The sequence below is a fragment of the Syngnathus acus genome, chromosome 22, assembly GCF_901709675.1.
Source record: "Syngnathus acus chromosome 22, fSynAcu1.2, whole genome shotgun sequence".
Lineage (NCBI taxonomy): Eukaryota > Metazoa > Chordata > Actinopteri > Syngnathiformes > Syngnathidae > Syngnathus > Syngnathus acus.
Genome location: NC_051106.1, coordinates 2,745,506 through 2,888,930, shown reverse-complemented (window position 1 = coordinate 2,888,930; position 143,425 = coordinate 2,745,506). Strand labels below are relative to the sequence as shown.

Below are 143,425 nucleotides of genomic sequence, written 5' to 3'. Positions count from 1 at the left end.
AAGAAGGAGTCAAACATACTCTTAGGGTTGAAATAATGCTTCTCATGTGTTCAGACATTAGGTTTAAAGAGATTCAAAGGACATAATATCGTCTCTGTCTTACTGGAGGTAGCTGTTTCACAAATGAAGGTGATCAGGTTGTCCTGGATCTTGTCGAAAGCATCGTAGTCATCGACCACAAACACGTGTCTTTCGCTGGGCTTGCTGCCAATGTTTCTCAACTCTGCCATGTCCACATCGGCTACGCCAACCACAAACACACTGTAGCCTGTGGAGGGAACAACACAAAACAATTCAATTGTCAAGGAAATTAGAGTCCAACAGCTAAAAGTCATAATGCCGAACTGAACTGGTACCAAAAGTAGAAACAAAAGTGAATTGTTTGTTTGTTGGCAGAATATTTCTTGGTTTAGAAAGATGACATGAGATTTGACAAATGGACAGCTGCGGTGGACTGTAACATTAACAAAAATGAAAACAAATGACTCCTCCATTATTCCTTGCTCCATCCCGCCCTTGCTCCATAATGTTATGCAGAACTTTGAGTTCAGCATAATTCTACAAACAAACTAATCAAAAGACAAATGTGGTGAATTTGTAACATTCATGTAAAATGTTCAAATCTGTAAACATTTATGAGGGGAAAACTGGAAATTTCAATAACTCATATTTGTGTTTGTGAGCTATACTGATGCAAATTCATTTAGGCATACCAGCTTGTTGCAGCTGTAGGGCGTTCTTCTTGACATCATCCTGGGAGCGTCCATCGGTGACAACCACAAGAACTTTAGGAACATTCCTCCTCATTCCACTGTCAGAGGTGAACACCTTGTCGTAGACATGCTTCAGCGCAATGCCTGGACAAAGAAGCAAAAATCAAAACCATTATCACATTTGTTCATTTCATTGTGCAAACGCACACTTGTAAGATGAGTACCTGTCTTGGTGTTTCCTCCTCTGTAGCGAACATTCTTCAAAGCCGAAACGACGACCCCCTTGTCATGGTATGTGTTGAGCTTGAACTCAGTCTTAGCGTCATCGCTGTACTGCGCAAATGCAACCTGAGGGAAAATGTGACATGGAAATCTTACTCTACAATCTACGTAAACTGACGATTGAAATCTTCTGATTCAACAGACACCAAAGAATCTCTTCTAACCTGCATGCCAGTCGGACTGATGACATCAAAAGCACCGGTCATGCTTGTGACAAACTGGATGACCTTGTGGAAACTATCATCTCCGATACTCCAAGAGCCATCAATGAGGAAGACCACATCGGCCTTAGCACCTCTGCAGACTGTGATTCAAGCGTATCAGTGATTAATAAAAGCCAGTCCAGTGATTTAGTATCATTATTTAACATGTGAAAGCTCTCCTCACCATCCAATGCTGCTGGAACTGTTGCTGGTGGAGGAGGAGGTGGTGGCTCGGTTGGCGCTTCAGTGGGTTTAACCACTTAAGGGACCAGAAAAAAAGCACATTAAATAAATAGTCAATGGAATGTACATTGAAGAGCATACACTGAAGCATAATAAATGTCATCTTACATGTTCGCTCCTTCGTGTCCACCCCAGGCCCTTCCATGCTGGGTGTCTGAGTGTACACAGTGGCAGTGTAGAGGGTGTCAGGTGTCAAACCGTCAAAGCAGTAATCACTCGCACTGCTTCTGACTGTGATCTCCTGAGCTCCACCTTGAGAGGCTGAAGAGGGAAGGGAAATTAGATCTATCCGAAACAATATTTCAAGAGATTCTCCAAAACTACTAAAGCACTTACGATCAACCGGTTGGACTTTAAGCCTGTAGGACGTTGCGGCTCTGTGCTGAGCCCATCGAATGCAGAAGGTGTCATAGGCCACGTTATATGTTGTCAAGTCTGTCACATTCAGGTACACTACAAAAGACCCAAAGCATATTTGACTGAGAATGCCAAAACAATTTGGAGTAGCTGTACCTCAGGTATCATCTTACATGTGGTGCCCTGGCCAATCAGAGGTCCACTGATCCCGGTGCTGTACTGCGCCAACACTTTCACATCATAAGTGGTTCCGGGTGTCAGGTTATTCAGTTGGTGGGTAGTGACATCGCCAACAAAAACCTCTTCAGACTGATCAGAGCCTAGGAGGAAGCACAAACAGGACACAGTGTGAAAAATATTTATGCTAATCAACGTACTCATCTCAAGAATGGCATAACGCTACCTTCAGGCTGGTAGATAAGCTTGTATCCGGTAACCCTTGATGGAGCTGGGTCCCAGGAGACCTTAAAGCGGGTGTACCATTCATCGGAAACGCGAAGGTTCCTGGGTCCAAGCATAGCCACTGTAGGAAAGCCCAGGCATAACGATTATCATTGGATCAGAGGAACAACATGCAAATGAAATTTCACATGGTTCTGTTTCATCACCTTATCGGTGATTATATGAACTATGGGGAATTTGGAAACCTACAAGAAGCAACTTTCATTTTGTTAATTAGGTATAATGCGAGCCAGGACTACTTCAAGAAGCAGGTCTAGCGTGGCTCCAGCCATTGCGTAATCCTCTGGCAATAGCTTGTGTTTACTTTGGCCAGTGTGACATCAAGTCAAAACCTATTTTTCTGGAATTAATCACAATTCTAATCAAGTAAATGAATCCATTCAATCTTTCCGACTTCTGCTGTGAATTCCAAACATTCATGCCGAATTAAGTCAATGCAATTCTAGTGTTCTTCCTCCTGTAGAGACACGTTGAATAGTCTGTACCTGTGCGACCATCTCCTTCCAGTTCTCCTCCTGGTCCATCAGCATAGATGGCAGTCACTTTGATGTGATAAGGGGTATCTGAATCCAGGTTCTGCAGAACCACATTGTTTCTGTTCCCTTGGACTGTCGTCTGCAAGTCATATGACAGAAACCTAAATGTTAACTAACAATCAAAAATCATTGTAATTGGCAACATATGCAACATACCCTAAGGACGATGTTTATATTGGTGCACGTAAACAATTTAATACAAATTAGATGTTATGGCGAACTTTTCAGGATACGAGTGTGCAGCTGATCCTAATTATGTGGCCAACATATCCTTAATTTCTAAATTAAATTTACTCACTTTTATAACAATACAAAGTTCAACTTAACTACGACGTCTGCAAATACTTACATATTCTTCAATGGGGTCTCCAGTGGTTGGGGCATAGGTGATGCGATATTGCGTGACTGGGCCATCAGCATGTTCCCAGCTCACAGAGAGACTGGAGGTCGTAGGGTCGTACACAACCATGTCCCTGGGGCCGCCGCGAGGACCTACATTATAAGAAATGTCAGTACCTTCATCACAAAATTTTTTTTACGGACCTATTGATACTAAAATAAGGTATGGAGTTTTTCTAATCCAGTAATCACAAGTTTCGTACGTGTTTTGCCGTTGTCAGCGATGGTTTCTCCTTCACCGTCACTGTATACAGCAACAACTGCAACGTTGTAATCAGTATCTGGAATCAGATCTGGCAGCAATGCCGTGGTGGAAGTCCCTGGTACCATAACCTGTATGCAAACACATGAAAGTCTTGTGAGAAGATTGAGTATCCTTTATTTGACTATGACCTCCCTTCTTTTGTGAAAATGAATGGAACAGTTATTTTGTCTGCTCTCCATCATTTGGACCCCCCTGCTTTACCTTCTTGTTGGAGCAAACGAGCAAATTTGAAGTGTATCATTAACATGACATGCCAATTGCTCCCGCAAAGACCTTTCCCTTCTCTCTTGATGCACACGTGTACATTCTACACAACACCATTGCTGTCAGCACAGAGAGAAGGGACGAGCCAAATATTCTTTTGAAGTTGACGAGTGTGTTTGACGGCTGCGAAGGCCACATCTTTGGCACACGAGTTGCATGAGACCAGAATTCTTGGAGTTACTCCAATAGAATTTCAAAAGCTGTCAACCCAAAGCCAGTTATGCAGATGATACGGGCCATATTGTTGTGGAGTCATATCATATGGACCTCATAGAAGAACTGAAATCCTCACTATTTGATGCAGACGGCAAAGCGAGCCAATGATGTCACGCGAGTAAAACTTCAAAACTTGTTTACATATTCCGAAAAATTCTTTCCACGTTAAGATGTTGAAACACTCCTTCCAGATGTCACATACAGTGGTAAGTGTGTTTTATGAACCCAGTTGAGGTTTATAATTCATGCTGATGTACAGGTATAAAGACATGACATTTGCTAACCAGACTAATGTTTCGCTTTTAACGTCTTATTATGAGGCTGTTACATTCCTTGTGGCAAACAGAACTTTAGGACTTTAAATTCAAGTCAAATGTGGGCCGTTAGGTTGTTAAAATACATTTTATACACGTGTGCCCACTTGCTTGACGGAAACTCACCGATTCAGCAGGCTTGGCACCAGACACGGGGGAGTAGACCACCCGGTACTGCAGAACTGGTCCTGTGGCATGCTCCCAACGTACGTTCAGACTGTTGGTTGTGGGATTGAATACTTGGATGTTCCGGACAGGTCGACGCTCCACTGCAGTGCCAGGTATGGTGGATGGCAAGAAGGTAAGTTGAGTGCAGAGAGGGATCAAGTTAAAGATAGAAGAGGCGAGGTCAAGAAAAGGTAAAGTATGAAGAGGATCGTTGGACAGAGTGAAGAGTGATGACAGAGCGAGGTTAAAGGGCAGTGGTGGAAGTGTTTGCACAGAGAGGTGGAGAGAGGATGAAACAAAACAGACTAGTTAGATCTACCCCGATAATTTACAGATGTCCCCTAAAGTCCAAAAATGTGCTCTATGCAAACATGAAGTTACAAGGATAAACATGTTGAAGCTTACTAACTCACTAATTATCTGGGGGTGTGACCTTGACCCCTCTGTTCTGCATGAATCTTGAATTTTCAGTATGTTAATGAATTTGGGACAACTCTATGCTTCGAGCTCTGTAAAAAAAATACAAATCCTGCTTTTCCTTCATACTAAGGTATGTAATTCCAATCCAAAGGAGAGCTCTAGCTGAATAGATTTTGAAGATAGCATATCATATCATATCATATCAAAAGCATAGAAACACAACATGTCATAATGTTGTGCTGTGATTTTGAATCCTTTCAAATAATGAGCGACTGACTGGTCTAGGTACTAAAACAAATCTGCCCATGGAACTACAATACATCCCATGGGAAAAAGGGGCAGATTCCCTCATGTTTATCTTTTAAACTGTTGTAACAAAACTGCCATCAAAAGGAAACTTCCTGTCAGAGCCTTAAAGTATACACAAGGTGCATAATCAGACACGCATTCAAAAATCCGAAGCACATGTTTAGTGCTTTTGTGCCGCTCCTCCATTATAACCTCATAAACGAAGCGGGGAAAACACAGCGGGTTTAAGACAGAGAGAGTACTTCCGTACTTTCACAGGCTGAAGCTAGTTGCTGGAAGTTCCTTTGAATTTTTAAAGCACAATAAATAGTAAAAGGTTAGAGAAGATCCTGATGATGAATTAGACGGATTAAAAGCACTGGAACTGACAGTATAAAAGCCGCAAAGTCAATAAATGTGCAATATAAAAAGTCTTGTTTTTGCACGCATATGGTTGGATAAGCTGGTTAGGTTGGGGAAAAAAAAGGAAATATTTTAACAAAACGGAAATGATAGCAGGCACCGTTCTTGACCTTATTCAAGTAAATCTAAGGCCATAGAGAATATAAAGCTTTCTATTCATTCATCAGTCCCCTCCCCTTTCTTTCCTTTTCCCTAAAGCAGAGCAATTTAGTCAATGCCCCTCCTCTGATACCCCAGGCTCACCATTATCCTGACCGCCACCCTTCATTCCATCCTTTAAATGGACAATATTACGGTAAAGAGAAAGAGGAGACACCATTATGAAGCTGCCAGCTGAGGAATTCCTTCCTACGCAATCACCCCACAAACTGCTGACTCATTCAAGGGTGGAGGTTGGCGGTTTCGAGCAGTCCGTAACCTCGCTCCAGATTTTTGCTTACTCTGCTGCCTCTTTGTTTTTCGTGATGGATCTACAGAGACGTTTATGGTATTGTACAATCAACTGGTCTTGGTTTTTATGACATCATGAAATGAATTGGTAATAACTAACTGCCATTTAATGAAGACAAAGTATTCACTGGATTTTTAACCAAGTGAAGGAGATGGTCAATCTCTGAGATCATCCTCATTTTTCCAAGGATGTAATACAATGTTAGATACTGCAGAACACATGCATGGCAATTACCTCCATGTCAGTATGGTTGGTTACTTCATAAAGTTCGAGCGGTTGCTTAGATTCAGTTCAAAAGAGGATTTTAAAGATGCAGTTCTTGATATTCCATTGGTTCTGATCATTTGTTTTGTCATCAAAACACAAAATAATGCACATATTGAAATGTGCATGCAAGGACTGTGAATATCAAGAATTAATACTTTAAAGGACAGAAAAGATCCATATCTTTTCTGAAGCATGGATCAAGTGAATGATTGGATGGATCAGTAAATGCAATGGATAAATGGATGGAAAAGATGAAGTGATATTTAAAGGAATGATGAGGGGATGATGGAATGGACTTCACAAACAATAAATTTATCAGCCATTTAACATAACTTTAGCGCATTAGGATAAGCAGCTGAGACAGGATAGCACTTGAAGGAACCGGGCCCACAAGAGCTGGGCATCGGCTAAGCGCCTCGCGTGATGATAATGATAGTGATGATGATGATGATGATAATGACGACGACAATGATAATAATGACGACGACGATGATGATGATAATAATGACGACGACGACGATGATGATAATGATGATGATGTTTTGACCAATGAGCAGCGATGCATATATATATTAAGCATGCTTTCACTTATAAAGGGAAAACATGATTTTCCCTCTAACATATTTACTTACACGGATCAGGGGTCTCGGACACTATAGAAAACAACAAAAAAAGAAAGGTATAATGGGTTTATCCCTCATAAAACATTGTATACCCATCCATGTTGATACCACACACATTCTGTCATACAAATAGGATGAAAAAAAAGGGTTAAACTACCAGAAATGGATTTCATTTTACATTAGTGTTCATTCCCTGGCAACACTTGCATGTTTTGCCATTTTCTGACAATGATGATGATGATGATAATGAGGACGATGATAATGATGATAATAATGATGACGACGATGATGATAATAACGACGACGACAATGATGATAATAATGACGACGACGATAATGATGATGTTTTGACCAATGAGCAACGGTGCACATTGGCTATATATATTAAGCATGCTTTCACTTATAAAGGAAAAACATGATTTTCCCTCTAACATATTTACTTACACGGATCACGGGTCTCTGGCACTATAGAAGCAAAACAAAGAAAAGTATAATGGGTTTATCTCTCATAAAACATTGTATACCCATTCATGTTGATACCACACACATTCTGTCATACAAATTGAATTTTAAAAAAAAGGGTTAAACTAACAGAAATGGATTTAATTTTACATTAGTGTTCATTCCCTGGCAGGACTTGCTTGTTTTGCCATTTTCTGAGAATGATGATGATGATAATGACGACGATGATAATGATGATAATAATGATGACGACGATGATGATAATAATGACGAAGACATCGATGATAATGATGATGTTTTGACCAATGAGCAACGGTGCACATGGGCCATATATATTAAACATGCTTTCACTTAAAAAGGAAAAACGTGGTTTTCCCTTTAACATATTTACTTACACGGATCGCGGCTCTCGGTGACTATAGAAGCAAAAAAGAAAGTTATAATGGGTTTATCCTTTCTAACAATGATGATGATGATAATGACGACGATGATACTGACGATAATAATGATGACAACGATGATGATAATAATGACGAAGACGACAATGATAATGATGATGTTTTGACCAATGAGCAACGGTGCACATCGGCCATATATATTAAGCATGCTTTCACTTAAAAAGGAAAAACATGGTTTTCCCTTTAACATATTTACTTACACGGATCGGGGCTCTCGGTGACTATAGAAGCAAAAAAAGAAAGTTATAATGGGTTTATCCTTTCTAACAATGATGATGATGATAATGACGACGATGATAATAATGATGACGACGATGATGATAATAATGACGAAGACGACGATGATAATGATGATGTTTTGACCAATGAGCAATGGTGCACATCGGCCATATATATTAAGCATGCTTTCACTTAAAAAGGAAAAACATGGTTTTCCCTTTAACATATTTACTTACACGGATCGGGGCTCTCGGTGACTATAGAAGCAAAAAAAGAAAGTTATAATGGGTTTATCCTTTCTAACAATGATGATGATGATAATGACGACGATGATGATGATAATAATGACGACGACGATGATGATAATGATGTTTTGACCAATGAGCAACGGTGCACATCGGCCATAATATTAAGTATGCTTTCAGTTAAAAAGGAAAAACATGGTTTTCCCTTTAACATATTTACTTACACGGATCACGGCTCTCGGACACTATAGAAGCAAAAAAGAAAGGTATAATGGCTTTATCCTTTCTAACAATGATGGTGATGATAATGACGACGATGATAATGATGATAATAATGAAGATCACGATAATGTTGATAATGACGAAGACGACGATGATAATGATGATGTTTTGACTAATGAGCAACGGTGCACATTAGCCATATATATTAAGCATGCTTTCGCTTAAAAAGGAAAAACATGGTTTTCCCTTTAACAGATTTACTTACACGGATCGCGGCTCTCGGACACTATAGAAGCAAAAAAAAGAAAGGTATAATGGGTTTAACCTTTCTAACAATGATGATGATGATAATGACGACGATGATAATAATGATGACGACGATAATGATAATGACGAAGACGACGATGATAATGATGATGTTTTGACCAATGAACAACGGTGCACATTAGCCATATATATTAAGCATGCTTTCACTTAAAAAGGAAAAACATGATTTTTCCTTTAACAGATTTACTTACACGGATCACGGCTCTCTGACACTATAAAAGCAAAAAAAGAAAGGTATAATGGGTTTAACCTTTCTAACAATGATGATGATGATAATGACGACGATGATAATAATGATGACGACGATAATGATAATGACGAAGATGACGATGATAATGATGATGTTTTGACCAATGAACAACGGTGCACATTAGCCATATATATTAAGCATGCTTTCACTTAAAAAGGAAAAACATGATTTTTCCTTTAACAGATTTACTTACACGGATCACGGCTCTCTGACACTATAAAAGCAAAAAAAGAAAGGTATAATGGCTTTATCCTTTCTAACAATGATGATGATGATAATGACGACGATGATAATGATGATAATAATGATGACGACGATGATGATAATAATGACGAAGACGACGATGATAATGATTGTGTTTTGACCAATGAGCCACAGTGCTCATCGGCCATATATATTAAGCATGCTTTCACTTAAAAAGGAAAAACATGATTTTTCCTTTAACAGATTTACTTACACGGATCACGGCTCTCTGACACTATAAAAGCAAAAAAAGAAAGGTATAATGGCTTTATCCTTTCTAACAATGATGATGATGATAATGACGACGATGATAATGATGATAATAACGACGACGACAATGATGATAATAATGACGACGACGATAATGATGATGTTTTGACCAATGAGCAACGGTGCACATTGGCTATATATATTAAGCATGCTTTCACTTATAAAGGAAAAACATGGTTTTCCCTTTAACAGATTTACTTACACGGATCACCGCTCTCGGACGCTATAGAAGTAAAAAAGAAAGGTATAATGGGTTTATCCTTTCTAAAAATGATGATGATGATAATGATGATAATAATGATGACGACGACGATGATGATAATAATGACGACGATGATAATGATGATGTTTTGACCAATGAGCAACGGTGCACATTGGCCATATATATTAAGCATGCTTTCACTTAAAAAGGAAAAACATGGTTTTCCCTCTAACATATTTACTTACACGGATCATCCCTCTCGTACACTATAGAAGTGAAAAAGAAAAGGTATAATGTGTTCATCTTTCATAAAACATTGTATATGTATCAATGTTGACACCACACACACATTCTGTCATACAAATAGGATGGGAAAAAAAGGGTTCAACTACCGGAAATGTATTTAATTTTACGTTAGTGTTCATTCCCTAGCAGGACTTACATGTTTTGCCATTTTCTGACATGCGTTGTCCTTCTCCAGCAGAGTAAACAGGAACCACAGTCACAGTGTAGATGGTATCAGAGTCGAGGTTCTTCAGAACTGTGTTGTAAGTGTTGCCTGATACTTGGACCTGAAGGAGTGACAACACAGAATACTTTAGGGGAAGATCTGACAAGGCTGTCTCATTAAAGTGAGAGTGGGCTATGGGAAAAAGGAGGCTCTGGATTAAAGGATCAATTCCAAGAATTTTCTTCTTCTATTAACATTCCGACCTAAGTCAAGACCCATCACTCAGTCTTCTTTAGTACTTGCTTATACTATCTGGGTCACAGCAGGAATTGAAGACCACCCATCTGATTAAAGGCACTGCGGATGGGTCTTGAGTGGAAGTTGATTCCAGAAACACGAGAGTCGGCTATAAACAAACACTATTCTACCAATGGCCGTGTTTTTAACATTTTCCTTAATATCTTTGTGAATAATGCAGAGATTATAACAATATTCAGGCATTGTTAAGATGTGTGCATCGTAGTCCACGATACAAATAAATGCAGTACACAAACTCGTCTGAAATCCAAGAATTTCCGTAAATCCAGCTGACTTTTCCCAAAAATATTCCAGAGAACAAACTTGGCTATGACTTACCATGTCTTCCCGGCCTCCAGCTGCAGGTTGATAGAAGACTCTATACTGTCGCACGTTGCCATCAGCAGGCTCCCAATCAACATTCAGGGTGCTGGTAGTGGGGTCAGTGACCCGCAGGTTCCTGACACCACCCAGAGGCTCTGAAGTAAAAGAAAGCAACTCAATACTATTGTGACATCATATCGTTCTGGTCCTCATCCCAACTCAAATCATTTTCTCCCTCCTTATACACTGAAAAATAAATCATTAAAGCTGCTCCTGTTGATACTTGTTCTTCAGAAGCATCCAAAGTGTAAACATCTTACTGGTCCTGCCAAGTTCAATCAGTTCTTCACTGACTCCTCGGGGGTAAACAGCCACCACACTGATGGAATATTCAGTGTCAGGGGTTAGCTTGGGCATGAAGAGAGTGGTCTTCTTTCCTCCAACTTGGACCTATTGGGGGAAATAATGAGTATGTTAGGTTTCTTCTCTTGTGTATATAATGTTAAACGTGCCTGACATAATCTTGCAAAACACATTATTGCCCAAGATGCATTATCTTCACCAAGGTAACTAAGCTGACATTAACTTTTTTTTTTTATCCATCTTTCACTGTCATATTCTGAAGCCAACTATGCGGTAACCACATTTCATCAGGTCCTAAAGAGGAACACAGTCCAGCAAGCCTGCAGATTAAGTGAAGCCAAGTGAGGTGAAGCTGAAGGTGTTGACAGCCTCTGACAGAGCAGCGAACAAAAAATGCTTCCTCCATTTAGTAAATAATTTTCAGAACATCTTTGTGGTATTGAAGTTGAAAGGTTATGTGATGAATAAATTAATGGAAAAAAATATTTTGTTGAGTTGTCAAAATACATTAATGCACAATAACTATACTGGATAATAAGGGAAAAAAATATGTATGCTGCTTGAATGCAAGCACAAGAGTATAATTAGATTTCTCTGTAAGCCTGGATTAAGGAAGCAATGTCAACCAAGGGAAACAAAAATTCAACTGCCATCCACTCAGACTTTAAGAAAGAGTGGCCATGACCAGCAGGACACAGTCGACACTGTTTGGAAACATTGGGGGGTGGGAAAAAAAACCTCAGACAGGTTCCATCAAATCATGGTTGCCTTTTCCAAACAACAGTTAGGGATATTTGACTTAGAGTAAACTGCATTCATGCAAAAGTGACGCCGCTGTGCTTGAGCAATGCACAAATATTTCCTGGATGAGACTGTACTCAAGTCAATTCAACTGAGGCCTGCTAAATCAGAAAGTAAGCGTACTGTCCAAATTGTAATACACACACTCAATTCGGTCCATGCATTATAAATCCATTTTGGTTTCAAGTCTTTGGCATTACAAATATCACATGACTTACAGTCTGGGTCCTGCCTCCGGAAGTGGGAACGTAGGTGATCCTGTAGTTCTGGACACGGCCTGGAGCTGGATCCCATCTGGCGTTCAGGGTTGTGATTGTTTCATTGTACACAACCAGGTTGGTAGGAGGAGCAAGAGGTGCTGAAGAATACATACGTGACAATTACAACCTTGTCAGGATGGTTGGTTATCCTAGCAGATAAGAACCGTTTATAAAAATTTTAATGCTTTTAAAGATGCTCTCCTTGATATTCCGGCCATTGACTGGAATTTATATGTCAATGAATCCAAATGTGTTTGTCATCAAAACAAGATAACCAACATATTGGAATGTGCATGCTTCCTATGATATGAATATCAAGGATTGCTGCTTTAAATGCAGAAAAAAATACTCATCCGAGGGATGGTATCTTTTCTGAAGCAGGGATGGATTTGGAATAAATAAGTGCAATGGATGGATGGATGGAAAGATGGGATGATGATGATGATGACAATGATGATGATGATGGAATGGACATCAAAACAAAGTAAAAGTCAATCCTGACATGCACGCTTGAACTCCGTCTTCATCCATTTAACTTCAATTGAATCATTCTTAAGAGGAGCATTAGGAAAAGTAGCAGGGCAACAAGCACGCAGACAAAGACAGAAGCTGGAAGCACTTCAAGTCACCAGCTGTGTCAGCGGTAGCACAGCTGGCCTCGCAATGATGATGATGATGAAGGTGATGATGATGATGATGATGATGATGATGATGATGTTTGACCAATGAACACCAGTGCAGATTGGCCAAAAATAATAAATCATGCTTTCATCACTTGAAAAGGAAAATCATCGTTTTCCTTTTTGACACATTTACTTACACGGAACACTTCTCCTGGGCACTACAGAGGCAAAAATAAAAAGATATAATGGGCGCACCTTTGACTGAACATAATACCATTTACAAAACCTTCGACCAAAATTCCTCATGGAGAAACTCTCATGCAACTGGGCCTAAAATTTGAATTTATGTTAACGTTTAGTCATCTTACATGTCCTCTCAGTGCCAAGCAGGTCTTCGCTCTCAGACTCATCTGGATAGATGGCGGTGACGGACACATCATAGGGGGTGTCCGGTTCCAGGTTCTCCAGAACATGGGTCGTCTCATCGTTATTCAGAATTGCCTGATGAGAAAAAATATAGCATCGAGTAATTAAATGGGGAAAAATTAGACAAGCAATGAAATATACTTCCAGTTGCTTTTAAGAAATGTGGGCAGACGTACATATTGGATGTTGGTGTCTCCCTTCTTGGTCCAGCCAATGCGATAGAGAGCCACATCAGGAGCTCCATGCTCCCAGGTGGCTCTAAAACTGGTCTGGGTAATCTCTGAGAATCGAAGGTTCTTTGGAGGAGGAACCACATCTGCGAGATGGAAGATTGGAAGTTACGGTGAGCTCATTTTATTGTCATTGTAGTTGTGTTGTATCTTCTTCAATCTTACCAGTGATTCCCACGCCCGGCATGGTCTGACCAGCACCTTCATCATAGATTGGGGTAACAGACAGGGTATACTCGGTCTGTGAGATCAGGTTATCTAGTACTGTAGTGGTCCTTGATCCATCCACTTCCAGCTGTAAACATTATTATTGCATAACATTATTCCAAATTTCTAAACTGACTGAAGATGTTTTTTTCCCAAGTCTTGCACAAGTTTCCAGACATTATTTGGAAGCCAAATCAGACAAAATGACATTTTTACGTGTCTGTGTTTTAAGTGGCATACTGTCACTGAGTGGGTAAAAATCCCATCATCCATTAAGCCAACATTTTGCTATTTTTGAGCCAGAAGACTTTTCCACCGACTCACTACATTTTTCATAATCAAACTGACAGGCCATCAGACACTTCCACATATGTTTCCAGAACAAGAATTCTCCCAAAAGGGGAAAAAACAACTATGTAGTCTATCCATTCAACAGCACCATAAACCCGACTTTCACCCTGGTAAAACCGAACTGTTTTAACTTTTTCATCAGACACAAACATTTTGAATGTTCATACAGCTAGATGCTGTATCCTCCACCTCCACACGGGAAGACGAATCAAACTCACCTCCTTTGGTTCTCCAGACTCCGGCTTGTAGGTGATGATGTACTTGCGGACAGGACCGGGAGCAGCATCCCAGATGAGCCTCATGGTGCTATGAGTGGTATCCTGGACCCTTAGTTCACCCGCGGGTGGCAGGGGCACTGAATAAGGGAACAGACACAAATATGTGATAATCCGACACGGTCCAAGTTGACATTTTTAGGATTGTCCTTGTCCAGGAATATTATCTGAATTCATCCAGTGCTTACAGGTGACTCCCTTTTGTCTCAGTGGTTCACTGGCTCCTTCTCCATGTAGGGCCAAGATGGACACAGTGTAGGCCGTGTTGGGTGATAATTTCACGAGCTGGGCATCAGTTGTGCCACCAGCCACGATGATCTGTGAGAAAATAACGCGGGTTGGAAAGTAAATAAAACCAATTGCGCATTTGGATTCATTCTTTTGAAGCTCTCTCAGAAAATATTCTGACGCTCCCTCGGCTGAGTGAGATCATACATGATTACTCCCACCCTTTGCTAACAATGTGACTTTGTATTTCCCTTTTTCTTGGAGACAATAATGGTAGCTGTGTATTACAAATATGACCTCATTGTGTTACACCTGTTTTTGGTCCAAGACTGCTCACCAGAGTTAAGCAATGTAGCTTGGCTTTAAAAACTGCCTTCAAAATTTCAATTAGCCTAATATAAGCAGCTGACAGGCAATTACCTCCTGATCAAGTGTAGGCTCCGTGGCATTGATGGCGCTGTAGAGCAACTTGTAGCCTGTAGCACCTGGTACCGGCTCCCATCTCACTCTCATTGTGGTCATCTGTTCATTATAGATGTCCATCCGTCTTACACCAGGCAGGGGCACTGCAGAACAGAGGATGATGAATTATTAATTATTAAACATTCTCATTGACAGTGTCTTCTTTTACTGGTGTCCCTGAGCTGTATTATTTTTACAGAGTGCCAATAAAACTTAAGCACTTAAAAAAAAAAAAGTCAAAATGAAGCTCATACCACACGGCACATACTTGATGAAGATTTAGTATGTCATTTTGCAGCCATATAATTTCAGTAACTTAGGGCTCAGCAAAATAATTTGCAATAAATTAGGTTATTTTCGCGGTAACTCCATATGAGGACTGGAACCAATCAAACAGACACACTAAACCAATTACTTTTCCCTATATCAATTTTGGGCCAGCTGAATGATCTGATATGATTGTGACATAACACATAAATCTGTCATCCAGCATTTCCAGCTTTCTGATGCTCTTTTCTGGATGGGGAAAGTGTTTTTATTCTTCTATGCTTCGCATGGTATGCCCAAAGGGCGATAAAAGTTGAGAGCGCCGTTCTTTAATGTTGACATTATTTGAAGACAACGATCTAGAGTTTACATTCCCACTGGAAAGGCTGACCCTACATGGATGCTTCAAAGTCCTTTGAATCAAACAGTGCATTCCGAGCAGTAAACCGAAACCGCAGAGAGCAAAAACCTACATGTGGTCTCGACGCCATTTAGTGGCTCGCTGATCTCTTCTCCCACCACAGAGTAGACGTTAACCAGATACTCGGTCAGGGGGTCGAGTTGCTCAAGTACCACTGTGTTCTGAGTGCCATCCACAAACACCTATTAAAACAGAGGACATTTAGAAGATGGTCTGCAGTTGTATGGTCATTGGCACACATCCATTTCACACATTGGCACCAATGATGATTAATTATTATTATTATTATGATCTGCGCATACAATGAGATTAATATTTTTTTCTTGCAATTTTCATTTTTAATATAACAATGGGTTTATTATTGTTATTATAGCTTGTAATTTGAAATATGCAAGCAATATAGTAACAAATATTTTTTCAGACTTGATAAATGTCAATCAAAAGTAATTCTAAAAGTAATTTTTCTTTGTACGTATATTTTTGAGAATTTGATATTGATACATCTGGGCCTTATTAGATTGTGCTGGCATACCTTATGCTTGATTTATATTTTCTAATCGATTGAAGGTTGTTATATTTGGGTAATTGGTTAATTAACAAAAATGAGTAAATCATATCAATATACATTCTATTTTCCCAGTGCTGCAATTGTTCATGAGGTCGTAATATTTCCTGGCCCTCCGTCTGATCAAAATGTTATTGGACTCCCGTTCAGCAGGAGGCCAATACAAACAGGAGGTTGGAAATTGTTTTCGCACAGTATCCCATTAGACTCTGAAACAGTGGTTCATTACATACAACATTTTAAGCCAAACTTCTCTCAATACCTCAACTCTAGGGAACCACACTTAACCTTTATGTGTTTTGAGAACGAAATACTGACTGCATTATTGGTGGTCCGACAGTTCTAGTTACCTGTTGTGTGATTCCTGATTCAGACTCATATTGCACACGGAATCTTTCCACTGGGTCCTCGGGGGGAGTCCACGTGGCTCGGAAAGAACGGTGAGTCACCTCAGATGTTACCAGATTAGTTGGCGCATCAGGCGGACCTCCTTTAGCAGACGGAAAGTGCGAGAACAAACCATCACGGTCAGCATTATATGTGTGCTAAAGTTAATTCCGACGTGCGTTACCACCTGCAAATTCTCATAAACTGGAAAATTGCAACTTCCCCAGACTAAGGCTATTTTTTTTACCTCTTTAATTTGATTAAGTTGCATCCATTTTACTTTACTAAACACAAATTTGTAAAGCAATAAAATTATTATTTCTAATGCTTTGACTAATTTCCTGCTTCGACTTTGCACATAAGTCAATGACAAGTCAATTTGGGAGCTTAAGATCAGGGGATGCTTTGAGAATAATTGTCAATTTTTGTCTATGGGAAGCCCTTTGAGACTGCTTGTGATTTAGGGCTATACAAATAAACTTGACTTGACTTGACTTGACTTGACTTGACTTGACCCTATTTTAACTAAAGTAATGGGATTTTTTGGCCATTACACAATTTACAGGAACTGAAAATGGAAAAATAAACTGAATTGTTTCTCCCAATACAGCAGCTTCCATTCTTTCTGCAAGATTTTGGAATGTGTCCGTGAGAATCTTTTTGAACTCATCCAGAAGAACATCTGAGGTCAGAGATCGCTGATGTTGGATGAGAGGTCTTGGCTCATAATCTGTTTTCCTTTATCCCTAAGGTGTTTTATGGAGTTGAAGTCAAAGCTCATAAGGCCAATCCTGAACTCATGCAAGCATACTTTTATGAAGCTTGCTATGTGCAATGTGGCACAAACATATTGGAACATATAAGCCCCTCCCCTATACTGCTCCCAAAGTTATGTAATTAATTAAATTAAAACAAGGGGTATAATTGTATGCTTTGAAACAACCTTATCATGATACAACATCAGTATAAAAATCTGCATTTGTTGTAACTCCTAAAGCGAATTTGATGATAAAAACTAATACACACCTGGTCCTTTTACACTGTTACAAAGGTTGTCAGTGAGCTTGTCCACAATGTCTAGCAGGAAGGAGAAGTCAGCCACGTTGTACATGTGAATGTCATCGGGATCCGTTGCAATGGACCTCAGCTCATTCTCATCAGCGTTTTTTACACCTGAAATCCAAGATAGAAGTGAGCTACGATCATAATAGCATGCAGCTATTATTGTATCGAAATGTGTTTACCAATGGCGTAAAGCTCAATGCCCTCTTCGCGCAGTCTCTGAGAGTTGACATTGACGTCATCCTGGGACTTGCCATCAGTGATCAACACACCAATTTTGCGGGCATTGGGTCGCATGCCAACGTTTTCTTTGAAATTGTTCTGGAGCAAGTAGTTCAAAGCCAGACCTGTAGGATTGATGTTGTGTATCAAAACATTTCCTAATTGCTCTTTTTTTAGCTTGATAAATTAAAGTACCTGTCAAGGTGTTTCCACCCTTGTAGGGAAGGTTAGAGATTGCATCCAAGAGGGATTCCCTGGTTGGGTGAGCATCCAAATGCCATTCAGTCTTCGGGTCTCCGCTGTACTGAGCAAGACCTAAATAATGGAAAAAATGTATTGAGACAAACACACACAACTTCAAAATGGCTTTTTGGGGAAAATAGGTACCGTATTTTCCGCACTATAAGGCGCACCTAAAAACCTCAAATTTTCTCAAAAGTCGACAGTGCGCCTTATAATCAGGTGCGCCTTATATATGGACCAATATTGAGCCACTACAGCAGGCGTGTCCAAAGTCCAGCCCGCGGGCCAAATGTATATATCTTATATATGGACAAAGTTTTAAAATGGGCCATTCATTGAAGGTGCGCCTTATAATCCGGTGCGCCTTATATATGGACAAAGTTTTAAAATGGGCCATTCATTGAAGGTGCGCCTTATAGTGAGGAAAATATGGTAATCTGCTGGATACACTCACCAATCTGGACTCTATTGGGGCCGATGTCAAAGACTCCAACCATGCGAGCGATGAAAGAACGGATCGTCTTAAAGTTAAGACGTCCGATACTCCAGGAGCCATCGACAAGAAGCACGATGTCAGCCTGCGCACTGGTCTTACACATCACATCTGACAGAGCAAAGAGTTTAGTGTCTTCATTGGATGACATGAGATGCAACTGCACGTGCACGATCATGTTATTTTTCAAAATGTAAAGAGAGTTAAGATACGGAAGTGGTAAAGAAAAGAAAGAAATGAGAAAATATTTGTAGAACACATTCAAACATAACACTGAAAAATGCTAACATCTTCACAAGTAGACAATAAAAGTGGTTAATATTTCTTTCATCTTTCTCTGAGGATTTTTTTTTGCAGGGAACATTTATTTTCCAGGTGTTGTAATTATTGTCCTCTCGTCATGTTGCGTGTCAGGGCAGTTTCTTTCCTGGCTGTGGTTTTTTTTTTTTTCATCTGTGTGTTCATCCCACGGGCAAATCAGGAGAATAAAGTCATAATAGCCCATGACATATCAAAGGCTGAAGGAACTCCCTTGCCCTCCTTAGCAGCCAGGTAATGTTCAAATGTTGTTTTCCAACTGTGCGCTGGAATCCTCAGCACCTAAAAGGAGACTGCAGATGTGCAACTGGCACAGGCAGATGTTGCACTAACTGCCACTGTCTGGAACTGAACACAGGTTACATATTTGATTTACAGCCGCCGCACCCCCCAACAAATGGAAAAATCTCACAACAAACAGGCAGATATCAAACAAACAGAAATGTGACACAAATGGAAAACACATATAAAACTATTTCATGTGCAAAAAGAAAATTCCTGCTATCTGACTGAATAGATTCATTTTTAGCCATTCAGATGCTTTGAAGCCAGATCTGTCTCCTTATTAGAAATGGCCCGGTCAAAATGGCCTTTCATACTCTTCACATGTCAGTTTTCTTTTACAGTGCTCATATTTGTATGATGCCCTCTGACCCCAAAAGCAATAAACCATTTTTAAACCAAAAATAAATGAAATATGTTCGAGTCGAGTCTGCACTTGGACTGGAAATTTTAGGTGCAACCCCAAAATGACTCACTGCAGACAGCAGGAAATTCTTGATTGATGTGGCACTACTGTAGATGCGAATTAGTGGTTTTTCTTTCACTACAATGTCATGTAGTGGAACATTAAGTAAAGTCACCTGGTAGTTCAATAGGAGGTGGCTCGGGTCCACTTGTGAGTGTGGTTTTCTCTTCTCCAGCCAAAGGCATACTTTCTCCTCCCTCAAACACGCCAAACACATTCACTTTGTATTCTGTGTCAGCTCTAGAAATACAAAGAAATCATGGTGTCATACAAAATACACGAGATGGTTCTTTAAAAGTGATGAACGTAAAAAAATGCAACACTACCTTAACTCCTCCAGTACCACGGTGTTGTCATAGGGGCCAACTACAAGCTCTCCCAGGTCAATCTCATCCTCTTTAGGGTGGAAAATCACTTTGTAACCTTTCACCTGACCAGGTGCAGGGTCCCATGTTACGCGGAAACTGGTTTTTGTTGGTTCTGAAGTCTGGAGATTCCTAGGACCTTTATAGGGGGTCACTAGTAGGGAAAGCGGTACAAATATTTAGATTTTCTCCTCTTTCTCAAGATCACTTGTGGCTCTTAGACCTTTCAAGTACAGTTTGGGAAGATGATGTAAACACAGTCATTAGCTTTTGTAACTGTTAAAGGATTTTCTCTTGTCGTACTTGTTAACACATGCTTTGATGGGTAATAAAACGGAGCAATAAATTCTTTTTTTTATTGAACATGATTTTGTGTTAGTGTTACGTTGACGGTGGAGCAATTAAGGCCATGACGAAAATGGAATCCGAAAATAGGTGTGCGCATATCGGAATGGATTATCCTCACTGGGGTCGCGAGCGTGCTAGAGCCTATCCCAGATGCCTTCGGGCAGAGGGCGGGGTACACCTGATCGCAGGGCGCACAGACAAACTATTCCCATTTACAGACACACCTGTGTTTATTATTAACAATTTAAAGCGTTCAGTATGTGAGTTTATTCCTAACAATTTAAAGCGTTGAGTATGTGTGTGTGTATCAGGTATAGTACATATATTTTATATAATCCCACCGAATCAAATTGTTCCAATTTTAAATGAATCATTCCTGATTCGTATCCCATATTAAATCATACAGAGATAGTTATCCAATTGTCTTTTGTTGCAGAAATGCTCAACCCGAATGGCAATACATTTCAGGTGTACAGTAATCCCTCATTTATCGCGGGTAATTGGTTCTAAAAACCACCCGCGATAAGTGAAATCCGCGAAGTACGGTCACCAACAAGAAGTACTGGGCAGGCTAACGAGTTAGCGGAAAGATGCCAATTCGCGATCGTGCTAACGCGAAAACGGACTTCTAAAGGAATGTAAACGAACATTTGGAGCAATACTACATTGTCCTAAAGGTTAGACACATATTTCCTCAATTTAGAAATTTTATTTTGACTTTTAAATGATTTTTTAATTTGGGAAAAAAAAATCCACGTTGTAGTGAAGCCGCGATAAACGAAACGCGAAGTAGCGAGGGTAATACCAACTTGAACAATGCAGTGTCTTTCATTTAAATGCGATAAACATGTGGAGATAAAAATAGAGTATGAGGTTAAAGGCCAACTTACATGTTGTTCCTGCGCCTTGTCTTGCTTTGCCCTCTCCGGAACGATATACTGGCACGACAATGATGTCATAGGTGGTGAGGGGAGTAAGGCGTCTCAACACGGTAGTGGTATTGCCACCGGGGACTTTGGCTGCCAGCTGGCGCCCTCCAGACTGCGGTTTATAAGTAACACGGTAGTTGACCACATTTCCAGGTGCTGGCTGCCATGTCACCTTCATGCTCTTCTCCGTCTCCTCTGAGACACCGATCACTCTTGCAGCATCCGAGACTATGAGGAAGAAAAACAAAAAACCTCTGCGGTTAAAACGGGGGAAAGATAAATGGATAGTCTGATGGAAAATACAGACCAAGTTTAGATTCTAATGTGCGCTAAGTGTGTGCTTAACAGCTTGTGTTTCCGATGCACCTTTGGAAACATAAGCGCCATGGCTGTCTTGATTGAAAATAAACTAAACATTAGCATGGCTCAGTCTTTCATCTGGATATCTACTTTGTTATATGATTGATTATGTGTAGCTTGTTTTCTTTGTAACGGATGCCTGTGAGGTTAACAGGACTTGCTCATAGCAGAAAAAGGCAAAGAAACATTCGAGAAAATATTCATGACGGCTACAAATACTATATGAGAAGCTGATGAGTGTTTGAAATAGCTTTGCTTATTGTGGTACTTTCAAAACAAGGAGAAACTCATAGCTCATGAGAAACAAGTTAAAAACATTGACTTGAGAATAAGTGGAACAGAGGGAGTAAAAATAATCGACTTACTATCTGTGGTTTCCTCTCCAGCTAATGGTTGACCTGCACCGTGACCATAAACAGCATACACAGACACCTGATAACGTGTCTCTGGTGTGAGACCATCCAGAATCGTGGATGTCAACTCTCCTGGAATTCTCTTTTCCCCAGACTCCGACATAGACTGCCAGGTGATCCGGTACTGACGGACCTTACCCGGGGCCGCAACCCAAGATACAATAAAAGTGGTGTCTGTGGGATCTTTGGTCACTAGATCTCTGGGTGAGCCAAGTTCTGTGGAGAAATTGAGAGAAATATTTAAACACCAACAAAAATCAAATATAGCTGGATGCATTTTCGAGTATGCTTTATTCCCTCTCATGTTGCACAAAGATAGAAAATAATGACTAAGGGGGATTCGGCAGTATCAACGTTCACTCCAAAAAATAAACCATCATCATCTCTTATACAACACCATGACCTTCTCCTTTTATAATTAAAGACCGTTGGGAAAAATCTTCTAACCTAATCACAAATTCCGTAGCTGCACCTCTCCTTGTAGCACTTTAATTTTCCATTGAAAAAAAAAAAGAACATGATCCACAATACCACAATTGCAGATGTTGCACTACCTCATGTCCTCACTTATTTTACAGCTTGGGGATTTTGTTGGTGGTGTTTCATGAGAAGCAGCCAGATGCTAAGAGTGGTGAGCCTGTGTCGAGACTCTCACCACTCCCACCTGGCTGAAACTTTGAGAAACCAGAACAACCAAGTGCCCCATGATGATTTTTTTTAATGCCTTTATCGGATTATTTGTGGTAGGTGGTCGCTGTCAATCATTCTCATATCCCATTGAAAAGAAAATATATGAGCTGTGATTCCCAGCAAAAGAAGCAGTCCCTGTGTCAAATTTATTTCTCCTTCTTAGCATCCCATCCAACCATTACTGACGGCTTGGAAAGCGATCTGAACCGAAATAACAGCAGAAGATGTTCCAGCCAAGCAGAATGATCTGCACCTTGAGATTAGACTTCAGAGATAAAGAGTTCCAGAGTTTGAGGACCATGAAAAGTCAAGGCTGCACAAACTCTAGCCAGAGCATCCAAACACCTGGAAAGTCTTTGCCAAATAAATGGCAAAAGATAAATTTGATTGACTGTTCGGGCTGTGTGTGAACCGTAGGCGAAGGGAAGGAACGGAATGATTGCTTTTGCAGACGGTGGCCCACTTTTCAACGTTTGCACACAAGCGAAGGGGCCACTCCAAAAGGTAAAGCACGCATGCATGAAACACATGGTTCACAGATTTAGCATAAACTCAGGCTGACTTTTTCCACTGTGAAAAGCTAAACCTGCAAGACAGCTAGCCTAAATCAAATTATGGGCATTCCCGGTAACACCGGGAGGAATTGTATGCTAATAAAAACATAATCAAATTATGGGCATTCCCGGGAACACCGGGAGCAATTGTATGCTAATAAAAACATTCAACACATATTTTGCATAATGCCTTCAACCCATTGTCCTCATTATATAAGTGCTAATTTCAAATAAAAACCTTGTGAAAAAAAACAAAAACCCAGATACATTTGCACAAAAACCGTACCCGCATTGATAAAATCTGATCTGATGCAACTCAAGAATATCAAAAGAGTTTTCCCTGTTGGGTGTGTGCTGGAATAACATTTACATTTGTAACCAGAGATTCCCAAAGCTCATTATAACAACAAATAAAAAGCAACCACAAAAATGCACCCGCACTATCTCATGCACTGATAATTATCTTCATTATTTTAAAATTCCATTTGGCCACTGAGCTCTGGACTAAGTTCAGCAACAAGCTCTGACTTGTCAAGTCCTCCCTTTCTCTAAGTTGGAAGTCATATTGCAGCTCTGCATATATTGTACATGTAGATAAAAAGAAACTTATAACAACAATATTATATAGTAAATAAGAGAAACAAAACTTTTTTTTATTTGTGAAAGGCAACAATGTTGTCCTTCCGAAATACGTGCAGGCTAAATGTAACACTACTTTCTATTTATCTTCACTCTCTCAAAAACTTGGAAGTCCTTTGACCCACCCAGCATCTATCGGATGTTCCCATTGGTGACATCTTCCATTATGGACAGACGTACCGCCTCATAAGTAAATAAGTGTCTTTGTTCAAGGTTGAATGGCATATTCCATTTCCTGCTGCACCTGGGGAATGTGCTTCGCTCTCAGACATTTCAGAGTAACAATTCTGCCTACCCAGTGGCTTCTGTGTTGGCTAACGCCATATGGGCTTAGCCATAAGTGCATGCTTTGTATAACCCACCTACACGGACTTCCCAGGGAGGGTCACTCAAAGCAAATGACCTCTGAACACAATGAGATCAGTGTTCAGAGCGTGCTGAGATCATGACAGCTTAATAGAGCCGCCTAAACAAAATGCTTTGTCATCGGGCCTTTTCCTATGGGGGTGTGCAGCTAGTGATGGCACATATTTGACATCATTTTGGTCAGGATGGAAAATACAAAGGGAATTTTGTTGACATTAAACATTCGACAAAATGAAACCACACCTAATGTCATCTGGGCTGGAACAACATGATTGTGGTCTATAAATATGAAATGTTTACATTGTTGAGCCATTGGTTGAGAACGGAATGTCATCAATAGCTGAAGGCTGAGATCATTTATTGCAGGGCCAGGATAGTTTAATTTTATTTTATAAATCTTAATTCACATCGAATTTATGATGTGATGACTTTGGATATCAATTTCAATAAAGTCTCATAATTGTAAACATTTGCCTTCTCACTTTAGATCAACAACAATGAAGCCTCTGTTGCATGTGTCAGAGCAGAGAACTATGATGACTGTTCTCACCGGCAGAACACGGATTTTTTCCCCCCACTACCTTTATTTTAATCCACATTTTAATGGAACTGACATTCTTCTCTGCTGGAGACAAAGCCTTCCTTGTTGTTCATAATGCCACAACACCTCTGTCATTCTGTTTTAAATTAATCTTATTTTATTTGACCTCCTTTCTTAACGTGTTAGGCTCCAACACTCTCTGGGAATGATGGAGAACTTGCACTCTCAAAAACCCTTTTAGCATATTTAACTGCATCTGAAGGTTACTGTATACAAATATTTTCATACCATGCATACCTGCCATACATGGAGGACAATTTGCAGACAAACCAGGATGATTTACGATCATCCCCTCCTCCTCCCCATACACCCACAGATTTCCTCCTCATCAAACCTACAATCTGTGCCAAATAATGAGGTGAAACTCCTTCTTACCTTCTAATGTTGTTCCTGTACCAAGAAGAGGATCACCCAAAGCCGAAGTATAACGTGCGCTGACAAACAGCTCATATTCAGTATCTGGTTGGAGGTTCTGAAGCAAAGCCTCGGTTGTATCTCCTCTGATAGTGACTTCTCTCCTCTCGCCTGCCTCGGCAGGTTTATAGGCAATGATGTATTGGAGAACATTTCCTGGAGCAGCCTCCCATGTTAGTCTCATGGTATTGATGGTTTCATCAAACACCCGGAGGTTTCGAGGAGAACCAATTACTGAGGACAAACAAAAATGAAATATATATAATCAGTATTCATTGCGCAGGAAGACAAGTTCTTAGAGTCATCATTGTTGTAATTCTGTTCTTTGCTCACCTTCTTTGGTTGTACCATCCACTTGCATTTCATCCCCCAAGCCTGTGATGTACTCAGCCGACACAGACACACGATAGGTGGTGATGGGGAAAAGTTCCTCAAGAACAATGGTAGTCTCATCTCCTATAGTTTGGGCCTCCAATATTTCCCCAGCACCACTAAGTGGGACGTACGTCAGGCGGTATCTGAGAACCGATCCTGGAGCAGGTTTCCAAGATACCCTGAAACTGCTCGTAGTTTCCTCCGTAACTCGTAAGTTCCGTACCCTCCCTTTCTCTGGAAAGGTAAAACACATATATGGTAAAGGTGTAGCTATCATAAATGAACAACGAATACATTTGGATCTTGAGTAAGTAATTCCAAATGATTGGTAATTACAAGTTTACCAAACCCTCCAGATAAAGATAAATATCTTACCTTCAAGGGTAGTTTCTTCACCAGTCAAAGGGAAACTATCCCCCTTATCATATTGCCCAAAGACATTGACCTCATATGTAGTGAGGGGCGTAAGATGTGGCAGAATAGCAGTAGTCGTCTCACGGGGAACTGCCATTGTAACATAGTCTCCGGTAACATCTTCAGCCTTACGGAATCGCACCAGGTAACCCAAAACATCGGAAATAGGTGCAGTCCACGTTGTGCGGAAGCTGCGGGAGGTAATCTCAGAGAATTCCAAGTTTTCAGGTGGAAGCAGACCTAAGAAGAGATAATAATATACATAGTAAGTGGACAATAGCGTACTAAATATACTTATTGTTCTCCACTATGGAATGTATTTATTTAGTTGTACAACAGCATGCTTCATGGTCTCAGGTTATTTGTATTGCAACTTACTCTTCTTTTTAATCTTGAGAAGTTCCTGTTCAATCCTCAAACAGATGGACTGGGTAAGTTCTTTAGAAATCCTCTGGAAGGCATCAAAGTCTTCCACCTCATAGACGTGAGTGTCTGATGGTTCATTGGCGATTGCTTCCAGCTCTGACCTCACTGCGTCTTTCACACCCACAGCAAAGATTTCCACATCATTATTTCTCAGGTTGGTTGCTGCGTCCTTAAAAGAGTCTGATGATTTTCCATCCGTGATCAGCACCATGACACGGGGGACATTGTCTCTCGCACCACGGTTGGTATTAAAGATCTTGTCCTTCACGTAGGCCATAGCCTTGCCAGTGTTGGTGGAACCTCCACGGTAAGGGAAAGTACGGACAGCTTTGACAACGGCGTTAATGTCATGATGGCTGTTGAGCGCAAACTCAGTGTGTGGATCTCGACTGTACTGGACCAAACTAAGCTGGACCTTGTTGGGGCCAACGTCAAAGGAATTGACCAGTACCTCCAAGAAGGCACGGACTTTGGCGAAATTTTGTAATCCAATACTGTATGAACCGTCCACCAGCAGAACCACGTCAGCCTGCACATCCACTCCCAGCGAGCATTCTAGAATGACAGCACGTACAATCGAGTTAAAGACAAAATAACATCAAGAATGACAATAAATCACACAAATCTTCTCACCTGTTCTCACTTTGACGGGCTGTGTCTTCTCCGTAACCATGACGGGTTCACTCGGTGTCAAACCCTTGAGGGCATATAGGCTTATCTCGTACACGGTATCAGGAGCGAGATCACGAACATTGATGGAGTTCTGCATCACGCTTATGTACAATTCTTGACGACTAATGCCAGGCAACATGGGAACCAGGACAAGCTTATATCCTGTGACATATCCCTGTGAAGCATCCCACGTCACCCTCATTGACTTTGATGCAATTTCCGTCACTTGCAAGTTGGACGCCGGCTCCACCACTATGAACCAGACGAAAAAAAAAAATCAGCAACTCGGACACTGCAATAACTTTCCAGCACTGCATTTTATAAGCAGAATGCGGGACCTACTTTCTTCACCGCTAACGAGAACGCTGAGCTGCTCATCAACACCAGAGCACACTTCTGAGATGATCTTTCTCTCGACATCTTGGATCATATCAAAATTGGCTACATTGTACACATGTTTGTCGTACGGAGTGGAAGCCATTTCTCTAAGTTCAACATCATCTGCACCTTTGATACCTGCGATGGATAAAGAGAAATAAAAAAATGAATCATTTATGATATCACTCTTACAATGGACCATGAGTGGAAAGTCAGGAAGTTTCCAAGAACATGCCGATAGGACACATGGGAGAGCAAAATAAAAATTCCCGTTATGAAACACATACCTAGGACAAATATTTCCACTCCAATATTCCTAAGTCTTCTAGCATGCTCCTCCACTGGATCCTGAGATTTTCCATCAGTGATGATCATGGCTATCTTTGGAAAAACTTTCCTGGATCCAGTTTCCTCGGTAAAGATGTTTTGTAGCAAGTACTCAATGGCATCACCTAAAGACAAAGGTATCAAGAACATTCTGTATTCGTCTTACTTCATTCTTATGTGAAATTGACTGAGGAGCTCCTCACCTGTCATCGTATTTCCTCCCTTGTATGGAAGTGAGTTGATGGCTTGGATCAGATCTCCTCTCCTGGTGTAACGTGTCAGAGGGAACTCTGTGCGAGTATCCGTACTGTATTGTACCACTGCCACTCGAGTTTTATCCTCGCCGATGTCAAAGGCTCCAGCCAGGCTAGCGATAAAACTACGGATGTGCTTAAAGTTGTCTCTGCCCACGCTCCATGAGCCGTCAACCAGAAAAACCAAATCTGCAATGGCACTGACTGAGCACTCTGTAGAAACAAAGAGTAGAAGTGTGTCAGAGTTTTATTGCAGAATTTAAACTGACCTAACCTAGGAATTAGTGTAAACATTTTTAAACTGACTATTTTCTTCCGAAGTGGATCCTGACACCAAAGGAAATATGTGTGTGCCAAAGAGTGGGTTTGGTATAGTCATTCCACCCTGAAGTAGCCGTGTGGACCAAATATTTACCAAAAGTCCCAGCTGCAATCTTCACTTTTTAAAATTCCGCATGGCTGTTTGTAGTGGATTGTATTTTCTGTTAGAATAATGTTTGCCTGTTATAATTTCTGACAATCTTGAAGGTACACATGATATTCAAATTGGTTTAATTCATTCCAAATGTGTCCTTCTTTTTTTTCATCAGAAATTCTCTGACCAAATGTTGGTACTGTGAAAGACAGTGAGTGCTTAGCTATGAACAAGTCAAAGTGAAATCTGGAAGTGGTTTCCAAAAGAATCAACAGGTGGGGGGATGTTCAAGATGTTTAAATCCCTATGACGTACTTTGTCGGACGTTGCCGCTTTCTACGGGGTACAATGAATGTGTCATTCCTGGGTCACCCTCCCCTTCCTGCTCTCTTCCCCCTCCATGACGCACAAAAGAAACCTTGTCTCCTACCGTGAAGCCTGAAGCCTTCTTTTCCTTTTTTGCGTAATGTGGCAACTGCTGTTAATTAACGGAATCAATGCCTTCCCAACCACTGTCAAGAACGTTATGCACTCATTACCCAGAAGTTAAAATGACAAAATTATTCCGGGGGGGGGAACGTACAATGACGACTGTCATGATTTGAGAAAGAAGCGAGACGATGAAGAAGCGCTGAAAATATTTGTGTTGGCACTTGAAAAAAACACTCACTTATTGCATCTGACGGTGGCCTTCGAACTCGTCCAGTGGAGTTACTGGATTGGACTGAAAGACAGAAACACTTAGACAGTCAACAGAACCCATTGTTGTCTCGGTCCTCTTGCAATATTTTCTCAACAGGCAAAGAAAATCAACACGTCATAAAAACAAGTCAACACAATCAGAACCAGCTGCTTGCACATTCAGTACTACCGTATTTTCCGGACTATAAGGCGCACCTAAAATCCTAAAATTTTCTCATAAGCCGACAGTGCGCCTTATAGTCCGGTGCGCCTTATATGTGGACCAAATTCCTAAATCTGAACTAGCCCGAAGCATTGTGTCATGAAATCAATCATAAGTGGCCCGCTGAAGACTATGAATCATGAATCAAAAAGACTATGAATCATTATTTTGTGATTATAAAGTAATTTGTTGCGTCTGAAGTTGAAATAAAAAAGATAAAATGGAGAATGATTTGATTTGAATTAAAAATCTGACATGATGCATTAATGGTGCGCCTTATAGTCCGGTGCGCCTTATAGTCTGGAAAATACGGTATATGTTGGTGCATCCACTTTTCCCCAAAAAAATCACTTACTTGTGAGTCGACCAAAGATGGGAATACTCTCCTCAGATCCATAATAGGAATTGATGGACACTGAGTAGTCCAAATCAGGGGTCAGGTTAGTGATTGATGTGGACGTAGTATAAGAATTAAGGGCGAAATCTCTTGTTGGTTCATCTGCATAAGAGATAAAACAACAAATCGAATGTTAGGTTGTGTTGTCGGATTAAATGATCCCAAGGTATGCGGTCTTTACTCACCTGCTTCTGAAGTAATTTGTACTCTGAAGCCTTCTATTCTTGTCGAGGGCCTTACCCAAGACATTTCCACTGTGTTCTCATTTAGAATTTTAAAGTTCAAGTCCGAGGGGGGATCCACTGGAAAACAGATGATTCAGTATTAAACACAATTACTTATAGTAGTTATGTATGTTAATGGTAATATTTTTGATCAAATATAAGATGGAATTTCTAGTCAAGCATTCACATGAATCCCAACGACAAACACTTCACGGTTGAAGTGAGCTTTTTTTCGTTGTTGGGAAATAGACACAAAGCATTGATGCCCATGTGTCACGTGACAAGTACAGAAATGTGACAACAACCAGAAACAGTGTGAGAAGCCATTTCGGAGTAAAAATGGCATTTGTTTGAGTTGTCCAACCACGGAGGCCAACAACTCAAGCACTGGCAAACATAACATGTGCACGACTCAAACATAACCATAGTGCAAACATGAACGTGAACCATCCAAATAACATGCTGAGTGCAGTCATCACAACGCATGCAACGACCACTTAAACCACAAACGTTGATCCCAGCATGACAAAAACACAACTCAACTACAAGTTACTGATTATACAATGGAACTCAAGATGCCATACTGAAGTCTAAATGCAATTGAACACTATATGTTTTATATACACACAGTATATAAACATATTCCATTTTGTTTATTTGGTTCAAAAAACCAGTGGCACATATCCATTGCAAACCTTTTAAAAAAGAATACACAATTTGTCACATGAGACTCTTGTGTACTTTTTCCACATCAGCATCAACATGTTTTTTACATGTGCAATATATACATAGTCTAAAAAAAAAATTAAAGGACATACAGTATATTGGGAAAGAAGGCAATTTTCGGATCATGCATCATGTACATGTGAAAGTTGTTCAGCTTGACAACTTTGATGGACTTGCTTCTCCATGTACAGTTGGGGCCACACAGACAGATGACAAATATATTTTACAATGATATTCCCAAACTAAAAACCTACGATGTAGTTCACTGTTAATAAACGAGTATTAAGAGTCTATGAAAATTTGCATGCGTAAAATTCCTCTCAAAGTGCTTAATATTTAATCTGGCATTCACATTAGCTGTCTTTATAAACAACGGCTTATCTTATAATTAATATCAGATATGTGCCAATATGGCGGTGAGTGAGTAAATAAATCATCATCAATAAACTAGAATTACTTATTAAAACTATCTGTACTGGAGTAATATGACTAATTTAAAACAAATAAACATGCAAACAATTTTAGAAATCAGGAGAGCGTTTCTACACGAGACCGCATGGTAGCTATTAATAAGAGTTTTCCATGGATATCATTGTAAAATACATTTTGGGGAAGGAAGCCATAGTTTGGGTATACACTGAATGCAAAGGCAGATGATGAACAGGAGGTCATCAAATAGGTAAAAAACTGGGATTGGAGGATCACCAACCTGTCTTATAAACTCAAGGAGCCCCGATGGAACGTGTCGGCACTCAATTCTCCACGAGTTCACTGCTCCAACAATGGTATGAAGGTGTGAATAATGTGTGTGTGTGTGTTCAGGAAATGGCTCAATAAAAATTGTTTAGGGAAGTCTTCAGTTGATGTATATAGTTTCTTTTCCTGGAGTTTAAATACACTTGAGGACCAAAGGTGGTCTCTGGTGTGTTTTTAGGAACTTGTGGCTGTTGGCGTTCTGTCCCATCAGTTTCTAATAAAGGACACCCGCTCTGAGTCTGGCTACTGTTCTCTGAGTAACCTCAGTCTCCAGGCAGCCAGCCACCCTGGTTTGAGCTACTGCCAGAAAGGGAGACCAGGGAGAAGGGGAAGGAACAACGACCCTCCCATGGAGGCAGGGGAAAATGCCAAAGTCATTCAGCAACATGTGCTGACATTAAACATTACCGCATATTCGTTTTCCATACATTTCGCAAAGTCAGCGTTTTTGTAAAAGCCCGCAAAGGAGGTCAAGAAAGGCTCTTTGTTTGTCTCATTGCTGTCTGAGGATTCATTTGCTATTCTCCTATTTCATCTTTCCATTCGTGCAGTGGTGATATATGAGAAGAGAGCTTAGACTCCACTCACGCTGCCAGAAAGCTTTATAGGGAAGGAAAAAATGACAACGTTTTCCATACCATATTTGACGAACTTTTTGATAACGTATTTGAGTCGTAAGTTACTTTTCGTTGTCGAACTTCACATCCAATAACGAATTACATTGCGTGTACAGGAAAATACCATTCATAATCTAACTTTACACAGAATAAATGTCACATCTAATTTCTATCATCAATGCAGTTTAATAAATTGAAATAAAATCGTGATGGTTAGTCGAGCTTGATGTTTTGTAAACCATACTGATTAATTTTCAACATTATATGATGACTTTAATCCACTGAGCGTTACTGATTTTACTAGTGTCTAATCATTTTTTCCAGTGTCCTATTAGGATTCAGCAAATGTCACCATGGAAAATAGCAGACATACAAAGATATTTAATGGTGAAGCACTAAGCAATAAAATCTGATGACATCAGTGTTTGCCCTGCTGTTTTAAGACATTTAATTACAAGTTGGAAATGGAATACATTTTTTTTTTTGCTGTTGATTTGCTACTATTTGCCATATTGTAACATTTGCTATGAATAGTTAAAAATCATTTGAATCGCAGCCTTAATGTGATTCAATATTGAGTCACGGCATTTAAATAATAGCCGTGGGTCACGCAGTCAAGCATACACATAGAATAACAACAACTTTATTGACTTCACCGTTACACATTGTCATATAATCAATGACATTCAAATAAAGATCTATCTCCTTGCAACACTAACAACTGGAGATAAGAAGAGAGGGAGGAGTAAAAGAGAGAGAAAGGGTAAAGTGTGTCTCATTCGAGTGACTGACGGGTGTGCTTGGTTTACCTTGAGCATCGATGGAGGATATCAGAGCTGCAAACAAGGCAGCTGTGGCCAGACACAGCCCTTTCTTCATTTTTAGACCTTGGGGGTTAGCAGGGCATCAATGGGTCTGGATAAGAGCCAGGGATTTAGAGTTAGTCTAGGGCAACAGCGCCCCGTGTGTTGCGTTTATATATTGCATGCTATGGATGTATTTAATTAGCTGCTTAAAGCGGTCAAGAATGGAAGTAGTTTGGTATAAACAGTCAGCTGCAGGTTATTAGCACAAAGGATGCAGCCAAAGACTCGAGAGTTAAGATATTCATGAGATGTGCCGTTTATTAATTTGAAGGTCTTAAACCACTTTACTTAAAACACCGGAAGTCTTCAGTTGAATTTAAAAGCTGCAGCCCAGCTGCCATAAATTGACAAAAAACAAAAACCCCATCTACACCAATGGGCAGTAGTCTTCAATTATGTACGATCCTCTTGGTGGTTATCACAGATGCATCAGCGTTAAATTAATAGACTGGTAGTATTTGTTGTACAATATATCTTTTTTTAAATTGGATAGAAATGTACACAAAATAAACATGCAGGATACATTTTGCTGCCTCAAAATCAATTTAACTGTTAACTTTGAGGGGCCAAATCACTAATTTGGCCCTTCTTCTATTTTTCATCTACAAAAGATTCGATAATCGTAAATTATAGCTGTCCATGACAGATAGATAGATAGATAGATAGATAGATAGATAGATAGATAGATAGATAGATAGATAGATAGATAGATAGATAGATAGATAGATAGATAGATAGATAGATAGATAGAGAGTTGTCAAAATATTTTCAAAATTATTTGCAAATAAAAAAATAATAGCTAGATTGATGGATAGACGGATTGAGAGTTGTCAAAAAATCAAAATTATTTGCAAATAAAAAAAATAATGGAAAAAAAACGAGAACTCTATCAGTCAATTAACTGTCGAAAAAGTCAATAAAAGTATAAAGTTGGACGGCTCACCTATTGAAGAAGCCAAAAGATGAAAAGATGAGAATTCGAATGTGCCTTGGGTGAAGCCTCCTTGTGCGCACCTTCTTTCCTCTCTGCCTCCTGCGCGCTCCACCAGCAGATGTCCAAGGAGGAAAAACTTCCTTCCAAGTGGGAAGATTCTCTCCACCACCGGCTTCTTAATAGGGGGGCAGTTCCCAACTCTCAATTTACCATAATTTTGCTCTCTGACGACTTTCCCCCGCCTGTTACTTGATATATGTCCCCCTGCTGGGACCACGCGGTTCCTTGGAAATTACATTTTTTCCTTCAAATTCCATTGGTCTGGCGGTTTATTGAGTTTCCAGCGCCAACGTGACCTCACAGTAGTTTGGCCAGACGACACTGCGGGGGTTGTGCGAACTAAGAAATACAATTTATTTGGATATGTATCAAGTGATGAGTCAAATTGTTTGCTCTGGGGAAAGAAACCGACAGGCTCCTTGTGATTCATTGCCTGAACCTAATATGGTCAGAATGCTTTTAAGCATCAACACTGATGTCATCAAATGAAGAGCGTTTAGCTCATTATTTGGGTTTCACAGAAATTTGGACATTTTTGAAAATGTCAGTGTATTTAAGAAAAGTTCAAGGACTTCATCAGGCGCCGTTCCCGTATTGTGTTACTGACTGGTTGTTCTTTGGTGCTCTCTGGAGCTCAAAACTGAAAACTGCATGAGAATTGCTGGAGGAATTTTCTACATGCAAAAATACAGCTTTAGCATGAATTTTTAACAGTTTTTTTTTACAAACATAAAATACAGAAAGATGATGTGTGTCGTTTTAATGGCAAGAGGGAATAAGATGGAGTACTAGAATGATTTTGGTGTACTGTGTGTAAGATTGGGCAAAGGGTTGATTGGAGGATTTGGTGTTTTCATTTGATACATCAGATTTGGGATCTGATTACAAATTGGACTTTAAATGTGTGTGTTTTTTTCCTTGTCTTTTCTTCTTATCAGACATGACCCATCAAGTCTCACTTAGGGAGTTTTGTGGATCAGATATTTGATCCACCCTTCTGATGAATAAGTACTGCCATCCTGTTCAAACAGGATTAAAGAGTGAAAGCTGGTTCAACATAAAACACATACTCGCCAGTGTTATTAACTATTAACTCGCACCACCCAAATTTACAGGAAAATATTTCAAAAATGTAGAAAGAGTTTGCACTGTACCCTTGTCTGTAACTTGATGGTGCCTTCAAAGCTTTGGAAGACTTGATGGTGACGATTACCATTTATAACATGGTACAGCACGTTTTGGAAATCCACAGGGCACACACAAGCACACTTGTATTCACACTTTTTGGCAATTAAGAGTTTTCACCTAACGCATCCATGCTTTTACGGAGGAAGCCGGAGAAATTGATAAAGGGACACATTAATTGCATATAGTGCTTTTGTTTTATGAGAAGTGTTGTAAACAAAAGTCATCCTTGCAGTGACCTCTCTTATAGCAAGCCCATTGGGTAGCCTACTATGACTAATATCCCAATATGTTTTTAACTAGGCTACCTAATTTTGAGTTAACTTTAACGACTGGATTGGTTGCAATGGCTCAGTAACTGTTTAGATTGAAAAATTGACAGCGCAGAAGTTTCCAACAAAGTTTCCAATATATGCAAAATAGGGACATCTGCTGGCCAATTGCTGTTATTACAAAGACAATAGATTTACAGCAAACGCCCAATATGAAAGAATTTCTTCAAGATGCAAAACAATTATAAACAATATAACTTCCAATATTACCATGTGTGGTAAACATTTATGAGCAGTCTACAAACCAAGTACAGTATACTCAATAATAGCTGAGTGACTATCATTCATCTAGTCAGGGTTACAGGTTTGCCCCTAGTGATTTTATTCACATTTGAAAATAAAATTGTCTATCTTAATCCTGCAGCAACCGCACTTGTGAATAGATGAAATAGTGGAATGTGGAAATAAAATACAAAACCCCAGACATTGACAAATTCTTTAATTGGAATCTGTTAACCTTGTAAAAGCCCACTCATTTCAATTTCACAAAAGACTCCACATTTTAACAAAAGTGTACTAAAACAGGTGGAAATTCTGAAAGGTGTGAGCGTGAGGTCAGGTCGCACCGCTATTCTTTTTTTTACCATTTAATCTTATTCAGGATGAGCTGGAGCCTAACTAAGCCGAACTTTGGACAAAATAAAGGTTAAGTGCAAATCATTTGGTCAACACTGATATAATTGTGCAATGTAATTTAACAGAACAACCCTTACCATTTATCAACCACACAGAAAACTCGAGTCATTTAACAATGGAGTGTAAGTTTGTTGCATGCATAAATAATCAGATTCAGTTTTTGTACATTTATGAAAAGTGGAAAGCGAGCTGAGATTATTTGTAATTGGTCATGATGAGGGCATACTTCTTACTAACAATGTTTACCAAGTTTGATGATGCACCAGAAAAAGGTTTTTCTCATTTTGAACACCTCAAACCTAGAAAATGAGAACAGTTTTTTTTCCTCATTTTCAACATCTTAAACCTAGAGGTATGAGGTCAATACAATGTAATAGTACATTCATTAGCAGGATATTTTGTCATACATGACATGGACAAAAGCTGACATATAATAGACATGCCCTTCAATAATTAAGCCATTCGCAAAGCTGTGCTAAGATACAACACATACTTTGATATATACATAAATAGCACATTTAAAAAAATAAAAACACAAAATGACATTCGCAGCAGCCAACTTGAAGCAGTCAAGACTCTGTTATTTCCAAACACAGCTTTTGATACAGACAATATGGGACTGCTCTTGCACAAACATACGTTTACAGATGACCAGTGTATTTGCGCCGAAAACCGTCAAGCAGTCCACAATGGACGCTCGGCAGGCGGGATCTAATTCTGAATATCTGCGCTACTGTTGCGTGAGTCATATTTATGGTGGATGATGAGCAGAACCACACCCAGGGAGAAGCAAATGGAGCCCACGGTGATGTAGGCGATGCCCAGGAATGGGTTCTTCCCTCCCATCCAGGAGATGGTGCTCAAGATCATTCGCTTGCGACCTTCAAAGCTCAGGACAGGGTAATCTGATCACACCGCATGAAGGAAATGTGACTGGAGATTTTTGGAAAATAGATTAAAAGAAAACTTGGCCCACAGCAGTACATAATATTAACCCACCTTACAACACGCAAACTGGCTAATGTTTGCAACTGTGCTGATCAGACTACAAAAGGATACTGTAGGTGATGTCCAAGGTGTATCTGCCGCTAGCTAGCGTTGGGGTTGCGCTCGACTTCTTCTGGATGATCCTGTAGAGCTTGCGGAAAGTGGGTAAGGCGGCTGTGCGCATCCACACAATGAAGTCCTCATTGATGAAGCCGTTGTTATCACGGTCATCCGGGTCCAACTCAAACACTGGCTTTCTCCAGTTCACCGGCTTGTTAGTACCTGAGAAATAAAACGACCAAAATAGTACGCCTGTAGCAATTGAGAGCGGAGAAAAACGCTTGACTTTTCATGCCGTACTTGATAGAATTACCTTGAAAAGCATTGGTAAGATTAGGATTCCCACCAGGATTCCTAAACTTCACATGCTTGTCTGTCCACCAAGCAATGCCTTTCTTTACCAGGGGGATTCTAATTCTGGTGCCATTGGATTCAATATGATATAGAACCAAAGAGTCTGCAAAAGAAAACATATAGATTGTTTTTAGAGTATGTGTTGCGGGCATACTGCTCCTTTGTTTTTACCATTGAAGAGGCTGTTGGCTATGGCCCCGCAAGGAGCAATGGGCTGGCCTTCGCTGGTACGGTAAGGCTCACATTCCTTGCTAGGATTCTATGAGGCAATCAGTTTTATTATTTGATAAACATCTCTGCAGAATGGAATGGAACGTCTTTAAAGCCATACCGTCAAAGCAGAACGATCCCCATTCAGTTGGCTGTCATCCCTGGATTTCACATAGCGTCTGTGATTCTGATAGAAGTTTGATAAGCCATAGTACATAAAGACGTTGCTCTGGAAGGGGAGGAAAAACAAACTGTTATTGGATGTAAAGATTAAAAGGTAGATTCTGGTCACTTCTCCCCTGCACTAAAATTTGAGTAATCAATCGTTACTTGAGCTAAAATTGGATGCTAATGGAGATTTTCTGTCCACCCCGCACTTAATGTCACTCACCAAGCAATACTATCAATATTGCACTGAAACGTGTATTTATTATTCATTGAGTGTATGCAGAGTGCATGAGGAGTACGGGTAGGTAGGACACACCTCAAATGGCTGCTCCAAAGTGAAATTCACAGAGCAAAAGCAAGGTGCCGGATTGTCCCAGCTGTAGTTTTTTGCACAGTTATAGCATGGGCTTGACACGTCCACACCGGTGTAATCAATCTGAAAATGAAAAGCATAGCAATTCAAATAATTATATTGATTGTATGCTATATAATTCAAGCCACTGTACATTTGACTCCAAACTACGTATGATACACCAATTAAGACATCTTTGAATCAGCATACATGGCCTTGCTCTATCCTAAAACAAAAAAAAGGAAATGTGCAAATAAGTCACATACTCTTAAAACCAACTTAAGAAGTTGGTGTAGACTGAGCTGCTTGAAAATTGTCAGTCTCAAGCCTGCTGAGCATGTAAAGCTGCATATTTAAAATTCTGATTTGTATCGGTACGTGTATGATTGTTTATACTCAGGCTTTCATGAAACAATGTGGCTGCTCCTTTGGTAAGACATTAACTACTACTGTTAACCTTTTGTAACTGGAAACAAATAGAACAGCTTGAGCTTGTTTACAAAGATGAATTCATGAATCTAATTAAGCACAAGACATCATTTCCGCTTTTTTTCTGACAATGAACCTCAACATCAATTTGTTGTTGACATTTTCTGTACTGTATGTTGTAGTGTCAACCGAACGAGCTAACGAAAGTAGCATGCCATATGCTCGGCATTTATGATCTTTTCTGTTGGCCTTACGTGGCCGATTGCGATGACATTGTGGTTAAATGACGCTACAGCTGCCTGGACGTCACAAAATGACCAGAAGAAGGTTGTAAGAAAAGCTGGACCAACCTCAAACTCCTTGATGTTGTTTGACGTAACATACAGGCCGATGCCAATGGGGATGAAGATGAGACCGATGACGAAGAAAGCGGGGAGTACAGTTCCAGCTGTCAAGATGGGCTGCCAAGCAGGTAGTCTTTGTTGTTTAAATGCAGTATTGTCCGGTTTCTTGCTTTTAACTGCCCCAGCGCCACCATGATTAGAGGGCCCTGAGTGATGGCCGTCCTCTTCCTTAGCGTTGTAGCTCGACGCCATCATGGTTGCAATCCGCTCTGAGTAAATAATACTGTTGTGGACAGCCGCTCACTCACCGTTCTGATCCACAAGAAAAACAAGACACGTAATTTTAAGGTAACCTAAAAAATCCCGATTAGAAATCTAAACAGTTGCTCAGAATTGCATCGGTTCTTTTGGTTGTAAGAGTTCCATCTTACACCAAGAAACAGGAAGTAGCAAAGCCGATAGGCTTTGACGCGTAATGTGACGTCACAAATGAACGCCCACTGATGCTGTCAGTGACAGGAAAGTATTTATTGGCTGCAGTATTTACATAGTGTTGACTTTTATTTCCTCTCTCTCTCTCTCTCTCTCTCTCTCTCTCTCTCTCTCTCTCTCTCTCTCTCTCTCTCTCTCTCTCTCTCTCTCTCTCTCTCTCATTGTTATGAAGCAAGGTATTAACTCACAGGTATCAAACTCAAGGCCCGGGGGCCAGATACGGCCCACCACATCATTTTATGTGGCCCACGAAGACAAATTGTGCATCAAATTCGTGTCATTACTAGAATTGCAAATTGTCTTCACTTTTCATAATCTCTTTTTTTTTATATATTTGACCAGTTTTTACTCGTCTGATTTGAAAACGAGTTATTTGTCAGTTTGTTTTGTAGCTTTTACTGTATATAATATGAGGTGCTCATACATTTATTTGGGTTGTCATAATGGCCCTCCGAAAGAAGCTATGACTACAATACGGCTCGTGAAAAAAAACGACTTTGTCACCCCTGTATTAACTCATGTTAACCTTTCAGAAGTGCAGAAGTGAAACAAAGAACAGCTTGATCCTGCTTGCAAAGATGAATCTTTGATTCTGCTTGCAAAGATGAATCCATGCATAAAAGACACAGTAGATTTGCACAAATTTTTCCAAAGAGTATGAACACTTTAAAATTATTTTTATTCAAAATATGTTAACAAACGATTTACATACAATCAAAACACAATAACTTTAAGATATACTGCATACATTTGAAGTTTTTCTCATTATATGTGATGCAATGAACAATTAGTAGCAGAGTGGTTTGACCTCTCTTTTCCCCGTACATTTTAGTTATGTAAATAAAAGTATATATGATACAGTATGTGACAGGGAAATAAAAAAAGGCTATATATAAATAAAATATTTGAGCTCAAACGTCATTTTCACTTGGCTGTTGTGTATCAATGCGTATTTTTCTCTTACAGCACCATAGAGTATTTTGGTTTTTTAAATCAGCCTTTTCCTCCATTTTGATAAGTAATGCCATTCACGGTTGATTTCTTAAGTTCTATCCTCATGGATTGACTCTCAGCACGCGACTCTGCCTTCGCTCCACTTGATATGCCCAAGGAACCAAGCACCGTCTTCCCTGTTTTCAGGCTCTTGGACATTGGGATGCGGGTCAGTCCCGTACGAGGAGCCTGGGAATCGTGCCCACACTGTTAGACAATAGAAAGAGAGAGAGTACAGTTTCTCAGGCACAAGAATGAAAGCAGTTGGCATTTGAATGGAAAATAAATATTTCAAAAAGAAAAACAGGAATTCTAAAATTCTAAACAGTTTAACTCACTGGCCGGAAACAGAATGAACATGCAAATATTTATTCATTCTTTCATTTGGTTTCTGTGTGTTGTTACCGCTGCAAGGCTGTTTTTTGTCAGCACAGAGCCCTGTGTATCTGTTTGTGAATGTAAACACTGTGAAACAAATATAAATTGCAGCATGCCTGTAGCAGGGTGGCAAAATGCCACATCATTAGTTCTGCTGTGCCCAGGCCAGCCCATAGGGCCTTTTTGTCACGCTAGCAATCGGAGTCACAAAGAGGATATCATAAGGTCCACTGGAACATCAACACTGCTTTGCTCTCATGGCCTTCCATCCACATAGTGAGCCTTTAATCTTTATTCATTTATTTTTTTAAGTGAAAAGTCATCATCACGAGTCTACATAATGGTTTCAGGTACCATACGCAATTTCCATATGTCTTTGAATAATAAAAGAAAAAGGTGCAAAAGTATTTGGCCAACACATTGGATTTGTTATTTTAGCAGTACGGCAAGTCGAAAAAAATATGACCAGATTGCAGAGGATAATGATATGATTCAAGGACTTATCTCTCATGTAAATCAAGTTTGCGTCACTAAAATATTACAAAAAGATCACTTCTGTTACAGTATCAATCAACATGTGACTACCTTTGTAAAGACGTAATATTTGATATCCCTCTTATATACCGTAATTTTCGGACTATAAGTCGCACCGGAGTATAAGTCGCACCAGCCATAAAATGCCCAAAAAAGTGAAAAAAAACCATATATATGTATATAAATCGCTCCTGAGTATAAGTCGCCCCCCCACCCAAACTATGAAAAAAACCGCGACTTATAGTCCGAAAATTACGGTATATCATACTGTGCAACTGGTCATAAATGTATTTGTGTCAGAGATTTTTTTTGTTTCAATCATTATTTACTAGGCTACTTCCTGGTCTGTTTAAAGTGATGAACAGGTAGATTTAGATTCTGCTGTGTGAGCTGTTCAATTGACACAAATGTTTTCACGTTTATTTGGATTCTTATTAAAATATATATTCATTTACAAAACGACTGCTGTGAATGAGCAATACAGCTGGCCTTTAACCTTTGCACCCTACTAAATATCATTGTACTGTTGCTGTGTATTAAACGTACCATGCTTTGTGTGGATCTGCTCATGTTTGATGCGACAGGGGAAATGGTAATGCTGCTCGTCACTTTGTTCTGTGTGGTCCGCGTTGTGGTAATTTGGCGAGGGGAACGCAACACTGTCCCGGTCGACAGGGTCAGTTCCTTGCTCTCAGTTACGGCAGACACCGGCCTGACCACCATCTTTGGGGTCAGATTATTACCTAGATGAATATGGATCTTGTTATCATCAGTGGTGGTGATAATGCTGGTGTTGTTGTGACCCTTCCTTATAGGTATAGGGACCATCTGCTTTTCAGGGGTAACTTTGAATACAGCCCGGCCCATGGTCATCTCTTGGGGTTCTGGGGAGGAAGAGGCGTCAGCCACTGCCGTGGTGCTCACTGTCATGATGGTGACAGGAGACATTGGCCTTCCCGAGGTAGACGAGGAAGCTTGGCTGCTGTCTGGAGACTTGGCTCTGGAAATAGTTGTGATGGTGACTGGAGATTTGGTTCTTTCTGGACCCTGATGTCCATTGGCAGCGGACTTTCCTCGCATTGTGGCAGAGTGTGTTGGAATGATTGTAATTCTGGATTTAGGTTGTGATGGGTTTGCATTTAGTGGGGCTGATGTTGAGAAGACATCCTCGGTAGTGGTGCTACTGATTTCAAGGGTGGCCATATTGTTTTGGTGGTCCGGTGTCACTCGGATGTGTAAAGGCTGACCTTGCTTGTGGGCCACAGTTAGGTTTGAATTTGTGATATGCGTTTTTTCCAGGCTGGTTTCGTGAGAGTTGGTGTCTTTCTTCCTCATCCAAGGAATCCAGGATTTCTTCATACTGAGATCACTTCCAGATGAAGGGGAACGTTCAATGCCACCGGACTTTTCTGTTGGCTTCTTCAGGCTCTTCTGCCTTAAATTGTTCATGATGTGATTCTCTTCTTGAACAGACTTCCTGATAAAACCAGCCGGAGTATCTTCTTCTGTTGGCCCATTGGACGGTGCTTCTGTTTGTACTCCAGTCGATGTGACGGCAACATCAACCATCCTCCTTCCATTCAAGCTGGGTCTCAACGCACGACTGTGGCGCTTTGCTATCTCCAGCTCTTTGGTTAAATGGAGAACCTCAGTGCCCATGCTCTTGGCTTTCTCTTCCTCTTCAAAGAACCTCTGCTGGAGGACTGAGTAATCGACTTGCAATTGAGAAAGCTGGTCCTCCTTATGCATGAGTTCGTGTATTTTTTCCTTTAGAGCTACAACATCTGCCTGCATCTCTCTGGTTTTAGCCTCCTCTCTCTTGTATTGTTGTCGCAAGTCTTCCTCCTGGCTGTCCTCCTCTCCTTTCTCAATGGCTTTGTTCCGTGCTATCTGATTCCTCATGGCTTCTACTTGCTGGGAAAGTATGTTGGCTTTGTCTTGTTCTGTTATGAACCTTTTCTCCAGAATGTCATATTGATCCTCTGTTTTGATGAGATCTCCCTCAACCACTTCAAGTTGTTTGAGGCGATTTCTTAGGTGCTCAATCTCAAAGGTTAGCTCTTTGATTTTGTTATCTTCTTTTTTGCCAGCATCGGCGGATCTTCCTTGGTCACATTTCAACGATTTGTTTGCAGACAGCCTTTCTGCTTGCTCCAAACCGTCCAATCTCTTTTTCATCTGGCTAACCTTTGAAAGAAGATCCTTTGTTTTATCAGTTTCGTATGCTAGCTTGGTGTTGAGGTCCCTCTTTTCTGTTGTCAGACTGTCAACTTTTGTTTCCATTTCTGTTTTAAATTTCAAAAGTTTTTTGCTCTCTTCTATCAATTTTTCTGTCACCTCCATCACCTTACTCTGCTCATCTTTGACCGTTCTAGTCAAATCTTCCTTTTTCTTTTCATCCGACGTCATTCTTTCCAACAAAGTCTTTCTCTCCTCCATTAAAGCTGCAGTCAACGACTTCAGCTTACCTAAATCATCCTTCAAGTTAAGCTCAGACTTTTCCAACTTGAGCTCAGAGGATTCAAGCTCTTTCATTCGGATCTTGAGCGTCACAACTTCATCAGAGAGCTCTTTGCTTAGCCCCTTCTCTCTTTCTAAAGCAGCTTGTAACTGAGCGGACTCCGTCTTACTTACGTTAAAGGCACCTTCAAGTTTCTCTAAATCGATCATTCTTTTCTGAAGTTTCTCTACCTCAATCCGAAGTTCTTTACTTTTGTTATTTTCCTCCTGTAGTCTCTTCCTGAGCTCCTTGCACTGATTTTCTGCTCGGGTGATCTCCTCATCGTTTCCTTCCATCTCCAGCACACGCTTCCTTAAATTCTCGAGCTCGGTAATTAAATTAGAGTTTAAACACTCTCCTTTGCCAGTTTTGTTGTCCATCTCCTGCAGTTCCTCTTCGGATTTTCTCAAGGCCTTGTTACTCTCTTCGATCTCATCCACTGTACGCATGAGCTCGAGAATTTTGGAGTTGAGTTGACGGTTGAGGAGCTCCTGACTGGCAAGCTTAGCGTTCATCTCTTCATGCTGTTGAGCAAATGTGACGTTTTTTTCTTTTAACTCAGCCTCTAAGCTGAGAACCCTGTGGGCATCTTCCTGAGCGTGCTCCCTGGCTTCACTTAGTATCTTCCTCTGCTGCTGAAGCTGCTGGCTCATTTCCTGGACCCGTTGAGTCTGTTGGTCCATTTGCTCCAGGTGTTGTTGGCGCTCATTGACCAACATCAGGGCAAACGATTTCAGTTTCACCAGCTCCTCTTGTACCTTGGCCAGACGTTTAGAATGCTCCTTCTCCTTTTTCACCTGGTAGGCTTTTTCGTTGTCAAGCAGCCTCTTTAGTCTAAAAGGCGAGAAAAGGAAAAATCAATTTTGTGCATTAGTTAAACATGTAATAAATCTCATGGGTATTTGTTACTTGCCAATTTTGTGCACTTAAGACTGTATTGTAAAAATATAAATTATTTCTATTCCATAATGTGTTCTTTGGGCAGGTATTTAACAATTATTGCAGTTAAATTATCAATTTTAGTAATATTACTACTACTGCTACTTCTATTTTGTGCATTAGTTAAGCATGTAATAAATCTCATGGGTATTTGTTACTTGCCAAGAGTCTGTACTTAAGACTGTATTGTACAAATATAAATTATTTTTATTCCATAATGTGTTCTTTGGGCAGATATTTAACAATTATTGCAGTTAAATGATCAATTTTAGTAATATTACTGCTACTACTATTACTTTTTACATATTTCCCGCATGTCACTTTTAAACTTTTTTTGCATTTCTATCTATAATTATTTTTTTAACTGCTCAAATAGCTGAGGATTGGATCCAGCTAACTGAAAATGCAGAACAAGCCGGTAATTATTCATCAACACAATTAACACTTGAGCCAAACCGGGGTTAAATATTACATCCAACTCCCCCATAGTACTTAATTCCTTCCTCCCAAATTAGAGTAGGAACTAACACACAAACTGGTGTTTGCAATCCTTCTTTTATGTTTTCTACTTTCCGGTATGCTAATGCTGATTCTGACAAAATGCATGCCAAACAGAGTGCGATGTTGCATGTTCTCCCTCTACACTGCCACAAACATTGCATTACCATAATTGAACTATAAACCTCGAAAGACACCAAATATTAGTCGATAAACAAGTATTTGCATCTCAGTTTAAAAAAAAAATCATGTTGCAATGCAACATTAAATATCCACAATCAGAAAAAGAACTCAATCAGAACTTACCACTGTTGTTCTAAAAGGAACACACAAGGATAATTACAGGAATATAAAATCCAATCAGGATGCATGACCAGTAGCCGGGGCCTCTTTTTCCACAAATTATCCTCTGTGACATCTCAAGCATGCTTATTTAAGGACTACAAAAGATGAATTACTACAGTGCAGAAGCATCAGATCTCTGCATGGTGCACAACGTCACCTCATCCTTATAAGGCAATGTGTGTGTGTGTTTGTGTGTGTGCGTGTGGAAGAAAGTGAGAGACTGCGTACTGTTCTACTTTGCACTGTGAAAGGGGTGGGATTTTTGCCACAGGAGGAGTGCTCTGCAAAACTCCCCCAATTTTCCTGCTTTTATGCAATACTGGCATGTTTGAGTGAAGGCAAGTGCAAACAATTTTCCAGACAGTTTAAGTCTTACTGAGTAACATCACACAGTTTATAAGTTCATTTTGAGGATTTTTTAGTTTTTTGACACTTTACGGGTAAAACTATGAAAGGAAACAGGAGGAATTGTTCAGTGTTGTTCCCCTTGAGGGGAAATTGGATGAGCACCACTTTCCATGTGATGAGGGAAACAGATACAGAATGGTTGGATGAGAAGATTACGGATGACAAAATGTAACCATGACAACAATATTAAAATAAGGCTATTGTGATGCACAGCACTGGACTTTGATATAATTTTATCAAATTGGATTGTAAAAATGCAGACATCTGATCCTAATATGACTAAATATATTTTTTAATTATTCCATGATCGGGTTAATAGTTTTTAAATATATTAAAAGTTGTTTTTTTGTTTATGGGAACTAAAAAAACACATGGAATCATGGCACAACATTTTATCCTGTGTTTCCTGAGGAATTTTCTCAAAGGCTGCAAAGACCCTCTGTCTCCAAAGGATGAGGATTGAAGGGAACAGCTGCCAAGAAGCTGTCACGGCAATAGTGTGTTGTGTAGAATTTATCTCAGTTGACTGAAAAACACAATTATGTGTGACGCTGCAACATTGGGTTGATGAAATGCAGAAAGACTGATGTACTGTTAAAGAAAAAAAATTGGGGACAAAGTGGACATTAGGCAATTACCAAAATAACATAACTTTTCTAGTAACTACTAGATGGGTGTTGTAAGACTTATGGTGACAGGTTAAGATTCCAAGTAGCAGCCTGGAGCATGACTTAGAATAGTAAAAAAAATATAAATTGCATATTTGTCCAATTTTAATCCACTTTTCCCATTTTTTTCAAGGAAAATATTCAACGTTTATCAGTGTTGTCTGAAAAACTATTTTGGGGTTTGTAAAAAGAAAAATCCAGCCATTGTTCCCCCAAAGATTATTTATTCATTCATTCATTCATTCATTCATTCATTTATTTATTTATTTATTTATTTATTTATTTATTAAAGTGGCCACTGCAGCCCATGGGCCACGTCAGACATTTCCACTCTACATGATATGAGATAACCAAGAAAAAAAACATCATTAATTATAATTATCTTAAATTATACTTATTGTGCATGAATTGACACATCCTTCCAAGAGTGGAATTTGTTTCCCCTGTTAAGCATCAACCATCATGTCACTTAGCTATTTGAGGTTCTTGACATACAAATTGATCTGTTATCTGAGAGTTGTAAATTGCCCATGGTTACCAGTTTGAAAGAGCTTATTTGGTGCCCATTTTCTGCATTCCTCTGACTGTTTGGCACATGAGTATTCTTTTTTTTTTTTCTTACCCCACTTAGCCCTCACCCAGAATGCTGGAGGACATCACACTCATGGAAAATGAGATTTTTCCCATTTGAACTAAAGGAGAGAATGGCAAAGTAGCAGACTTGCAGATAGACCAACAACACATTTTTTTTTATATATACATTTGTGCTTCTTGTATTTCTTGATAAGGAATCCTGCATATATCTATTTATTCTTATTCTTATTATTATTATCATCATTTTGTATTTTGTAAGGATTCTTTGTGCACCGAGTGTTACTTATATGTCGTCATACTAGCTTTCATGTATTGAGTGTAGCCAAGTCTTGATTTCTGACATCTAAACAGTGACTTGGGTGGACTTAAGACACTACCGCTCAGGCAAAGATCTCTTGTCACAGCCACTTATCCAAGGCTGACTTGAAGTTGAAGATCATTCCCTCCACTGTGCTTTCGATTCTCATTCATGCAGGCATTTGCTGCACGGGAAATGTGTTAAAGGGTCAACAGAAAATATTCACATGCAAATTGTTTTTTGGCGCTCATTTTTTGTCTTCTGTTTGAAAACAAATTTGTCTCTCTGAGGGATAATTAAGTTGTTACATTTTCAATGCTTGGGCATTTCCACATGTTTTCCGGTGTCCCAGACCATTCAAGATTCATTTTGGAGAATCCACTGAATGTGTAGCCTAGAATTCTCCCTCAGCAAAGCAACTGTCAATTACTCTCTTTCATCTGTGAGTACTTTCATCAGTAGGGGCTCCGTTCGTATTTGCATTCAGTGCAGATAAACAGCTCATTTGATGTCTGTGAGGCCCTCTGTATCCACGTGACGCAATATCCATGGTGTGCGGTACCCCTCCCTTTGTCTCTCCAACACACTTCCCATCATGACCTAAAGGGAAAGGTCACAGCCTATGGGATGACATCATTTCAGAAGTGAAGTCATGGACTCTTGATTCTGTTTCTATTTTGTACAACCCTTATCTCTTTTAGTGAAGAACCAGACACTTCGCACATCTAGAGTTTCCACTTTGCTCACTTTTTAAGTGGTAGCTTGTAATATGTTATTTATATTTAATAGTTTTATAATATTTAATATTTATTTCAACTGACAATTATTTCAATAATCAATTAATCTGGTGATTAATTTTTAATTAATTGATAAATCGGATTTTCTTTTAATTAAGTATCTTTTAATTTCTACTTGTTTATTCAATAACAGGATATTATGTCAAATTCACAGTGTGGAAAATTAATTTTTGGGTTGGTTTGTAACGTGGCAGAAAATAAGCAAAAACATTGATTATTGTTTTCCAAAGTAAAAGCAAATGTTTCATTTTAATTAAACAAATATAATCAGTCTGCTTTCATGGAGCATTTACCATTGAGAAGCTGAAATTTGGACAATTTTAAATCAAAAAGGCAACCAAACGATAATCGATCATTAAAAAAATAATCGATTCATTTGATAATCGAATAGTTGTCGATTAATGGATTAATCGTTGCACCTCTGCATTTAATGTTTTAATATTTTGGTTACTTTCCTACATTATAAGGAAAAATTAAAACACTTACCCACAAACCTGTGCTTTAGTTTTACACCTCTGCCAACCACACAACCACATTAATTAACACATTTTTACCCGTTGCAGACACCCGTGTGTTTTTCCTCACCTTTCTCTCTCTTGCTCAAGGAGATTGGTAAAATCATCACTCTTGTTCATGTAATCGGCATGTTTGCGCTTCTCGCTGTCCAACTCGTGAACAGTTCGACGATGGCACTTTTCAGCAAGCAGCAACTGTCCCAGCATCCGCCTGTAGGTTTCCCTGTGCTTTTCCTGCAGGCGCTCCAGCTACAAAGAACAAAGCACAAGCTGTGATTATTTTAAGAAACACGATGATTAAGTGTTGCAGAAGATTGCCACGACTGACCTCAATCATCGGTTTTTGGTAGGCGGTGTGGATGTTTGGCGAGGTGCCGGCGATGAGGCCGTCCCTCTGCAGGGCCTGGAGGGCCGAGCTACCTACTTCACAGCTTTCTGCTGATGCAGTGGTCACTTGAGGGGGCTGCTTCGATTTTAGCATGCCGATAACATCTTCTCTTGCCTGCAGTCACATAGAGATATAAAAAGATGAAAATAGCAAAATGCAGCTTGAAGTGCAGGAAATTAGCAAGCAGGAAATATCAAATTAAGTTAGCTTGCTGTACTTTGCTATTTTTCTCACAAATGAAAGGATTTATTTTGCTTTCGGGGTTGTTATGCAACAGTTGTTTTGTTATTTTCCCAAAACTATGTGACGGAAATTGATCACAATTATCTGGGTCATCCATCATACTTGAGGAAAATGTAATCAACAAGCAGGCCCATGTTGTGTTTTTTTTATTGATGTTGTGTTAATATGCAGTAATGAATCACTTCATTAGTGATATCTTGGCAACACTGCACATTAGAGGAATTTCAAATATGGGTCTTGAGCTTTGGGAAAACATTGTTTTCTATTAAGGTGAAGAGTCACACTTAACCACAAGGTGGTGGTCTAGGTCAACTTAAATCCCAGAGATCAGTGTGTTACTCTATTTGCGTTCACACACTTATAGTCCAAATATTTAAAAAGTGTTACCTAACTGAATCATTCCACCTTTGAAACATTGGTTGTGTCAGATAGGATGTTGGACCCACCTGAATCTCTCCTTCCATGATCCCCAGCAGTTTGAGCAGATCCTGTTTGGACAGGTTGAGGACAGCACCTTTTTTTTCTTCGCTCTTAGAGTCCATCACTGTCTGCTCTTTGTCAAATATCACCTCCATGTTATCTTCACCCTCCTGCTGCTGAGTTTTGGCCTTCATGTTCTTCACAGCAATACACACATCCTGCTCATGGCTGAGGTCATGGTCATCCTGTGGGACTCCGAGCACCCCGTTGGGCGGCTGCGCCACATCGCTGCTTTTGGATCTCATCTCCTGCCTGGGCCAAGAACAGAGAAAAGTATGTAATCTGACATGCCCTTGTTCTTTTTTTTTTTTAGTACATCCAACCCTTCCATTTTCTTTAACACTTGCTCTCATGACGATAACGCTCAAATTGGTTGCCAGCCAATTGCTGGAACAGTGACTCCCATTCACACCTATTGGGAATTTAGTCTTCAATAAACTTAACATGATTTTTTTGGGAATGTGGGGGGAATTCCTGGAAATGATGTGCTGCCTATTTGAAGCTCATATCTGATATCTAAATCAAATCAAGGCTTGCAACATATTTCTAACCCTAATTGTGCAATTTGCACTATTAACTGTGTTAGAAGCAGTGTGCTTCCCTTAATGATTTTAACACAGATGGAAAGAGCCTGGGGGAAGACTATGACTTAGTGTGCTCATTGTTCAACACACACTGTACTAATTCATCAAAGTGGGAGTGTGTGCTTTTGTCTCTCATGTGTGCATTTGTGTGTTTGTAATCTCAACCTGTCCTTGAGATAAGTAATGTTTGTAATCTTTAGAACTGACATTATCTCCCTGTGTGAGTTCCAAGAAAACATCATCAGAGAGAACAGACTTTCTGAACTGTTCCAAAATGTGAAGCAAATGCAAATATGTGCAAATTACACAACAATGCAACTGGGACTTCTGTACTTTTAGGAATCTCGTCTGTTGAAGATTCTGTCTCAGAAGAAAGTTAAATCTTAAATGCAGTAACTCTAATGGCGCTTGAAACTGAGCTTTCTGAAGCGACCCTATTTCTAAGGGGAAGAATACAAGATAGCAAGAACTGCATCTCTCAGAAGATAAGGAACCAGGACAAAATTACACATGATGTGCATACCTCATCTTACCTCTGGGTGCTACTTGATTATTTTTCTAACCTGCTATTTTGAGCCATTATTTTTGCATACAGCACAGAAGGGCACACACAAATGCTTCCAGGGTTCATCTAAGCGGCACTGACATATTTGAATGAGACATGACAAATGTCCTGAATCTAAACCTTGCCCGACTCGGCACGAGCGATGAATCATGCGTGATACTTTGAATGCTGGTGACAAAATCAGTCCTTGAGTGCTTTATTTTTACATTCTGGGCTGATGACAGAGTACTACGGTATGGGTCTCATATTGCAGGGAAACTCTTCATGGTCCAACAGAGCTAGCTGACTGCATAATGTTTACGTTAAGAAAATGTCTGACTGAAATTTCATGAAGGATACCTTCACAACAAAACTTTTGCATATTCATTCATATTGATTATCCCGATTGCACTGTGCCATAACAAGTGTTGAAGTTTTAAAATTCCTGGTAGATCTTGAGCTTATTCATTCAGTTGTTCCAATGTGCCGCGACCAAAGTGAGGTTAAGTGGTACATGTGGTCCAAATGTGCGCATAGGTGCAGTGTTTTTCCTTTGGTATTTTCGTGGAAGGGCGCAGTTACAAAGGGGCGTTTGCGCTGTTGAGGAAGTGAACACTTCCTCGCTGATGAAAGAGGCTCCTTTTGTTTCCTCCATGTAAAAGAAGATGCCCTCGGTCTGTCAAAACGCCCATTCAAATTCCCAAACTCTGTCTGCGCCAGCACAAAAATGAAAATGCCCTGTTTTTTTTGTGCCTGACTACAAAAAAAAAAACAGAGCCTTAAATTGTGAACCTTTTGAAATCTAATCATGATACTGTCTGGGCTATATTGATGACATTGTTGTATTTGATAAGTCTTAGTGAGGGTCAGACAGGAATGGCAAGAATTTGCCATCAGTTCAATGCCTTTCCTGTTTGATCCACTTTGCCTGGTCAATGAAGCCTTGACTATATTGAATTCTCCTGAGCAACAAATGGGCATTCCAAAGTCACGTGCCCTTACATTCCAGTCTGGCATGCAGCACTCCCAGTTGTCTTAATGAAGAATAAAAAATATCTGTCAGACAATCAGGCTTTAGTCAAAGGTCTTCGATGACGACCAGACTGCCCACACCGAACATTTACGACGTTACTGATTGTTTGGTGCAATATAATGTCATAGGACAGAGCCAGAAAGGCCACGAACAAATCCTAAATTTAAAAGGGGAACCCAAATGTAACTCATGGCAAGTCCAGCTGTCACAAAGACATACATACATGTATTTATAGCGCCTCATTCCAAAGCAGGAGAAAAAAAAAAGGAGCTATAAAGGATGTCAGTGGTCAGCGGGTGGATACCACCAAGGGTTGCTACATGACTTTTATCATGATCTAAATTTGGTCTACATTTTTCTGTAAAGTCAAAGTATCAAATGTTTACGAAATTAAAACAATAAAAATAGAGGATAATAAAGGCACAGTTTGAGTATGGCTAAATGTCTAAAATCTTCATAACCGATTGATAACCCAACAAAAGAATGATTTCATTGCCTGTAGTCAATATTTTTTTTTCTCTTTGGTGTGATCATAACCTAATACTCCCTGTGACTAAATAAGGAAAGAAAAATTTGAGTGTTTGGCAACTTGCTCTCTTAGCTGACACCTATAAAATGCAATACGCTGGCGAGCCCATTTCATTCTGACATGAGAGACAAAGCCAGCCAAGATTTTTGGATTTGATATTTGAATCTGTATACGCGTCCTCGAGTCAGCCTTTCAAATCAATCCGTCTGCTGATGAAAACTTGGCCGGCATGATGCTGTTCACCAGTACAAAGCAGCAGTACGTTCCAGCATTTTGATGGACAGCGCGTTTTAGGCTAGACGACCAGTGACCTCACGGGTCAGATTTGACGTAACTTGTCGTATTCTCGAGAAATTTGCAAACTGTTAAAGTAGCAACTGTAACTCATACATCCATAAATCAGCTTAAAATACCACACGCCAGCACTGCAGCATTTTCGTAAATGCCAAACTGTATAATTAAGATAAATTGGTCCTACAAGTCAAAGCAACATCGGTTTAAAATTATTGGTAAGCATGTGAAAAATGTATTTTGCGTTCACTCTTGACAATGCTGATGAGTCCTTGGAATCACCAAGCATATGGGTGAGGGCACCCTGTAGCCTTAAAAGGCCAGGTGCGATCAGGGTGAAGCTAGGACATGGAAAAAAAGGAAGCGGCTACTCAATGTTTCAACTTAACCACTTTGTCACTGTACCACTCTTGTGACCTTTTAGGACTTTTAGACTTCTCGAGACTCTGAGAGGAGTAGAAGTGAGTCCAGATTGCTGACTGACTAATTACTGGTGCTTTTGCCAATTAATGCACTGTTGGCTAATTCAATCACACCCCAAGAAATAATTTGACTGTTTGGTTGAATTTAAGGAGTCATTTTTCAATTGTATGTCGTCTTTAAATATAGAATGTTTGAAGAATCGTAAAGTTCTGTGTGGATTTCAAAATATGCGCTTATTATAATCCTGAAAATTGTTCATTGTTTTTTCCCTTAAAATGGACAAAACAAAGTTTATTTTTCAAAGATGTGCCAATATTTGCAGTAGTAAGATGGAAATAAACAAAAATATACTGTGCTTGAAAACTTTCACAATTAAAAAAAATGATTTAGCTATTAAATGAGTAATGGTGTATATGACAAAAGGCGAACAGGAAGAAACGTGTTGAGCATTAGAGTGGTGGTTCTTTTTTACGTAGTTATGGAGTAGAAAAATTCAAAACTTCAGTCATCATGTTGTCATGTAAGATTTACAACGTAATTGTTTGGTCCTAGTCAGCTTTATTCATAAGCTTGTTTTTGCAGATGCTTTGGGTGATTCAATTCTCGTTTCAGAAGTGGTACAGTTGGACATAATAACTACTTTCCGAAAAAAAGACTCAAGTGGAAATTTCAAATTTAATCACCATCTATTCCATGACCCTAATTGACATTCGCGTTCCTCTTAATTTCAATTTTTTTATTACGTAATGTACAGTACAGTTTTTACAGTGTAGTGGCCAGCTAATCCAAGGTGTACCTTGCCTTTCAACCAAAGTCAACTGGGTTAATAATAGTCATTGCTAGTGAGTAATGGGGAGAAAAAAAATATATTGCATAATGATCACGGCCCAATGATGTCATCGACTTTCAATTTGTTGATCTTTACGTTTGAATTTCTTTCAGCACACTATCGTTCCTTTCTGGATAGATCGTAGCAGTGCAACTAGTTATCAGCATGTTTGCAATGACCAATTATTAGACTTGGAACTCCTTTGACATTATTAGGCACCAATTAGCAGCTAATCCAATGTTTATAGCCAGTGCGCTTTGCCGCCTTGCCATTCAGGATCAAATGATCTGGAGAAGATCTTAAGTTGCTATGGAGCCAAAGGACTTATTTTTAAACCAAGGTGAGTTATGAGTAGGCTACCAGTGATCTGTGAAACATCCAAATGTGTCTAAACTACATTTTTGGAATTCAACTGCAGGGGCTCTTATATGTCTGTGACAGCTGTTGTTGAGACCCACCAGACTCAAAGTTCCATAGCGTACTTTAGTATGTTCGCAGAACTGACACTAATACCTTTAGTGGCATTTCTGATATGAAAGATGATCTTTCTTGTCTTTATTTTTTTTAAAAGCAGTTGCACTGCACAAAGACAGCCTGAGGTCATAGGTGATACAATCGTTGAAAGACAATAATTGTTTTGCATCCCTGTTGTATGCTATGTCAAGACTATGCGTGACGCATCAAAGCTGCAGTATGTAATGTTCTCTATGGAGGCCATGCGAGTGACTCAATCCAAACCAGGTATGTGGCCTTGTGGGTCTAGAGGCTGGAACACGGGACTGTTACAATGCTGTGTGTGACCTGGAGCAACATTGATGATTATAAAGGGAACTTGAAGTAGAATGAAGAATGAAAACGGTAATATTGTATATTACAATATCACCATTACAAGACATAATGGCATCAGATTTAAGAATCAAGTTGACAAGATGCAGCCAACTGTAAATGTGTCAAGAACGAAGAAAAGGAGAGCACATTCTTACCAGAAATATTTAGAGACTGTTTAATTGTCTATGTGGGGTTTTATGTACTATTTTGTGAGCTGAATTTTAGCAAGTCAATAATAACCACACACATCAGAAACACTTTAAACGTATGCTGTGTGTATGTCAGTCAGAAAGGGTGAACTTCACCTCAGTATGTTCACTTTCTATTTTCTAAAATAACCTTGGAATGAGCATGCACGGAACAATCTATAGCTGAGTTTCATCTGATATATCAAATAATGAGATTAATTATTTTGAATTCCTTGAGTCAATAAACCATTAGCACACATTCAGGGTTGGACATTAACAAATTCCAGGTTAAATCTTGGCCATCTTGTAAAACTAGAAAGATTGACACTCTTTTTCATTCACCCGCCAATAATTACAAATGCTTCTTTTTCAAAAAAGCCATTTGGCTGCACATTCAGCACTCCGTCAAACCAAGATGCATTCTCAGTGGGCTGAAATGAGCACACAACAACATTAACGAGGCAAATATTGCCACCATTTCTCTTTGTGGCATAGATACCACATCAACTGAGGAGGCTGCATACCAGGAAGAGCGAGACTGTGTGAGATTGTGCGCGACTTCTGGACATTTGACCGAATGAATCTTGGAGGGTAATTAGCACCGGTGAAGTATGTTTCAGGTTTTCTTTTCGGTTTACAGTGGCGGTGCACAATATACAGTATGTTGACAGATGGATAGAGAGTAGCGGCTGAACGAATTTGTCTCCTCATGTAGATGAAATTGATTCTATATTTTTTAAATATGTCATCATGCTGCAAGATGCTGAGAAGTGGTGTGGGAGTGTTTTTGTCAAGTCAAGTGGGAAACCCATCAAGTTGACTTTTTATTTGTTTATTGCAAAGGATAAGCAAACCAGATGATGTAAGCAAAGCAGTCAAATTCCAATATGTCGTCACAAGTCATCACTGTTAAGACAATCTGTTTAGTCAAGTAATTTCCAGTTAAAAATTCTTGAATGAAATTAGCAACTGTTCCAGTGAATATCCATATAGTCCTTCTATGACTTCATTCTCATGACTCATCACGCTATCATCCTTCATTCTCTGGTGGTGTTCTGCCCACATGCAAACACTAACTAAATGGTCACATTCATGTTTTGCAATAAATGTCATTCATCCACATTTTTTATTCATGACTCTAACCACTCATTATTCACTAGAACAATGGTGAAGCTCTTACAAGCGTGAACAACACAATATTTAAGTCATGAGGGAATCATTAGTGACAAATGTGAAGAATTGATACTTTTGAAAAGAAACCTTGTTCATTCATATAGAGCGCTCGATTGACTTAAATAAAACCAAATTGTTAGTTGGCAACAATGACTGAGGACATCCTAATAATCTGACAGTTCGTTACGTACAAATAATTACCTGTTGTGTTGTCACCCACGTTTAATTGTTGCTCGTCCCTCGTGGATAATCCAGGTAAGTGAAACATCCACAAATATCCCCCTTGAGATGTTCTGTGCTGGAACTGGCTATTGAGAAATCCCCATGCTCCTTTCCCTCTTACTTGGTCAGATCAGGGAGGGAATAGAAGAAAGCAATAATGGAGCACTGTAACTTCCCACTCTTAACTCTCTCCCTCTCTCTCTCTCTTACCCTCCCTCCCTCGTTCACTCCCACAGCCTATTCAGTTGTGTTAAAACACAACAATCCTTTCCAGAAGGCATTTTGGACAAGTATTGACATAAAAAGAAATACTGTTGTCCTTTACGTAAATCTTTTGAGCATCCCTTGCAATTCTTCTCTATAGAATCCAAAAAAAGTTCCCCTCTATATTTAACTTCTCCTCTCTTGCCAGCCTGGGTACTGTTGGCAGCTGAGGTTATCTGAATCTTAGACGACTTGGCCGGCCGAGCGAGACCGCTAACGCTCCTCGCTGACTTGGAGATGACAGCTGAACCATGTCATCATGCTCGGAAAGTCCGGTGACAGCAGACACCCAACCCTTAAGTTGCTCCAAGGAACCACCAACTGCTGACGTAAAGGTGGTCTTGAAGTGAGAGCGTGAGCCAAACTTTCCAACACTTCTGTAGCTACACTTGCTCGCCGTCTCTGCTACAATGTAAATTTAGACAGTGAGGTCAGCGCATAGTCCATTACTGGAGTCATGAACTCGACAATACACTTCATTAGATTCACTTGGTCCAATGAGGTCCAAAAGAGGAGCGATATTAAAAAAGTGTTACAATTGCACATAGTCTCTCTGTTGACTCGTTTTTTGACCCCGCTGTTGCTTCTATAGCTTATTTTTTCCACCTGCTTTTAGTCAACACTCAAATGCAACACATGGTTTTGTTCAAATGATCTCATTGATCTGCAAGAAGAGGCCCAAAAGCCAACAATTATGTATTTGGATATTTCTTTGATTCAACTGAGAATATGGATCATTTTGAACTTTTGTGGATGCGTACCATGTGTTTGGTATGGAGTTGATGTACACTGTGAGGACATTAGATACGTTATGTCAGGCCACCGATGTTGTGGTTCATTTGTCTGACTCCTGTGAAGGCAGTGTTGGTTTACTTCCAACTCAGCTGGTGTGAATGTGAATGTGCATGATTGTCTGTCTATCTTTGTGCTGTGATTAATTGGTGACCTGGTGCCTAGCTCACAAAAATCAGGGAACTCCAAGCGCCCTGCGACCCTGAATAGGATAAGCAATATAAAAAATTAGATGGATGAATAATTCTATGAAATGTCAAACAATGTTGACATGCATGGGACATCAATGAGTATATTATTTCACTCATCATGAAAGGACATAATTTCCCATTAAAAAAATTATTTAAAGTACCCAAAAATTTTTTAAAAAACTACCGTTTTCCATAAAATTTGAGGAAAATATGAAAAGAAAATGTTTTTTTAATATTGAAAAAACTCTATGGATATGCAAATTCATGGGTGTCTCGGATTTAATTCGTACTTGTTTTTTTGTAGTGCATTATAAAAGTTTAATTACAGTTCATATTTGCATCAGAAACAATTCTAGGCCATAAATACTGTATAGAACAATTCAATGAAAATTCTGCTACTCAAACTAGTTCCGTAAACACCATCTGAAACCTTGACAGAAAAAAAACTGATGACCCACCCTGCAGCATAAGTGAATGCATGCCCTCTATGGTAATGCTCTTCTTTTAACACTTCTTGGAAAAGATGGCCCTTGTTTTGAGAAAAAAATCCACAAAAACCAAAAGGAAGCCAAAAATGTCCCAAGTAACAAATGCATGATGGCAGTCTGAACTCTTGTTGTGTGACAGACACAATTGTAGTGATTAGCCTTTTGAGGTTCACTGACTATTCTTTTACAAGTAGATTTTTCTTATTATGGGCCAAAACGCTAACCACTTGTCTTTGTTCCATAGCTTTACATATGTACCAAATAGTTGTGGTTAGAAGTCCCTGAATTAAATCTTGGCTCTGGCCTTCCTATGTAGATTTCATATCCAGTCCTTGTGTTTTCCTGGGTTTTCTCTGGGTATTTTAGCTTCCTCTCACCTCACCCCGCCCCAAAATATTGCATGGTATGTTCATTGAAGACTCTAAATGTTCCTTTGCTATGAATGTTTTCTTTGTTTCCTCCTTGCAATTTTTTTGGGGACCAGTCCAGGATGCCATTCGCCCTATGTCAGCTGGGACAGGTTCCAGCTTCCCCACAAACCTAATGAGAACAACCACTACAAAAAAAAAAAAAAAAATCAATAGGTTGATTTTAATAATTGCCCACACTGACTAGGCTGAACAGGATTTAATTAAATGCAGGTTTGATTATTTTGTTTTGCACTGGTATATATATCTCTTATTAATGTTCATTGCTATTTTAGTTTCGGATTGGCTGACATATTTTCCTAATGTTCAGTGTTCATGCAAACATATCATTAGCATTGGGTCGAATTCCTGCACCTCCGAAATCATCACTTTCCGGCAGACCCAAAAATCTGCATGTTTGTTCAGCGAGTGTAAAAGCGAGCAAACCATTATAGCACTTTAGATTGCGTAATAATTATTTTAATAAATAAATAGATAAATAAATATTGGTAAGAAAATATTTTTAAAAAAACATTAAAAAAATAAATAAAAAATTGGTAAAAAATAATTATGAAATTATTCTCAAAATTTGGACAGCAGGAATACTCCATGTGATGCAGCTTAATCAAGTGTTGCTGACCACATTGAGGTAAACATCTGGTAAATATAAAGACATTGGAAACCAAAGCAAACAAAAAGTCACATCAAGCACTACAAGTCACTGAGGAGCTATTTTAGATGATGTGACGACTGCATTCACTCCATCCTCTGTGATTCATGCGGCATCTGAGCCAAGAGCAGTATTGTTCTCTTGTAGTCGTTATCAAACTGGGCGGGTGTTGTGCTGATGTCATGCTGTTGATGAAGTGAAAGCACACTGCACAGGCCATCCGATTGATAACTTTTGACATCCTTCACCTATCACTTTATTCTGTCAATGTGTGTGTCTGTGCAAGACAGAACAACGGGCGAGTGTTAGGTCACAGGAGGTCACTCCACAGGCTTTATAACCAGATCTACGACTTTTTTATGTGTCACCAAAAGATAATCAAATCAAACACTTTCCTTGTCATATTCGGAAGGATGACATATGTTGTGGTATCAAAGAGGAAGGGTGATCCAAAATGAGGTCATGAGAAGAGTATTTTGATGGAAGGCCATAATTCCCACACCCTAAAATGAAGTCATGTGGCGGGAAGCAGCGAGGAAGAGGCTTGTTATGATTTCCCTCTTTACAGTGCATGTAATACATGCATGACCTGTCTGGGCACATGTGTTATGAATCCGAGAAGAAATGTAGGCAGTTTGAATAGCAACATTCCCACACTAACTTGATAGATGTTTTATGTATGTATATTGAATAATATTTTTCTTGAGACTTGATGTGGTCATGCAATTCCCAATCTGTACTTTAAGCACCAATTTTATTCCTCCACTTCTCCTTAGGGGCTCAATGACTGTGTCTGTCGTCAAAACACTGCTGCCGCTTTAGCAACACTTTTTTTTGTCTCATCCAAGGAACGTAGTGACGCAGGGCCACGGCCATAATGGGATTAAAAAGGGAAGCAGTAATGTTATCACTAAAAAAGGTCATGAAAACAGAAATTATAATAAATTCGTTTACTGTGAGCTTGAAACTTTTATCAAAGTTGCAGACCAGTCTGGGAGGAGAGTGCCTGCATTGATACATCAGTTGATTGCCCTGGTAGATATCGAATAGCGAGTGCTAAATTGCATGTTCACTTACTCTAACTGATTATGCATGCAGTTTGCAAAAGGTAAAAATGTGGAGGAGACAGTCATATAAAAAAAGTTTTTCTCTTTGGAAATTTTGGGAAAGCACAACAAATGCAAATGAAACTTTAAGTGATGAAAATAGAATAGAATAATAGAATAGAATGCCCTTTACTGTCGTTTTACAACTTAGTTGTACAACGAGATTTGGGAGCTGCTCCCTTCCTAGTGCAAACATTACAAATTAAAAAAAAGTATAAAAGGAAGTCTGAGAATAAAGTGAAAGATCTTATTTACAGTATAGCTATTAGTCTAAAATGAAGGTTAAAGATCTTATTGACAGTATGTTCAATGTGGGTATATGTAGTAACATGAATGAGGTTTGTACAGAAAGTAAATAATAAATAGTTATTGCACATAGTTTGTTTTTGTTTTGGAATTGTTAGAAAAAGAGGCAAGCAAAATAACATTCTCATCTATCAAGATATCTAGCTCTCGAGGTGTGTATATGTCTTTCTGTCTATCTAGCTGTATTATGTAGAATGAAAGGATGAGTGATGGTCTAGGTGTTTTAGACGACACTGTGACAAAATTGTGGAGGGAGTCGGAGAGATTGTGGAAGTGAATTCATCAGATCAGGAGCGCCACGGCTGAAAGCGTTGAACCCAAAAGAGGATTAGAAAGCTGGTACTGGTAGTCTACATTGAGGAGGATGGGATGGAGATAGAATTACACACAGCAGCGTCTCTGAAATACCGCCCTCTTCTCGTCATGAATTGTCATTACATCAACAACAACCGACTGTTGAAGGGCAAAACCAAACCCCGCCTGCGCAAATTGATTGGTGGAATTTGCAAGCCTCGCAATCTCATTGGATATTTTGACGTCAACGCCATGACGAATAAGGAAATAAAAGGAAGAAAAGCATCGCAGGTGAGAAGCGTGGGTCATGTGTTTTATTCTCCTTCATTACGTTTGCTGTATAATTTATTACGTTTATTTTCACGTTCTACTCGGTTTGTTTAATCTATGCCCCGTCATAATTTGCAGCCTTGACTAGCTAATGTAGAACAAGTGAGGAGTAAACTTTAGCTTCATAATGAAATCGCCTGCACGTTTCACAGTTCACATAAACGATTATAATCATATAGGCAACCCTTTTTAAAGTTATTTATTTAGTTGGTGTCTATATAGCAACTTTTAGATTGCAGAACGTAAGTGTGCATCCAGTCAATGTTGAATAGACAGTCGTGAGTGACTAAATCGTTATTGTACTTTTTCCTTACAATTAGATAAATTAAAAAAACTCTATTTGCAATTCATTAATTACATGTCATTAAAAATATGTCAATAAAATGGGACATTTTAAATTGGAAGCATTTTGCACGCTGGATGCTTCCGTGGAAAGTGCTGACTGCATGTTGTACTTTATTGTGCCACGAGATGGCACGCAAGGACCTTGGACATAAATGGAAGCCTGTGCAGCACTGTTAACTAAATTATACGGACGTCTGCAAGAAACGTCTCGACAATTTAAGCGCGAATAAATAGAAATGCCTCTGGGTGTTGTTACAAAACGGTGCTAGATATTTCAATTTTCTGTTTCCTGTTTGTTTATTTGTTTTTCTTTTTGTTGTTTATCTAACACTGTCTCTGTCCCCATAAGTTTCTTGCACAGTGCACAAACTGGCGGATGTGGCATTGGAAGCATCCCTCCTGTAATTTTCCTAAATGTGCGTCTCAGAATTTGTTTTTAGTAAACTACAATACACGTTGTGTGTTTTCTTCAAGAGTAACCCATTTTGAAGGGTTGATTTAATGGAAAGTATTTTATTGACAGCATGAAATACAATCTGAATAAAATCTTTGATGACCAGTGAGTAGAACAAATCTGATTAACATAATTTATGAGGGTCCATGTTTCCTCTATTAACATTTCCAGAAATTTATATCTCCCAGTCATTGTAGCTGAGGAAAATGGATCAGATTTTATTTAATCTTTCTGTTTTTATTCTCGCAGTGTATATTTAAACGAAATGGCTGCCTCGGGGAAGCTTGCATCTTTCCGCTTGCCTCCCTTGCCTACTGTTGGTGAGCTCATAAAACTGTACCACCTGCGAGCGGAGAAACAGCTTTCCCAAAACTTTCTTTTGGACTTGAAACTCACAGGTTGGTCATACTACCACGCACGCTGTCCTTTTCTTCCACTATCTGCATTGCACCAATACCTGCTACTTCCTATTCCTCATTATTTTGTCTACACCAGTGCACTTGAGTGCACAGCTCCACGCAGTCGTGTTCCCAGAATTCAAGCAGACAGGCTTTCCTGTGTGGGTCATGTTGAGGAGATCTACTAAACTGAAAAAGCTAGTCATCAGCCTTTGTGGAGCTTAATATGATTATGTGTAATGCATTGCAGGTCTAATGTGCCTTTTTGTTATTGAGCAAGGTGACTGTTAGATAAATGCATCTCATCTTCATAGCGCATATATTGCAGTCCATTCTATTCATAAACATTTGGACACGCAAGACCGATGAAATAGTTTGATTAGAACCTCTTGTATAATTTGTTGACCTCTACTCGATGCGTTATTCACTTCTTACGTGCAGAATGGTATTAAGTTGATCATCCATCTCTCCATCTTTTCAGACAAACTAGTGCGACAAGCAGGAAATTTGAACAATGCCCACGTGTGTGAAGTGGGTCCGGGTCCTGGGGGCCTGACCCGGTCCATTCTGAACGCCGGGGCCACGGACCTGCTTGTGGTGGAGAAGGATTCCCGCTTTATCCCTGGATTAAAGGTTAGAGAGTCTCTTCACTCGAGATGCACCAGCATCTCAATCTCATTGGCACCTTGTCAACAAAACACTTGCATCTGTCCTTTTTGAAGATATTTTGATTGAGTTGTTTTCTTCTGCTGCTTCATTGCTACCCACCACCTGGAGGGAGACTGATGAGCTCCATTTTTTCAGTGAATGGTCTGTCATATTTCTAATTGGATCTTTCTGTTTCCTCAGCTGCTATCTGAAGCTGCACCAGGCAGGGTGAGAATTGTCCATGGTGACATTCTTACCTACAGAATGGAGAGAGGATTCCCAAGAAGTATTTGTCAGCCATGGGAGGAGGGTGAGATTATTTAACTGAACAAGTGTACGACCTATTTTGCCAGCAAGGCACGTCTCAGTCAATTCTCAAGTTAATTCAATAGAGAAGTAATTGGCGAAACGAGCTTACCTTCTGATGTGGGATGAACATGCAAAATAAGGCCGCAATTGCTGAAAATGGGCATCCCGGTGGAAATGTTCTTCTTATGCTTGTGTGTGTTTTCTCCAGCTACCTCCCACATTTAAAAACCTGCGTGGTCGGTTAATTGGAGAGTCCACTTTGATCATAGTATGAGCATGAATGATTGTCGTGACGATGTGCAACGAAAATGGTGACTCGCAAAGAAGAGAGTATGAGAGGTTGCATGTCACCTGACTGTAATCACAGATTATTTCCAAATTGTACATTTACTTTAGAGCACAGGTGCCAAACTCAAGGCCAGATACGGCCCGCCACATCATTGAATGTGGCCCGCAAAGACAAATTATGCATCAAATTCGTGTGTTATTACTAGAATTGCAAATTGTCTTCACTTTTAATATGTTTTTTTTTTTTTTTAATATTTGACCAGTTTTTACTCGTCTGATTTGAAAACTAGTTATTTGTCAGTTTGTTTTGTAGCTTTTACTGTATATAATATGAGGTGCTCATACATTTATTTGGGTTGACAGTCATAATGGCCATCCGAAAGAAGCGGCCTGCGAAAAAAATGAGTTTGACACCCCTGCTTTAGAGCTAAAACTGCACTCTATTTTTTTTTTCTGCAAGCTAATGACATGCTACCTGCTAATGTATGCCCTAATGTCTACGTTTACGTGTGTGTTCCACAGATCCACCAAATCTTCACATCATAGGCAATCTACCCTTCAATGTTTCCACCCCCCTCATCATCAACTGGCTGCAAAACATAGCCAACAGAACCGGGCCTTTTGCCTTTGGGCGTACCCAACTCACTCTCACCTTCCAGAAGGAGGTCGCAGAGGTGCGGCAAATGTTTGAATAAGTAGCAACTATATGTATATTAGAGGTCTTAAGCAGTCACAATAAATTCCTTAATTAACCAAAATGAAACAATTGGACCCTGATTTGGTTTCCTTTCCAAACTTTTGTCTGGTTACTATGCCAACTACTAAGAAATGTTGAATGAGCCCACCATGTGACAGTGTCTTATCAAATGTATCAGTGAATCTTACTCTTGTCTTGTGTTGTTGTCTTCTCCAACCAGAGGTTGACAGCCAGCACAAAGAGCAGACAGAGGAGCCGTCTGTCCATCATGGCTCAGTATCTCTGCACCGTCCACCACCGTTTCACCATCCCGGGAAAGGCCTTCGTCCCCAAACCAGAGGTAGGAGTTTCAAATTGGTTCTTCTTTGCTTTCAGTGCAGTGTCAAACCAAGCGCAAAATCGTTTCTATTTTCTTACTGAGGCAGTGTGTTTAGTAATCTCCATGGAGTCATGAGTGCTGCCCCCTCAATAATCATCATCTGATGTGTTTGCTTAAGCGTAGAAAATCCACTCATGCCTCCTCAGGGGCGTGTTGCTGAAATAGCATTTCATCTTTCAGAACACATTTGATTTATTTATTTGTTTTATTTTTCAAAAGTTCCATCTTTATTTCACTCGGTTGTAAAATGATAGCTGCAAGGTCATCAACGCCAGATGGACGTGTTGTTATTATATCACGCTTCTTCCTGGAGGACAATTGCGGGAGCTCAATTTTAAATGTGTGGCCTTCTTCATCTGGACCCGTGTTGTCATCGCAAATCCCTTGTCATATCACCATCACTCATCCCTTCTTCACCCTTCTTGCTTCAAGCCTTCATTAGGACTGTGTTGAATCACTTTTGTCTCTGTTCTGTCTTTGGACCATTTCTGGGATGTAATGATGCCTGGTGGGTATTTGAGATGTGGCACCCTAACGCTGCTGCGTCTCGTAATGAGGCCCAAGTTCTTTTTTAGGCCCCATTTTCTGCCTCTGTCTTTTAGCCCGTGCGTGGATCAGCCATGGAAGAAAGAGTCGAGTGCTTGCATAATATGGGAATGCAAGATGTTTTTGCTTCATTTTCCAGGGTCAGGATTTATAGTAAGACTAGAGGGTGTATTAAAAAAAATGAAACCTTTGCTTTCATCGAGATCTTTTTTTTAAGATAATAGGCGGAATGACTCGGAAGGTTCCTTACGACCTGGTACAAATGTTTTTTTTCAGTCTCTGGATTAAAGGACAGGTATAAAGTTGATGTCAGGGATGGTCTTATGGTCCCTTGAAAATACTGTGGCTCTTTAGGACGCACTCTGGATAAATAAATTATTCGGAAATGTTGTGAATTGGACCAAGGCCGATTTTTCATTCTCTTAGAAGAGATGGCTCCCGATAATTATTTCATGACAGTCAGCGGCCACTTAGCACCTTACTTTGAATCTTGCTGTAAATGTACACAAACACAATATAAACAAACATGATTACAGAGGGATCACACTGCAGATTCAGCACCTCCGACATGCCCACACAAGCCATTTTTCTCGCTCTAAATGTTTTAATGGGCACTTGGTGGGAATGATATCATTAGGAAAGATGATGGCGGTTTGATGAGCAAACCCCCTGCTGCTTGTGCCCTATAAAAGATCACGACGCTCGGAGTGAGTTAATGCGTGTATGTACGCCCTAGACACTATAAATGGACTGAAGATCTGGGACTCCTGGTCATTATACCTACAGGGAGGGAAATAAAGTGTTGGTCCTCTTTCTCAGCTTCACAGTGTGTTTGTTGGTACTCTGTCCAGAAGTCAGAGGTCACCGATGTCGGGTGACTGGCAGGGCCTGGCTCGCAATCTTTGTGGTAGTTCATATGAGAGGTGTTTGATGAGGAGGAGGTTGAGGTCAAGTTCTTCCACAGAAGTCATCCAAGCATGTCTTTATGTACCCTGCTTGTGCACTGGAGCACAGTAATGCAGAAACAGAAAAATAAAAAAGGTTCTTCCTCGGTTCAAAAAGAGTTTTTCAAAATGAAGAGTTGTATTCCAGGATTTTTGTCTGTCTGAAGGTGTACCTCTTGTGGTATATCTTAAAAAGCTCATTTTCTTTTGGACTGATGAATTATTCTCAGTGAGCAGTGAAATTAGTTTTTCTTGTAAAATCTCAAAATAATCTCACGGTTGCTTTTTGCCAATTGCTTGAGTGAAGGTAACTGTTTTCTGCATCATTCCAAACACATTACATTGTCTGACAATATGAGGAGGGAAGGAAATTATTGAAAGTCTGCCATGGCTTGAACACTGCATATTTTATACAACGAAAAGGCTGACAAAATAGTTAAAGGAAATCTCCTGTCAGGAAAATTGTTATTATTATTTTTTTTTTAAAGGTTGGAGCAGAAAATATGTTGTTGCTGTTGTGTGGAGCTTGTAGATGGGAGCATTATGCAAAAAAGTAGACCAGTGCTTTGCAAGCAAAACATTCCAGCTTACTCATGAGAATTAACTTTCAAACACATATGCACTGATGAATGCTTTCACGTTCCAACAAGACTTGAAACAAAGTAATGCTTAAACTGCAATATGCATAATTTAGGGCAATGTTTCCCAACCTTTTTTTTGGGGGACAAAATTACTCTAATGATAATGTCATCTAAATTTACTCACAAACTGATTAATTGATTGAGATGAACAAAGCTATATTTGTAAATAACATATAATAATCTATGGGTGAGCCAAAAAAATCATTTGTATCCAAGCCAATTCTTCTGTTATAAAATTGAAGAATATCCACTTAGCTGAATGTGCGAGTGTGTCTGTGCCGCACACCTATAGCCAATAAATCGGCTCACTGGTCTAATTGTTGGCATTATCTCTTCGCCTCTGAAGCTGTGGGCTCACTATTGTGTTAATGAAGAGGGATTTGCTCAAATTGACACACAAGAGGTATTTGGTATTGTGCGCTCTTGGCATGCCTGAATCTGAGTCTCATGGTTCTGCTGTAGTAGGCCTTGCAGTTGTGGCTGTCCTTAAACAGGACTGGTGAATAATTTATACTAACTGGCAATAGCAACACTTACTTACCTGTACAATGAAAACCAAATGAGATTAAATACCGTATTTTCCGGACTATAAGGCGCACCTGACTATAAGGCGCACCTTCAATGAATGGCCCATTTTAAAACTTTGTCCTTATATAAGGCGCACCGGACTATAAGGCGCACTATTAATGCATCATGTCAGATTTTTAATCCAAATCAAATCATTCTCCATTTTATCTTTTTCATTTCAACTTCAGACGCAACAAATTATTTTATAATCACAAAATAATGATCCATAGTCTTTTTGATTCATGATTCATAGTCTTCAGCAAGCCACTTATGATTGATTTCATGACACAATGCTTTGGGCCAGTTTAAATTTAGGAATTTGGTCCATATATAAGGCGCACCGGACTATAAGGCGCGCTGTCGGCTTTTGAGGAAATTTTAGGTTTTTAGGTGCGCCTTATAGTCCGGAAAATACGGTAACTGGGAATAGCAACACTTATTTACCTGTACAATGAAACGCAATTGAGATTAAATATATAAATGTGTTGCCAATGGCTGTTTTTAGCTAGTAGCAGGTGCGACACTGCACATATGGCAATTCAGTGACATTTTTCAAAGTGGTTTGATGTTGTGCACTCACCAAAAAGCAATGGACCTTTCTGGCATCCACTAAAAGGTTGATGGAGTGGTTGGACATTAAGCCAACAATGTAATGAGGATGCAATTGTTGATTCCTCTTTGCATGAGCACTCGCTATTGAGATGGGAGGGTATGATAGTCCTCTCTATTTTATCCGTCAGCCTTGTTCTCCTTGACCCCATCTGCTTGTGTCTTATTGAGTGACTGAGATTGCCCTTGAGGGTTTCGGAGAGTCGCGATTGGACAATTTTCCTTTGCGTCGTACACCCGAGAAAGATCACACCTGAGCCCCCCTTTCCTGCTTTTTCTCTTTTTTATTCACACTCCTCTGATGCATTCTCACAAAGTCTGATCTTTGAATCTGTTAACCCTCTGGGTTTTAAGCTTGCTGGCCATTTTTGTCCTCTTTATTTGAACCATTTTAGCCATTTTAATGCAAATGTAATGAATCTTCCCGAAGGCGGTATGTTTGGCAGCTACGTTGAACTGAGGGGAGGAGCTTCGTTTTAATAGTAAAAAGTGCTTTGCCGCCATCTTGTTTGATATTTATGCAATTACAAACATTTTACTATTCATGACAGTATCCCCTGCGAGTGCAGACACATACACAAAATACACACAGTGTTGGTGTCTGCTTGCTTTTGTAATCATAATAATTTCTCATTTATATTCTGGTCATGGGTCAAGAGGAACCCATCAAGCCATCGGTACGTCTATACGGAGCCATCCAGATTAATTTCCACAGCCCCTTTACATAGAAATGAGCGAATTGGCTAAGAATGTACCTGTGTTCATGAGCAGAATATGTTTCAGTCAGCTTCAGACTGTGACAAGTGGCATTATAAGACATGCAGTAGATGCTTCATCACGTGCAACATGCCTCCATAAGCTCTTCGGGAGGGCTCCACAGTTGTTCCCAATAATTAAAAATAGGGGAGGTGAGGTATGTTTGTACATGCAAACTGGTGAATTTAAAATCAAAAGACAACATTTATAGCAACAGTGCAAATGGGGCCCTATTTTAACATTTTGTGGAGGAAACATTATTGCCTGATATATCAAACTTTGTGAGGCCTTAAATCTTTAAAATTGTTCAAGTCTGAGACAGTCATAACTTATAGCCTCCGCGCATTATGTCCTAAGTAAAAAAGTTTTGTGTAATACGACTTGAGGTAGTTGTTTTCACTCTTTGGAAATATTTGCCTAATTTTATACAATTACATTCTAAAGCTGACCTACATTTGCTCATTACAAATGAGTACGGAAAATTACCCACATGGCTAAGCCTCATTTGCAGAATCAGCCAAAAGGCCGCCTTATGACAAGATGGATCTGATTGGAGATGGGAGGCATACCTCCGACAGATGGTGGCCTGTCTGGGCTGGTCGTCAGCCCGGTCTTGAGTAATGGTTGCACCGGGCGGCTCAAGCCAGCTAACTGAGCCTCGCAGGCGGAAAGCCCTACAGATGTTCGCCTTGTACACAGTCATCAGCTACGACCACGGGCCAGATGAACTGAGCCTAAATTGAATTTGTTAATGCCGCATTGAACATCCATTAGAGCTGGTGACTGTCCAGGGAGGATGCAGATGCATTCAGCTCAGTTATATTTTGGTTTCCCTCCAAGCTATGCCGTTAGCACGTATTCCAGCGTCGTATTTATTATCTCTTAAATCCAGGAGGGTGAAACAATGTAGTGGCAGACACAGTGATGGATACCTTTGCTGTGACCTGATGTTGCCCAGCTCTGGCTTGAAGAGCAAGAGCGCAAAGTTATTCGGCGGGACAGCACGCTTTTCTCACCGCCTACCGTGCACACGCTCCACGGCCACCGCAATTCACCCTGGCCTCCAACTGGCTCGTAAAACGGGTCAAACGTGGTATCAAGAGGATCGGGGAAAGTTATTTTCAGGGACCTGTGCCAGCACATTAAACGCCTGAGGCTTTGGTCTTGTTAGAAGGTAAAAAAAAAAAATACTGTTCTCCTCCTCCAACCGTATCACCTGAAACAATATGCAGCACTTAGCAAAATGGTGTTTTAAAGTTGGCATTACACAGTTCAAAACCTCAGGAGTGATGTTGCCATACGGCGTGAATATAGTCTTAAGGGGTTGTCTTGATTTGTGTGACATAGTCGTCCTTCTTAAATCCATTTCCGTATTATAACCAGAACACATCTACAGAGATTGAGCCGAAGCATCAACAATTTTTATCGATTTAGCGTCGCCTGGCTACCAAAACCTCCCAGCCGCACGGGTCGCCCCGTGCTGAAATATTGAAGAGTCTCCTCTGGAACTGTCACAGTGTATTGTTTTCTTACACGTAGTCCCTTTGTCATCCCCGTAGCTTTTACTGCCTTCCTCAGCAGTTTACTGTGTTGTCAAGGTCGCTGCCATGGTTCCCCAGCTTTGCATGTGCACTGGGGCCAGGAGTAGCTCCAAACAAAGGAAGGTCAACCCCCCACCCCTCCCCCTGGCATCGATAAGAACATTATATCTCTAATATGATCATTAGCAAGCAGAGCAGCTGCCCAAAACAAAGAGCGGCACATTAAGTGCGGTGACACACCAAGGCTATTTACTTCGGCTTTCGAGTGTTGTATTTTGGCCATTGCACTGATGTTAAATGGACACGCGGATGAATGTCTTTCTCATCCTTGCCAGCGTGAATGGCGGATTGTGCCATCTTCGCCTCATTATCCTCTGTGCTTTCTGTTGGTCTACATAATCTCGAAGGGTATTTGTAGATCAAGAAGGCAAACAAACAGTGTAGGTTCAAAAGAGAGGCTGCCGCTCACGAGTGTCGAGCTTTCGCCACCTCCTCGTCTAAGTTCATGTTCAGATCTGTCATTGTGGCGAGTCTAGGTGGGAGTCTTTGATGGAGAATGTAGGTTAAATACACAGAGGAGCAGATCTTATTCGTGTTTTTCCCACGAGAGGAGCAGCTATTTGAGCTGCACTCTTGTTGCATAACCACAAGGAGTGGGAGAATGTGGGAGAGCTATGAATATTCTGTGTTGGTTTCAGGAATTTTTCCTCTCACTTTGATGCTGCTCTTCCTCTGATCAATTGAAATAAAAGGTTAGTTCATTGTAATTTCCCTACCATCTAAACAGGCTTATAAAAATATATAATGAATTTTAGTATAGAGGTGCGACAATTATTTGATTATTAAATTGATCAATAATGATTTTTGATAATTGATTGTTTAAATTTTTCTAATTGTCCAAATCCTCAGAATTTCAGCTTGTCAACATTCTCCATAAAAGGAGACTGATTATCTTTGTGTCAAATCAAAATATAACATTTGCTTTTACTTTCAGGGATGAGAATTTTCCGCGGATCTGCGGATTTCCGTTTTTTTTTTCCGTCTAAAGTATTTTCGTGAATCGTGTAAATCCGTTGAGAAAATTATTTTTTTAAATGTGGGGGGGAGCGGCTGGCTAGCTGGCCAGGCAACGTTAGCCTCGGTGACTCTCGTGGGCATTACCCCGCCCGCCGCGACAGCGTATATACCACCCCACCCCCCGCTACTTTTCCGTGCTTTTTCACATTTGCTATTCTCAACCCTGTACTTTGGAAAACAATGATCGATTTTTTTTTCCCCCCAACATTTTACGGACAAGAGCATTAACTGAATCAAAAATATTAATTTTTTTGTACTATTCATTTTAAATAATGTCCTATTTTTTTAATGAAGGGATACAAATTTAAAAAAAATACCCGATGAATGGATTATTAAAATAAGTGCCAGTTGCAGCATCTTGTCAAATGCTCTTTCCATAGATAAAACAAATACAAAATTCATCTCCCCAGTTGCCTTTAAATCCATGCAAGGTTATTTAGTATTCATGCTGTCATCTCGGTGAGGAAACGCTCAGTGAGCTTGGGTGCGACATTCCGACTGGAATTCTTTTTTTATCAAAAGCCATTTGCACATGGCGATGTATTATGGATGCATACAGTCAAACCAATGCCGCCGCTCCCCAGGGTGCTGCGCTGCGTAAGAGCAGCCTGACTGGCCGGCTGCACTCAGCACAGCCTGTAGCATCCGGCAATCTGTACATTTGGCCAGGCTGACAATACTTCACCCTTATTGGCCGTGCACGTAGTAACAAACCACCAGCAGGCGTGTTGCTTTCATAAAATAGTTTTATTAGTACAAAATAGAACTACTTGCACAAGCACATTGAGACAACTGTTTCACACAACCTGTGAGCTGCTCGTCACAATTATGCTCTGGCAAAGTAAGAAGTGCTAAAGCATCCACAAAAATAAGCTGCAGTTTTATCAAAAAGATAAATCAATGCATCGGTACAGTTTCTATGCACATTTGTAACTTTTTAAATTCATAGGACCACTTTGCACTCGGGCCCATTTCTAAGCTAATGCAATTGCGTGCTGATATCAAGCTGCACAGACACACAAAAAAGAGGAACCTCTCGCTCGTAACTCCCCGCCGGAGCGCTCAGACGTCATCCCCCCCCCCCCCCTTTTTTTTTTTCCAGAGTGCCACTTGCGTAGTGTTTGTACTGGTGCAGGGAGCTTGAAATGCTCAACCATTGGAAACAAACTACTCTCAAAATAGTAACACAAAAAAGGTGCATTGGCGTACTCTTCTTATAAAGAAGATATGGTATGATCATGGTATTGTATCTTCTTTTGGAACAATCGGAGAGAATTCCAAGTCCCTCAGCATAAACAAACACGTAGATACTTGTGTACAGCTGCCATCGACCTCTTGAACACTCCTAAATGAATACATTGGTTTAGAAAATACCACACTCATGTCCCCCACCCACACTCATGCTTAGCGAATCTTACTGTGCTTTGGGAAATCAGGAATAAAGAGGATTTCAAATAACCCTCAAAAGCCGCGCTGGACTGCACACAAGCATCTAGTTGACTTGAGACTTAGTCTGGCAGAATAAATCCATAAAACATTCGCTAATGTACAATTCATATACAAAGAACACATTAGAAAAATAAAGATAAACCATTCCGGATAGTCATAAAATGTCATCGAGACTACAGTATTTGGCACATTCTTGAAACGCAAAAAACGTCAGTATTACTTAATGATATGGCACATTCTTCGCGTTTTTTTATTTTGTTTATTGCATTGCTTCTGGTGCCAGGGCACTGAGTTATTGTCAGCAAGCCAGCTCTGTTTTAGATGCTGGGGCAAGATGGCGTAGAAACCTGGTCGCAGAGTGCTGCCAGGGCTGGAGATGAAGCCCGTAGTGATGCCTCGCGGTGTGCCGGCAGCGGCCTGCAGGTGGCGAGCTGGGCTTAGCCATCTGCTCCCTCCACAGAAAGCTGAGTGTTTATGAGAAAGCAGGAGGAAACTGTGCGGTCCTGCGCATCATTGCCAAAACCTGCCTCCGTTATAATTTCCAACATTTCCCCATTCCTCCTCGAGAAAAAATCTACACGCACACTGGGACAGCAAAGTGTGAAAGCGCAACAGTGCCCCTGACATTTGAGTAGGTGAAGCGTATGTGTGTGTGTTGGCTCATGCTTTCAACATGCATCAAGAGTTCTGCCGTCAACTATCGCATCCATGTGACGTGTGACGAAAGCGGGACAGAGGATACGTGTTTGCATGTCTGTGTGGCGATAGCAGTCAAGTGGTTTCTGTTTAAGACACAGAGACCTTCTGCAGGTGCAGCCTCCATGCTGACACGTTTGGAAAACAAGTCACATATGGAGAATGACTCCAACCTTTTGTTATGCCTGCCAGCCTCATAGCGAGCCGTTCGACCGTGACTCGAGAGGTTTCACATTTGCCTCGATACCACTCCAGCCACGAAATGCATCTCGAAAAAAACAATTCAACATGGACGCTGCCTCTTCTCGCTGGCTAATAAAGGGGATTAGACTAAGTCGTGTACACAGAGGCTCTGATTGAAGCTTATGGAACAATGGGAAGAAGCAAAAAAAAAAAAAAGAAGAGATGTCCTACCACAAACAAATCACTTGGCTGACAAGCACCGGCCCCTCAGACAATAATTTGGTTTCCATGGTAGCGTGAAGGAGGATAGGAGGATGAAAACATGCAAAAAGCAGCATGAGTGTGTGTGTTGGCTGTGTCTGTAAGGACACACAAGTATGTGGGGGAGTAGTGCATGTCTAATGGGGCGCCGGTGTGCCAGAAATGGTTACTTTGGCCAGAATTGGCAGCTTAGCGACGGGGTGCTTTCAGGATGGCGATATGATAACAGCTCACTCCCACATGGTTTGCTCAAAGATTCCATCTTTTTTTTGCCTTTCGCCCCTCTCCGTCTCTCTCACATTTCCACCTGCCGAGAGGAGGAGAGCAAGCATCTGTTTGTCTGCATTTACTCAAAACCTGCCCAGCAGCCCACGTCTCCTCCTCCTCTAATGTCTCGACAGCTTTTTCAGGCACAGGCATATTGTGTGGCTATATCACGGACTTCTACCCATCCATCCCGCTGTTTTAAAACACAGGACAGGCTCCACAGGGCATGCTTAGCGGCAAGACATCAAAGTTACTGGAACAGCAAACAAAAATAGGGCCTATCTATGAAAGGACGTCCAGCTACTGTATTTGTTTTCAATTGAAAGCGCTCCAAAAGATTGTAAATAGCAGCTAAGTGATTGCTTTTTTTTTTTTTTCTTTTGATTCAAACCTTTGGCGGGGAGGGCGTCGGCATCCTTCCTATTTGCTTAATCCGCTCCCCAGGGAACGCTCCCAGTCATTTACCGATGAGCTTGCATTTGGTTCGCGGCCCCCCCTCGGATTGTGCGGCACCTCATCCGTGCTTCCTGACGCCTTCGGTGTGTTTGCTCCAAGGTGCTGCTGGGAGATTAAAACCACTGCTTGTGCTTGCAAAACAGAAGAAAGACAGGAGCAAGACACAAGAGCAGCTCATATTTTCCCACCTGTGTGGCGCACTCGACCACTCCTCCCCCTCGGCCTGTAAGCTTACCTACACATAGTCCTGCAGGCTGTAGCCAGTCTTATTGTCCAGCGGGGAGAGAGAGCAATACTGATGCTGGAGCTCCTGTTGTTGGAGCAGCTGTTGCTGCTGCTGCTGCAGTAGCAATTTGTCAGGCGGGGGGAGCAGGACCAAGTCCTGGGGTCCGTGCCTTTTCCCCGAGCAGGACACGCAGAAGATGGAGCCCCCCATTAGGAGGAACCCGGCGGAAACGAAGGCCACGTACACGGCGCCCCCGGGCTCAAACTTATTGCTCTCGGGCACGGTGGAGTCCAGGAAGTTGGTGATGACCTCATTGGTAAACCAGGAAGCGGGCACCAGGCACAGAAAGCCGGCGGCGACAAAGCAGCCGCCGCTGGCGATGGCCGCGTGCCGCTTGGAACGCCGCCCCCCTCCCCACCGCGTACACTTGAGTCCCAGGGAAGCCAGGCAGAGCCCCATGGCCGCCAGTACGCAGCACAGCACCATGGTGGTGCGCGCAGTCTGCAAGTACGCCGGAAGCGAAAGCACGGAATACTTGAGCGTGCAGCTGAACATTCCCGTGCTGTACCATGTGCAGTCCATCCACAGTCCCTGCATCTGGGAGATGGCCGTGATGATGTTGGAGCCCACGTCGGCGCTCACCTTCCAGTTGGGCAGCAATGTGGCCACCATGGCGCCCATGATGCCCAAAAGCGCCAGCACAAATCCAAATATCTGCATGCCTGTGGACGCCATGCTCCGTTGTCGAGCCTAAGCCGACGTCTCGGCCAGGTAGCATTCGTCAAGCGGCTGCCGGTCAAACCTTTGCTTCTTCAGCTCCTGGGCTGCAGCTCCGCTGGTCTGGAGCACAGAGACACAAATGAGAAAAGAGACAGAGTGACTGCCTCGCACTGCCTCCTCTCTCGCCTCATTCAGCTCGACACAGACGCACTTTACTGGCTGCAAACAAAGAACCAGCAATAAGAGCTGACTGTGCCTGACCCTAGGTAAGCAAAACTAAAGGGATGTATTGTGCATGTGTGCATTTTCTATGTCCTCTCCCGTGCTGATACCAGAGACGGAGAAATGACTTTGTGCTATTTGCAACGCTCAATGCCTATGTCGACTTAAAGCTGCAGTGCCCGTCCATACCTTAACACTCATTAAATGGCTTTAATAGCGCTAAAATGGGAGCGCTTTTGACCGACCGTTTTTGAAAGAAAAAAAACATCCCATTTGGTAAACAAGTTACAGACAACTTTCTCACTCTACTTCATCCAGTGTCAAATGTTTTTGAACAGAATTAGGGAAATTCTCTCGCCCCTAACGGTGGATGATCGCCTTCTTTTCTTTTCCGTCCCCATGAAACGATCGGTCTTACCCTGGCTGCTGCTGCAGAGCTGCCACTGGCGCGTCACGTTGTTGGCGATGATTCCGGTAAACACACATACACGCGTTGCGCGCTGAACGACTAGGAGGAGGCGATGTGGACAGCTCAGCCCGGACCTCAGCTCCGTTCGCGACGTCCATCTCCTTAGCAACAGCGGAGGAGAGCACACCCCAGCCCCGACGGACCACACAGGCTGGACAGAAGCCTGCTAGGGAGAGAGAGACGCGGTGCTCCGGCTCTCTCGCTCTCTCTCTCTCTTCTCGATCGCTCCCCCGCACTCGACGCCCGCCCCCCTCTTCTTTCCTCTCTCCTCCCCGGTGTGTGCGCGTCTGTCAGTGTGATGTACTTTATGTGTGCTCCCAACTGCGTGCGCTGCCCGTCAATCAAATGTTCACAAGTTTAACATTTTACAAAATGTAAACCCCCCCCCTATGATATTCATGTATTTATATCGATGCAAATATTTTGCAAATATTCCGTCGTGAGTCAGTCAGTGAGGAATATTGTGGTTGGAGTTAGGCACATCACTGGATCACTGGATCTTGTGAATGTGATTGGACGCCAGTATAAAATGAACCAAAGTTAAAGAGCTTTTTATTTTTTGGGGGATTTACAGGAGAAGCAAAATATATTTTTGGGGGTGGGTGTTAAATGTGATTAAAATCTAAATTGCTTCTGTTTTTTCATTAAACCGTAGGAATTTGAAATTATTTTATTTCACACCACCTTGACTGGTCAGCTGTTTCTTAATGGCTGTTGTTTTGCATTCATCGCAGAGCATTGAAACACATAAATGAAAAAAAAATGAAGCTCCCCAGGGAATCATCTCCATCAGGAATCAGTCAGTGGGGGACTTAACCTCCCAGCTGCTCCTCGTACGTGTCTGCTTATCTCTTCTCTTCAGTCGAAGGCATACAAGAGGGGAGCCGCTTGACAAGGACATTCTGGATTCTTGAATGACAAAGAGGACAAATTGTAGGTGCACACAAACATGACCAGTGCACCGATATGCTTTGTTTTCTTTGTGTTGTGCTTGATGGCCATATCAGTAAACGCCAACTCCAACCTAATGCTGCGGGCACCAACCATTGCAAGCCGCAATCTCTCCTTTTAAATCGATTGCTTGCTTTTGATGTGTTCATCTATTGATCTGTTTTTGTATATGGAGAAATTATTTCTCCAGTTCCCCTGAAAAGACTAAGAATTCAATTCAAATATGCTTTAAAAATCACAACTAGGATGTTTGCTCTATGCTACCGCAGCTCCCCCGGAAATAGAATCTTTCCACTTTTCTTCAGACATGCTCGTGTGTGACCCGTCTCCATGTAACTGATGAGATCCTAAGTGCTGATACTGGCGTTGCTCCATGGGGAATAGAATAAATAAATAACTAGGTTAGAAAAGGAAGGTGCGAGGAGAGAAAGCGCAAAATGCAGTTAACATACCGTGGGGTAGTGCAGATGTGCCACTCTGCCATGTGTGAAGATTTCACAGGCTATTAAAAGCGTGGTGCCCCTCTTTTCTTTATCACCTCACAGCAGAGCTCTCCTGTCTTTCCCGACCGGTCACGCTATTGCGTGACCCGCATCGGGGTCTTTTATCGTTCAATTAGCGTTTTCCCTCCTTTGTGTCCCCTCGTGTAATTGGTTCCCGTGGTCGTTGACGGCTAAGGCGTTATGTGATAGCTGTTATGTATGTCGCCGACCGCGGAGCATGAAAGTTTTTACCAGGTGTGAAGCTGTCAAATATGCGACAATTTGTTAGTTGAGGTTACAAATCTTGTACGTCATTAAGAGTGACATCCAAGAGGTTTAAAGAAGCCATGGAACGTCTGGAGCAAGTCAGTCGCGTGAGGAAAGGAGTTCTCCAAGTGGGTTGATAGGGTAGGTCTGATGTCCTCGTGATTGCCCGAGGCCGTTCCATGGGAAGTACGCTGGGCTGCTTGTACAGGAAGCCAAAGCCCTTCCTCTCCAAATGCCCGCAAGCAACATCAGACTTTTATATTAGATGAGTGTTGGGAAAGTTCATTATCTACACGAACTAGTTCAAAGTTCAGTTCACAAATTTTACAATTTATTTGTTCAGTTCATAGTTCATGATTGAAATTTTATGAACTAAGTTGTTGGCTTCCCCAAATATATTAAAAAAAAAAGTTGCTGCGAGCTGTTACATTTTGGCATTTTCTCATGCGCCGTGTGACTGTTTGTAGCCGGGGTTGCCAAATCCTTTTTCTCCTGCCTTGTTTACAGTGTTTTTAGTGGGGTTTTTTCATTTTAAAGTCTAAGAAAAGAAAATCTGGCATCCTTGAACAAAAGTGAACTGGCATTCAAAATTGTTCATTGGCCCCAGAATGAGCGCGTTTACAAAAACATTCACGAAGCAAAAACGTTCAGTTCACGTTCGTCCAAAATATGAACTTTTGTTCTTTGAACACGTTCAGGTACAACACTGTTAGGTGACTTAAGATGGACTGCTGCCTTCTTTTCTTGAGAGCTTGCCTTTTTGGCTTTATGTGGGGGTTGTCTTAAGGTGTATTCATGATTAATGTAAGTCTTCTTTTCTGCAACATCTCAGTGCAATCTTCTCCCACATATTCTGTCCTAGCTTTACAGCTAGTCCGCCCCCTTGTTTTTTTTTTCCTCACTACCAGTCATTATGTAAGCATCGAAGTGTTGGTGGTTGAAGTAGCAAGGTGCCTGGTGCCCATGGATTTCTGCCATCCCATGTTTGTGACAAATTACACCATCGTCATGATATAGGTGGAAGTTGGAAAGAGCAAAGATCTCCCAACTGAGCTTTGGGAAGGTCAAACACATGAAATATGGAAAAGTACAAGTGCGTTGATGTGGCTGTGGGGCCTATCTAACACTTCAGGTGGGTTGCGAAAAGCCATTTATGTATTTGGCCTTCGATCACTTTACTATAGGAATCCCTGCTGTCAGGTTAAGCTTTTACTGCAGTCTGTTGTTGCTTTTTCAGCAGTTTTTTTATTTTGACCACTAGCCTACTTGAACACAAACAATGGATCATTTTAGCTGAGCTGCCTAAAGAAGAACCTAAAGAACATTTGTTTATCTTACTGACACCGATGTTTGTGACCAATTTAGCTCAATGATAAAAGTCATGCTCAGAATTTTCTTGCACTTTAGTATTGATTCCTATCCAACAAACTCATTTAGCCTGTTTTTGCCTGCACACGATAATTGCATTCACACTATTTCTATATTCTCCGCCTGTGGGAAAATTGGAGCGGAAACAAGTTCATTGCACCTAAAGTTTCGGGCCAGGTGATATGGCGGCATGTGATTTACACTGGAGTTTCCTCGCATGCCGGGTTTATCGGTGGGGGAGGATTAATGGCAGGATGCAGTTCATATTACGTGGGTCTACCTAGTGAAGCCGTGTAGCAAGGCCATCTATAAATCATAATAGCAAAGTGACACGGACAAGCTGATGGCTGAAATGCCGCCGCCCATATCGTCTCGATATTGACTTTTCCCCTGTGCTCTTCTCTTAAATCATGGCGTGGAGAATATAAATGGCCTAATTATTTTAGCGCAGGCTGGAATCATACGCACGGGTTTCTATTGCTTCCCCGGAACAGATGGTAGTCTGATCTTGCATCACCAAAGCACTCGGGAGCATTTTGCAATTCAGATCTTCACTATATGGTCAAGCCAAATCCCTCTTTTGTGCATGAAAAATGATTTTCATAAAGCTCTCCGCTGTTACGACATCACGTTCCAGCCACGCTCCTGGTCATTATTGACATGTGACAATACGCCATCTGAATTAAGTTGGTCGAGTAATGGGATTTTAACAAATGTGAGATTCCGAACGATAGAAAACTTTGGAGTGTTCTCTGCATCAGCCAATCAGCCGCCACCACTGTTGTCCTATTACAGCACTTGACGCTGCGGTGAGGAAACACAGGCCTATCTATCGATGTGATAAGAGATAACGCTGCAGTTTATCAGCACAGCTAAATGCAGCCACAATTGAAAATCCAAACATCTTCTTAGGAATGTCTCACGATTCCACTTTTCTTGTCCTCGCCTGATTCCTAGCACCACAGCTGAGAATGAGTGAGTCACCAAATCCAAGACTCCAAGCTTGAGTGGAGCACGAGGTGTTCAGTGAAGTCATGTTAATTTCACCCCTATGTGCTTGCTCTCATGACTAATGGAGAGAATAAATTCAGTTATCCTTGCCAGTTCTTTCCAATCCAGGACTACTAAGTTATAGATGTTTTCCTCTCTAATGGATCTTTGAAAAGAACCCAAAATCCCTTAAAGAGAATGAAATGCATTATGATGATGATGATAACTAATACCACTGATGTTTGTGATGCGTGTGTTTAGCTAGAGCGCAGCCAGTGGACCTACGAATGCTAAGCTCCTCTGTGTGTTGCCTTGCCAGGCCATTGGTCCCTCTACACACACACACACACACACGTATTGCGGATTGTGTGCTAGCACCATTACCCCACGCCACCCCCATTAAGCTATAACATTCATGTCAAACACTGTTTACAAAGGGGCACCAAATGCGGGATTATAAAATTGTCTTCTGATATTTCGTGTGATTCCATTCTGATGCTCAGAAGATGAAGTAAGATGATCCCTTAGAGGAAAACAAGCCATCGGGGACAGTTGAGAGGGTGAGCGGCGAGGAGTGTGTGCTGGTTGGTAAAAGCCAGAGCTCCTAAAGCAACTCCGCTGAGTCTGTCACGACTTCTTCAACAGAGTGTCACGTCAGTTTAGGGCTGACGCGGGAAGGATCGAGCGGCAACACCTTCGCTCGCTGTTAAGCGCAAACACCAGTGAGGACCCTCTAAGCAGGGAGCTCCACAATTACAGATTATTGGAAATATTCTGTCAGGTGTCTTGGGCAAAGTGGAGGGAATAATGAATTTTTCCAAAAAGCAGTCAGTGTTAGCATAAAACCTTCAAGATTCTGCTGAGTCCAGAAAAGCTACTTGAACATCTGAAAGTTATAATCAGAGGCACCTAAAATGTGTCACGTTTGCTGATTCCTGTTTAACGCTAGTGTCAAATTGAGTCGTTAATTCTGTACACAGCCATGTCCAAGTTATATGAGGGTGTGCACACTTATGCAACCACATTACTACTTCAGTATTTTTACTTGGACTTTGAAAGGTCATAAGGTTATTAGGGGAATAAAATCAAATCTATTTAGAACGTATTTTCATATCACAAAACCCTGACATTTGAAAGGGATGTGCAGACATTTGAAATCCAGTTTCCATGCAAAGGCTTGTCGTGAGCAACACAGTAAAATGTATTTTTAATAAATTTATGGTTATGACTTCACGTAAGCTCCTAACTTGGTCATCTCACGGCACACTCACAGTAATAGGGCAGTATTTCCCAAGCGCTGCACCCACAGCACATTAGAGTGCCGTCCCATTTCACTTAATTGGTCCAATAAGTATTATTTAGTACCTCTCTTTGTGTCTTCCTTCACTTCCTCCCTGTATATCAGCATTGTCGTCATCTAAACAAGCTATGATTTCATACTAAGTAATTACATTTGTGAGGAATGAGAGATTCTCATTATTTCAGTGCATTTTTCTTATTTTCTTATTTTTATTTATTTTTTTGATATTCATTGTCTGTGAAATGTTGCGAATGGAAATGAATGGATCGATGGATGGACTATGAAAAAGAGCAGCTATGCCTAAAACATCATTTGCACAACATTTTGACATTTACCTTGGAAAAAGGTTATTGTGCCTTTGAGCTTCTTCCTGAAAATTCACCTGAAAATAGAATACCCCGAAATGTTTGTCAGTAGTCCCGTTTTTTTTTTAATTTTGTTTCATAAATTAGTGATATAAAGAAGTGGTGAGTCAGCCTGAATGTGCAGGTAAATAGCGAACACAGCTCGGTGTTGTTACTATGACAACTCAGCAGCTCAGTGGCTACTCTGCGTCATTTTATTTTCACTTTTGTCAGGTAATCTTTAGTCACTTTTTTGCTTTTCAGTCCCTACCTGCCTGCTGCCACTTTGCTCATCATTCCCACAAGTGCATCTATTTTTTGCAGTGTCTTCTCAGGTCAATGTTACATAGCAACCCTATGTGTGTGCATAGGTGGACGTCGGAGTTGTTCACTTCACCCCTCTGGTTCAGCCTCGCATTCAACAGCCCTTCAAACTGGTGGAGAAAGTCGTCAGGAATATTTTCCAGTTCCGCAGAAAGCACTGCTACAGAGGAATCGGGTGAGCATCGATGTTGTCGGCCAGCTTCAAATGCAGAAGCAACTCATGAAAGCGCTCCCGTGCTTGTGAGCAAGCGGGCCCAGATAACGGCGCGGTGCTGGCTGTGTGAACGAGAGCAGTAATTATTAGTCAGCGAGGTGGCACGGGAACGACGAGGCGGTCAGATTTGATATAACTTTGGCGTGTTGGTGGAAGCAGCACCCGACTGGTACTTATTTTAAGGATGGACGTTTGGAATAATTGACTTGATCAACCCACTCTGTGGTAAATATAGTTATTTTTTTAATTGTGTTTACTTGTTTAACTTGAACGGGAATTTCTCTCACAGATAATTGGAGATTGTGGAAAATATACTTTTTTTTAAAATTATTTTTACTTGTTTAAGTTGAACGGGAATTTCTCTCACAGATAAATTGGAGATTCCAATACAAGCGATAAAATTTTACCATGCATTATAATTTATAGCTGATGTTTCAGGAAAAAAAAATCCAACTTTCTGAATCTAACCCTTTGCATATAAATATGACTATAAATGAATTTCATACGTATTATTTTCTTGTTAATATTACGAAAACCGGATGCCATCATGTCTGATCATTGAAATATCTTTTGCTCCTCGCCTCTCTTCTCCCTCCTGCCAGAATGTTGTTCCCGGAGGCTCATCGCGACACTTTCACAGAGGAGCTGATGTGCAAAGCAGATGTGGAGCCCACCATGCGCCCCACCGAACTCACCATCCCCCACTTTAAGGCGCTGGCTGACGTCTACGCTGACATGTGCAGCCGGGAGCCGCTTCTGCTCGGCTACGACTTCCGAGAAGAGCTCCGGCTGAAACACCTCGCCAGGCAGGAAGGAACGCAGAAAGGCGTGACCAAGGGAATGACGCCGAGCCCAGTGGGACCAAAGTGATCGTGACAAAGTGCAGAAAGCGCGACAGAGGTCAATTTAGTGCCGCTCTTGTAGCCTTGACATTTCCACCTGGCACTGGCATGCATTTTTTACACTTTTTTTTTTTCCATGCCTCCAAGAGCGCCAAACGGCTGTTTATTGGAAGAACAGATAAAGAGCAAATTGGGCTAAAAAAAAAAAAAAAAAACACTAAAATATATCATGTAAAGAACATGGCTGCATCTGATCCAGGTCGTTTGTTTTCTATTGTGTAATGTTGCCACTTGGGAGTGAAGAGATTACACACATGAATGTGTGCACTGTTGTGGAAAGCCACTTGGGATGTTTTTAAAGTCAACTTGGTTCAAAACACAACTTGTGTGTTTCTTCTGGATGGGTCAAGACATTTTGATAATTATTTATTTTATTTAGGAACAAAAAGGTCACACCGCTCGCAACACTTCAGTGTAATTTTTCTGGATTCCCAAGATACATTAATTTGTAACAATCCTTTATTTTAACTTGCATTAATTTTATCAAATGATTTGTGCGTTAATCTTAATGAGCCAATTAAATTCCATTGCAGTGTTCCGCTCCATGGAAGCAAATTTAGAAATCGGGGGTGTTTTGCTTTACCTCTGAGGCATCTCAGACAAGGTGGCGCAGAGGGAGAATTGCGGGAACTGTCACCAAAAGTCCAAAAGCAAAATGAAAATGATTTTCTCAGAACTGCTTCACCTGTCGATGTACTTAAGTGGAATATGCACACGCTCGCTCGGAGGCAAAGACGGCACTGTTCTCCAGGCACCGTTCACAGATAAGTTTTATTTCAAAAACAATTCCATCAGGAGGAGGAATTCACATTCATTGGTATGCTAGCATTGAAGGCATGGTGAGAATGTCTTTAACAGATATAGACCTCAGTATAGTACCTCAACTCCATCCATGTTATCTAACAAAAAAAAAAAGCATTTAATTTTCTGAAAATTAATTCCTGCCTCATGAACTGTACAATATCTAGTAGAAAAAAAACAGAGTATGTACACAAAACCCTTAAAAGCATACAAATAGTTGAACTCAATTATTGCTATTCAGACTCATCAAAAGGGCCTTATTTCAACCAATAATTTCTCTGCACACAAATCAACAATGCTTTGCAGAACAGAATGATCAACCTGCCATTTTTTTTCTTTTCTGGTAAAAGTAAATTCAATCTTAAATGCTCGAAGCCTTGTCGACAAACACTTAATACACAAAACCAATCGACACTAAAGTAATAAATAAAAACTGCATTAATAACATTAAAACCTGTACAGAAACATGAAATCTAATAGGCAAACAGTGTACTTTAGTGCACAAAAAAAAAGCGAGAGAGAAAAAAAGATATTTTTTGACTGCAGCCGGTCTTTGGATCTTTGCTTTCAGTGAACATGTGACCATGAGCTGAGCTGCTGTGTGTCCCAAGTATATCAAAGCTCTATCATTTCCTTCTTTTCATAATTTCCCATCATTCAGTCTACTTTTGAATGTGTTCCTGTCAGCTATTTTTAAAGGTGACAGGAAACAAGATGTACTAATAGAAAGTAAAACCAATCTACCCTACAGTCTAATTTCCTTCAAACCGCCACTTTCATTAAAATTAAACTCGGTCAGCCATTATTTTATTATTCAGATAAAAAAAAAAAGTCATACAACTAGCTTGGCCTATTTTTGCCTGTGTGTCTGCTGACATGTGGTGAGGTCATGTTATTGATTATCACAGAAGCGTATCATGGCCACATGTTCACTGTTGTTGCCAGGATTTTCTTATTAGCCCTGTTGATGCATAGTATTAACGTCTGTGGTGGGGGGGACAACCCCATCTGAGCAACTCTCCAACAAATCTTGGGAGTAAAGCTCTGGTTTGATGTAAAGAAATAGAATAAAATAAACCTGATCACCACCCAAGAGTTGAAAGCTGGAATGCGTGGCTGAGCTGCTTTTGTTTTGTCCTCAATTGGCCACATGTCCTGCGGAAAGGGAGGGTGGGGAACCTGACCGCCCTCTGAAGAATTTGAGCCTATAATTATTTTGTTGTTGTTGTATTCATGAAGCATTTGCGCCACTGTCGCTGGGGCTTTATCAGGGCCTGACTATAATAAAAACACTTTTTGCCCCTAAAATGGTCCCAGGTACAAGGCCCAAAACCCTGTTTTGTTAGCAAACTAAAAGTGTCCACGTCACGTTATATGAGAAATGGATTTGTTCTTTACATTGTAACATTCCAATCTATACCAAATTTTTAATTTCCTTCATTAAGTGGTTTTACAAACATCTATTTTCACCAAATTTCTTTTGTCTTCCATTGGGCAATTTGTACAATGAACCCCCCAAAGTGATTCATTGCTTTTGGATTGTATCAAAATATTGCTTTGGTGCCATTTTAGCTCCAAGGGACTGAGGAGGATCTTCATTTCAGGCCATCAACCTTGTCTAATAGAAAGAGCAGCAGCTTAGTCACCATCTTGAGGGACCCACTGGCAAATACAAAATTAATCAAATGTACAACCTACAGTTGCTGTGAAACATGTAGTCAGCCATTTTGGTGTGGAAATGCTATTTCTTGGATTTTTGTCCTTTTTGGGATCCTAACTAATGAACGCATGAGTAACAACTACTTCGCAAAAAATCTTCAATTGCCTTTAGATACCACAAGATGGTGGCAAAGAACTACTTATGTCTAAATGAAACCTTGACACCACGATGACACCTGATGGCACCAAAGCAATATTATAGTAGAGAACAAAACTGAACAAAATTAGCTAATACGCAAACTTGTAAATGCCGATGTACAAATATGGGGGGTGGGGTCTAAATGTGACGGGAATCAAATGCACTTGTGGTTGCTGAGCAGGCCACACACTGAGGAACCCTCACCCCTCCTTCGAGAGTTTGTAAACCAATCAGCGTACCTCATGGTTCTCACCTGAGCAGATGTGTGCTAACTGGGCTTGTGTTCTTGTGCTATCGGGGGTCTCTCTAAGGCCGTGTCGTAGAAACAGTCCTCATTGACCACCGAGGTCAGACTTTGGACGCTAAACTCTCTCTCCAGAAGCGCATTGAGGTCCAACACACCTGGCGGTGGCGACGCATCATTGCGGGCGTCCAATGAACCGCTTTGCTCATTCAAGCACACTAGCGCCCCCTGGCTTCTCCGCAAACTGCCACTTTTCCTCTTTGCCGCACTCGGTCGATCTCTCGCGAGTCTGGGTTGAACCGTGGGTGTGCCCCCATCAGGTTGGACGTGGGGCACGGGCGCGTACGTCAGCACGGGCTCCTCTGAGATTTTTAACTGGAAGAACTGAGCATCGAGAGCGCCCCTCTTGGCGCCCGCAGTCTCGCTAAAGCCGTCGTCTTCTTCGTCGCTGAGAATGTCAGACTCCTTCATCGAGACAGAAGCGGGTTGGGAGTCACTCCCCTGTGGCGACCCAGTCGGGCCTTCCCGTAGCTGGGGAGCGCCGGACAGACTGGAGGTGGCAATACTCGTACCGCCTTCGTCCAAATCCGTCCCGGACTTGAGATTCCGGGACTGGGTGGTTGGGTCTCCAAGGGGCTGCCGACACAAGCGGGAAGCCCTGGAGGAGCCTGCGATCAAGATAGACATGGAAGTCATACTCTTATCTGAGCAAAACACACAGCTCCCTGCCCTGCGGTCTTTTGATGGCCTAAAAAGTAAAGATATGATCTTGTGAAGGTGCATTTCACACTTGTACTATCTTTGGGAATTTGTTTAGGAGGAATTCCTTGTGTTGGCGGCGTAGTGACACTCACCCATCCTGGTGCGCATGGCTGCCAGGCGTTCCTTACAGCCACGCTCCAAGCTGGCCTCGCCTCTCGTGTTCCTCCTGGCGTTCTCCCTGAGAATGGAGCGGATCACCTTGATGATGTTCACCTTGCTCTCGGGCTCACTGGGGAGGACACAGACGAGGTTGTTTGAGTACATAGCGCGATCGGTAGATAATTTCAGAGTCCTAATGTAGATTAAGAGGATTGCTGCCAGAGTTCGAGGGTGTCCCCAGAGAGAAGAGCAATGACATTCATTCAGCCTGATCCCAATTTATCAGTGCATTATGGGATCTTTCGTCTTGATGATGTCGCTGTCACCAGCGAATGTCACACTGAAAACGCTCTACGGTAAAAAAATATCAACCTGTAAATTATATTTTACTTCTGATGGTAAAACTCAGTCTTAGCACAACCGAATGATCTCAGCACTAGTTGTGGCCTATTTAATTAGAGCGACAACTAAATACGAGAAGAACTGGACGTACATCATCGTGTGTAACTGCTTTGCTCAGCCTCTTGTCATTAACATAAAGAAGCATTTAGTAGTATCTGCAAGCAGCCAACCATATTTTAGCAGGAAATTGCCTAGTCCACTCAAAACAGAAAAGAAAAAAGCTCATTACCGGTGGTGACTTTAAAAGTATGGTAAACACTCAAAACAGTAATCGCCACATGCCTACTGCATCCTCAAGAACAGTGCGGGGTGAGAGAACAGTCAATGTGGGAAATTGTTTAATTTCAACTAAATTGGCTCAAAAGCTATTTAAGTGTTCTTCTCAATGAAGCATAGTCACGGGCAGAACAATTGCAAAAAAATGCTCTTCCATTCGACGGCAATTAACCTGTGTACCTTTGTGTCATTTTTATTTTTTTACGATCATCAAGCTAAATGTCTGACCTGCTACACAACTGGAAGACTGTCTCTGGTCTGCCTTCCACTTCAGACCTGGAGTGAATCAGCTCCCAGATGCAGCTACTTTCTGTGCCCGGTCCTGAGAGAAAGCAGAGTAAAAAAAAACGGTTTTAATCCTGCAGCCTTAAAAGGGTTTACTGTTTTATAGGAAGCTGAAGAGAAACGTCGGAAGTGTGTATGTGTGTGTGTGGGGCCAAGGTGAATGAGCTCAGACGTGTGTTCTGCGAGAAGATGAGTAAAGAGCAAACACGTTTGGTGGATTTTCTTTGAGAGTGATTAACACTGTTGGGCATGACAAGTAGTGTCGGTGCAGGTAAAAAAAACCACATTTTTCAGTAGCGTAGTTGAGACGCCATTGTTTTAAACATCAAAAAGCTTGTCACAAATAGAATTAAAACGTGTGTGAAGGGAATTTGTAGTCATGAGGAAGACGAAGGAGGCTGGAGGTATAACTGGCTCATGTTCCTCAGAATTCTTTCTTACCTTTTTTTTTGGCAAAGCTTTATTTAATATAGAAATAACAAGGAAATTAACTCGCTACTTTTCTCAATTTAGTTGCCCAACACGGGCGATTACTAAAGCTATCATGCTAGTCTTACCTGCTGCGTTCCCCAGTCTGACCTGGAGGGCAGATAGAGGGATGAGCCAACGAAACTTGAATGGGTCCGGCTCGCCGTGAGAAAGCGATGAGCGCGAGTTGGTCTGATGACATAAAAACAAGAGAAAAAAGTTTTTTTTATTGCCAACATCCCATTTAAGCCATGTGAAATCACGAGTGTGCAGCCTCTCACCATCTTCTTCTTCATCTTGTTGTTTTCCCTGTAGACCAATATGACTGCTTTCTTGAAGACTGGCAAGAAAGAAAAACACTCTCAGCATCTTTACTTGTGCGTGTGAATGCCTCATGGGGGAAGTGGAATGAAGTGGGTACAACCCACAGAGGCATTTTAGATGCAAACGTGGAGTCGAAAAGAAGCTGTTTCAGAGTAAAAATGCGATTCTCCTGCAATTTTGTTTCAATAAATGAATTGAAACCCTAACAAACGTAATTATTTACTGGATCATGAATAGGGAGGTTCTACTTGATGTGATTTTCATGAGTTAAAGATAATATGACTAAACACCGGTTTGGGGGTTAGCTGTGGTTTTAAAAATTCAAGGATTCAATACCTGTTCATACTGGCTGTCATTGGTAATTATTTTTCTTTTTTTTATATATTTTTTCTTTTTTTTGAGAGCACATGCAAGGTGTTAGGGTTTACAGATTATCTTGATCGTATGATTATGTTGGAATGTAGACTAGAATTATTAACTTTGTTTAAACCTTTTACCTTTCCTTGACTCTGAAAAGTTTAACCATTCAGTTGTTGAAACTTTCTAAATGGTTTGGAAACATTCTTGCTTAGTTAGTCATCTAAAATGCTCCACTAGTTCCTGTTTCCACGACCTTGTAAAACAATGAGCTGGGACCCTCCGCACTGATTAACCAGTTGCTGAGGTGACCTCCATCCTGTCCAATCTCACCCCCACCCTGTTTCTCTCAATAAAAATGCTCTTGCAAGAGGTCTGAGTCAGACCTCATTCGATCATCGCTGTACGCACAGCGACGAATGACTCTCCATTTGCAAATGCTTAAAAAGGGCATACTGTCTCCCGTGTGGTTCTTGCAAAAATAAGTTCGAGTGAGCACCACTCTAACATAAGGCACAATATGATTGGTTGATTGTGGACTTGAGTAAAGCAGATGCCTTTTCAAAGTTAATTGGCCTCAATTAACTGGGGGGGGGGGGCAAGATATCAGAGACACCACAACATGGATGCCTTTTTGCTGTTGACCTTTTCTGTTGATTAATGTGCACCCTCACACACAAACACAATTAGATAAAGCGAGAATACAAGAAATAAATAAATTAATAAATACATTATTTTTGCTGTTATCATACTGTCAGATTCTAATAATGGCCCCATGCCTATTTGGGAGTAAGTAAACGATGATAAATTATGATTTTTGGACTCCCTTTGTTTTTCATTCAAACATACTGAATATTTATATGATTCAGTGCAACAAGGCAGCATTTAAAAAAAAAGCTCATCTTTGGACTAGTTACAGTGGTTGGTGAGCATTTTGATTTGACCCAAAATGCAACAGAGGAGGCAGACTTACCAAACACGGTGATTTCAGGGTCTTTCCTCATGCGGCCCAATGATGGATGTGGATTGAGCCAGACTGCAGTGGAATGCAGAAGAAACTCTCCCATAGAGATTTCAGTTACCTGTGTGACACACAAACAATAGTGTGAGATTTTATTTAAAAAAAAAAAAAACCAACTATAAATAAATTAAGGATGTTTTGTGGATTAAAAAAAGAAGTCACAAAATAAGAAAGACTGACAATATAGTAAAAGATTCCAAATGTTTCTTCAATTGACTGCAACAATCTGATCAGCTGAATTGCCGTACATTAGGTTACATACTGCTGCTCCGTCTTGCAATCAGATCAGTGATCAGTTAATGGATTTTAAAGCTTGTTGTTCGGCCCTAGAAATCCGGATCATGTAAAGTGTGGATTGGTTTTATGCAGCGCGCCAAACCTCATCGCACAACAAGCTCGGCTTTTGTTAAAATGTCTCCTTTTCAGCTCCACTCAGATACGAGGGTTCGCAGCAGCTGGCTGCTTGCTTCCGCTAGCGAAAGCAGAGTGCACGAGTGTGGAAAACATGCATTTGGCCCAGACCATGAACACATTTTTGCGGCACAAAAACACCTCGTGAAAGGCAAATTGTTAATTAGCCCCACTGCCCCGTAACAGTGCTGGCTCACAGGCACATTTTCAGAGATCGGCAGATTTACTTGCATGCTCAATTTTACACAGGCACTTTAGAGACCCAATATTTGCATACTTACTAAACTATGATGTAGACAAGTAGTGAATGACTGGATTTATATTATGACTGTTTGCACACACATTCTACTGCATCTAGGAGTGGACTGCAAAAGATACAGACTAAATATTCCATCAATCTGGAAATGTATTCATACCCCAAAGGCAAAAAAACAAGACGGCATAAACAGCTCAAGCAGCAAAGCAGTTTTGTGACAAATGTGTGTGGGAATATTCAATTTGACTTTTAATTTTCAGGCGGCTAGTCATTCCTACTGGGGCGGCTTATAAGATTTGAGCGCGTACCTCTCTATCATGGCTGGCCTGCTCGGTAACAAGTTGATCAAAGACCGAGCCGTAATCCTCGTAGATTTTCTGCATCTCATTGATGTGGCTCGCCACCTTCTCCATGGCCCTCAGCGCCTCTGCACCATGCGCCAAACAAAACAAATTCTTAGCAGCGATCAACTCGATGCAATACAGTCCGATTGTTTATATTGAAGTCGATAAGCCTACCTGTGAGGTGGTAGTGCTCTTCGCTGTTGGCGTCGGTGAGGGAGACCAGCTCCCTGAGCAGCAGGGGGTACTTGAGAACTCTTTGCACTGGTTTAATCAGATAGGACTCCAGGGTGGAGGAGTGCTGCTTGGTGGGATTTCTTGCATCCAAAAATTCTTTGAAGGCCCGATCGGTCTTGGCTTTAAAACAAATCAAGAGCGAATTGCAAATTAGAGGCTGTTTTATTTATTTGGCAAGATCAGGTATGACCAAGGTGCAGAGTCACAACACCAGCAGGGGGTAGTGTTAGTGTATGCTTCTCCTTGTTTTGAAACTAAAAACACATATCTGACTTCATACTGCAGGAGAAATAATGAGAAAACACTTCTGCCACAGCCTTCAGAATAGAGGAGAATATAATTGATAATAGAGGGCAAATCTTTTCCTTGAGCAACATGCTCGCATCGTGGGGGGCCATTAATGTATTCATTATGACACCGCCAGCTGCAGACAGGGAGCTCAGTCGACACCTCCCTGACTAATTGGCAGGCAATTAGCGAGTCGACAAATAAACAAGGATGCTTGCCTGTGGCATGATGGCGGCAGAGATAGACATCTATTTCTTTGCATAGGCTTGACAGACCTCACTGTGTGTCCTTGGATCAACTGGATGTGACCAGGCTGTGGCGTGTTCTGCATCACACTGAGTCACAACTCGAGTTTGTTTTTTAATTCCACTTTTCAGTGCTGCGCTATACAATTACTTGACTGTGTTATTCTCATAATGTGGACCTATTGTAATATAATTACAGAATAGGCTGTGGATACAGTTCTGATGTAAAGGTGGTCATCACTGCTTTTTATTGCATTAAAAAAAAAAAATCCCATGAGTGTGTACACACGGGTTAGTGCAATAAAGGTCTTTATAGGAAAATACCTGCTGTTGTTTTTAACAAAATTGTATTTATTAATACAAAATGCAATATAAATATATAAATAAATGCAATCGAAATAGTTAAATTAAACTATTTCCTTGCGTGCATTTACGTGTTGCTCGCAATCCTTGCACCAAATAAACAGCATGTAATGCCCCGCTTCCTCTTGCTGACCCATTAGAGACTGTCTAATCCTATTAAATGCCCAGCAGCTTACCCTGAGAAATGTGCCATGCAATTCTGAAAATGGGGCAAAGTGACCCATCACCCTCCTCCAACCTTGGTGGCAAAGGAGCTCACCCTCTTAGAGTTGTGGAAAGCGCTGCCAAATTGTGCTGGAAAGGCCAGCATAAATCATTTTGAAATGTCTACTCTTTCACATTTAAGGGGGAAGATGCATGGATATATTTCACGGGTTGTCGAGGGCACACTGCACATGCTTTAAATTTAGAAGGTGATTGTCGTATTTAGGAGGTTAATTTAAAGGTTAGCCAAATGTTAAGGCCTTCTTTTTTTTGTAAAGGGGGGTATTATCTTTTTTTGTGATGTAGCCATGGAGAATGAATCCCGTCTCCCTTCTTGCAACTCAAACAGGCCCCGCCCCTCCCACCTTGGACTGTGGAGTGCTGTGAGGGGTGCTGATGCAACACAGGTGCAAGGATGCTGAGTTAGCAGATGGAGAGCCAGGATTTTTCTGTTTACATTTTTGGAGCCCAAAATGTAATCTGAATCTTAAGAACCTAGAACCAAAAGTGATCTTTTTGAAAGTGCTACCTATTCCTAAAATCGTGCTTGTGTGTTGTTTGTGACAGCCTTATAAATAAATATGTCGTACCTCTCTCCAGAACTTTCTGGACCTTGATGTGGTTTGCACAGAAGCCACTGTAGAGCTTGAAATGGTCAGCGTAGTACAGGAAGGAACCCCCGAGAGAAAACAGAAGCTTCTGTGAAGTGACAAATAGAAGAGGTGAGTGCACAATGCATAAATAAAGAACGTGTGAACATGTGAAATTGTGATCGGAACACTCCCAACCTCCCTCCTCTTGGGAGCCCGACGGATCGCCCCATCCTCCCTCTCACCGAACCTCTCGGCCGCTCTCAACACCTCGCAATCTAACCAGTGAACCACCGCCGCGATCGATAGACCCCCGCGCCGCGTCATGTCAAGCCTATAAATCAGCCGGCAAACCTCGTGCCTCGCCATCTCAATTATTTATCAACCTCAAACATTCAGTGTTGACACCTTCGTCTTACAGAGGTGGCTCAATAAGTCCAACTGAGTGATATCTACCTGAACTCTTTGGCCATTTGTTCAAAAAGAACAGACTCTAACCTTGAACTGGGAAGGCGTCTCGAGCGTGCTGAAGTCAGGGGAGGAAGCAATCCTTTCTTCCAGCGTCTGCAAGAAGACCTTCTGGAAGTCTAACATCTCTGGCAGACTGCCGAACAGACTCTCCATCTGGGGGGGGGAATACGGAAAGGTGAAGAATTGCGGGTGAAGTGAAGTATGAGACGGAGTGAGGGAATGGGAGGAGGCCAAGATAGCTTGTAATTCATAACAGTAAGTCAGACAGGCACCCTGGAGTGCAGTAAAACCTCCACTCTGATGCCTTCATCACTTACAAAGGCACTTAAGGAACAAGCAATGGCCCTGTTATAAATGTAACACACACACATACACGCACGCTTCGACATTCTCCCGCTCTGACACATACATCTGGGGTCAACGCACCCTTCATTAAAAGCCATTCAGGGGATAATGCGACCTTGTCCGTTTTGTGTCCGGGAGACTTCCGAGTATCTCATTATAGTCTATTAATTTGGCCCGGCCCATCGACCAGTTTATCTGGAAGAAACCTTCTACGTTTGAGGTCACTGACAAAACTGGTAAAAAATACCAATACTTAATGTATTCCCAGAAATAAAAATCACAAGGGCACAAGAAATGTGTTGACATGAGAAGAGCGCTTCCACGGAATATTTTTATTTTGTTCGTGCTCGGCAGTTATAGGGCAGCTGTCGAGGTTCGCGCTCGAGTTCTGGTGCCCACGGAGATCCGAAAAAACAGCTACAGATGCAGTACAGAAATTGGAAATAGTTGCTGAAGAGATAAAGAATGTTTGCTTGATGGGTACTGGAGAGGTCAACTTAAGCACCGAAGACGTTTATTGACTTTCGAGAAAAAAAAATCATGGGCTATTTATTTGTTGGTTAATGTATATTTGAGATGGCATGCATATAATGAGAGTCGAGTAGCTGGAACTTCTTAACTTAAATGATAACGGTAGCAATGTTATGGACCCTGATATATTTTCCACCAGCCTGTTATAGCGAGAGCAGTGAAATTGCGCTCTCTGCTCGTTGCTACCAATTGTTGAAATCCATTATGTCTCCATTTTATCAACACCTAACAATTGGAGCAATAACTCACACGTGCGCGTGAAGTACAATGGACTAAATCCCACTTCTCCTTGGGGCAACAATTAAAGGTTTTTCGTCCTATGCTGCAGTATATGAGGTGGGTTGAAAAGGTGGCCTTCACAGGCACGTCCCTTTGGGAAGGTCATAGTATGGGGGATGTTAATTTGTCCGGCAGGCATTCACAGAAGTAATGAGAAAGATATGGCCTGTGCAGGTTTATCCTCATCGCCACGGGGTAATAAACATTTAATGCATTTCATGCTGTATTTGGCCTCAACACCTTTTTTGTGTTTACCAATACGCACACACATTCTGGCCACCTACCTCATCCAGCGTAAGGAAAGATTCATTTTGTAGGGGTTTAAGGTAGATCTCGAACAAGCAAGCCAGGTCCTGCACAGAAAAGCCCAAAAAAAAAAGGTTAGTGGAAAGAATACGTATTTCTCATTTTAAAAAAACAACAATTCTCATTTTGCCAATTTGACCTCCAAGTCTACTACGAGCTTCTGTTTAACAACCCCCCCCCCCCCCCCCTCCCCAAATAGTTGCTTGTCTTGGTATCAATGGGCATATTCTCATTCGGTTAGATTTATGAGCGCCTTCTTTACAAAGCTACAGCACAAGTTGCACGCAGACATTAACCTGTGCCAAAGCACGTTAAAAATGCATTCGCCTTGGCTACAAAATACGACTGTAGAGAAACGATGTACGGGAGTTAATGAAAAATGAGAAGATGAAGAAGACAGGGCAGAAGAAATGAGTATGTCGCATCGCTGAGACAAGAAGATCTGGTTGTTCAATGGGTGTCAGGAAGGAAAAGGTCATGCTGGGGAACAAGAGTGATGGGAAGAGGATGAGTAGGAGGTGCTCTATGTAGAGCCGCACTTGTTGTGTGCCAAATATATCCAAGCATAAAATTCCAAAGCCTAAATCAGCTTCTAACCTTACCAGATGATTAAATCAGATCAAACTAATAAATTTTCACCTTCACATAGGATTTCTCTGTGTCGACCAGTTCCTGGATGACCTTGCGTAAGCGCTCCGTGCCACTCATATGCTTGTGGCAGGGTCGGAGAAGAGTGCCATCTCCCCTGGAGCCTGGAGCTAAATCGCCGGCCTGCTTCATTGGAGGCTCCTTGGTGTCCTCCATCGGGCCGCCAGTGGCTGAACCTTTTCCCTCCTGGAAGGACTGGTACAGGTTGCATACTGTTTCCACACTCTGTAATGTAATGCAAGAAAAAAAATTGACTTTTTTTTTTATTAGGATAAAATAGTAATCATACATTTGTATAAGGACATAAAGACAACATTTGGTATGGCTGTACAATCTAATGAAATAAGTGTTGAATCAAAAATTCACTGAGTAGCACATTCCTCGCATGTTAACTACAAAGTTATAAAATAAAAATGTGTACAATGTACCTGCCAAGTATATCCCACAAGTCTACTCTATTGTATTCTAATTAACTTTGCATCAAAGACATTATAGCGCATAATTATGTTGGTGAGGATGGGACTAGATATTGCTGCCGTGATGCCTTTAACAACTGACGAAAAATTAACAGGGTGTAAGATCCGAATAGTTTGTTATTGTATTATTAATTTGTAGCTATTTATGTACATGGAAGCAGAAAAAAATGGTGCTCTTCTCATTCTCAGGAGGATCATTAACTTTGTTAAATTATCATGCATGATATAGGACTGATGTACGCATAGAATGTCTAAACCCATACTGCCAGGTCGCTGTAAAAGAAACTAAAACTTAGAAAATGAATTTTGAGTGGCTTGTTCTGTATATAGAGAAAATAGGGGAAATTATCTCAGAGTGACAAAGTGGCTGATGCCACTTTCCCATTATATTGCGAGCACTTCAAGTGATTTGTCATTTGTGAGTACACTTCATCAAAATCAACCTCTTAACGTCTTTGGAGAACAACTATGTAAAAGCAAAACATTTCATCATTAGCGCCAGTCTTGACTGCAGCATCAATTATGGTTAGATTTCAAGCCAAAAATAGTGTCAGTGCTTTGGAGTGCATTCCAAGCACATCCTACTCAGACAACGAGTCTGACATTATTGTCAAGAAGCTTCCTTGGTCACGCCAGAAGCTGATTCCCTGTTGGAAAGGTCACCTCGGGGGTTCGAGTTTGTAGCACACTGACACAGTGAGTGGGAGGACCGCCGTGGTCAGCACTCTGCCTTCTTGTGTGTGCCCGTGTGGGTGGGTAGATCTTGCAAATATTGCACATGTAAGCGTTTAGGAGGACCTCACGGCTGAAGACTGTAAAGTCGTGTGCACAGACCACACTGCGGGCGTCACTCATTAAGTGTGTGTTTAAGCTTGTCCGAGTCATTCAGCACTTAAAAACACATCGAGCAGCGTCAGCTTTAAATGCACCACCCCTCACCCTGCAAGGAGTCCACACTCATCAGCTGGCTCATTGTAGCATGGCCTCTCCCAGAGGTGCTCCTAAATGTGGCTGTGACAGTTTGAAAGACACTATGATGGAAGACGAGGACGTGCACTGGTTCTTTTTTGGCCCTGCTTGGTTTGAGCTTATTTTTTACGAGTGTCGGCATGCCTACTGATAGGAGGCATGAACTGCTCACGCGCAATTATTATTACATATAATTATACTAAGGAGCTTCAATTAAAATTCTGAAGGGTCTGCTTGCGAGGCATTTCTCAGAGCAAAGGTCCACCCAGACTTGAAAACGAGTGCGTGATGATAATTTTAACCGTTTTGCCCGTGTTTCATGCATCAATACTAAATATTGAATTTGTAGCTCCTTGGCAGAGATCTTATATGACATCTGTTTCCTGCCACACATGAAGCCCAGAGAATTTTATCTATCTGCAGAAACATTAGACAACAGACAGTACAAATAATGCATGTCATGTCATGCAGACATTTCTCGTGTGCTCCGATGCAAAGTAGTTCCTCTGCCTGGTGGAGAAGTCAACACCGTTTTATTTACACATACATCATTTATACTACATACATATCTACTTTGACCTCTTAACTGCTGGGAAACTTGACAATACTATATTCTGACATTGACTATCTATAATGCTGTAACGTTCTCAATCCTCCACAAAAATATATTGGGCCGCAGCCATTGGCGCACAGTATACGATAAATAGGAACGATGCTGCAGCCGCCCACAGCTCTGCACATCGACACAATATTCAATCAGGGAGGAGGACGGGGGAAGATTGCCTGAAGGAAATACAGGAGGTTGAAGGATATCAGAACGACATATTCATCAAGACGCCCGGTAGCCTTTAACGAGAGAGCGCTTGTGGAGACTGATAACGGTCACAGAGGCCATTTGTCTGAGCCATGGGGAAATGGAAGCCCACAAGCAGGAATGTGTGTATGTCCGGTGGCACACTGTCACTGACTTAATTTTGGCAAACACAAAGGATATGCAATCAAGCTCAAGTCACACGCATGCATGATAATGAGGGGCGCAGAGGATTGGGAGAAATTTATCATAAGCTTGACAGGAAGGATGGGAATGCAGCCCCAGGACTGTGCCCAAATTCTTATAGAGCTTCCTTGGAGCATGACAAGAAGAGAGTGAGTGAGTGAGAGAGAGAGAGAGGACCCCACCACACCACAACTGAGAAAATGTGATTGCCTCACAACAACTCGACCAACACAGCCTGACAGCTAGCACAAATAAACCATTAAGTGCAGCGGCGGCGAATAGCCTGGCAGCACTGTAGGTTTTTTTCTCACTGACAGCTGACAGCTCAGGCATGTTTCTGCCTCTTTTTGCTTCTTGTCTCCAAAGTTCATTTTGAAAAGACATCGCCAAGCCTAAGTGTGACAGGGGACTACTTGTTTCCTTTTAAACTGACACCTGCTAAAACAAACATTAAAAAAAGTACATAAACAAAGAATTTAAAATGAAAACTTAAAAAAAAAAAAAAAAGAAGCATTTAAATCAGTATTTATCCTCTGTGCTCACCATGAAGAGCAACCTGTAGAGCAGCCTCCATGCTGCCGTGGCCTGCCGCTGTGTTCTTCTGGCCAGGGAGCATCCTTTCCTACGCAGCCCGCCTACCCTGGATGTCGGCATAGTGCCGCCACAAAAACTGTGCACAGCCCAATGGACACCGACAGCAAACAGTAAAATATTGACTTCCCTTCCACTTTTCAGGTTGATTTTGCTCACCCTCTTAGGCCAGGTCAAAAACAAATCTAGTCTTGAGTCCTTGGGGCAAAACGTTATCCGACATGTTGCTCCTGTACTGCATACTGTCGGCGGTTGTGAGATTGTCTTGCATCACAATCCCGAACGGACTTCCCGGCCTCTTGGCTTGTCCGCTCTCTCCCGGCATCTCATGCATCCCTCTGCCTGTCTGTCTCTCTAGCATCCCGAATACTCAGTCCGCTTGCCCTCAAATTTTTCCTCTCATTTAGACATGTGACATTTACGTATAATTTCCAGAGAGCTGAAAACTGAAGCGGCGTGGAGCATCAGTACTGCGCCTCAATAGCAGCAGTACAATGTAGACTGTTCTGGCTGGTACGACCAAACAGAGGAATGGCTGACTCAAAAATGGGAGGCTGCAAGGTCATTGAGGAAACGGGGCAGGAATGTAAACAATTGTCTTTACACCTAACATCCTTTTATTAGTTTGCATAAAAAAATTAGAATAATGCTTGGTCTTTGAAAAACTCTCGGACCATTCCATGTGATCAACAAGTTTCAAGTTTTTTCGAATCACTGCTTAGTTCATCCAAAGGTATCTGCAGAAAAGATTCAATTGGGTTGGGAGGAAGTCGTTGAACAACAAAAGACTTAAATAATAAATCCAAAGAAAGTATGCCACATGCAAATACACAAGATTTGCCCTTTTCATTAAACATGATACAAATATGCTGCCGTCTCATCAGTTCTGCGACGTCAATTCTACGTCCGAAGGGTTTGTGTTGAACAAAAACAAACAGAACTAACTCAAAGCTGTCAAAGACGTCTCGATTGTCACTAATACTTCAATGAAGGCGTTCTACATACAGCACGGATTCTTTTGCAGATGAAACACATCCATCATCTAATGAGGAGTTGTGATGGCCCATCTTAGATGAAGTAAACAAGAAAACATGGATGGGGGGGATGGAAAATGGAGGACAAACAACAAACAAGCTGTGCTTGGAGATTGCTTTTTTTCTTTGCTTGTATGAAACTAGTCAAAAGAGCAAGAGAACTGGGGCCAGCTGTTGGGACAAGATTTATCTGTCCAATAGTGGACAACTGTGGTGCAATCATTCCAAAGCTCAGTAAAAGTAGACCTGCCCTCATAAATCAAATAGTCGAAGGGGAGGTGGCGCCGTTCCGCTAGAATCCAGCCCATTTACCCTTTTATTATTCATTCTAAACAAATATTATTCCACAAAGTCTCAGAGGCCTTTGGGAGAAAAGAGCGTGTTTTCATAATGAAACCAGCTTCAGATTAAAGCACCCCATTCCCTGGAGTCCCAAATCTCTTCACATAAACTCCAACGCACGAAAGCTACTGCAGAGGCAAAATAATGCCGGTCCCAGAAGTTAGCGTCATTAATAAATTGCTGAATGAAAGCTTACGATTTATTATTAAAGCAATAAATTGGTAAAATACAAAATGGGGAAGCTGGTAAACAAAATCAAGCCAAATCGACTGTACTGCCATAACATAGCTCCAATGTAAACGGAATTGAATATTTCTGAAAACACATTCCACCAGGTCCGACAGTTACCGGTCGTTGGCTCCTTTTAGCGTCACTCTGGCAGGATAAGCAGTTTTCCACATTTTGCGCCAAGCAGTCCAATTTGTCTTTCAGGAAGCGTCCTAAGCTGAGCAGCACAGAGGCCAGGAACAGATCCTTCTGCTCGGCTTCAGAGCTGGGCGGCCAGAACCAGCACATGGCTAGCAAGGACCACAAGGCTTGCGCCGGAGACTGGTCCTGCATGAAGAGTTCAACTAAGGTGGTGAGGTACAGACCAGGGCGGGGATCTTCAGTGTTCGTCGCTGGAGTCAAAACAGCCATGGTGGTGTTGGACACCTTCGGTGTGGTCATTCCAAGCAGATCTGTGTCATGGTTCTTGTTTCCTGCGGCTCTGTCCGTTTCTTCTGTTTTGTTTTCAAACTTAAATGTTTGTTTCCAGCAGTGTGGACTGACAGGAGCAGACAGGCATTAAGTGAACCGCCAACAGTAAAGCCAGATTATTAGCCCGCTCACAGCCAGATGGCTGGCAGCTGATGGGCTTAGTCATAATACACAGCTCCCCGAGTTGCAGCTCCACCAAAAAAACAGACCCACATAGGAATTTTAAACAGATTCTACAAAGTTAAGAGAGGGGACGACTGTAGCTTGGAGCAAGAGGAGATCGCTTTTTTAGAAAATGATACTGCCTAATATCTAAAGACATCAACTTTAAGATACTTTCTAAATTTAAAGAACCGGGAGGAAAACAAATGGAATATTTCCACTTTTTGAAACTCTACTGACAAGACTAAGACTAAAAACAAAGAAGCAAAAGCCCAGCAGCGTCATGACCTACACTTATCATCCATAATGACAAAGAGCCCAATCCTACAGTTCCTCATCAGTCCATTTAAATGCTCTTAGAGAAAATGCCTGTCTCCACAAAGAGGCTTAATATGTCTGACTGCTCCTTAATCTTTTGTTTAATACAAGACATGACAGGCAACTATGTTCCGTGTCAAACATCGCACGGCTATAAATAAAGCAGAATTCAATTCAGCCCTTACAATTTAATAGACCCTTAACGTCGAGGAAGCACACAGGAGCAGTCCACCAGAGGTCCATGACCTCCTCGCCTACAATACACAACAGGATTGTTATGTTTTATTGGATTGCGCAATCCATCCATTCATTATCTATAATGCTTATGTGTGGGGTCATGGGAGCCTGGAGCCTATCACAAGTGACTTTAGGTGAGTGGTGGGGACAAACGCAGGACAGATCACCAGGCAATAGACTTTATGACGCTCTGGGAAAATCTTATAAACCTTACGACTGATATGTTCCTTCATGAAACAATATATAGCGTATCTATCCACATTAGCCTCTTTTCAGTTCATTAACTTGTTAAATTGGCGACACAATCCAGATTCACATCCATGTGGGCTACATTAGTTCTTTTTAAAACAACATCCAATGCGGACCAAGGACAATTTCAGATTCCTTATGGTAGTGGTCCGGGGCAAATTGAGTTAAGTCCTCCAATCATTCGCTTGAGCTCATAATGGTATAGACCAATAACATTTGTTTAAACTGATGAATAAGGTTCTTCTAGTGCTGAATATAACACAGCATTAACTCAGAGGCACAGGAATTACAATCAGTCCCAATAGTAAACAATACTGTTAATTCTGCATAGTAAGCACTTCATCTCAAACATACACAGGGATCCCTCAAGCGTAATTAGAGTAAATTGAAATGCAGTAGACCAATTAATCAAAAGGCAGCCAGACTAGCAAGGCGGCTGATTACAAGTTGTGACAAGAGGCTTGAAATTGGTCCTTCCTTTTCCATCCATCTTTATTGACTTTCACAATGACGTGAACACGCAGCTCTTGGCTCATATGTGATAGATTTCCTCCCAAGTAACTTTATTTTCCTTACCTTTGAAAACAAATGACTGACTTTGCTGCACATAATTCGTTATTCGCAATATCACAGTTTTTTTTGTAACATCTTGATGTATTTTTGTGATATAGTTTTGATATAGATTATCTTTTTATTCTGCAGTGCCAAAAGAATTCCCATTCAGCACATTCATATACCGCTTTACACACGCACCCACATTTCTTCCATTTGTTCCTCCATAAAAGACAAATGCTGAGCCTGAGCAGCAGTGGTGCAGTGCAGAGGGACTGACTCATGTCGCCACTAGGAAGAAATCAAATGATGATAAGAGACGAGCAGAGTGAAGCAGATGAGGCTGTCCTCTACTTTTGCTAAGTGACCACAGGTCGGCTTTTGTTAAGTCATGGCAGCTGCTACGATTAAAAAAAAAAAAAAAAAAAAAATCTGACATTGGGCCTGAATGTATAGAACAATCAGGGGAAATGAGCAGATGCTTACAACTGGCCAGTGCAATCTACACATTACATGAAATTGCAGTTAAACATGCATTGAAGCAATCAATGACTATGCTTGAACAGACACATTGGTAAACACACACACACACATACTGGCTTGGATGCTTCCAGACAGAAGGCTTTATGATGACCTTACAAACTCATTACCACTCTCGATAAACATCAGCATAGTCATTCCTCCCTATTATATTACAGCACAGAGGCATAGCTCCCACAAGGAGCAGGCTCACACTAATTTGAACAACTTCATTCAAGTTAGCTCAGATATTGAAAAAAAAAATTACTAACCAGATATTTCAGAACCACCGAGACAGAAATAGAAACACAATCGGTTGTATTTATTCATCAGGGACAACCATCTGGCATGTTTACACAGGAGATATTTTAAAAGAGCCTTAGAAGATGTTCTTCAAAGTGGACAACAAGCTTTCCAAAGAGAACGCTACGCTTTAAAGGTGATGCCTGCCACTGCAGGTGATAAAATGATGTCTGAGTGACAACTATTTATTTGGCCCTAAGCAGCATACAGTATCTCACTGCATGCAACCACAGCAAATAGCTGAGTGTGTATGCTGTTCGCCGTGGAGTTACATTGGTGATGAGGTTACAAAATGCATGCCGGTGATCCCCTAAGCTATAGAAAGGCAGATGTGTGCAAGTGTTATTTCCTCCCTCACAGATCATTCTGCATGACAGTAATAAGATGTGTTTATACCAGTGGCTACAATGGAGCATTCTAATTATAGTAATCGGAGGAATTGGTGCCAGTCTGGTTTCAGACAAACTACCGATGTGACAGCGCACATGCACATACGGGCAGATAGCCCGAATACATTCTGGAAGAATTGAGACACATGCTGTATGTGAAGTGGGTGTCTGCATGACAATGGAAATATTCTATTTAGCTCCACCCACCTTGCTGAGCTGAACAGGCCTGTGTGCGCAGTGGGAGTGACTCTGCAGCCCGGCACACATGGACTCGCCGCCCTCCGCTGCAGTGCACAAGTCTAATGAGAGATAGAAAGAGGAGGGTTAAGTTCTAGGTATGTGTGTTCTTCACATAACTGCATGATTGAAATGGAGGTTTATTGAAGTCTAGTGACCGCTAAACACAAAGAGTATTTTCTGAAAGCCATCAGAGGCGCCTGCCTGACTGCAAGGTCTATAAATGACAATGCCATTCCCCTAAAAAGAAACAAAACAAAACAATCAAATCCAGTAATTGTTATGTTTGTTATGATGCCTCGGAAAATACAAGTTGACACATTGGCCTTGGTAATGTAAAACTGAAGAGACACTCTGACAAGATATTTTTAGATGAGTTTTGATGACCCTCAGCTCATTAAATTCACAGCTCTCATTGCAAACTGTGGAGCAGTTGGCACATGAAAAGACTTTATCCCTGATTGTAACCTGGGAGGTAAGCCAATCTGACAGCCGGAAACAAAAGCAAACTTCTGGACCTCCTACGAAGGTAAGCGTGTCCTTTCTGAACCGGCAACCAAATTGCAGACTGCTAAAGAAGATTCATTCAATCTGAATTGAATTTGTCTGTCTTGCACATTAGTGAAGACAGAAGACAGGCAGTTTTCTAAAAAGCAATTTGTGTTTGACAACTACTAATTCCTTTCCAGCAGCGCTTCTTTCTCTTCCTCCTGATCAGACAGCTTGGGATTGTGCCCTCTAGAGACTGAGAAGAAAATTGCAATGACTTTGATCACACCGTTTACTGTAATGAGGCTTTCAAGTCATTAATCCCTCAGAGTTTAATTAAAGATACCCAAGGAAAGACTATGCTAATGAATTACTACCATCAAGATAACATAAAATGTTCTTACTGTTTTTTGGAAATAAAAGCAATAAAAAGGCATGACAATGTGTGTGCATGCTGAGGGAAAATGTGATGTGCACAGTGTGGTTCATTTTATTTTAATCACGCTGCTTATTAATGTGTCATTTTGTTTATTTTGGAAAAAGCATTCATTTTATTTTAATCACACTGCTTATTAATGTGTCATTTTGTTTATTTGGGAAAAAGCATTTCTCTTCATGGGTTCAGGTTAGACTTTTGGAGAATCTGCAGAACACAAATTATAATTTCAGACATCGATTCATCACGCTGAGTAATTAAATCTGAATTAGCAGCAGCAGCCTCGTTTTCTGAGTAATGGAGAATTAAATTTGAATTGCAGAAAGCTCCCTATAGAAAACAACAAGACGAGGTGACAAAATTAGGGGGATGAAGGGTTTGTGCGTGTGTTTTGAGTCACATCTGTTTCGTGATTGTAAATACCCGAGGAGGACTTGGCTTTGAGCTTGAATGCCGAAAGAGGAACTGGGTTGTCAAAGGCACCGTTTTGAGGCGGGGGTCCGTCCCGCCTCAGGCACATGTTGAGGGTTTGCTCAGCAAACAATGTCTGGATCAGCGTCAGGTCCAGACCTGACACATTGCGGCCATTCAACATGAGAACCTCATCACCTGGACGTAAACCTGAAAAGCATGTTGGAAATGCCGTGAAACATGATGCTGCAAAACTGTCATTGCTGTTTGGTACCTTCAGTAAATCCTAGTCCATTAGGGAGCACCTCACTGACAAAGATCCGACTATTCTTCTGACTATCTATATGTCCCGTTACTGCAAATCCTGGATGAAGAAAGAGAAACAGAATGACAGGATGAGGATAAAGATGACAAAGGGATTTTCTACAGTGACTTACCAAAATCTCCACTGCCGCTTATCCTGCTCATTTGCAGTGTAAACATTTTAACGGGAACCACCTCCAATTGGCTGCCAACCTGCAGGTTAATATCAGACAAATCAAAACAACTACGCAAACAAGCGTATAATGAAGAGTCGCTGCGTCTGCTTGCTCTCCTCACCAATTCGGAGACAAGCTCGCCAGGCGCCACGGATCGAATTTCAGTATCCTGTCCCGCCTGTCTGTGCAGACGCAGTCGGTGCAGGTCTGGGTCCAGCCCTTTCGCCTGTTTACACAAGAGAATCTAATACTCGGCAGCTTGTGTGCGCAGACTTATCGGACATGTTTCGTGCACCGGCGCTTGGTTCGACAGCTGCGGTATGGTCGTGGCGTGAATTATTCATAGAATTTACACACAGCGGCGAATGGTTTGCGGTAAACAAAACAGCGTCACCCCAAGTGATTACAGCCTATGTGTCAATCTTATGGGACCGTGTGAAGTTAACGCTGGATGAATAGGTGTGTTGCTTTAGAGGCCCAAGGGAGTAGAAAATGACAGCATACGCTACAACAAAGACTTGTGTGAACTGTTCACTGACTAGCATCTTTAAAACAATATTTTATCCAGGATTGTCTTTCTCCAAAATCAAGATTTATATTTAATATAAAAATAATTATCATAAGCAAGGATGATTTTACAAGGTGGTACAAGAATTCCTCATATTGTTCTTTTGTGCTCACCTTGCAGGCCTCCAAGAGGAGGTCAGTGGCTTTCTGCTCACTTCGAACGTGAACTTGGGCTTGCAGGCCATCCGGCATGTAGATGCAGGTCAGCATGCCTGGGGTGCAATTGTTGCTATCCCACACACCAACCTCAGGGGGCGGCATGGAGTACATACTGGTGAGCCCGTCCATCCCCTGAAGAATGACAGATGGGTGATTATGGAAAGGGTGGTATCACATGTCAAAAGTGTCAAAGGGGTAATGGGGGAAAAACACAAGGGTGGGAGAAAGCAACAGACTGTGAGTCTCTACAGACTCCTATTAAAGATATATTTAAAAAATATCTCCATTACTCAAAATGGTTTACTATGGTGCAAATATACTGTATGGCTTTTGTTACATTTTCATTTGACAGTATAAAATCCAGTCATTGCAATGATCACATGAAGAACGGAAAAGTTTAGGAGTTCATTTGATCGAGACAATTAGTTAATTTCGAAAAGAAAATGTCACAAGTAATATGGAAACCCCATTGCTATATATTTTTTTTTAGATGTACATTAAAGGGAAGAAGGCTTTAGCCATCATTTTTGGGCAGCTGGGAGTTACGCTTCAGACTTTGTGTCTCTGGAGAGAAATGCGCCACTGTGGCGTTATGAGCCTGCGGGAGACACCAAATTATAGCTTCTGACCACAATTGTTAAGGAACTGAATCTTGAGGAAACCATCACATCAAATGAAGCAAACCTCATTCAATGGAGTGTTTTAGTGATTCAGCACTTCTGCAAAAAAAAAAAAAAAAGATGACAACTGCGGTTTAGACGTGAGAGGAACAGATGCCTTAGCGAATGGAATGATTTGGGCACGACCCAAAGTTTTAAATAAACTAAGAATTACCCTTCATGTCGAGTTGTGTGTGACTGTGGTTGTCTGGAGCGTTTGAATCTGAAACGTATGAGCTTTTGATTGTTCAGAAACTGTTAGCTCATAAAAGACCTTTTAGCCTGCACGCCACAAAACACTATTAAGAGCTGTCGCGCAGATAAACCGACACATACGTTAGACTTTATTTTCCATTTCTGCTCCTCAAAAAATGAAACGCCAGCAGTGCTCTTTCCAAAAACGAAGGGATGGATGAACACAAGGTGCCTTTTGGAACCCGCAACTTTACCTATCCATTTTGGGATGCGAAGCCAATTGTTACTCACCGGGGGGATGAAGTAACAAGCAACACGACAGCTGGTTACATAAGCACCCCATTTGTGTGCCAGCAATATGGCGTGAGGGGAAAACTAAAAATTTTGTTGCCTCCACTGACCTGAGCAGCAGCTGATTTAACACTGTACACCCATTCATGGTCACAGAGGGGAAGAAGAGGCAGGCGGTTGCCTGGTCAACCTTCCACCACCAAGTGCCAACAAGCCTGTGGAGACGGCACGTGCTTTGCCATCAATAAGTGCCCTGTGTGGTCAGTCTGTGGGCACTATTCAGTCAGAAATACACACAAACTGATAGTTCAGTCTTTCCCTCTGGAAAGCGGAAACTACTCGCAAACCAGAGTTTCTATAAAAAAAAATTTAAAAAAGAAGTACGTGAGGACATTTGGTGACAGCTGCATAAATACACTACTACACCCTTTCAGCTCCACTTAGCAACGGAGAAACACAAATACTCCAGTTTGGACTAAAATAGAAAAATCACAACTGGTGTTGCAGACAATTTTAGACAATTTCCCTCAATTACATTGACTAAAGAAGCATTACTGTTAGTTTCTGTTTCCGCCCAGTCTTTTTACACTATGGATGACAGGCAGCCCATAAAAGCTGGCTCCACTGCATCAATTTAGCCGACATGTGGAGAACTAATCATCAAAGGCAATTGAATGGAGATTTTAACCTTAGCGCCTTCCTGCCACCCTCCCACCATGAAATCTTACTCCCTACATCAAAATAACCTGAATCAAGGAAAGATCGAAGGACGCCACCGTGGGGAGCCTCTGACATTTGAAGCAACATTAAAGCATTTACCCAATGAAAGACTGCATTGTTTCCCAAACCACTTCCGCTCCAATTCTAAACATCTGATGGCGGGCAGCTTTCGACACACCGCCGACTATGAATCACTGCATCCTGTGGAACTTACGAACACTCATTCAGTTTTCGTCGTGCTCATTTGTCAACAATAAATGATTAATCCCCTCAAGAGCCTTTAGGGACATTTTATTTGGAGGAAAAGTGCAGCCGTGTTGGCATATTAAGGCATAACTGGCTCATTAATTGAGATCAGCGAAAAATACAACTGGAATTAACGAATAATTAAGTTGTCAACTCCAAGTGAGAGAATACTGCTGCACATTATAACTTATTTTTGATAAATATAGTAAGGTTTGGATCTAAACCTCGGAACACTAAATCACGCATTCTTGATGTAAACATGTTAAGAATTTAATTGCCTGAGGGCTGAAGAAACCTCAACGTCTGGCGGCCCAGATGGTCAAGATTCACACTCCTCAGTCGGCTGACAATTTTACCGCACATGCATAAACTTACACGATCAGTCGGCGCTTTTGGTCATCACACACTCAAATAATGAATTCTAAGAGCCCACACTGTATTTCAACACTTTATACGTACGACTATAAAAAAGCTAGTAAACAGCTGTTTGTATATCTAACACTTGCAGACTGACATGGAAGGTGAGAGCTGGACATACTATATAAGTCCATTTTTCAAATAAACACCATCAAAGCCAGGATTGGGTGGAAAAGGTCGTGTTTCTACCACGACTCCTTGGCACCCATCAGTGAGCACATAAAATGATGGATGACATGGATGACTGAGAGAAAGGAGGTTTTAAATCATAAATCACAGATCCACACACCATGCTGGATGAAGTGAGGGCATGAAATGACTCACCTCAGTGTTCTTGGGAGGCGGAACATGCGCTTGACCTCCAGCGTCGCTCTCAAAGATCTGAGATCAAGAGATGGGCATATGAGAGCGGGAGAGAGTAGGGACCCACTGACTCATAAGCGATTACCGGTATGAAGTGACATCTTATTAGACCCGGATCGAGCTATTCCGACGTTAATTAAAACCTATGTGTGGTGGGTGGCAATCTTTCAAAGTGCTGAAATGTGCGTGAGCAAAGAGGTTGTGAATGGACAAAGAGATGAAGCGGATGAGGACAACGGCATTTTCCCTATTAAAAGTCTAAAATAACAAGATTCTTGCTGCTTCATGCTTTCCGATTGTTGTGTGAGCCTGAGGCTGCAGGTGACTCAACCTCTCAAATACAACATAAACAGAAGCCACCACTTGTGTGATAACTGCTTGCTCAGCAGCCTGCAGAGCGGGCCTGCAGAGATTTTTTCCCTGATTTGATCTGCGGAGAAGATGACATATTGCCATATCACGTCAAACTTAAAAATACTTCCCAAAGTCAATGGAATTCATGAATAGCAACAAATGTTTTTTAATTAACTGTTAACTACAGATGCAGCAATATTACCGTATTTTCCGGACTATAAGGCGCACCGGACTATAAGGCGCGCCTTCAATGAATGGCCCATTTTAAAACTTTGTCTTTATATAAGGCGCACCGGACTATAAGGTGCACCATTAATGCATCATGTCAGATTTTTAATCCAAATCAAATCATTCTCCATTTTATCTTTTTTTTTCAACTTCAGACGCAACAAATTACTTTATAATCACAAAATAATGATCCATAGTCTTTTTGATTCATGATTCAGTCTTCAGCGGGCCACTTATGATTGATTTCATGACACAATGCTTCGGGCCAATTTAAATTTAGGAATTTGGTCCATACATAAGGCGCACCGGACTATAAGGCGCACTGTCGGCTTTTGAGAAAATTTGAGGTTTTTAGGTGTGCCTTATAGTCTGGAAAATACGGTACATGTAATTTGTTTACAGTGGGGTACAGAACCATTTGTGAGCTCTACATTAGTACCTTTGACTATTGTTTCTGACAGTGTCGTTGGTGTTGGAGATACAGTATATTAAGTGGCCCCATCTGACCCCGCCCTAATAATACTTTAGTAACTCTCCCCCCCCTTACAAGAGAATAAAGTGGCTGTAAACACAATTGCTTTCCTGTAAACTGACTAATTATAGCATTACCAACTCTCCCAAAAATCCTTAGACCGCTCTGGCCTACTTCCCACACCCCCAGTGAAGGCCAGCTTCTTACGGTATACATATAGCGCCGCTAAAGGGGATGATGGCACTCAAACAAGTGGGAGGAGAAGACGAGCGAACATGACTCTGGGACAAGATTGTCGTGCGCTGGGTTAAATGAGCTTAAGTCAACACAGATGACTCAGTGTGGAAGCTGTGGCAGAAGGGCTGCCAGCAATCGTTCTGATATTTATGCGTGGAAGAGAAGAGAGTTTGATGAAGAAGTTGTGACAAATCAAGAGGGAATTTGGGAAGTGTATAGTAATGGAAGGAAAATGGATTAGACCTAAAGACCAATTTGAAAGCCTAAATAAAATAGTAACGCGTGAAGTGGATCTACTTTAAGCTTGTTTGGCTCTTTGATAGCCCGGCTGTCCAAATCCTTCAATTGTATCGTCACTTCCTTGTGGAGAACAGGCATGGGGAATGATGATGTCATTGAAGGAGTTGGATTTCCCAGAGTCAGATCATATAAAAAATAGAGAGCTCCTTTACTTTTGTATAAAGCAGCAGATGTCCAGGAACCCCACGCCACCTTACTACTACCGGCATTTACGCTCCCTAATTAGCGTTCAAGCCAAATGAGAAAAAAGCGCTAAATGTGGTTCTAAGAGAACGAGGACCTTGGGATAATAAAAGAAGGATGGACATCTAATATTTAGCATCTTTACAGCAACCATCTGCTTGTGTCCACGGGGTTGAGGGAAGAATGGGGAATGCCATCTACCACATATGGCCATTCATAATTGATGTTTATGCTGCAGTGCAATCCCGGCCCTCCTGCATGGCGTAATCCTAACTGTGACTCATTAGAGCGGCCGATTTGAGCTTCTCATGAAAAGTCACAATGTGCGCACACACCTCATTAGTGACAGACTGTTGTTAATGGTCAATCACAGTTAGGAGTCAATGGTGCGCCACATGTAGAATTTGAATGACCCCGTAACTCGAGAAACACGGATGACCTCACAGCATAAAGATGCTAAGTACACTTATTTACGATAGCAAATGAGTAAAGTTCCATAAAATCTAATTGAAAAGTAACCAAGTATTTCCTGTAGTGTGTTTTAAAACGAGCACACATGTATTTGGGATTCTTGTATGAAAAAAAGTATGAGTAACTGTAAAGCTGGAAGGACTTCAACCGACCCCCTGTAGACAGGTATTAAGATTGCTCCCTTGTGTTTTTGTCGATTTAAAAAAAAAACAAAAAAAAAAATGAAAATACCAAGAAAGGAAGACTGGGAAAAAAAGACTGCTTATCCTATAGTGATATTTAACACAATCAAACAAGTTTGAATATAAAAGAAAATAAGAAATAAAAATAAAATAAATATAAAATTAAAAATATTTTTTTAAACTTTGATTTGATTTATTAAGGGAAAAAAACTATACAAAGCTACCTGTTACAATAGTAGCGAGATAATTTTACAACTGTGATGGACCACCTAAATGTGAATGTGTGTGTGTGTGTGTACGTGCACATTCCTGAAGCTTTATGTTGCGGGAATGGTCTTATGAATTCTACACGGTCACATTTTGTGAATATCCCGTCGGTTTCTTACAGGAACACACTGCTCTAAAACCCTGTAGGCCAGACTTTCATTATTCTTTGCATTAAGTGAGATTATTTGGAGTCTTTTCAAGGTAGAATTGCTGTTGTTGGACCGGAACCACACACTATTTCAATTTAGGACAAGGGCTGCAGTCAATTTGACCACAAGGACGCAGCATTTTTTATCTATCTGTGCCACCGAAGATTTAGGCTACTCGATGATCTTTAAAAGCCATATTTTCAAGACACATTTTTGAAGTGCTCTGGCACATTAAATGCAATGCTATGATAAATAATAAACACAATACATTTGATCACTTTGATGGTTTTAGCAAAATGTTGCTGCTGAACTTGACTCAAATGTGGAGGTCATCGAAATTCAAGAAATGTTTAACATTTGATCATATGATCATCAATTTTCTAAGGTCCATTAGCAGGCAATACTCATCTTAAAATATTACTGTATCAGTACAACCAATATTTTGTTTACCTGTGACGCCGAGACCCTTTTGCCCTTCTTTGTCAAGGTGTCAAGGCCTTTGAGGGAAGAGAAAAGGCCTCGCTTGTGCTTTCGGAAAGTCCGTGACAATGAGCGCCTGCGCAGTGTAGCCTCATCTCTGGAACAAATCTGAACAAAAGACCAAAATGAGAACTATAATCATCTAGCTCAACGAAAAGTCCCTTTAATCACATGATCTTAATTAGATTTACGTTTCTATAACATCAGCACATTTGCAAAAGGTTTTCAAAGATTTAATGATGTTCAAGGTTGCTGCTGGACATGAGGTCAATTAAACTCAAAGGAATGTTAAAAGGATCTAAACATCAGTCATAGAATCGTTCTTGGCCCCGCCCTTTGCTTTCTCACCAGTGCGTGAAAGGATGAGACGGAGAAGATCCCGAGGCGGCCCAGGGTGGTTTTGGTCGGGCGGCTGGCGATTGCTAACAGGCTCTTTGGGTTGGGTAGCTCGCCGCCCTGAAGACTGGCCAGGTAACAGCGCATCCTGAAGAGGTCTAGGTTGAACCTTTCCAGATTTTGCTCCCACTGCTGGATCTAAAGGATGAGAGTTGGGGGGGAAAGTTTCGTGTTGGAACTGAAGCTCGCGATTCATTTGGTGGCTAGGAATGACGATTACGTTGAAGTGAGGACAGAATGTAAAAGAGGGGAAAAGGTTGGGTCAGAAGAATGTTTCCATTAAGATGCAATTGCTTGCAGATGTTGGTGGAGGCTAAAGGCATACATTAGTTGCTGATACAAGCAGAGCATTGGAGATGTGTGCAATAAATGCCCATTTTAATGCACAGTCTTGAGGAATGGTGATGCTGCACAGAGCAGCCTTTAACCCCCACTATTTACAGTTGACAGTCCCCCATTCCTTTTTGCCCCATATAAGAGCCCAGAAGTGACTTGAGACTCATTTTTAAAGAGAACACTTGGATAAAACAACCCTCTACAGCCAGTGACATTAACTAGGTCTCACTTGCCATTGTGAATTCATTTACAATAATGGACCCCTTGGCATTGTCCCAATTGGGTGCAGTCACTCTCACGGCCTGTTTTAGGATTAGGGTTGTCGCAAAGAGGGACGCGAGTGTGGTGTTTAATGAACCTGAGACTTTTCAAACTGAAACCTTTGGGGAAAAAAAAATCAAGTGCAATGTAAATCTTTGTACAGTAGATAATACTAGCTACGCAGACAGCCGAATAGATTTGTGACAGTGTTTCCATGTTTGGTATTTACGACGCTTGTTGAAAAGAGGCTAGTAAGACACTAAAACAACGGCAGAACTTTCATGCGGTCAGCTGCTCTTACAACATGAGTGGAAAAATGATGCAAGCAAGACGGAACAAGGCCTTCTTTTTAGAAACCCTGTTTTATCTTTTGACATTCTGCATAAAATACCTAACCCAAGAAAATTGTTCAATCTTATGTGATCAGTAGCGCCAAAGACAATCTTCAAAAGCAGTTTGTTGGCACATGGATGGAGGTGGACGGCTCCGCTACATCAAAGTACCCTGTTAGTTCTGGATAACCCCAACAGAACGTTCAATCTATCATCAGCCTCTGGGCACCGACATCAAATGACATACACCTCTGACCCTATCATTGACTCAAAACCGCATCTGTCTCTGAATATACTCTTGAGGTGGCAGGGGGGCTAATTGGAAACATACGAGCACACCAACACGTTGACATCTGCACTCAAGACTCTTGGTAACCTCCATGGAGACAAACTTGCAGAAGCAATATTAAGGTAAACAAATATTGTAATCACTGCAGCGATTCCCCCCTAGCTTCAAGTCGTCGTCATGTAATAACAAAAGTGAAGAACCCACTACCGGAAAACATCTGGAATCTCAGTCTAATACTTGAGGAGAAAGATGTTCCCCTGGGCCCCTGTGAATCATTTGGGGATTGATGCATTTATCCCGCAAAATTAAAAGCACAAGACTGTCGGCGAAGCCATACAAAGCCGTATAATAAAGCACAGCGCAGCATGTGGTTGGCAAAAAAACAACATATACTGTCATGCAGGGTCTGAAATTAATCAATGCTAGCTTCCAGGAAATACAACCCAGGGGACAACTTGTCAAATTCACTTGAGGCCTTCCAGTTTGTTCAATGCATTGACGCCATTTCTTTCTGCGTCTATCAGGACCACAACATCAATAACATCAACTCACCTGGTTTTCAATGGCCTTGCGGTTTTTGGGGTCACTGACAACAGTGAGCTGAAGCTCAGCCATTTTCTTCATTTTCCCATCCATGTCAATCTTCTGCAAGAGGCCGCGGACCTGGCTTCGCAGCAGACGAACTGTATCCTCCTTTCCCTGGCGCTTGGCCAGCAGCGAGGCGCTGGCCGAATGGATGGCTGTCACCCAGTTCTCGAGGTCGGTCTGGTTGCTGGCCTGCGGGGGGGGGGGAGTCAAGTTGATGAATTGGCGAGCCTTGCTTTACTGAATCAATACATGCAGCATTATGAACACGGCCTATATCAAACCTACATTTCATTCTTACATTGTCAAATTAATTAAAAACAACACAAAACGGTCTCAAAGGCCGTGTGGAAAATGAAAGGATAAACTCGTTGCCGTCTTTATGTTTAATAGCTGATTTCTTTGCACTTTGCCTCGGGGGCATGTAAGCTGCTCACTCTATTAGATGCAAACTATGTCTGAACATCATAATGCAGTCTGGCAAGCTTTTAATGTTAAGTGGTGATATGTAGGTCAGTAAGCACAAGTGGCAAATGTGCTCTTAGACCTCTTACCTGCCATGTTTGGGCACATTGCGTGCATAGCTTTCGCAACAATAGTCGTACGTGTCATAGACTTTACCTGAAAGAGATAGATATCTCCGTACGAGTTGCTGAGGCACAAGACGTTCTCCTTTTTAGGGTGTTCCGGAACAGCCTGCACGATACTGTCCTCGGCCAGAAGTGAGTAACGAGGTGAGAGCTCTTGCTCCGGAGACCCTTTACTGTACGTCTCGTAGAACAGCAATGTACATCCTAAGAGAAGATGACTCGTCAAATTGGTTCCAGGAAATAAAAATTGTCAATGCCTATGTAGTAATTATCCTAAAATTAACCAAAATTTCAATTTCTAGGAGATTGCTGATGGGTTAATTATTAGGCTTAACCTATTTGTCCAAATTTACACGCCGGTTGAACATGAACATTCCAAATGTCTGCTCAAGATGAAAAAGCTCACCTTTCAAGGTAACCCAGTACTGCTTCCACTTGCGACGTGTCACCAGCTCCAGCTTCCTATCCTTCTGCAGTGTCACTAAAGGCTTAAACGAAAGCCAACCCGCCCGTCTGACCACCCCTTGTTCTTTTTCAAACAGCAAGTCCATCTGCTCCAGAGAGCCTTCGGCCGATTCGCTGCTGCTCTCGCCGTCATCTTCGCCCGTGGAAGGGTCTCTTCTCTCGCTCCCTCCCTGTCCACTACCCGTCTCCAGCTCCCTCATGAAATTCTCATAAATGTTCTGGCGAAGGGCATCATTGGTCGACTGGTGAATAGCCCCCGATGATTGAGTCCTCGGGGCTCCTGGGAACCACAAGAGGCTTGACGCTTGAGACGGGGAGCTGGTGTCTGCAGTCATGCCGTCAACGCCGCTGTCAAAGACATCGCTCATGTCCTTGTGCCGAGTCTCCTGATAAGACAAACAAGAGGCATGTAGATGATAAAGAGGTGTTTGAGACAGTGACCACTATAGTACCAATGGTTCCTTCGATACGATGCCAATACAGAAACAAGTTCACAGGTTCATTTTCCTTGCATACAATTTTACTTACTAAAAACACCATGTTAGCCGTGAGCATTACAAACCTCTGTATGTCAAGCCGTGTGAGTCAAAAATGGAACGCAACTCAAAGTGTGCACTTTCCATTAGCCAGGAGGCACTGCAAAAGTTGAAGGGGAACTTTTGAAAACATGCACTCAAATCACTCAAAGCTACTTCAAAGTCTGCATTACGGTGACTTGATCTTTCAGTAGGCAGGGAAAGTGGGGCAAATTTCCTGTGACGGCACCTGGGGAGGTTAGAACCCTCCGGGCTGGAATAATTTCTCATCATTTTACGGCCTGGAGTGGCTTCCCAATTCTACAAATGAATACTCGATGGAATTGCACTCTCCAAATCTAATGAAGCCTACCTGTACTTGAATAGATTGCTGCATCGATTGTGGCAAACCGTTTGGAGTGAGCTGTGCATTTCCCAACGTGCAGACACACTATATGTGCTTATTCGCTGCCTTTATTAGCTTTACTGTATCACACAGTTTTAATAGAAAAATGGCCATGGTATAATTTATTGATTCAAACCGATTTCACTTATTCCTCAACCTGACACCTGAAACGCCAGAGAGCAGATTTGGTGACGCCACACATCCATGAGTCAGCATCTGTTTCTTGTTTGAAGCAGGTTCTTCGGTCACAATGTGACCTTTAAACTCACAAAACAACTCTGGTGGACCGTAAGCTGGAAGGAAACCAAAAGCTAGAGATGCATGGGAGCTTTGGGCTGGGTGGATACATAAATCTACCTCAGCTTTTTCTTTTTTTTGAGTACCTATACTCAAAGTTCAATTAAAAGCAAATAGAATTTCTGAAAGCAAGATAAAAATTTGATAGGAAAAAGAGGTGGAAGTAAATCACTGAGTTCTATCCAACGCCAATGAAGAGTTAAGTACAAACACATGGCAATGCAGTTAGAGCAGGACGTCATTAATATAAAGTGAAAGTTGCTTACGTGTCACTACAGAGACAAGCAAAAAGGCCATGACAAAATATCCAGTTAAAAAAAAAATAAATAAATCACTGCACTTCACAAGTCCATGTAATAAAAGGTCAGCAAAATGTAATCACAGTTTTATTTTTGCTTTAGTTTACGCTCAGACTTAAATGACTGAACAGCAATCCCTATTAGCAGACTTTCTCTCGAAGGGATGCAAAAAGAAGACCAAAGCATCTGCACCACATAACAGGCAGAACAACCAAATCCATTCATTAACATTAGAGGGATGAGGCTAAATCTTGAGCTAGGATTAAGTTGCACTCCAGTAGAGCCTCTCAAAGGCTTACGGCTATTCCTTTTGGCGCTTTCCAAAAAAGCATGTTGCCGCCTTTACAAGGCAAGGCCAAACGAAGTACTAAATGGAGGAACAATTGATGTCAAAGTCAGTCAAATGGAATGTTTTGAAAAATACATTTTGGTTTTGAACAATATTGTTCATCGAAACCTTCAGGAGCTAAGCAGAAAAGAGTTGTAATACTTTCCGTTGTCTCCTCTGACCTGTCAAAGTGGAAACAGTATCTCATTTTACATCGATTAATCACGATGTGGATTCTCTGTTTGCAGTACTCTGCTTGTAATATTTTTCCATCCTCAGATAAAATGTAGCAAGAAACAGGAACAGTGTTTTACATTGTACCCAGTCTGATCGCAGTGACAGAGACCGCTACGATCACCAAACAAAAACAGGAAAAAATTCAAGCCACATTACCTGGGTCTTCCTCTTCTTACGGCTGAGGCTGCCAGTCCAGTCACTTAAACGTCGAATGTGTTTTTTTATCGAAGCTTTCTTGTGGAAGCCAAACTCCGATCCAGACCGCTCCCGATGTTGTTCATGGTTGGGGTACTGATCCAGACCATCGCTCATGGTGTGAGCTTTGGGTCTTCGACAGGGTAGCGTGTATGATGAATACTGGCGGGCCTCAAGGCATTCATCTTCCAAAGGGACATCCAAGATTGAAGCAAGGGAGGCTCTATGTGGCTGTTGGCCAACAGGAGCCGCCTCTAAATGGGAGGAAAGGTCTTTGGCTATTGGGAAGGTTGCAGCCATTGTGGAATCTTTATAGAGACCGGCGATGGACACGGGGGGAGACTGCTCAGTGAAAGAGTCATGGTGGATGGGGGAGTGCACTTGTGTCCTGTTAGAAGAACAGGACTGGTGGTCCTGCTCACAAAGTTCTGTGCTGGCTCCCCAAGGAGAATCATACCAGGAGCCATCTGAGCTCAGAGAGCTTCCTTTACTGGTTCTGGCAGTGGAAGAGGTAGAGGCTGGAGGAGGACCACTGTGGAGGCCATCAGGTTCGCTGCTCCCGGAACCAGGCAAACTCGGGGTGGAGGGGGACTCCAAATTAGCAGAGAATTTGAGGAGCTGTACAGGACCAGTGACCTCATCCAAGAGAAAATCGCTGCCTGAGGTGTTGGTGAATTCCACTCTCAGACTGCCGTCCTTCTTGATCACTACTCTTGGGCTACTCTGTTTCTCTAGAACCTGCTCTTTGTCTCTCTGGTCATTCAAAGTATGACCATTGAGCTCGGCACCATACGGATTATCCTCATAGTCATCGGACACGTGCCGCTTGCGTATGCCACATCCAGTCGTCCGATGCAAGCGGTGTTCGCTCGGGCTACCCCTGGCGCCTCTGGAGATGTAGTCGTGACGAGGCGAGTAAGGCTGTCGGCTCTTTGGAGGGGAGAGACAACCTCTGCTGACGCATTTGGCCTTATACCCGGAGCTCACCGGCGCACTTTTCCACCACTCGTGAGGTGACAGAGGGTCGTCTGTGGCTGAGCCAAGCTTTAGTGAGTATGGCTTTTGGGTCCCAGAGAAACCAAAGCTCGTGGCTTTAAGGCCCTGGATGCTGTACTGGCTGTCAGAATTTCCCATTGCTGGCTTTCTGGAAAACAAGTCACTGAGAATTAGGTAAATGGGGGAAAGAATGGCAGCCATTGTAAGTGACAGAACACCAGCTCATTTGGAATACACAATTAATTTATTTAAAAAAAAAAAAAAAATCAATAAAGAGGAGTCTCCCGCTGCCTGTGCAAATCATTTTTAAAATTGAAGGAGGAAGAAAACATTCTTCTAGACTACTCCTAAAAACTATATTGTGACCAAACAGCCTTTATTGCTGGTCTACTACAATAATTTTACTTTACTGCTTATTAACCGCTGTCGGATAGCAGTTTGCTACATCGTTACATTAATAGTTTAAGTAAAGACTTGTCCTGCTCGTTAATTGTGTATTCAAAGCAAATCTGAAGATGATCTGTTTTAAGATGATCAAAGACCTGCCAAACGTGTTGCATAACGCAATATGCTCATAATAAACAATTGCAATAGCATTACACGTCTTAATATTTTACTTTAAAGGTCACCCAACATGTTTAAACCTGCTGCTTAAAAAGAAGTAGGGGTGGTCAGACGGGCGGGGTGGCTTTTTTTAGGCTTTCGGTGACGCTGCAGGATAGGAAGCTGGAGCTGGTGACACGTCTTAGGTAGTTAATAACGTGAAGGGCTACCAGTTTTATAAACATGTCATACATTTTCTCAAATTTCCTTAATTTTATGCTGTTAATAATTAATGGCATTCATCTAAGTCACATATGTCAAACTCAAGGCCCGGGGACCAGATACGTCCCGCCACATTATTCTATGTGGCCCGCGAAGAAAAATTGTGCATCAAATTCATATGTCCATATTAAAATTACTTATTGTTTTCACTTTTAAAAAAATAGCTCCATTGCTAGCAATTTTTATTACCATTCATATTTTTAAAATATGTGAACAGTTTTTCTTAGTCTCTGTTTTGAAAACTAGTTATTCATATAGTCATTCACTAGTTTGTTGAGTACCGTACACTATATATAATTTGAGACATTCAGACATTTATTTGGGTTGGCAATTTCAATGGCCCTTCGAAGGGAACCATGACTATGATGCAGCCCGCGACAAAAATAAGTTTGACACCCTTGATCTAAGTGAATACTGATCATGTTAATGATAATAATGTCAATAATTAACAATGACTTAACAAGGTGAAAAACGCAAAACTCAACGTGCAATACAATTTCTATAAAGTGTTTATATTTTCAAACATTCCTCAGAAATTACGATGTCTCATCACAGGTGAGCTGTTTTTAAAACAAACCCGCAGGCTACTCATAATGCTTGGGGACTACATGGTAACTTTAGATGCTTGTCATTTTGTGCCATTAACTGGTAGAAATGAAAAAGACAAAGTGCCAAATGCTTCACAAACATGCCCAATGTGATGCCCTCGGACTCACCTGTCTCAGAGTCTCAAATTGGTGCTCCTTTGTGCGAGATCCTTCCACCTCATGACTCAAAGTATACGACTTCCGATGTAGCCTTGATCATCTGAAACAGAAAAATATTGCCTTCAATACCACTGCTCCACATTGTAATTCAAAAACATCTGGACCGATATGAGCGAAGATAACCCCCAACATTTGTCAGAGGATTTGAAAAATGTGTTTCGGTCCATGTTGAACAATGTTATTAAAATGGAAATAAGGCTCCTGTCGATTTTCAAACTACCTTACTATCTGTAAAAGTTTCATCTGTTAGGAGGAAAGCTTGTTACTGGCGGCTTTGTAAAAAGTGAATTCACCAAAGTTGCAGAGCTGAAAAAGTTTCCTTCACATCGAAAATGCGCAGCTCATACGGGGTGAACGAGAGCTCACATGAAATCCCAATTGATTCACTTGAACCAAGTTGTTAAAGTGTCAGTAGAGTAACATAATGCCACCGTGTGTGTGTGTGTGTGTGTGTGTGTGTGTGTGTGTGTGTGTGTGTGTGTGTGTGTGTGTGTGTGTGTGTGTGCACACCAAGTTGAACGTTCTCTCCACCCAACTTGCTTTCAAATCAGCCAATCAAACTAAATGCTGGAAACATGTTTCCACCCCCCCCAATTTTCAAAATGACGTCGTCTTTACTCAGCATTGGAAATATTTTTGAATGCTGGCCGCAGTTTACCCATATGTTTATTTTTAAACCTTGGAATCCTCGCTTGTTCCTTTTTTTTTTCTTCTTTCCACTGCCAAATTTGCTCAAGAGCAAGAACTAAAACAAGAAATGGCCCAGGAGCACTCTTAAATAGGATTTGGAGCATCTTGGGTATAACTTACAGAACATACATGTAGCTCACGCTTCTAGACGTGTTTCAAATCGTGCTAACTCTGCTAAGCCTTCACAGCACCAGACAGCACGTGTTGGGTTTCCGAGCAAGCAGTCCACTGCCAAAAGCCTTAACCTTCGGGATTAAGTGATGTGCACCATCAAGAGTTTTATCTGCTTCTACTTAAATACACCTTGACCACAAGGTGAACAGTGTGACTGAATTAATTGACTACTCGAAAAGAGTTTTGGACACCCCTAATCTAAACCTTGCAAACTTTATCGACAATACCCACAAAAACAATTGGAATTGAGAATTCCATCTGTTCTTTGAATGACAACTAATTTGCAAACTTCACTTTCCTCGCAGATTCAATTCAGGCAGAACAGAGTTGAGTGAAAGGCTTTAAGGCGTGCCAAACCTAAAGGCACACTCGCTCGCCTTCTGCTGTGACTTGAACCAGACTATTGTGCCACTTTTGAGGCATACAAGACAAGTCTGCCTGTTTGCTGCAGCTACGGCGTCAAGTATGAACCCTCCCCTCCTTCCTTCCTTCTTTTCCTTCAACCCCCCCTTTGCTCTTCTCAATGGATTTCCTACAGGCCATCTGCTCAGGGGCCATGTGACCCCGACGCTCCTCGAGACACCCTGTGACCTGGCATTCTTCTCCCTCTGCCCTTGAATAACTCCCACGTACGTTTCATGTTTAGTCTGGCAAAGTGTTGGGTCTGGAGTTAGGAATAACAGCGAGAAGTGGGCCACACACCTCAACATGATACAAACACTTGGTTTAGGAAGTGAATTTTCCTTAAACCAATCCACTGTGCAACTGGAAAATCCACACAGTCAGTTCCTGGCCGTTTTTGTCTTTGGACCGTGAAAAAAAGTGGAGCAGCAAGTTAGTGACACAGCAGCTTGGCAGGCAAGGCGTTCCCCTCCTCTCTAGAACGCAGTTTTCAAAATCGAAAATACTGCAGTGCTTTGGCAAAAAAAAAAGAAGCTTGCTATATCTCATTGGGCTGCAAGAAAGATCACGAAGGCAGAAAATATATAATATGGTAAAATCATGCTTGAGTAACTTAAGTGGTTGCATAGACAAAACCCGTTAAGTCTTTGTGCCTTAAAAGATACAGCGAACTCAAAACAATGTGGTCATTTGTTATTACTAGTGAATGTTTACACAGTCGCCGAGCTTTCTTCCTGTCAAATCGCAAAGTGCAGGACCCGCCTCTTAGGGCTTTCTCTCAAGTGAAGGAGCAGCGTACTTCACAGCTTTTGGATGCATCATCTCGAAATCAAAGTTTTCCAAAAACACCATCGTTCATTCTTTTTTGGTGGAAAAAAAAAAAAGCAACCAGATGTGAATATGAAAAAGGCGCCAATGAGTAAGCCAGCCTTGCTATTTTTTTTTTTTTTTTTGTAATTCGAACAGCAACATGGTGCACGGATTGAATCACTCCATGAAAGTCTACATTTCTGTGTGGCGCAAGAGCTTGTGAAACATCTTTAGGTATAAATCTGGCAAGACAACCTTTGCATGAGGAGCAGTACAATTGATATTCAAAATATCAAAAGGTCATTTATTATTATCGCTTACAAGAACAGGCCTCGGGAAAAAACCCCACTTCAGATGTAAATTAAGCACAAGTGGTGTTCTCGTGATTTTATTTGGACTCAGTTATTCACACATGCAGACACCTGCGCATATCAACAAGAGGATTCACTAGGCAACCGGACCAACCCTGCCACCTCTTAATCCAGGACAAACAAAAACGGAGCGGGAGATAAAACAAGAGCCCATAAGATGCCTTACCTCTGCTGCACCGGCCTTTTAATCTAAAAGCTCTTTGCGAAATCTCGCTGCTGTTCTGTCACCTTAAAGTGGATTCTCTCCATGAAGGCTTGTTGGGTCTTAAAGCAACAGAGACATGCTACGTTTGACTCACACACAAGCAAACACGCACGCTGGAAGACACGTGGAAATTCCCTCCCTTCTCTGAGGCAGAGGCGAATCACCGTCCTCCTGGGGTAACCCTGGGTAACGGCGCACAGGCTCGGAAAAGCAGGACGACAGGGAGCGGAAAACTTCTCAACAGAAGCACTTTCTCAGAAAAAGAAGGAAGACTGTTTTATAGCTTCCATCAATTAAGAACCTCCACTCTTGTTTTTCCTATATGGTATACAGAAGCCTCGCTTTTCCGTTGGCTCGGAGGGGAGGAGGATGCATGACTGGTTGCAGCCAAGGCAATTTTCCATAGTCGTCTGAGACGACTGGGCGAGACAAGCAGGCGTGGGGTGGCTGCAGAGTTGCCTTACAGGCAACGGGGAGGGTGAGATGACTGGAGACTTTGTCGGATCACAAATGGCACAATAACCCCAGGAGGAGACCAAGGTGGCCAAGAGTCTGTGTGTGGTTAGTCCACACTGACAGGAAACAAAAGTCTGCAACACACGATTAAGTGACTTGTTTCTTGGGGCAAAAACGGGCACAATTGTCCAAAAAAAGATCTCTAAACATTCCCTGCTAGTGGAATTCGCGAGATGCTTTTGAAATGTTGTGACTAAGCCGGAGCCTGGTGGCGACACAGTCAAGACCGCCAGTGGTTTAAAACGCCACGCATGCCTCCATTTGACTATGGCTCACATAACTGTGGTCGCATAATTGAGTTGGGCCGATTTAGATGGCCGCAGTATAGCACAGTGCAGGACAAGCGGTGGGTGCTGGTTTTTTTTCGAATGCCAGACTGCTATAGCAGCTAGCAACAGTTCATACAGTTCAGCTCATTATGTCAAGTCAGGAGTTTGAAGATTTGTGCATCGTAAAAAAGCAGATCTGTACCAAGTAACCAACGATATCACCCTTGACTTTTTTTTTTTTCATAAGACATTTTCAAAGTCATACCCAAAGCATGCTATATGAGCAGCTGCTCAATAGGCATCCATCAGCCTGCTGTCTGACGTGACAACATCAGGATTCATCAGAGCTAAACATTGTTTGCCGTACAATAGTCGATGCGAAGGAGTCTGGCCTGCTCTCAAAGCCTTTTGTCTGCTCTAAAGGTTCGTGGGCAACACACTTGGTGGGAGTAGGATGCATGAAAAGAGAGAGAAGACGACAAAGAGCACCACTGTGATGCATATTCATACAGAGCAGGTGCTTCAGGCGTTCTGCTCGAGCCAAACGGCGAGCGTCTTGATTAAGATCAATTACAACATTTTGCAAAGAAAGATCAAATCCCACGGGGGACTAATACAAAAGCGATTATCGGTTGTGAATGTAAAGCAATTGGCTTGTTACAGTCTACGAGTATGAATAATTTTATTTTTTTCACCTTGTGAAAAGACCTTCTTGTAACCAGACTAGCATAAATTGCAAATGTCATACAGATGCAGGGAATTCGTTATTTTTATTGAGAAGTAAAACTGAAATTATTAATAAACCAATTAACTCCAAAAATATGTTCCTGTAGCCTCACAATACTATTTAGTTCATTTCAACTCAGCAAAAATAGCCTGCTGTTATTCTGATGGATTAGCGTGTTAAATTGTTAGCGCGCACAAAAGTCCATGTAAATGTTAATTTATGACATATTTAGCCACAGATTACTTTCAATAATCCCTATTTAATGAAAACAAAATCCCACTGGGGGTTGTGTGCTTGGGATATCGCTCGTGGGACCCGGACCTGACAAATGGAGGAAAGCTTGGGGAAGAAATATGGGAATTCATTCAGTGTGCTAATACTTATCACCCCTCAAAACAATTTAGCTTAGGGGTGTTTATGATCTGCCACGTGGGATTGCAGTCAGATGTAATTCATAAAAGACACACGAGTATGGGGGCCATACGTTGATCCTGATTGGACATGCTCGTAAAGATCAGTACTCCGATAAACCAAGGACTCAGATTTCTGGAGCCTCCAGATGCTTTATTGAATAATTGAGTATCAAATGAATGGATGGGTGAGAAATGATGGAATCCACTTAAGAACAGGGTGCTCTGAATCGGGGTCAGAGATCAAATGAAACCGATTTAGCATTTTTTTTTCTTTTTACCAATTACGCTCCAAGATCCATCACAATAATTATGTGCTTCTCAAAATAAATCAAGACAGCAACATGCATTGCTAAGTGTGTATTATTCAGTGCCCTGCTCCTATTCGTCTCTGTTTACTGTAAGTGCCTTCAGAGGCATAATTTGTATGGACGGGCAAAGAGGGAATTGGTTACGCCACAAAAAACATGCAGTGAGAGGTCTCAAATAGCTGGAAGGCGTAGAAGTTCAAATCGGCTAATTTCACAAATTTATTGAACAGCAGAAGTTCATTTTAATGATTAAATACACAGACAGTCATGAACTACAGAATGCATTTTCACCCTGACATGTTTTGGAGCATATTTGTACTATGAAAATAATGCTATCGACAACAACAACAACCGGTGTGATACTTCATAATGACGCAAATCGATAATGTATTGAGTAAGTTACTGTATTTGCATCAAATAAATTTGATGAGAACTGTCAGACACTCAGCTGTTAAAAGGCCTGCATAATAGATGAAAATAAACGTATCCTGTTCAGGGTCACGGGTCTGCTACAGCCTATGACAGATGACTTTAAGCAAGAGGCTGGGCGTGTCCTGGACTGGTCTCCAGTCAATCAAAGGGTACATAAAGAGAGACAATCACTCAGATAGACTGTCAACCCCAAATCTCTTGACTGTAAGACGCGCTAGCCGGTGCTCCACTCTGCCGCCTGTAAATCCCCAAATTTAAATCCATGGTACGGTGGTTCGATCTGACTTATACAAGTATGTGCAGTGGTCAGAAAAAGAAAACAACGCTGAGACTGTAGAAGGAGCTTAAAGAGTTGGGTCGAAATCTATGAAACTCTCCCGATAGGATTGGTGATCATTTGCACTCCAAAATTACCAGCAATTATATGCCCTCCCCAAAAAACATTTCTATTTAATCAATTCCGACATGAGATAAGAGCTCACAAATGCATTCTGCTTGACATATTTTCCCATCAGAAAGGAGCAGCACAATCTACGCAACTGTTGCAAGAGTGGAATGAATCAAAGTAAGGACATGTAGCTATTTTGAAGACGATAGGGAGAAAATGATAGGAATGAAGGTGGTGTTTAAAGAAAAACACTGAGCGCCAGTGTGGAAGCATAGGGTCGGATAAGAAACTAAAATAGAATGGAAAACATGACCTTGGTGTCGTGCAGTAGATTTATATACATCTCCATTCTCCTTGTTGATAAAACAATATAAAAATGCTTTCAAACAGAGTAAAATGAAAATAAAATTCACTGTTAACAATACAGTAACAAAAAACCATTCTCCTCATGTGGCACATTAAAGTGCAGGTACACTAGAATTTGCTGAGGCTGCACTTTGTGACTCTGATCTATTATCCTACTGTAGTGGGAGCTAGAGCGATTAATAACATTCATGTACTTGTTATTAGCAAAGCCACTATAGTAGTGTTCTGCGGCGAGACTCACTCCATGTTCCCTTGATGACCCATCGAAGATCATTGACTGGTGCAGGATAATGAGATTCAGATGCTGGGGATGCAACACTATCACGACAGGTTTCAGCACAACAATGGCGTCGTGGGGATTTGGGAGCATGAGCGGGACATGCGTAATTGGTAATCAATGTTCACAAACGTGAATTAAAAAGCCACACATAACACTCCAAATAGTATATTGAGGCATCGATAACATGATTGGAGAAAGAATATAGTTTGCTCCGTTCAGTAAGTTATACAAATTTACTGCAGTTTTATTGCAGTTCATTGGTGGGCTGACATATATTCATATGAAAATGGAAAAACTGAAATTTACTGCTTGGTGGAAACATGGCAAAACGCAGGATTTACTCAAATAATATGGAGAAATAAAGCAAAAAGACAAGACCGTGTGCACAAATTCATGGACATAATCAACCAAACGTTTAGTGTCCCAGAGAGGAAGTAACAGGCTCAAAATTGTTACTTTCCAGCCAAGATTGACACGTGGCTGGTGCATACCACAACATCGGGGCTAGTAGGCCAAACACTTTATGGCTTTGCCTCAAAACACACACTCTCACACACGAATACCTGCTATGCTAGCAGATAATGCATCACACTTGCAAGGGCCCCTTATTTGCATCCAGGAACTTAGAAGGTCTATGAATTGTTGAATGGGTCTTCATCCATCATACCACCAGACAGTTATTACCGTATTTTCCGGACTATAAGGCGCACCGGACTATAAGGCGCACCTTCAATGAATGGCCCATTTTAAAACGTTGTCCTTATATAAGGCGCACCGGACTATAAGGCGCACCATTAATGCATCATGTCAGATTTTTAATCCAAATCAAATCATTCTCCATTTTATCTTTTTTATTTCAACTTCAGACGCAACAAGTTACTTTATAATCACAAAATAATGATCCATAGTCTTTTTGATTGATGATTCATAGTCTTCAGCGGGCCACTTATGATTGATTTCATGACACAATGCTTCGGGCCAGTTTAAATTTAGGAATTTGGTCCATATATAAGGCGCACCGGACTATAAGGCGCACTGTCGGCTTTTGAGAAAGTTTTAGGTTTTTAGGTGCGCCTTATAGTCCGGAAAATACGGTAATTCATCTCTGCGTTCTTGAGGAGTTGTGACACCAGCAGAGATTTGCTTTTGGATTATTTTTAAATTGATTCAATAATTCAGACTCCAGAATAGAGAAATATACTATTCTTTCTGTATGTTTGTTGCTCAACAAAGGCCGCTCGAGTTCCTTCTTTAATTTCCAACTCAGTTTGTGGCAGACGTGTGATGTCATATATGCTGTGATCGTGACAGCTCTGATCAACTGGTTAAAGGAAAGTTGAATCGCCTCACTTTCATCCATAACTGCTTCAAAAACAAAGCTTATGGAGAAAAAGCTTTTGTTCGTTTGTATAAATGCTTTATGGTGTGTGTTCTGTCAACTGTATCTTAGGTTAATAAAATTGGTTTGCAAGTAGCTGTAAGAAATATGCATAAGTGCAACGATTAATCGACAATTAATCGATTATCAATCCATCCATTATCTATCGCTTATTCGGAGTCAATTAGCAGAGGCAGCAGCTTCAGCAGGGAAGGCCGAAATTTACATGTTCATTATGAAAAAGAAACGAAAAGTAGGATCTGATTATTTTTGTTATAGACTAATTCGCTTCAACTCAAGACTGAGATGAGCGTTATGTCCTAAAATCCATATTATGGTATAAACTGTGATGGTACCAAGCGTGACATAAACTTAAGTGTAAAAAGCGTAATGAAGCATCAAGTTATTATATTTCCTGTTAAAAGTATACAAACACCCTGCTGATTCTGATTGGTGAGTTTTGCAACAGAGGCTGCGTGAGATTAGACTATAGTTGACAAAACAGATTCTGGATCACACGAAGCCTTGGCAATCACATGATTGTGTTGTCTGGAATCGCAATTTCAATGAAGAAACCATACAACCTTAGTGTAGGGATGGTAAATCACTGACGTGACGTGGAAATGGAAGACTAGAGGGCAGGTAATAGATGTGGTCAAAGCGTGACGATTCAAGTCTGATCTAGCAATGGGACGCTCCTGTTACGTATGACCTCTTAAAGGCCAAAGTGCAGATCAAAGCTGGGCCAAACGCATCTTGAATTAATCTCCGGTAGGTCTAACTGTGGCCACGGGCAAATGACCTGGAAAAACAAAGCCGTGAAAATTTAAAGCTGACTAACATCAAGCTGGCAGATCGGACTGATTGTTGCTAGCTCAGCACTTTCATCAGTCACATGTGCCAAAGTCTTAAACAGTGACAGTGAAAGCCAAGATGACGTGAGGCTATTATGGGTGGTTACACAGTCTGGAACTGCCTGCCTGCTTTGCTCGCCATGGTCAAGGTCACAATTGCAAAGAGGCTACTCAGGAGCCATTACCACACTGGGGTGACTAAATAAATGGACAGTAGCTGTCAAGTGGCTACAATGACCTCATCAAAGCGTTTGAGACCAACGCTAATGGCAAAACCTTTCCATGAAATCATCAATAAATGAAAATTAATCTCATTCAAGTCCAAACCTATTGAATTCTGTTGTTCTTGCATAAATAAAGCATCACGTGAGACATCTTGGCCTACATGGAATAAAGCAAATGTGTGTTTCCCACAGCAATTAAACATAACGTACTTAATGTAGCCTCTAATAAAGTGCCCCATTTTAAGAGTACAACTAAATTCTCACGTGAAGTAGCCATTCTCTGACTGGTAACCGAACACAATGTTGATCAAAGGTTAGTAAATCCCCAAAGCAACAAATGTGTTTATCAAATTCCTGTGATGAAACTGTGGCTTTAATATGCCTTCAAGATGAGGGTGACATAAAATGGAGGTTACCAAGCCTGTCAATAGGAGGTTTGGAAATCAGATAAGGCAGAAATGTGAGCGACCTTGCATTCTGGAGCAGCTACAATTGGCGAGGCAGCTGGATATGAGACAAACACAGACACAAGCACACACACTGTAATTTTATTCTACTTTGGGCCACCGTGAACGTATGAGTCAACATGTTGCAGTAGGTCCGAAAAAAAAGACTTCTCCAGATAAAACTTCATCTGACTCATTTCTGTAATGAGGGACACATTCTATCATTTGATTTGTTCTTGTCCATTGCACTGGATCTTGTTTGATAAAATATGGAGATTTTCAATTTGCAGAGATGAAACAAAAGACTGTGAGCATGAGTGTATTGGCCGTGTGAACACGTGGTGTTTGTCCAAGGTTGGATTCATCCATCTTTCCGACAAGCGGAAACAGATTTAAATTTCAACATTTTACAGCTCAGTCTGAAAGCGGTCAAAAAGGCTGGAGTAAAGATTAGGTTTCACAGCGGGAATTATCACGAGAAATTAGCTGGGAGCCGCTATCGGCTCTAATCCGGAGCAGGTGTTCCACAAAGCTACGTTGCAGCGTTAAAATACACAACGCAACAAAACCCGTCGTTTTCTCACCAAAACTAGTTTTCCAGCTCATGTGAATGAAAAGATGAAAAGATAATTCTTTGCAAAACAATCCCATTTACTCACTTCCGCGAGGCTGTTGCAGAGAATTGTGGTCAATACAAACCGTAACAAATGTTCTTGTGCACGACATGTCTCGGCTTAGCACCAGAAACTGAGCCATGTGTGTGACATTTTTACAGATGTGATTAAATGAAGGTTTATGCCCAGAATAACACAAAGGGCCCCGGTCACGATGCCGTCATCATGTACACTAGACAAACCAAAACAACAATGGAGTCGAAAACGACAGCATTCGTGACAAAAAGAAAATAATGGCCATCTTTTAATTCTTAATGACAAAAATAAATTCCACAACTGATTGAGTTAGTGGTCAGGGGGGCAGATGTGGCAGTCTAGTGATGTCCCGTATGACCCTCTTGGTAGGATTTAAACAGGCAGATGCGCTACCAGCAGGGGCCATGAGAGGTCAAGCTGTTCCATTATGAGAGGACAAGGGTGGTATTTATTCACTGCCTTGCCTTCCTAAAAGGGGGAGGGGCCTTAGTAGGGAAAAGAGATGGATACTTAACCCTTAAGGCGAAGGGCTGATTACAAACCATCCCCTGTTCTTCTCATCTGCTGGCGGACATGCAGCACATCCAGAAAGATTCAAGGCAAGGCAGAAAAGTTGAGAAAGTTGAGAGCCAGACATTCGACTCCGCAATGATCCAAAGTGTTCCTAAATGCTCCCAGGAGGAGAGGAGGGGGAGAACCAATCCACAGAAAAACAATAATGATCATGACAGAAGACGGCAAGTGAAGCAGTGTGAGGCCGTATCAAATTGGTTGTGATGCACCCCTGCATTTAAGACACGATTTCCAGTCCTGGTGTTTTTCATGCCGTGTATGTGTTTTGGCTCTGGTACCACAGTGGCAGGCGCAAGCATATTGAATGGCTTGCCAAAAGCCACAGAGCAAAGCATGCTGGTGAAAAAAGATCACAAAGGAGAAGGGATGCCTTCCAGATGGTAGAAATATTCTTCAAAAAAATCTAAAAATCGGCAAAACATTTTACGACAAAACCGTTCCCGTTCCTCGAGGGAGAGTGAAAACTAAAACATGATTTAAAACACTAGAAAACTCATCTGTAAGCAAGCAGATGAAAAGGAAAAAAAAAAATCCAGTGTGAGCAATGATACGTGAGGCCATTAATATAACATGACTGCATAAGTACAGCTTTCACTCGGGCCCTCGAACCATAACCATCTCAGCTGACAGGAAAACACAGATCCTGGCATGTCTCTCGGTTATTATTAGTTGAAGACGATGCACACCAGAGTGGACATGCGCATTCTAAAACATTGTTATTAGTGCACATGAAGGCAACCACAAGTTTCCAGGAGAAAGTGAGGTGCAGACCACAGAGCTTGCTGTTGGAGACCCGCAGTGACACTCAATATTATTCCAGAGGCGAAAAGAAAGACAAGGTACGAAAGTCAAAAGTAAATATCAGTTATTAGAATCATTATTTAGAGTTAAGGTCTCTGTCAGACAGAGGCAGGGAGCGGAGGCTCCATAAATGACAAGAATGATAGATGGGTGAAAATAAAATCCAGAGTTCTTGATTGGGAAGCCTGGGAAGATGAATTACAATACCTTTTATTTCATCTAAGGGGACACCAGTGGTTGAAAAAATAAGATATTTGTCAATAGATCGCTAAGTATTTACTCAGTAAATATTTCCCTTTTTTTCCACTAAGATATTACCGTATTTTCCGGACTGTAAGGCGCACCTAAAAACCTAAAATTTCCTCAAAAGCCGACGGTGCGCCTTATATATGGACCAAATTCCTAAATTTAAACTGGCCCGAAGCATTGTGTCATGAAATCAATCATAAGTGGCCCGCTGAAGACTATGAATCATGAATCGAAAAGACTATGGATCATTATTTTGTGATTATAAAGTAATTTGTTGCGTCTGAAGTTGAAATAAAAATGATAAAATGGAGAATGATTTGATTTGGATTAAAAATCTGACATGATGCATTAATGGTGCGCCTTATAGTCAGTCCGGTGCGCTTTATAGAAGGACAAAGTTTTAAAATGGGCCATTCATTGAAGGTGCGCCTTATAGTCCGGTGCGCCTTATAGTCCAGAAAATACGGTATTTAACTCCTTAAATTCTCACGTGTTTTACCCCAACAGCTGGGATAAATTGATCAACTTTTAAACATTTTTAGGTAAAAATAGAAGCACCCCCCCCCTCCCCTTTCTTAATCTTCTTGTCCAAAGTGTTAATATCGGCAGACGCTGAGGTCATTTTCTTTTTCCAAGAGAGACGGAACCCTGCGCAAGTGAGCCACAGCAGCCCTTGTTCATCCACACACAGTGATTCCCTCAAACACACACATAGACTGATTTTGCACATCCCTTGTAGTTAGTATGAGTCATGTGTTCCACTCTTACCACACAGAGTCAGTCTAAACTGTAGACGCTTAGAAACATCTGGAAAAGCCACCAAATATGTTTCCATCCTCTAGCTCGTGACTTCTATACTAAACAGACAGACGGACAAATTGGGAATCTTACAGAATCAATTCAAATTATCCCTGTTAAAAAAAAAAAAAAAGTCTAGTTAGTTTTGCTCAGAAAAAAACAAAACAGAACCAGAGCAGACGAAACAAAGCAGTTCAATTCCGGGCCTTTAATAACATTAGCAAAGAGCCGCGGACAAATTACAAGTCGGCTCCCCCAATGACCGTTGAATGTCAAGTGCCGTAAATAGCCTCCGGTATCGCCTGCAAACACGTGTGTTGGGTATTTACATACAATAGCTTGACGTCATGGTTCTTGCCATCCGCTTCGTAATCACAAACTGAGCTATGACCTGTCTGAACCTAATTTAATAATTTACGTTTGTTTTTTTTCCCCTCACGGAACTTGCTCAAGAATTGCCACATACAGTACACAGAACGGAAGCAAACTTTTAACAATGGATTTTATTCGCTAGTGCTTTTAGGCCATGCAGGTGCAGTGAGCAAGAGAGGGGTCTCCCCCCTCCCTTAGGCAAACAGAGCACACCTTTAGTTAAAACCGCTCTTATGCAATAACAGAGGAGAGATTGTTCTTGGCACTGCCAGCGGATTAGTGGAGGTTGATGCTTGTGTTAGATAAGAAACGGTGTTTAAAATCTGGGCATCATGTAAGACACAGGTGTCAAACTCAAGGCCCCGTGGGCCAGATACGGCCCGCCACATCATTTTATGTGGCCCGCGAAGACAAATTGTGCATCAAATTCGTGTGTCATTACTAGAATTGCAAATTGTCTTCACTTTTAATATCTTTTTTTGTTTTTAAATATTTGACCAGTTTTTCTTGTCTGATTTGAAAACGAGTTATTTATCAGTTTGTTTTGTAGCTTTTACTGTATATAATATGAGGTGCTCATACATTTATTTGGGTTGACAAATCATAATGACCCTCCGAAAGATGCTATGACTACAATGTGGCCCGCGAAAAAAATTAGTTTGACACCCCTGATGTAAGAGAAGCCTGAAAGAGAATATCATCAGGCCCGGTGATACATAAAATAAAAAATAAAATTAAACCTCATAGGAATTGTTTTCATTCCTGCAACACATTTAGCATGGCTGTCAAGAAGACTTTAGGAAACAAGGTAACAAGGTGCCCATGTGATCGAAATTGTCGCCATTTGATCCCCGGGGACTCCAAGAACAGACGACAGATGAGTGTTCTTATCGTAACATTCTTTGCAATGAGCTAACATCCTCTTCCGTCTGACAGCTGAGGCCTGACAGCCAAACAAGGCCTGATGATTGTATCGCTCCAGGAAACACGATCTTTGGTTACATTTACCTCGTTTTTTTTTTTTTTTTAAGGGAAAGAGTTAATTGAGCATGTTCAGAGAGTCAATAAGGGACCGCCAAGGACCAGAATGTGTTGACACTGGCCGGACGCCAAATGACTGAATCAACATGACAAAGCTTGGGGAGTAAGAAATCAAGAAAAGAGATTATCTGGCTTGGATATCAAGCCGGCTTCTGCTCAAGTGGAGAGTTGGTTGGAGAGAGGAGTGTTAATGAGGCTCCTCAACAACACAACACTGAAACAAGTGCTACCAAGGCCAATCCGAAGAATTTTGGGTCTCATCTTTCTGAACAGGTGGAATAACCACAGCTAGCCACTAAGACTAGACTAGAGTAGACAAGAATGCCTTTATTGTCATTTTAGAGCAGATATACCGTATTTTCCGCACTATAAGGCGCAGGGGATTATAAGGCGCACCTTCAATGAATGGCCCATTTTAAAACTTTGTCCATATATAAGGCGCACCGGATTATAAGGCGCGAAGAATAAATAACTCAACGTTGCTCAAACGTTAATGCAATCACAAAATAGTAACACTCGAAATAATAAAAACAATAATATATCAATAACTCAACGTTGCTCAAACGTTAATATCACACAAAATAAACACGTAAAGCTTACTTTAATAAATTAGTCCTCATCCATGAATCCATATTGGTCCATATATATATGGCGCACCGGATTATAAGGCGCACTGTCACCTTTTGAGAATATTGGAGGTTTTTAGGTGCGCCTTATATTGCGGAAAATACGGTACAATGAAATATTTCTGAGTTTTGAGCCCACCATTAACAAAGGTTGACAAAATATTCCATAAAGTCTTAAAAAAGACTAATTACCATAAAAAATGCATTAGTATTTTTGCTTTCATTATGTTCCAATTTCTTTGTAAATAATTAATGAAGCATTAACTGAGCCATGCGCATGAGGAAATCAGCAAGGAAATTGTATAACATGCTAGCTGGTAATCAAGATAACGATGACTCAGTCTGACCGGAGGTCTGCGTGTTACTGGGCAACATTGTAAATTGTTTGCCGTTAGCTTTTTTTCGCTCCACCGAGGCCAAACTGAACAACAATGGGGGAATAAATCCTGAACCCGCACTTTAATCTGGATACACACCTAAATTTAATCACTTGATCCTTGTCACGTGCACCACCCTTTCACAAATGAGTGGTTTTCATGTACAGTAATCATGCCAACATACAAAACGGACAATATGACGATATTAACTGCTTGCTGTTGGGGTGAATCAATTCCCACTTAACGTTCCCTTTATGAGTCTAGGTTAGTCCGCCATCAACATGATGTCAGCTGAGTCAAGCGACATAGAGCCTCTGCTTTGACCTTAAACAGGATAAGCCTCGCAGAAAACAGATGGATGGATCATAGTCGGCCAAAACACAATCATTCATGTTGAGAGGTTATGTAAATACATTGAGGTGAATGTGCTAGACAACAGATGAAGCGCACACTTCCTATTTTTTTTTTCTTCTTCTCCAAGATGGAAAGTCAATCTATCCGTCTCCACCCACGTGACGAGCAGGTGGGACATGGTGGAGTAAAATGTGAATTTGCATCATCCATCATGTAGGAACAATACAAGACACACAGAGCCAAGTGGTGCACTTTGGCAGTTGCACCAGCTGTGTTTGCTTTTCCAATCGGGATAGTAAGTGACATCCGATGGCGACCGGAGCATGGATCAATCATGATTTTTATTGTCACTCTGATCGACCCGAGAGACGGCTTTAAGCCAACGAGCGGGTGCATTTCCATGTTAACAAGATTGCTGGTTTACCATAAAAAATGTGCAAACGTGTTTTAAGTGAAAGCGATCAGAAACACAAATGTGCTTGAGAATAACTCATTTTTACAAGGTTCTCCATCAATGTCAAGTTATCAACTTTCCATATGTGTGCCAGTACATCAGCATGTTTTTTTTTCTGATCGAACACAAAAATAAGTCATCTTACATGGCGGACTACAGAAAGCGAAGATCTGGACAATTTTAAATGACTACGTCTTGCGATTAATCGTTTTTAAAAATAGTTAGATTAATTTGATAATAATTAGTTGTCGATTAATCGATTAATTGTTGCAGTTTTTCTATTCATTAAATTGATGGTAAATACCTGTTAAGTAGTCATTTGACATTTAAATTGATACAAAGTGATGTGATAGTTTCATATGTGCATTATTTCATCTCCAGTTAGCCGTATTGTTTTACTGTACTGCATTTTACTGAGATGTGATTCCGTTGTCTATTTTGGGAACCTTATTAGGACGAGCTCTCAGTGTGATGCAGAACAGTTCTACGCAACTGCAAAGTATAACAACAATCATTGCTCATTAAATTCCCACCATTGTTAGAGCGTCAATGGTTAATGAAGCCGATTTGATTTGTGAGATCGATCTTTTAGCGGATCACCACCGAAACGGTACGGAATGTTGTAGATGGTAAGTCACTGCAAAAAGTTATTTCTCTCCTTTTTCATCAACTTCAACCATCCACCTGGAACCTTTTAATCCTGCACCTTGTGACAAATGGTTAAAGCCGCCGTCCTCTTTCAGTCTTCATTTTCTTTGCACAGCTTACAGACCGTCCTTTTTTTGCAGGTGACCCCAAAGGTGTGCTTTAATCTCCCCCCCAAAGACTTGAGGCTGTTAAGAGAGCATGACTGGGCGCACCTTGTTCTGCCGGATCAGACCTTGCTGCGCCGCTGAGCTTAGATAGAAGATTTGTTTGTGCAGCAGCAGATGCCCAAGTGCAGCTTGACTGAGTAAATCCTCTCAAAGTGGACACATGCGTGAGTGTGGGTCCACAAATTCAGCTGCATGAGAAAACTTTTGAATCAAGTTTCAGGGTCACTGAATTATGCATCAAGTAAAATATGAAGCCTATTTCTTTACCGTCACTAAAAGCCATGTCGGTATGATTGGGTTTATGTTGCCTATATGCAAACTCAGGTCAGAGCCAGTTCATGTGTCTTCTAGGTGACCTTCGCTTTCTAAATGACAAGTCTCGGGCCAGGATGCTGTCAGCATCAGCCTCTAGTTAAGTTTCTTTTTATAGCAACCTCTCCAGATGCTGCTGCATGAACACAAGACAAATAGAATCTAAACCACAGCAGCAGAAAATAGAAACACACGAGCCACTATCACATCGACCGTCCACGCCGCAAAAAGAACCTGGAAGCCATAAAACGAACAATTGTGACCATTTAGTCCAAATGAATTCAAGTTAAATCCGTCTGGAAGATGGGTGCACCATCTCCACCTTGGAGGATGACACCATGTGACAGCGAGCATAGATGCTAGCTTGATAAGTCACATGCACGCCTTGCCATATATGGAGAAAAACGCAGAGGGGAGAAGACATGAAACATTGGCGACTTCAGAATTAACAGCGGTTCAAACTTCCTAATAGGCTGCAGAAGCGTTGGAACAAAAAAAAAAAAAAAAAAAAAATCCTGCTGGCTACACAGACCATCAAAAGAGAAGAAAAGTTATTTTCCATCATCCATTAGCCTGCACGACCATGCATAATTCACACTAAATGAACTGACATCAACAACAAGAATGATTTGCATGGGAGAAGTTTATGTGGGAATGAGCTCACTGCTTTAAATGTCTGTGACCACCCACCAAGGAAGATGGCTGACATTACATGCCTGATTTTTTTTTTGTCACGAGTCAACATATTTGACAGCGGACCTCCCTCCTGTCACAAAAGAGAACAACCAGAAGCATCACATGCTAAAAGGAAATTACGGCTCACACTCAATTGCCATCACACACACGAAAAAAAATGAAATAACAAACATGTTCTGTGCGGTGGATAACATTTCCTCACCTCAAAAATGTGAATGGCAGGGACAAAAAAAATACAAAAACGGTGCCACAACTTCTGAGCCACCAAGTTTAGTTTCCACAGTTAAAAAAGAGAGCACACACATACACACAAGAAATACAATTATGGAAGTTGATTACGAGTTTTTTATGGCCCATTAACCAGGCAGAACCAACGAGGCTGGTCTCTTGCTAACAGACATTGTTTAGTATCTTACTCTGGCGCTTGTGCCGCCTCAGTCCAATTCCAGTGCAAATGAGGTAAACAGAATTCCCACAATTTCAATGCCTCATAAAGCGATCACTAATGATGCTAATTAGGACATAAATATCCCAAAAGAGTGAATCAGCACATGGATGGTGGCCAAGCAGAACCTTTCCAGAAATGACTCCCAACCATCCTCCAAGCCATGTGTGGTTCAAAAGGTACAAGTGACACAGTTGTAGGTTGCCAAGGGGAAAAGGGCCAAAATTGCCAAAAGGCTGGCTTTCTTTGCTCTTGTCAGGCCACTCACTTGGGGGGGGGATGCCCTTTTGTTGGCTCTGCATGATCCCTGAGAGCCCATTGCAAGCAGCACACGGCCAAACAACAATAGAGAGCAACCAAATCACCTTCTAATACAACTAGTGGTCATGTCCTGTGATTGAGTGCAATGGGCCCATAAATAAAACAGTAAGAGTGTGACATCACACTGAGCTAAACGGGTATGATCTCCTGAGCTAATATTAGAATGCAATAATACACATTACATTTATCCATTCATGCTTATCCCTTATTTTTGCCACGGTTTGTGCGTCAGTCTCTCTAAAATGAATTTGGGCGTAAGGCGGGGAACACCCTGAAGTGGTCTGCAGTCACTCACAGGGCATATTTATTTAGAAATAATTATTCTGCACTCGTTTATGGACATTTGGAATTTAGAGCTTTTTTTTCTTCTTCTTAGGGGTGTGTGCCACGCAAGCACGAAAAAAAGCTTGAAATCTGCACACAGAAAAGATTGGCAACCAAAAATTGAGACCCGTCACACTACACATTTTATGACCCATTACAATATTAAGAATTTTTTTTTGCAATATGCAATTCATAATTCAATGACTAGATTGCATCTATGTGTGCACAAGTGTACGCACAGCCAAAGTTAAAGCGAGTATAAATAAAAGTTTCTTTTAGTTGCGTCGAACGATGCACTGAAACACTTGTTGGTCAAACATGATTAATCATCGCGTTTTGCAACAAAGCAGTTTAATCAGGGGGGTAAAAACACTCCCCAAGAGCGGAAGATTGGAATTGCATTAATAGATTTGCCGTGTGAGCCGATATGTTTGTTCAACGGAACCGAACAAAGCGCACGTGAAACTAAAATAAAGTTGCACACTCACCGTTTAGTGTTTCCTCCGCTCAAACATACTGTAAATCTCCGCACAGCGTCAAAGCAGATTTTTTTTGTATTTTGACGCGATAAAAAAGAAGCGTGCTTGGTCGATATGTTACTTTCACGGGTCGTGTTGTTTCCAAGCAGGACGGAGAGCGCGGAGAACAAGCCGACTCCTCCCAGACATTGTTGCGGGGGGGCCAGGGGGGGACTCCTCCTTCCCTCGGACAGCATAAAGAGGGGGGGGGCAAGGCCCAGCTTGCTACCGTTTCCTACTTTTTTCATATTCATAAATACACGCGTGAGCGTCTTCACGAATTCAAGGCATTATTTCCATTCACATTAATGACTTAATGAAGACAGCCGACTAAATAAAGTAGAAAGACACAGATCGGTTGAAAAGCAGCCGTTTTCTGTAACATTAAAATTTGAAAATTAATTATAATTTAGTTATTTTGTTTTTATATCCACAGGAGTAATAGGAGTAAGAGAGTCTAAATGTCTATTGTAAAAACAATTAAAGGGAACCTTTGACGGCCTATGTCCATCAAGAGGTACTGATCGGAAAACGGAGCATGATTGTGAAGTTTGATAAATGCATTCCTATTTTTGTTAGTCCCTCCATGAATCTGTAGAGAAAAAGCATTGATTCCATCCATCCATTATCCGAACCGTTCATCCTCACCATGTTGGCGAACTAGTGTGACTAGTGTGACCTAAATGAATCGACAAAATTTGCTAAAGGAATGCTGCTTGAAGGAAAAATCTATTTATTTCATTACATTATTTTTGTCTATTTTTTTTTTGTTTTTTTTTACAAGGACTCACAGTGATTGTAACTGTCAAACTCCATGAATTATACTGGCCACTCCCATCCGTTCCCCACAATCTTTGGTGACCTTTTTTGACATTTGCCATCAATACAATTGTTCCACCAAGTCCCCTCAAGAGCATTGTAAATGCCCCTCCCATCTGTTCGTCATCCTCTGTGAACCAGGAAGTCACCTGCTAACTAACAAAGAGATGAACAAACAAATGTTACCCTCCACTATTTTTGTTTTTGACTTCAGTTCACACCTTTTTAATAGTTTGTGTGACCTCCCAGTTTTAATTGGTGTTTCTCAATTGGCTAAAACACCAACCTGAAGGATAAAATACGATGCTAATGTACATGTAATACACATTTATAAATTGTTATTTATATGAGTATGTTTGTTATAACTATGATGCTCTCCTATTTCAATATTAAGTGATTAACATTTCTTTTTTAATTGCACATATAATGTGATCTCCTGCTGTCAAGTTCTGACTAAGTAAAAGGATTTGTCTGTCACATGGATCAATGAGCTGATAAAGAACAGGTTTGGTCTCCTCAGACAATCAATCAGCATGCGGGCGTTGACAGAATGCATTGTTATTCATGCGGCAAATGTGCAAGAAGCATTCTTCTTTCATTTTCCCTTGACCACATGAAGAAACAAAAATTCCTCCGACCTTTTGGTAGCGTTTGTCATATAGCCAGAACTTGGTACCAAAAACTCAGTGTTGGCTAATTTTGCTTTTTGGACAGGCTTGCTAGACCCAATCTGACTATAAATATGAATAAATTTACTGGCGCTCTGCTGGGAGGCCGAGCGTCCATGCTTATCACTGCAAGTCATCGTAGGTCGATAAAGCACGGCTGTGCAGCTTTCTATCCTCTCACCACTCTTCCGCTCTGTTTAGCAACTCTGGTTAGCCAAGCATTTATTTTTAACAATCAACACGGTATCTAATTAAGTATCTCTGGCCGTTTAAAAGGCTACAAGCAAAGGTGTGTCATTGCAAATGGAGGTAAAGTGAAATAAAAGCAAATCTGTTCTCAATTGTAGATTGTTCTGTTTAGTAGTACTGCACAATTGTAGAAGAGATGTTAAAGAGTAATCGACAACTACTCGATTATCAAATGAATCGACAGCTATTGTAACAAGTAATCATTTAGAGCCATTGTCAACTTAAAATTGTCCAAATCCTCAATTTTTCAGCCTCTCAACAGTAATTATTCTCTGATTTCTGTAGTAGTTCATGAAAAACGCGTGATTATGTTTGATCAAAATAAGACATTTGTAAACATCTGCTTTTAGTATGGAAAATAGTGACCGAACCAGTAACTGAATCAGTTTAAAAAGGTTGCCATGTATGTACATATTCTGTTTTGTTTCATTACTTCAAATCTTGTTTTGGGGGATTTTGTTTTAATATTTTATCAAAGAAATACTTATTGTTAATTACTCTTGATCCCTGCCTTTCCTGCACTTCGGTACTCCACACTCGACCACAAAAACCTCAAACGGTGATGAAACATGCATGTTCGACCCATCACCCAAAGTCGACATTTATAAGGATAATCAGTATAGAAAATGCATCAATGTTTAGTATATACTTTATTTTCCAAATAATTCCTGCAGACGGGCCACTGAAAAGTCATATGTAATATGCATAACCAGTCAATTGTAACTTCAGGCCTGGTTGACCTTCTGTCTCTTAATTTTTGAATATTTGAATGTCCACATATATGTGAATTTAAAAGTAATTAATAATATAAATGAAAACGTACATAAATTACATTGCGAAGGAGATCCATCCTACCCCATTAATGAACCATTTATTGATTGGGACGTTTGTCGTTATACCGTTACCCATATGCAAATTGTAAGTGAAGCTCAATCAGGTGCTAAGTGTCTGCCTTAACTAACATTGTTGCAAGAGGTTCTTAGGTCACACACATTGTCATTGATTTCTCATTAGTAAAGACCTTGGGAAGCTGCTTACTGCATCATTTAGATCAAAACTGTCGTGTTCAATTAAAAGCCTTTGTTTTTTTTCCTTCTGGCCTTATCTTTACACCACCCTTCCGTCACCTTTCCTGTGTAACTTCTTTTGTCGTTACTGTGAGCCGCTGCAATTGCCTCTTTCATGTTGTCTGCTTCATTTC

General features: G+C 41.1%; 6 protein-coding genes across 59 annotated transcripts in view; 1 reads left to right on the top strand and 5 right to left on the bottom strand.

Annotated features, from left to right (window-relative positions):
* The window catches only part of col12a1a (collagen, type XII, alpha 1a), a 48,586-nt gene extending 14,180 nt beyond the window's left edge, over nt 1-34,406 (bottom strand). For 2 of the 50 annotated variants that reach the window (XM_037242173.1, XM_037242172.1), the window contains exons 1-58: nt 34,190-34,406; nt 33,190-33,295; nt 30,243-30,359; nt 30,016-30,159; nt 29,427-29,480; nt 28,291-28,554; nt 28,048-28,212; nt 27,725-27,898; nt 27,344-27,634; nt 26,663-27,265; nt 26,246-26,524; nt 25,829-26,104; nt 25,457-25,729; nt 22,184-22,447; nt 21,420-21,686; nt 20,143-20,335; nt 19,932-20,056; nt 18,712-18,861; nt 18,210-18,329; nt 17,975-18,139; nt 17,757-17,903; nt 16,694-16,833; nt 15,831-15,960; nt 15,049-15,194; nt 14,589-14,718; nt 14,344-14,480; nt 13,733-13,862; nt 13,514-13,653; nt 13,280-13,412; nt 13,109-13,129; nt 12,247-12,386; nt 11,185-11,314; nt 10,880-11,019; nt 10,235-10,364; nt 10,038-10,058; nt 9,793-9,813; nt 9,535-9,555; nt 9,271-9,291; nt 8,766-8,786; nt 8,503-8,523; nt 8,270-8,290; nt 8,015-8,035; nt 7,752-7,772; nt 7,339-7,359; nt 6,904-6,924; nt 4,381-4,523; nt 3,399-3,528; nt 3,146-3,288; nt 2,746-2,875; nt 2,202-2,321; nt 1,972-2,118; nt 1,778-1,894; nt 1,550-1,702; nt 1,383-1,457; nt 1,160-1,299; nt 938-1,061; nt 714-857; nt 104-268 (exon numbers count right to left, since the gene is read on the bottom strand). In XM_037242173.1, coding sequence (XP_037098068.1) covers nt 104-268; nt 714-857; nt 938-1,061; nt 1,160-1,299; nt 1,383-1,457; nt 1,550-1,702; nt 1,778-1,894; nt 1,972-2,118; nt 2,202-2,321; nt 2,746-2,875; nt 3,146-3,288; nt 3,399-3,528; nt 4,381-4,523; nt 6,904-6,924; nt 7,339-7,359; nt 7,752-7,772; nt 8,015-8,035; nt 8,270-8,290; nt 8,503-8,523; nt 8,766-8,786; nt 9,271-9,291; nt 9,535-9,555; nt 9,793-9,813; nt 10,038-10,058; nt 10,235-10,364; nt 10,880-11,019; nt 11,185-11,314; nt 12,247-12,386; nt 13,109-13,129; nt 13,280-13,412; nt 13,514-13,653; nt 13,733-13,862; nt 14,344-14,480; nt 14,589-14,718; nt 15,049-15,194; nt 15,831-15,960; nt 16,694-16,833; nt 17,757-17,903; nt 17,975-18,139; nt 18,210-18,329; nt 18,712-18,861; nt 19,932-20,056; nt 20,143-20,335; nt 21,420-21,686; nt 22,184-22,447; nt 25,457-25,729; nt 25,829-26,104; nt 26,246-26,524; nt 26,663-27,265; nt 27,344-27,634; nt 27,725-27,898; nt 28,048-28,212; nt 28,291-28,554; nt 29,427-29,480; nt 30,016-30,159; nt 30,243-30,359; nt 33,190-33,259 — 7,750 coding nt within the window. In that variant the 5' untranslated portion in view covers nt 33,260-33,295; nt 34,190-34,406. The remainder of the gene's footprint in view (nt 1-103; nt 269-713; nt 858-937; nt 1,062-1,159; nt 1,300-1,382; nt 1,458-1,549; nt 1,703-1,777; nt 1,895-1,971; nt 2,119-2,201; nt 2,322-2,745; nt 2,876-3,145; nt 3,289-3,398; nt 3,529-4,380; nt 4,524-6,903; nt 6,925-7,338; nt 7,360-7,751; nt 7,773-8,014; nt 8,036-8,269; nt 8,291-8,502; nt 8,524-8,765; nt 8,787-9,270; nt 9,292-9,534; nt 9,556-9,792; nt 9,814-10,037; nt 10,059-10,234; nt 10,365-10,879; nt 11,020-11,184; nt 11,315-12,246; nt 12,387-13,108; nt 13,130-13,279; nt 13,413-13,513; nt 13,654-13,732; nt 13,863-14,343; nt 14,481-14,588; nt 14,719-15,048; nt 15,195-15,830; nt 15,961-16,693; nt 16,834-17,756; nt 17,904-17,974; nt 18,140-18,209; nt 18,330-18,711; nt 18,862-19,931; nt 20,057-20,142; nt 20,336-21,419; nt 21,687-22,183; nt 22,448-25,456; nt 25,730-25,828; nt 26,105-26,245; nt 26,525-26,662; nt 27,266-27,343; nt 27,635-27,724; nt 27,899-28,047; nt 28,213-28,290; nt 28,555-29,426; nt 29,481-30,015; nt 30,160-30,242; nt 30,360-33,189; nt 33,296-34,189) is intronic. The other 48 variants (XM_037242132.1, XM_037242136.1, XM_037242135.1 and 45 more) reach the window with 48 other exon arrangements.
* A 1,772-nt stretch (nt 34,407-36,178) lies between these two features.
* On the bottom strand, nt 36,179-39,772 carry LOC119116410 (cell cycle control protein 50A-like). The gene is made up of 7 exons (XM_037241741.1): nt 39,304-39,772; nt 38,489-38,608; nt 38,126-38,233; nt 37,966-38,053; nt 37,754-37,897; nt 37,453-37,662; nt 36,179-37,298 (listed from the first exon to the last, which is right to left on the bottom strand). Exons 1-7 carry the CDS (start codon nt 39,550-39,552, stop codon nt 37,105-37,107), a joined length of 1,113 nt encoding a protein of 370 aa, XP_037097636.1. The 5' UTR covers nt 39,553-39,772; the 3' UTR covers nt 36,179-37,104.
* A 677-nt stretch (nt 39,773-40,449) lies between these two features.
* On the bottom strand, nt 40,450-57,645 carry LOC119116438 (filamin-A-interacting protein 1-like). Its single transcript, XM_037241795.1, has 6 exons — nt 56,991-57,645; nt 50,334-50,619; nt 49,585-49,758; nt 49,327-49,505; nt 42,241-45,028; nt 40,450-40,989 (listed from the first exon to the last, which is right to left on the bottom strand). The coding sequence occupies exons 2-6, from the start codon at nt 50,610-50,612 to the stop codon at nt 40,783-40,785; spliced, it is 3,627 nt and encodes a 1,208-aa protein (XP_037097690.1). The 5' UTR covers nt 50,613-50,619; nt 56,991-57,645; the 3' UTR covers nt 40,450-40,782.
* Nucleotides 57,646-61,775: 4,130 nt separating this feature from the next.
* tfb1m (transcription factor B1, mitochondrial) lies at nt 61,776-85,939 on the top strand. Of its 2 annotated transcripts, none has more exons than XM_037241546.1 (8): nt 61,776-61,820; nt 62,908-63,056; nt 63,538-63,689; nt 63,906-64,014; nt 64,824-64,975; nt 65,219-65,338; nt 83,081-83,208; nt 83,850-85,939. In XM_037241546.1, exons 2-8 carry the CDS (start codon nt 62,924-62,926, stop codon nt 84,115-84,117), a joined length of 1,062 nt encoding a protein of 353 aa, XP_037097441.1. In that variant the 5' UTR covers nt 61,776-61,820; nt 62,908-62,923; the 3' UTR covers nt 84,118-85,939. The 2 variants fall into 2 exon arrangements, with proteins under 2 accessions (XP_037097441.1, XP_037097440.1); XM_037241545.1 differs by lacking the exon at nt 61,776-61,820 and adding an exon at nt 62,519-62,620.
* Nucleotides 72,787-77,227, bottom strand: LOC119116274 (claudin-20). The gene is made up of 3 exons (XM_037241547.1): nt 76,957-77,227; nt 75,606-76,436; nt 72,787-75,501 (listed from the first exon to the last, which is right to left on the bottom strand). The coding sequence occupies exon 2, from the start codon at nt 76,329-76,331 to the stop codon at nt 75,606-75,608; it is 726 nt and encodes a 241-aa protein (XP_037097442.1). The 5' UTR covers nt 76,332-76,436; nt 76,957-77,227; the 3' UTR covers nt 72,787-75,501.
* tiam2a (TIAM Rac1 associated GEF 2a) lies at nt 84,903-140,628 on the bottom strand. Of its 4 annotated transcripts, none has more exons than XM_037241536.1 (27): nt 140,459-140,628; nt 121,459-121,549; nt 118,883-120,061; nt 116,586-117,030; nt 116,211-116,383; nt 115,557-115,781; nt 113,739-113,924; nt 113,361-113,498; nt 110,029-110,085; nt 107,132-107,308; nt 106,572-106,676; nt 106,409-106,487; nt 106,246-106,335; nt 105,984-106,181; nt 104,606-104,697; nt 96,553-96,786; nt 95,892-95,960; nt 94,480-94,605; nt 93,982-94,090; nt 92,232-92,411; nt 92,022-92,140; nt 90,999-91,107; nt 89,626-89,684; nt 89,434-89,536; nt 88,820-88,913; nt 87,907-88,043; nt 84,903-87,720 (listed from the first exon to the last, which is right to left on the bottom strand). In XM_037241536.1, exons 3-27 carry the CDS (start codon nt 120,053-120,055, stop codon nt 87,077-87,079), a joined length of 5,121 nt encoding a protein of 1,706 aa, XP_037097431.1. In that variant the 5' UTR covers nt 120,056-120,061; nt 121,459-121,549; nt 140,459-140,628; the 3' UTR covers nt 84,903-87,076. The 4 variants fall into 4 exon arrangements, with proteins under 4 accessions (XP_037097431.1, XP_037097428.1, XP_037097429.1 ...); XM_037241533.1 differs by having other exon boundaries at nt 118,883-120,065; nt 140,459-140,598; XM_037241534.1 differs by lacking the exon at nt 140,459-140,628 and adding an exon at nt 124,123-124,237 and having other exon boundaries at nt 118,883-120,065.
* Between the last annotated feature and the right edge of the window lie 2,797 nt (nt 140,629-143,425).

Coding starts and splice junctions, on each gene's coding strand:
- LOC119116410 (XM_037241741.1), bottom strand. CDS start 39,552: ATGATGGCGTCGAGCTACAACGCTAAGGAAGAGGACGGCCATCACTCA. Junction 38,234..38,488: donor CTTTGGAGCAGCCATTTGAG/GTGTGTCCTACC, acceptor CTCCCCTTCCAG/AGCAACGTCTTTATGTACTA. Junction 38,054..38,125: donor GGGATCGTTCTGCTTTGACG/GTATGGCTTTAA, acceptor ATTGCCTCATAG/AATCCTAGCAAGGAATGTGA.
- tfb1m (XM_037241546.1), top strand. CDS start 62,924: ATGGCTGCCTCGGGGAAGCTTGCATCTTTCCGCTTGCCTCCCTTGCCT. Junction 64,015..64,823: donor TTGTCAGCCATGGGAGGAGG/GTGAGATTATTT, acceptor TGTGTTCCACAG/ATCCACCAAATCTTCACATC. Junction 64,976..65,218: donor TCCAGAAGGAGGTCGCAGAG/GTGCGGCAAATG, acceptor TTCTCCAACCAG/AGGTTGACAGCCAGCACAAA.
- LOC119116274 (XM_037241547.1), bottom strand. CDS start 76,331: ATGGCGTCCACAGGCATGCAGATATTTGGATTTGTGCTGGCGCTTTTG.
- LOC119116438 (XM_037241795.1), bottom strand. CDS start 50,612: ATGAGATCCAAAAGCAGCGATGTGGCGCAGCCGCCCAACGGGGTGCTC. Junction 49,759..50,333: donor TCATGGAAGGAGAGATTCAG/GTGGGTCCAACA, acceptor ATGTGACTGCAG/GCAAGAGAAGATGTTATCGG. Junction 45,029..49,326: donor CTTGAGCAAGAGAGAGAAAG/GTGAGGAAAAAC, acceptor CTCGCCTTTTAG/ACTAAAGAGGCTGCTTGACA.
- tiam2a (XM_037241536.1), bottom strand. CDS start 120,055: ATGGGAAATTCTGACAGCCAGTACAGCATCCAGGGCCTTAAAGCCACG. Junction 113,925..115,556: donor GCAAGGCCATTGAAAACCAG/GTGAGTTGATGT, acceptor CTCATCCTTTAG/ATCCAGCAGTGGGAGCAAAA. Junction 107,309..110,028: donor CGCCTCCCAAGAACACTGAG/GTGAGTCATTTC, acceptor GTCATTCTTCAG/GGGATGGACGGGCTCACCAG.